Below are 144,179 nucleotides of genomic sequence, written 5' to 3' on the forward strand. Positions count from 1 at the left end.
GCACAGAAGAGGGAGTATTCAATCCATTTGTTCGTTAAGATGTGTTTGTTATGATATCCATGCGATAAGCATTATCAGTTCTCTCAGAAAAGCAGGTGGCTATGAACACGGAAGTAGGACATTTATGACATAACTAATATTTCCACTTCATGACACAGAGGGAATCAAAACTCCATCTCCTCCCTCAGGGGGTACATTTTTGACCCATTTATGACTGTCTCAAAAATGTGAGCGGTAAAATGAAAACAACGGCTGTAAATGTTTTTTTTTTTGACAGCCTGTGTCAAATTGTACATGGAAGCGCATTCCCAATCGGCAACAGATCAGCAGTCTGATATGATCTCATTGTTTACCATGGGCTAGTAGAGTAACACATCTGTTGTCACACATCTGTTGTCATTTTAGACGATTCAACCTACATGTCACAATGATGCCTTTCCATTTCCAAGCATCATTACAACCCTCGACTTTGGATTAGTTTTTTCCTCATCCACGATCCCACATTGAGTTCCTGGAACTATGATGTGATTTATATCAATATTTTCTTTTCTCCTGATTTATCTGCTCTTAAACTGGCTGTTGTATTGGTTGTCAGACAGTGCTCTCAGAGCAAGCCAGGACACCCAGTCACACACTACGCAACTATAGCACAAGCCCTGCAGGATGAGTCCAATAACATGTCTGTTTTGAAGAAGTGGAGTGCATGATTACATGCCATTTTGCTCAGGAGAAAGTCTTTATTCTTTCTGTGCAAAGTTCACTGTGTTACATTATGCTGGCTTCCTACTTACATAAGGTGTGTCATGTCATTCCATTGTGTGGGGGATGGGGTAGACTTACCGTACATGAAAGGCCTTGTGGCAGAAAAGTATTGGCTGCAACGCTCCACATTTTACCAAGCTGGCCTTCATTCTGCCTCATTCTAACCTTCTTCTATCCATTCTGGAGGATTATCTAGTCTTTCTAACCACCAATGTTTTGTCTACTTTGTTTCCATTAACTTTAAGCACCCCTGAAACGATAGGATGCCTTTCTTTTCCTGGAAGTTTTGGTGCAGTATTTGAGGCATTTATTATTTGCATGGAATGAGAGTTTTCACAGCACAGATACGATACAAGTACATTATATAATCTTGTGAGTAGCACGACTCTTGTTTTGTTTGTGCAAGATAAAGGGCACGTGTAGCATTGAGCTACATCCAGTCCTGACTCCTGCCCGTACTTGCTTTGTTTGTTTTAGTGTAGCTACGTATATCCACTTTCTGCTCCGATTGCAGAGACTTAAGCCCAGTTCAGATTGCCCTGGGGCAGCATCCGACTTGTTTCTAATCGTATGATAATGGTACCGTCACACATTTTCATGCTGCATGCAATGGGTGTGCCAGTGTATGCTAGACAGGGCTCACTGCAGTGGATCCTGCTGCAAATGAGTCAGACATAATGGACTGCAGCAGAGTATGCCATCGCTGCACTGACTCAGCACATCTGCTGAAAGTTTACATACAGGCTGCTGAGAGAAGACTGAGGTTGAGCCAGCAAAATGTTGTTTTCATAGAGCATCCTACTGCCATCTATCCAGCCATTTGAATCCTGGTGTCAAATGAATATTTTTCTAGGGCAAACATCGCAGAAAATAGCAGATCTATGCACGTTGTGAGCTTGTAGATTGGCTATATTCAGACAAAATATTTGTTTTGGTGTAGACTAGAGGGAAGTGCTAGCACACCTAGTATAGAGCCCGGGGGGACCCCAGTCAGCTATATAGGGTTTAAGTGGTTGTTCAGAATGGCTAGTAATTCTCTCTATTTCACTCACTTCTCTCTCACAAAGAAAAAGATAGTACCATTACAGCAAAAACATACCATTTGATCTTTTTTTATAGCAGATACTGCATATATAAGTGAAGCTCAAGAAATGTGATACCATTAAAGTATTACAAAAATAATCCTGCACACTATAGTATAGAATCTAGGCTAGCTAATAGGTTCTGACCAGCCTCGAACTGGGAATGCCACTCCCATTGTAAGGATGTAAAGTCTCCCAATTATCCTGTAGTGTGAGCCTGGCTTAAGACAGTTTTTTAACACTGCTGCTGACCAGTATATCTTTGTTTGTGTTTCCCATAGACACGTCCTCTTTCCTGGAGCTGTTACATCTGTGAGGGACTGCATGTCCCGCAAAACCCAGAGCACCGCAAAACTCTTAAGCAACAAAAGGCTGTGCTACAGTGAGCATATATTTATGCTCTCTTTGTTTCTCATGTTTACGGTGGTGGGTTTATATCCAGTTGGATAAAGGGAATGTTGAACTTGTACTGAAAGGTTGTAACATAAATATTAATTGTTATCTACTGTTGTTATGAACATATTCTGCTGCTCAGTGGACAGTTTGTCTTAAGTGAATGTATTTCTTTTGTTGTTATAGTGGTTGTTGCCCATCTTTTTCAATCATAAGCATGGCCACTTGCACAGCGGTTTTAAAAAATGATTTAATTTTACGTTTTGGATAAGACAGAGTAATATGTGCTCTCCCAAATCAGACACTGTTGTTTTCACTTACCTTTTTTCTTTTTGCAACATTTAGTCTGTATCATCTTGCCCAACTCTCCATTTTGGAGAACTAATACCCCAAGTATTGAGTATTATCTACAGACGGTGATTTACCTCAAGGATTAAGCCTGATTTATACTTGGTTGCGCACCAGTATCGGTGCCAAAATTGTCGGATCTACAAGCTCACGATGCGCTGAAAAAGCACCTTTTCCTGTAGTAACTGATACTAGAAGTTGCTCATGTGATGTACATATAAAAGGACATCATGGAAAGTCCTTGTCGCCCATTAATCTTTCCCTTTCTTTATGCCCACCGTGCCTTAGAATCACCAATCAGTAGGTTGTTCAAATATTCCATGTTCAGTAAATGGTCTTGATCTTAATAGAATGTTTTTGTCTCCAACAAGTGGTTAATGTTTTCAGTATGTGGAGGGGTTAAAAATACATTTAGTCTTCAAGAGTGTTTTTCTATTAATGCCAATCTGGCTCATGTTGGAGGAGCATTGCTAGTTAAAAACAAATCCAAAGCAAATCCATGTTAGAATTTGTGCAACTTTCCAGTATTAGTATTATAACAAATCCCTACTACAGCAGTCTCAGGCCTACATGGACTGTAATTTTGTGTGATGTAAAAAAAACTGACTATATTTTTGTTGTTCTTTAATACTGAACATCTTGTCCATATGGAAAGGTTTGGAGCATAGAGAAGGTAAAACACGGAATATACTACCATTTCACATAAACTGTACAGAGATTTTGCCCCATAGCCAAATGTTGCAACATCTGTTGAAAATGAATGAGAATTGTATTGGGCAATCCTATAACATTTTGGCCAACCCGAGTATTTAATGTGATTGATTTTGAAATGGGATCTACAACGTTAAATGGCTTTGTATTATACTACCTCATGTCTTTATGCACATTATTTTGAATAGGCTTTTACTTTACTGAATCAATAGTTCCATGTTTTTTCCTCAGGCAAATTAATTTCTTAGATCTCTTTGGTGGAACAAAAATCATTGCCAATTAAAGGGTAGTTGCATTTTAGTTGATGATAGTATTGTTTGTTTTACTTTTACCAAATGTATTAAATGGACTGTGAAAATACTGTACTTTTAATGGTTTTTGATTAAGTTACAGTTGCTTGGAATGTTTATTGTGTGATCCATTGGATTGTGATCCATCATTATCCTCTTACCTCATACTTTCAGATGGCGCTGAAGTTAACCAAGTATGAAGTAAAATGAAAATGATGAAAAAGAAAATGTTCAATTGCAGGATGTCTTTGTTTACACGTTAGCACATGTTTACCCACTTTAATTGTCTCAACAAAGGGTCACAATTTGCATTGACTACTCTCTTGTATGTTTGTCCCCCAAAAGAACATACCTCATTGCTCTTCTGTGTTCCACTACTAGTGTGTAAATTATTGTGACCAATACAGTGGCCTCTTAGTGACATATAGGCCTTTAGAGGGCCAGAACAGCTACCACAAACCACCAACTGGACATGACTGAAATCCATCCTTATGGTGATCCCACTTCAGAAAGAATCACTGTCACATGAACCATTGATTTGAACTTCAATTTAGTTAATTATAAAAATAATAATTATCTATTCTAATCCTGTTTTTTTATTTAGAATCATGTGTTTTAAACTGATTGGAGTCTTAAGAGAAGACCCTAGAACAGTCTATAATATAGATGATTCTTGATGGTTGATTTTGGAACTGGCTACCCAGATATTCCTGCCTGCTGCATCTGTGCAACACTACTACATGCTGTATGTGTAGCACTAAACTCTGATGAATGGTAGGTTTCACTTGTTTTGCAGACAGCACTACTATGCAACGTTCCCTTACTAGGTAGTAGTTCCACACTGCAATTAACCATATACTGTACACACAGTGGCCAAATTGCTCTAGCGTCATACTCTGGTTGGGTGAGAGCAAAATTAGCATTGTGTGAATATGGTCGGAAAATAGATCTTGAATATACAGTAAATTATTTCCGTTTTTCTTTTAATCACTTATGTTGTTGAAGATTTCTGTTTCAATAAAGCGTGTATGATCATCATTTTGTGGTTTAAATATATATTTTTTTAGCACCACTGAGTCCAAAGAATATTGACAACCAACCATTAAGAGTTGATCACAGTCCTCTTACAAGGGGTTCCATGTACATCTCTTTAGTCAAAGATTGATGGGGCCCAATCTATTGGCTGATCTGTATAACAATAGAATGTCCATGATCTTACAGCTACATTTAACTGAATGACTGACAGTATATTTTAGTTAAGGAGGAATTGTCGAGCTATGCCATTTCCAATCCAGATATCGGGTAATAGAATTACCCCAAAACAAGAATGTCTCAAAGTTGCATTAATGAGAGACAAAACAAACTAACAAACAATTATGGTACAGCATAACTGGTTGATTAATTTAGTTTGCCACTGCCAGCAATGCTGTTGGGAAAAAAAAAGAAGACAGTTGAAAAAATAATTGAATTGATTGATTGATTGATGTACTTTATTTAGTAAGACATTGACAATTGACATGGCTCCCTTTGGGAGGCACTTGTCCATGAAAGTGGGAAGGAAAATTAAACCAGACAATGGTAATCTACTCCTCTGGGATAATAAAGAAAACCTTTACATTTCAACCCATAAACAGTGACATACAGTAAGTGCTTATGTACTACTTGAATGCAGACTCACTCCCAATCTTCTGCCGTAATCTGAAGACTCACCTATTCAGACTCCACCTTAGCTTGTAGCACTTGCCCTAGCCTTGACAACTTTGCCGGCTTATGCAAAGGCTAAAATGTAAATGTTTAGATAACATAATTTATGTAGACAGATTTAATTTATGACAGATGCCAGGGCATTTGTAGACCTGGCATCCTATAGTGTGTATAGTTTCAATGTGCAGATAATTGATTTTTTTATATTCTACTGTTTAGACTGATGATAGGTTCTTAATTGGTTTACCTATGATCCTAAATTACTATTTCTATGCATTTGATGTATTACCTCGTGTTATCCTTTCTTACTGTAAATCACTCTGGATTAAGAGCATCTGCTAAATGCCTAAATTGTAATAGTAAATTGGTAAACTCTTAAAAGTTTTGATAAATGCCTAAATACATAATACTAAACGGGACACATTTATTGAAATACATACATTGGCATGTTATTACATGAAGTGTTTGTAGTCCTCATTCTTATTGTCTCCGCCAGGAGACAATAAGTATGATGTTTTCGTTCTCGTCCTTCAGTGTGTCCACCAAGCTAACATTGGTCAAGCTTCACGTGACACGTGACAATATGTTGAAAGGGTGTGCTTTGATTGGCTAGCGAGACGCATGATGAAATAGAGCCCTATAAATAGGTGTGTCACTTCAAAAGATCATTTATATATTTTGAAGTGAAGTAAGACAGGATTAATCAGGAACAGTACTGGCGGAGACCTGTGCTCCGAGGAGCACATTTTCTAGTTAATACTTTTTTAGGTCTCTTGCACATTCTTCAGTGAAAGATTAGATAAAGGTGCAAGAGTCAGGTAAAAGTTGGAAAAATGGGTAGCACTTTACAATAATGACCCGTTATAAAGCATTTATAAACGTTTATAAGTAGTTTGTAGACTATTAACAAATCATTAACAACCTGTTTGTTGACATTCGTAAATGATTACTAAAACCTTTATAACTACAGTTACAAATCATTTGTAAAGTATTAGTAAGTAGTGAACTATTCATGAATAAGCCATTTATATACATCTGTAAAAGATTATTAAATCATTTGTAACGACCCATTCTAAAGCATTTATAAACGTTTATAAGCAGTTTGTTGACTATTAACAAATCATTAACAACCTGTTTATTGACATTTGTAAATGATTACTAAAACCTTTATAACTACGGTTACAAATCATCTATAAAGGTATTAGTAACTATTCATGAATAAGCCATGTATAATACATCTGTAAATGATTATTAAATCATTTGTAACTGATGTTACATAATATATACAAGCTATTGGTAGCTTGTTCATGTTTAACATATGCTTTGTTAAACATTCCTAAAGTATCTATAAATCCTTAGTACATTATTATGTGCCCTATAGTAAAGTGAAGACAGTTCATCATTTACAACTGTCTGTTAATGTGTTTGTTCATGTTTAACATGCTTTGTAAAACATTCCTAAAATATCTATAAATCCTTTGTACATGTTATTATGTGCCCTACAGTAAAGTGAAGACAGTTCATCATTTATGACTGTCTGTTAATGTGGACTTTCTCCTTACCTGTTGCAAACTACCTGGCTTTCATGAATGCAGACACCAAACAATTACTAGAATTATCATTCATGTTAAGCAAATGATGCGTAAGACATTCGTAAAGAGTATTTAAACCATTTGCAGACGTTATCATGAGCCTGAGCCTAGTTGCTTCTTTTGGGCTTGTTTTCATAGACCTGTCCGCTTGTTTCTTTTGCAAAATCTGGCAACACACTGATTACCTGCATTACACCTGCAGTAGCCTACTAGGGAGGAAGTGAACAGTGATGCAGTTGCAGACTGGACAGAAATATGTCTAATTCATGTTTTATTATGTGTTTTAACTGTCTTGTTGCAGGTGATCGAGGTAACATAAAATGGCTAATCTTACACACATGAAGTAGCATTATGACTAGGGGGTATTTTGATGGTGGCTGTTTGTATCCACAATGTTTGTTTTGATGTGTAGGCTAGTAATGTCCTCCATGCTTAGCAGTTTAGCTTAGCAGCTAAAGCTAACTTGCACTGGGAGGTGGTGACTGCAGAGGCTCCAAGCTGCCAAGCTGCCAAAGGAAAGCATCACAGTAAAGACACCAGTGGGATTTGAACTCATGGCCTCTGGATCATGTATACTGCGTCTCAACCCATTGAGCTAACAGATGGCTGACAAGTACAGCCTTCCTGGTAGTTTTCAGTTGATCTTCTGGAAGCCAGTCTGCAAAGGAAAGAATCATAGGAAAGACATCAATGGGATTTGAACTCATGGCCTCTGGATCATGAATACTGCGTCTCAACCCATTGAGCTAACAGATGGCTGACAAGTACAGCTTTCCTGGTAGTTTTCAGTTGATCTTCTGGAAGCCAGTCTGCAAAGGAAAGAATCATAGGAAAGACATCAATGGGATTTGAACTCATGGCCTCTGGATCATGAATACTGCGTCTCAACCCATTGAGCTAACAGATGGCTGACAAGTACAGCCTTCATGGTGCTTTGACTTGAACAACAAACAAGACAAATAACTTTTAAAAAATGTGTTACAGCATAAATATAAATCTTTTTCATGGGGGGGCCTGACACTACATCTTTTCACATTGGGGTCCACTGCCCAAATACATGTCAATTTGGGGGGTTGACAACAAAACGTTTCAGAACCGCAGATTCCAAGGAAACAGCTGTAGGTGAATGGATAGAGTCACTGACTAGTGGGCCGCAGGTAACAGGTTCCAAGGAAACAGCTGTAGGTGAATGGATAGAGTCACTGACTAGTGAGCCGCAGGTAACAGGTTCAAGCCTCAGCTACAGCAGCAAGTCAGGATGTCAAATCAAATAGGTATTATTAGGAGTGAAATGGTTGTGTTTCTTCACCCCAACTGCACATGACATCAGTTTACATGTACGTTATTTTCAGTGATGAAGACAAACCGCACAGACGTTCACTGTACTTTAGTACATTTTGTAAACTTATGACTCTGAGTAGAGTATAGCCTGACTTAAACAAATAACAACTTAGTATAGTCAGATTATTTTTTACACAACTTACATTTTGTAATCAAACTACCGAAACGAAAGTTGGTCACCACCGAAACGAAAGTTAAATCCGAAATAATCACTAAGTGTGGAGGCCAAAATCGTCCCCCCAAAAACCTGTTAGGAGTACGTTTCAGGCAATTTAGAGTTGATTGGTAGTACTTTGTAGTGACTTTTTTGGTCCCTAACACCACAAATGGTTTACTCTTTACGAATGTCTTACGCATCATTTGCTTAACATGAATGATAATTCTAGTAATTGTTTGGTGTCTGCATTCATGAAAGCCAGGTAGTTTGCAACAGGTAAGGAGAAAGTCCACATTAACAGACAGTCATAAATGATGAACTGTCTTCACTTTACTGTAGGGCACATAATAACATGTACAAAGGATTTATAGATATTTTAGGAATGTTTTACAAAGCATGTTAAACATGAACAAGCTACCAATAGCTTGTATATATTATGTAACATCAGTTACAAATGATTTAATAATCATTTACAGATGTATTATACATGGCTTATTCATGAATAGTTACTAATACCTTTATAGATGATTTGTAACCGTAGTTATAAAGGTTTTAGTAATCATTTACGAATGTCAATAAACAGGTTGTTAATGATTTGTTAATAGTCTACAAACTGCTTATAAACGTTTATAAATGCTTTAGAAAGGGTCGTTACAAATGATTTAATAATCTTTTACAGATGTATATAAATGGATTATTCATGAATAGTTCACTACTTACTAATACTTTACAAATGATTTGTAACTGTAGTTATAAAGGTTTTAGTAATCATTTACGAATGTCAACAAACAGGTTGTTAATGATTTGTTAATAGTCTACAAACTACTTATAAACGTTTATAAATGCTTTATAACGGGTCATTATTGTAAAGTGCTACCGAAAAATGTCCTAGTTGGTTTTGAACTGTGAACCTTCTGGTTACAAGCCCTGTATCTAAACAACTGCACCACAGTGGTTCTTACTCAATCTGTTCACTTGCGTGGTGGTAAAAGCCAAAGTTTGTACTTTTCCCCCTTCAAATGTCCATTGCCCTTGACAATGCATTGGGCGCTTAAAGTTAAATATTTCAAAAACTACAAATCATTTCAAAGTAAAACATCTCAAGGATGCATGCCCACAGTAAGGTGGAATTTTTGAACTGTGAATGGAGTTTGTAGGTGAAAGTATTTTTTTGAGGTCCCAAAATCTCCATCGACCTCCATTAAAATGTTCCCCCAAAAACCTGTTAGGAGCACGTTTCAGGCAATTTAAAGCTGATTGGTAGTGATTTTTTTGTGAATTCTTTTTTCCGTTTCGGTAGTGACGAAAAGTGACGAGTGACGAAAACAGAAAAAAAATTGTTCCCCCAAAAACCTGTTAGGAGCACGTTTCAGGCAATTTAAAGCTGATTGGTAGTGATTTTTTTGTGATTTTTTTTTTCCGTTTCGGTAGTGACGACTAGTGACGAAAACAGAAAAAAAATTGTTCCCCCAAAAACCTGTTAGGAGCACGTTTCAGGCAATTTAAAGCTGATCGGTAGTGATTTTTTTGTGAATTTTTTTCCCCGTTTCGGTAGTGACGAAAAGTGACGAGTGACGAAAACAGAAAAGAAATAGTTCCCCCAAAAACCTGTTAGGAGCACGTTTCAGGCAATTTAAAGCTGATTGGTAGTGATTTTTTTGTGAATTTTTTTTTCCGTTTCGGTAGTGACGAAAAGTGACGAGTGACGAAAACAGAAAAAAAAATGTTCCCCCAAAAACCTGTTAGGAGCACGTTTCAGGCAATTTAAAGCTGATTGGTAGTGATTTTTCTGTGAATTTTTTTTCCCGTTTCGGTAGTGACGAAAAGTGACGAGTGACGAAAACAGAAAAAAAAATGTTCCCCAAAAACCTGTTAGGAGCACGTTTCAGGCAATTTAAAGCTGATTGGTAGTGATTTTTTTGTGATTTTTTTTTTCCGTTTCGGTAGTGACGAAAAGTGACGAGTGACGAAAACAGAAAAAAAATTGTTCCCCCAAAAACCTGTTAGGAACACGTTTCAGGCAATTTAAAGCTGATCGGTAGTGATTTTTTTGTGATTTTCTTTTTCCGTTTCGGTAGTGACGAAAAGTGACGAGTGACGAAAACAGAAAAAAAATTGTTCCCCCAAAAACCTGTTAGGAGCACGTTCCAGGCAATTTAAAGCTGATTGGTAGTGATTTTTTTGTGATTTTTTTTTCCATTTCGGTAGTGACGAAAAGTGACGAGTGACGAAAACAGAAAAAAAAATGTTCCCCCAAAAACCTGTTAGGAGCACGTTTCAGGCAATTTAAAGCTGATTGGTAGTGATTTTTCTGTGAATTTTTTCCCCGTTTCGGTAGTGACGAAAACAGAAAAAAAATTGTTCCCCCAAAAACCTGTTAGGAGCACGTTTCAGGCAATTTAAAGCTGATTGGTAGTGATTTTTTTGTGAATTCTTTTTTCCGTTTCGGTAGTGACGAAAAGTGACGAGTGACGAAAACAGAAAAAAAATTGTCCCCCCAAAAACCTGTTAGGAGCACGTTTCAGGCAATTTAAAGCTGATTGGTAGTGATTTTTTTGTGATTTTCTTTTTTCGGTTTCGGTAGTGACGAAAAGTGACGAGTGACGAAAACAGAAAAAAAAATTGTTCCCCAAAAAACCTATTAGGAGCACGTTTCAGGCAATTTAAAGCTGATTGGTAGTGATTTTTTTGTGAATTTTTTTTCCCGTTTCGGTAGTGACGAAAAGTGACGAGTGACGAAAACAGAAAAAAATTGTTCCCCCAAAAACCTGTTAGGAGCACGTTTCAGGCAATTTAAAGCTGATTGGTAGTGATTTTTTTGTGATTTTTTTTCCCCGTTTCGGTAGTGACGACAAGTGACGAGTGACGAAAACAGAAAAAAAAATTGTTCCCCCCAAAACCTGTTAGGAGCACGTTTCAGGCAATTTAAAGCTGATTGGTTTCAGGCAATTTAAACCTGTTAGGAGCACGTTTCAGGCAATTTAAAGCTGATTGGTAGTGATTTTTTTGTGATTTTTTTTCCCCGTTTCGGTAGTGACGACTAGTGACGAGTGACGAAAACAGAAAAAAAAAATTGTTCCCCCAAAACCTGTTAGGAGCACGTTTCAGGCAATTTAAAGCTGATTGGTAGTGATTTTTCTGTGAATTTCTTTTCCCGTTTCGGTAGTGAAGAAAAGTGACAAAAACAGAAAAAAAAAATGTTCCCCCAAAAACCTGTTAGGAGCACGTTTCAGGCAATTTAAAGCTGATTGGTAGTGATTTTTTTGTGATTTTTTTTTTCCGTTTTGGTAGTGACGAAAAGTGACGAGTGACAAAAACAGAAAAAAAATTGTTCCCCCAAAAACCTGTTAGGAGCACGTTTCAGGCAATTTAAAGCTGATTGGTAGTGATTTTTTTGTGACTTTTTTTTTCCGTTTCGGTAGTGAAGAAAAGTGACGAGTGACGAAAACAGAAAAAAAATTGTTCCCCCAAAAACCTGTTAGGAGCACGTTTCAGGCAATTTAAAGCTGATTGGTGGTGATTTTTTTGTGATTTTTTTTTTTGGTTTCGGTAGTGACGAAAAGTGACGAGTGACGAAAACAGAAAAAAAAATGTTCCCCCAAAAACCTGTTAGGAGCACGTTTCAGGCAATTTAAAGCTGATTGGTAGTGATTTTTTAGTGAATTTTTTTCCCCGTTTCGGTAGTGACGACTAGTGACGAGTGACGAAAACAGAAAAAAAAATTGTTCCCCCCAAAACCTGTTAGGAGCACGTTTCAGGCAATTTAAAGCTGATTGGTAGTGATTTTTCTGTGAATTTCTTTTCCCGTTTCGGTAGTGAAGAAAAGTGACGAGTGACAAAAACAGAAAAAAAATTGTTCCCCCAAAAACCTGTTAGGAGCACGTTTCAGGCAATTTAAAGCTGATTGGTAGTGATTTTTTTGTGAATTTTTTTTCCCGTTTCGGTAGTGACGAAAAGTGACGAGTGACGAAAACAGAAAAAAAAATGTTCCCCCAAAAACCTGTTAGGAGCACGTTTCAGGCAATTTAAAGCTGATTGGTAGTGATTTTTTTGTGAATTTCTTTTCCCGTTTCGGTAGTGACGACTAGTGACGAGTGACGAAAGCAGAAAAAAAAAATGTTCCCCCCAAAACCTGTTAGGAGCACGTTTCAGGCAATTTAAAGCTGATTGGTAGTGATTTTTCTGTGAATTTCTTTTCCCGTTTCGGTAGTGAAGAAAAGTGACGAGTGACAAAAACAGAAAAAAAATGTTCCCCCAAGAACCTGTTAGGAGGACGTTTCAGGCAATTTAAAGCTGATTGGTAGTGATTTTTTTGTGATTTTTTTTTTCCGTTTTGGTAGTGACGAAAAGTGACGAGTGACAAAAACAGAAAAAAAATTGTTCCCCCAAAAACCTGTTAGGAGCACGTTTCAGGCAATTTAAAGCTGATTGGTAGTGATTTTTTTGTGACTTTTTTTTTCCGTTTCGGTAGTGACGAAAAGTGACGAGTGACGAAAACAGAAAAAAAATTGTTCCCCCTAAAACCTGTTAGGAGCACGTTTCAGGCAATTTAAAGCTGATTGGTAGTGATTTTTCTGTGAATTTTTTTTTCCGTTTCGGTAGTGACGAAAAGTGACGAGTGACGAAAACAGAAAAAAAATTGTTCCCCCAAAAACCTGTTAGGAGCACGTTTCAGGCAATTTAAAGCTGATCGGTAGTGATTTTTTTGTGATTTTCTTTTTCCGTTTCGGTAGTGACGAAAAGTGACGAGTGACGAAAACAGAAAAAAAATTGTTCCCCCAAAAACCTGTTAGGAGCACGTTCCAGGCAATTTAAAGCTGATTGGTAGTGATTTTTTTGTGAATTTTTTTTTCCATTTCGGTAGTGACGAAAAGTGACGAGTGACGAAAACAGAAAAAAAATTGTTCCCCCAAAAACCTGTTAGGAGCACGTTTCAGGCAATTTAAAGCTGATTGGTGGTGATTTTTTTGTGATTTTTTTTTTTCGTTTCGGTAGTGACGAAAAGTGACGAGTGACGAAAACAGAAAAAAAATTGTTCCCCCAAAAACCTGTTAGGAGCACGTTTCAGGCTATTTAAAGCTGATTGGTGGTGACTTTTTTGTGAATTCTTTTTTCCGTTTCGGTAGTGACGAAAAGTGACGAGTGACGAAAACAGAAAAAAAAATGTTCCCCCAAAAACCTGTTAGGAGGACGTTTCAGGCAATTTAAAGCTGATTGGTAGTGATTTTTTTGTGAATTTTTTTTTCCGTTTCGGTAGTGACGAAAAGTGACGAGTGACGAAAACAGAAAAAAAATTGTTCCCCCAAAAACCTGTTAGGAGCACGTTTCAGGCTATTTAAAGCTGATTGGTGGTGACTTTTTTGTGAATTCTTTTTTCCGTTTCGGTAGTGACGAAAAGTGACGAGTGACGAAAACAGAAAAAAAAATGTTCCCCCAAAAACCTGTTAGGAGCACGTTTCAGGCAATTTAAAGCTGATTGGTAGTGATTTTTTTGTGAATTTTTATTTCCGTTTCGGTAGTGACGAAAAGTGACGAGTGACGAAAACAGAAAAAAAAATGTTCCCCCAAAAACCTGTTAGGAGCACGTTTCAGGCAATTTAAAGCTGATTGGTAGTGATTTTTTTGTGATTTTTTTTTTCCGTTTCGGTAGTGACGACTAGTGACGAAAACAGAAAAAAAATTGTTCCCCCAAAAACCTGTTAGGAGCACGTTTCAGGCAATTTAAAGCTGATCGGTAGTGATTTTTTTGTGATTTTTTTTTTCCGTTTCGGTAGTGACGAAAAGTGACGAGTGACGAAAACAGAAAAGAAATAGTTCCCCCAAAAACCTGTTAGGAGCACGTTTCAGGCAATTTAAAGCTGATTGGTAGTGATTTTTTTGTGATTTTTTTTTTCCGTTTCGGTAGTGACGAAAAGTGACGAAAAGTGACGAGTGACGAAAACAGAAAAAAAATTGTTCCCCCAAAAACCTGTTAGGAGCACGTTTCAGGCAATTTAAAGCTGATTGGTAGTGATTTTTCTGTGAATTTTTTTTTCCCGTTTCGGTAGTGACGAAAAGTGACGAGTGACGAAAACAGAAAAAAAATTGTTCCCCAAAAACCTGTTAGGAGCACGTTTCAGGCAATTTAAAGCTGATTGGTAGTGATTTTTTTGTGAATTTTTTTTTCGTCACTTTTCGTCACTACCGAAACGGTAGTGACGAAAAGTGACGAGTGACGAAAACAGAAAAAAAAATGTTCCCCCAAAAACCTGTTAGGAGCACGTTTCAGGCAATTTAAAGCTGATCGGTAGTGATTTTTTTGTGATTTTCTTTTTCCGTTTCGGTAGTGACGAAAAGTGACGAGTGACGAAAACAGAAAAAAAATTGTTCCCCCAAAAACCTGTTAGGAGCACGTTCCAGGCAATTTAAAGCTGATTGGTAGTGATTTTTTTTTTCCATTTCGGTAGTGACGAAAAGTGACGAGTGACGAAAACAGAAAAAAAATTGTTCCCCCAAAAACCTGTTAGGAGCACGTTCCAGGCAATTTAAAGCTGATTGGTAGTGATTTTTTTGTGATTTTTTTTTTCCATTTCGGTAGTGACGAAAAGTGACGAGTGACGAAAACAGAAAAAAAATTGTTCCCCCAAAAACCTGTTAGGAGCACGTTTCAGGCTATTTAAAGCTGATTGGTGGTGACTTTTTTGTGAATTCTTTTTTCCGTTTCGGTAGTGACGAAAAGTGACGAGTGACGAAAACAGAAAAAAAAATGTTCCCCCAAAAACCTGTTAGGAGCACGTTTCAGGCAATTTAAAGCTGATTGGTAGTGATTTTTTTGTGATTTTTTTTTCCGTTTCGATAGTGACGAAAAGTGACGAGTGACGAAAACAGAAAAAAAAATGTTCCCCCAAAAACCTGTTAGGAGCACGTTTCAGGCAATTTAAAGCTGATTGGTAGTGATTTTTTTGTGTTTTTTTTTTTCCGTTTCGGTAGTGACGACTAGTGACGAAAACAGAAAAAAAATTGTTCCCCCAAAAACCTGTTAGGAGCAGATTTTTCTGAAAAATTTAAAGCTGATCGGTAGTGATTTTTTTGTGAATTTTTTTTCCCGTTTCGGTAGTGACGACTAGTGACGAGTGACGAAAACAGAAAAAAAAATTGTTCCCCCAAAAACCTGTTAGGAGCACGTTTCAGGCAATTTAAAGCTGATTGGTAGTGATTTTTCTGTGAATTTCTTTTCCCGTTTCGGTAGTGACGAAAAGTGACGAGTGACGAAAACAGAAAAAAAATTGTTCCCCCTAAAACCTGTTAGGAGCACGTTTCAGGCAATTTAAAGCTGATTGGTAGTGATTTTTCTGTGAATTTTTTTTTCCCGTTTCGGTAGTGACGAAAAGTGACGAGTGACGAAAACAGAAAAAAAATTGTTCCCCCAAAAACCTGTTAGGAGCACGTTTCAGGCAATTTAAAGCTGATTGGTAGTGATTTTTTTGTGAATTTTTTTTTCCGTTTCGGTAGTGACGAAAAGTGACGAGTGACGAAAACAGAAAAAAATTTGTTCCCCCAAAAACCTGTTAGGAGCACGTTTCAGGCAATTTAAAGCTGATCGGTAGTGATTTTTTTGTGATTTTCTTTTTCCGTTTCGGTAGTGACGAAAAGTGACGAGTGACGAAAACAGAAAAAAAAATGTTCCCCCAAAAACCTGTTAGGAGCACGTTTCAGGCAATTTAAAGCTGATTGGTAGTGATTTTTTTGTGAATTTTTTTTTCCGTTTCGGTAGTGACGAAAAGTGACGAGTGACGAAAACAGAAAAAAAAATGTTCCCCCAAAAACCTGTTAGGAGCACGTTTCAGGCAATTTAAAGCTGATTGGTAGTGATTTTTTTTCTGTTTTTTTTTTTCCGTTTCGGTAGTGACGACTAGTGACGAAAACAGAAAAAAAATTGTTCCCCCAAAAACCTGTTAGGAGCAGATTTTTCTGAAAAATTTAAAGCTGATCGGTAGTGATTTTTTTGTGAATTTTTTTTCCCGTTTCGGTAGTGACGACTAGTGACGAGTGACGAAAACAGAAAAAAAAATTGTTCCCCCCAAAACCTGTTAGGAGCACGTTTCAGGCAATTTAAAGCTGATTGGTAGTGATTTTTCTGTGAATTTCTTTTCCCGTTTCGGTAGTGAAGAAAAGTGACGAGTGACAAAAACAGAAAAAAAAATGTTCCCCCAAAAACCTGTTAGGAGGACGTTTCAGGCAATTTAAAGCTGATTGAACCAACATACATAATCATCAAAAATCCTGCAAAAATGGTGATGTAATTCATTACAGACAAGTATTCATTCTTTGTGATGTACAAAAATAAAAAATAAAACTCCATAAACAGATGCACTTTTCAAAGAGAATTAAACAAGTTCAAGTTTTATTGTCATATACTAGATTACAATGTAGTTCTCTACATCCTTACCAGTAATGAAATTCTTGGTCTCAGGGCCAACTCAACTTTGCATACAGGTAGTAAGAAAAATAAGAGTGATTTGATTACATAAAAACATGAAATAGTAAGAAAAACTTTTTTTGCAAGCCTCCAACACTGTAGTACATTGTTAAATAAAGAATAAAAAATAAAGGAGTTTAAAGGGAAATTTGCATAAAAGGTATGAAGGTATACAGACACAAGAATGGAGCTGAGGTATTACTGTAGTCTGTAGTCAAATATACAGCATGCGCAAATAGGTGCAAATATACAGTTCTCTCCAGTCTAGTTTTCCTCCAGTCTATTGTGCTTATTATCAAATATACAGCACGTGAAAGCAGTGTGAACTAAAGGTGAAAATGTATGGATATTTTAATAAGAGAACAGTGGTGGGCAGTCTTGTGCAAATATAAATTTTGCAAAATGTACACGTCTTTCAAAAACTATAGTCTATATTTATTTTATAAACTTTTCGTTGAATAAAAAAACCCTTTGTTTTTCATTAATTCAACTGCTCCTTCATTTACGGGTGCTATATGCCCTCTTGTGTACATCATCAGAACTGCATTTGTATTGGTGTCTCAGACACGACCATGGAGTGTTATAATTTATACCTCAAATGTTTAATTCAGTGGAATCTGTATTCTTGTTAATACGCATAAAACCTATCACTGTTTATTGAAATATCTCTCCATACCATATCATAACATTTTTTAATGGCATGCGTGTGAATAAGACTTTACTGGAATGGTGCAGATAGGGTAGATTCGGAAAATGCAGCATGTTAGGATAAAATACAATTGGACACAAATTGTGTGTAACAATTTAAATAGCTTAGCTTTTGTGTGGAATAGGTATTGCTTTCTTGTGTACTGAGTTATCTTGACATGAAGATGTTATTTTTCTTTCTCCTTGTGGTATGTCCTAGCAGTATGAATATAGGTGAAACAAACCCTACCATCAGGGTTTCATTTCCAGTGTTTAACACCGAAGTTTCCTTGGCTTACTGGCTTTTAGTCGGATGTTAGTCGCCCTAACCTGAATGTCCATAGCAGAATCCAGCACACAGTTGTGTTCCCTGTAATGCCTCAGCAACCTCTTCCACAGTGAACTGCACTGCAACAACTCTCTGTTACCTGGAAAAGACCCGTCAAAACAGAAAAAAATCCTTAGTGTTCATTTCACACTCACAACACACAAATTATCACTTGCTGTGTAACACAGACATATGACAAAATCAATTGAATCAAGTTGTAATGACCCAATAAATGGGCACGGGAGGGGAATTTCTTAGGTGTAACTTTTCTTTTAACAGTTTGAGCACATAAACAATGTGCTCAAACTGCTATTTTGACATCACCCACCAGACAATGAGAGAGAGGAAATGCCAATATACTCTCTGACACCTTGTCCAATGACAAAAGTGATAACTTGTGACAAGCAGTGGCGTCGTTAGGGGTGGGCTTCGGTGGCTATAGCCACCAATGTTTTGTCCAAAGCCACCAATAAAAAAATAAAAAAAATAAAAAAATTAAACGTTTTTTTTTAAAATTATATATCTATCACCCTAACCTAACCCTACCCCTAACCCTAAAACCGAAATAAAGTAACAAAAAACGGGGAAAAAAGCACCCTAATCCGCGAAATCCGCGAAAAAAATCGCGCGCCGTTGCCTGCGGGGCTAAGCCCCCGACCTAGTAGAGACCTAGCGACGTGTCTGGTGACAAGTAACGCATTGTCCTACTCTTCTTACCGATGATACAGAGCCCGTGCTGTGCTCGAGTGATGCCCACATTCATTTGGTTAGGATCCATGACAAAGCCAAGCTTCTTGATGAGCCATGCCTTGGGAGGATACGGATCAATGTCATCTTTAGGGCACGAGCGCACAGTGGATATGATCACATAACGCCATTCACTTCCTGTTGTAAAAGAAGAATGGTAATATGCTTAAGCCTGATTGACAGTGTATTATAGTCATATGATGGAGTCCTGCGCTGACGCGTGGTGAGCTTGTAGATCTGCTATTTCTGGCATGTGACCCTGTCATATGACAGAGTATAAATGAGACATTAGTTTAGTGTAGCCTGCCTTTAGTCACAGGGAAATACATTCTTATTGTCTATTCATTGTACTGTTGGTAGCCCAAATTTAGCAATACTTTTAACCACTTGAATGCTAGCGTCCCTATTCTGGGCCAAATATTCGGCTCATAATGCATCACAATGTATTGCTACCTGAGCCTGGCTCACAACTAGGGGGAGGGGGGAGGGGAGGGGGTAGTATAGACACCTGGTGGACTCTAGTCAACAAAGTACATATACAGTGTTTAGGTGGTTAAGTTGTTACATGTTATTCATGACCTCAAAAATCAAATGGGAAAGAATCACAATGAATGTTTTTAGTATAAGAAGTTAACAACCTTACCCTGACTTTTTGCAATAGTGACAACAGTGACACCTCGGACACCCTCCCTGGTCATGATTTCATTGATCTTGGCCACCTGGGCGTTGTAAGGCGTTAGGATGGCAATGTCTTCTGCTTTCACTCCTCCTTTTTTGATCAGTAGTGAAGCAACATGCACCTAAAAGGTTGTATTTCAAAATGAACTTAAACAGCACTTTAGGCAGTAAATAGACAAAACGATAGAGAAAGCCTTTTTATGATGCATTTATCGCTTTTACCCTCACCTGTTATTTATTTGATCTTTTATTTTTGTTTCTGATTGTCTTCAACTTAATTGTCTTTTTTAACTTTGTCTTACATTCATCCCTTCTCTTGGCAGTTTTTATTATATTTTATTTGAATGTTATGCAAATAAAGTGTATTATTATTATTATTATTATTATTAATAATAATAATATTATTAAAATGATTATGACAGACATTAAAGATTTCCCTTAAGCCCACCGTTTGTTCTGCTTCCTTTACGTTGGCCTTGGAGTTCTCATTGCCGTGTTGTGTGGAGACCACCAGGCCGATCTCCTGTCCATTCACATGCCCAAAGATGATAGGTGTGCGATATGAAGACTGATTCAGAAGCACGCTGGTGCTTTGCACAGTTGGGGCAGTCTTAAGTTGGCCATTGTAGAACTCCATGGACGGGAACTCGCATATACTCTCATGCTTAAACAACACACCAGCAACAAATTAGACCACAAAAGAAAAACATTCAACATTCAACGTTGTGCCTTGAGCACATAATTGCTTAAATAACAGGTGTATAACCCATTCAATCCGGGAACGCATCTGTGTCATTTTTTATTTTAGCTAAAACCATTATTTTTATACTTTGGCTATTCAAAAATAGCAGATCTAGAAGCTCGTAGCACGGCACCAAGTGCCGCGCTACAAGCTTAAATACATATATCATATATTTTTTTACAAATCTTTGAATACATATTTTTTTTGGAAACATTTTTAACTCAAATCTTTGCTTCTGGGGGGGGGGGGGGGTCCCTGGAACAACATATTGTGATGGGGATCGGCGGCCAAAAACATAATTTTGACAAGAAAAAGTTTGAGCATCATTGATATAGCAACAATAGTTTTTTAGGAAAAATTGAGACATTTGAGAGTTACAAATGTTCGCTTTAAAAATATATATATTTGCACACATTTTCCCAATTTTTCAAGAATATCAGCTCTACAAGCTCATAGTGTGGCACTCTGTGCCGTGCGATGAGCTTGTATATCTGCTATTTTTGAGTAGCCAAAGAAATCTAAAATGACACAGATGCGTTCCCGGATTGAATGGGTTAAAGTTGAATAAGGGAGTCAGAATGAGTGTCATGACTCACATTGCATACACACCAACTCACCATTCTGTACTGGGTGTCAAGCATCAAGGCCTTTTCCATGTATCGCTCAAACAGAGATGTGTTCATCCCGAGTCTTGATACAAGATCACAGTTGACAATGGGCTGCAGCTGCTTGTGATCACCCAGTAAAACGATCTGGAAGACAGGGTTATCATCATGGTCTCACCAAGGCTTGTTTTGCAACATTGATTGGTGCAATAATGTACATTACTCATAATGCCACCATTTTAACGTGAGCAGTTTACCATCCACTGGTCTGTCCACTATTACATTTCTCAATATTGTTTTTGCAGTGTATTATATTTTGATGCAAAAATCCGGGGTCATCCCTATGTTCCCCGGGTTCTATGTTCCCCCACTAAGGTATGTGGGGCAGTTATGAATTGAGTAGTGTTACCCTACAATATCATATCTAAACAACCAAGATTCCGTACAAAGCATAAGAAAACTATTGACATTGTTTCCATATACCATTACGCATGTTAATTGTAAATTGTAGAAACACCGTACAGCAATTACCTTTAAACAGTTTTAAAAAAACAGCTGCTATTTGTGCACAACCTTGCAAAACCTAAGCTAACCTTTCCTATGTGGATATATAGATAAGCTAACTATTTCTGACTGCAAATGCACAATTCTTATGGTTTTGTAAGTTACATTTCCCTCAGTTGCAATGTAACAGCTCTGTGTAAACATCATTTCTATTCCCTTTATTTTGTTTTGATTGTATTGTTCGACTTTTGCTTTGGCAATGTAAATGTATGTTTTCTCATGCCAATAAAGCCCTTTGAATTGGATTGAATTGTATGGTGCATTCAATACCATTATTTTCCATCTAAATGTTTGTATAAAGATGTATACAATACATTTATTTATTACACGGCTTGGTTGAATGCTTGATTCTGATTGGTCAATCACTGAATTCTGCGGCGTGTTATTCCTGGATAATGACCGATGAACTTCAGAGCACCTGGCTGCGCTGCTTGATTTTGTGCCGTATCCAACATGACAGCCATGTAAACAAACACACAATGTAATTTACAGCTAAACATCACTCTCAAGAATGTTTTTGAAAACATTTGAAGCGAGAAATAGACAATGCAGTAACCAAAAATGTATTCTATGTGATCAACACTTCCTGTTGTTTTCCGAGGCACCTGGTATAAATTAATGAAATACTTTCATTACTGTAAGCAAGGAAATACCTCGTTTTGTTGTTACTTTTGGGTCAATGTATTAATCTATTTATTAAGTAGCCGTGTAATAAGTGGGATAATTGACGGCGAGGCGGTCATTGTTGAGAAATATACCCCGACGGGATCCTGTCAGGGTTTATTTTGTCAATTATCCCTTGCATAGGGACAGGTGTTAAATGACTTACCTGTTCAGGTTTATGGGCGACAAGAGGGATGAAGGCTTCAGGCTCTGTTGCCATGGCACACTCATCAATGATGATCTGCTGGAAGTGTAGTGTTGAAATGAGTGGATTGGATGCAGAAGTGCAAGTGCAGAGGACAATGTCATGCCTTTGCAACTCATCTTTCTTAGCTTCATATAGGAGTTTCTTGTACCTACAAAAAAGAAAAGAAAAAGAAAAAAGATATCTGTTAATGGCAGGAATTATATGAATGTCTTATTAAAAGCACCATCAGTATGACAGAGTGCAGGTCAAAGAAATGTGACTCCATGGCCATCTAAAGATACCTCGCTATCTCTTCATCAGAGAGGTCCTCCTGCCTTTTAATTCTTGCATCAAAGGAACGTATTTCAGAGGAAGACGGATTCTCGGGCTCTCGAATGAGATGATGTAATGTGATGGACCTGAGAAGAAATGTTATACTTTCATAATAGACATGATTGATATTCAACTTAGTTTTTTTTTTTACTGTCAGAGGCCTTTTTTTCTTTTTTTGGATAGTACAGTGGAGAGTGACAGGAAACAGGGAGAGAGAGACAGGGAGTGACACTCAGCAAAGACTGCCGGGCAGGCTGCATTAGATTAGACATTTGATTACCTTACAAATGTGAAAAAAACACTGCTCATCAGTTAAGCAGCCTCCGCACAATCAACACTGTGCAAATATCCTATCTTACAAATAAAATAATCTGGCGGTCTGTTGTGAAAGCTGAATGCTACCTAAGGTCAGCGTTTGGTTTCTCCTCCCTGACATAATGGCGGGACAGCCTCAGGTTGCTTCCTGGATAGGGAAACTCCAGCATCTCCATCTGGTCGCCATAAACACGAAGTGGTCTCAGCACCTCCTTCAGTTTCAGAAGTTGAGCTTTAATAAATGCATGGACATGAGTTAGAGAAGACTTAAGCCACACTGATAGATGTTGAAAACGAAAACTCATCTGGGAATTGGAAAACTAATGAAATAATGTAACTTAACGTCACGCTTACCAGCAACAACATCCACAGATTTATTTGATGGCCCACAGTACAGAATGCACATCCTCTTTGAAGGATCGTTGTGAATACACAGCCTGGGGATGGATTGATTTTGCTGGAAGAACCAATAAACCAAGTGGACTCCAACGACTGTTTTTCCTGTCCCTGAAAAACAAAAATCTACATTTTACACGTTAACCCTCACACTTTCATAGCATATTTAAAAAAAAAATAGATAGAAGGAATATTAATTAAATAAGGATGAGTGGACTGGAGTAACCAAAAAGGCTAACAAAACCAAACAACATCAAATGACATTAGGTTTACCTGGAGGTCCCTGAATTACAGTGAAGGGGTTTGTGAGCGCTTCTCGTATGGCTTTGGTCTGGCTGTTATTCAGCATTGGGAAACTGACTGATGGATGATCTTTTATCTCAAATCTGGTTGGCATCTTATCCTTATCCATCTTGGCCTTATGTCCTTCAAAAGTATAATACAAATAATGTTAATGAATTAAATTCAATATTACTAAACCTGAAGTATTACTTATTCTAATATATTTTAATATTAATATTAAAATGTAATATTATTTCAAAAAACAACAACAACAACAACAAACCTACCTGAGAGGATTCTCTTGCCCAGAGCAATGTTCTTTACCAGTTCGTTTGCTTTACTGAGGTTTACAATGGCATTTTCTTTGCGTCTATAAAGCAACGAAGAAAATGCTTATATTGTTTATAAAAAACACACTTTCTTTTGTTTAAAAAAGTTAAAGTTAAACTGTAACAACCATAGCTAACTTGAACCAGTTATATCCATGTGATTTCCCCTAACCACCAATGGCATAAAACACAGTGGGCCAGGTGGCTTCATATTTTTTACTACCACTTAATAAATGCCAAACTATTGTTTCAAAATGAATTAAGCACTTACGTATCAGGTAACATTTTGGGGATCAATTCCACAGTGAATTTTGAACTCCTTGATATTTTTCCATTAGGAAAAGCCATGGACATATGATTTATCCGGAAGTGAATCTCAACATAGTCTTTTCCCTCCTCTTCTTCACCCGTTTTCTTGGTGGTAATACCATGAGCAACCCAGGTGAGAGATGGGACCTCCATGAGGTCAGTGTTCTCTGCTTCTTTCTGGGCTGATGAATAATCCCGATGGACACTATAGTCTAGATTCCTCAGGCGGATGCACAGGAAGACATGTCTGAGGTCACAATTTATGGCCCATTCTCTTTTCTTCTCAAGTGGTAACTGGAAGGAGCCCATGAGATTGACCTTGTTTTGCCATGTCAGCTGGACATCTTCAATGACAATGCTGTCATTTTCTGCAACAGCACTGGAGGCGGCCTCCATCTCACACAATGGTTTCCATATTTTCTGATACTCCATGTATGTGGGGTATGTTGGCCTTGAAGAATGGAGTGCATATTTTGAGAAACAGACAGTCGGGTTCTTTGAGTGCTCTAGGCAAATCTCAAACCTGTCATGTACAATAAGCATCTGGATCACAGGCACTAACATTCCCCTCACAGTGTCTGTGCCAAGCTGCACCTGTAGTGTGTCGCCTGGTTTTACAGTCAGGGACAATCCAAAATAGTGGTCAGGATCATTTGGATTGGTCTTAAATGGCTCTTTAAACTGACATCGATTTGAACCCGGCTGTTTAACATGGAAACTGTCCAAGAGAGTCTGGCACATGCTTGTGTGGTTTCCTTGTTTGACTGATGACAGCATGTCCTGCCACATGTCCACCGGGACTGTTGTAACAAGTGGATTGGGCCCCTCTTGCTGCAGATCACGGTGGATGTGTTCATTAGTGAAGGAGTAAACTCTTCTCAACCATTCCAAAACCACTGAATTGCTGTGTTCCTCGTGCTGCGGTTGGTCAGCTAACTGCATATCCCTGTAGTTTATTTGGATGGAATCTTGAATGGATTTTCGGTTCAATGGAAGAGACACACGTAAGTTCTTGCCACCTGGGGAGGCATCAATAACAAAAGCCACCTTTCTTGCACTTTGATCATTAAGCTTGGCAGCCAGTTTCAGACTTTGAGCCGTCTTCTCGTACTTTGACTGTTGATCAGATTTTTGTGAAAAACTCAAACAGCCTTGGCTAATGTCATGTCCGCTGTACTCCACTGCTGTGTTTTCAAGTGCAGAGTGGATAACTCTCTGCACAATAACATCGATATACCGCCGGATGGGCGAGGAGGCCCAGGTGTAGCAGTCAAGCTGAAGATCATAGTGACCAACTCTGGATAGCTGAGTTGAGTTGGAGCGTAGATTACAGGCTCTATGGGAGGACCTTCTCAGCTCAATCAACAAAGGCTGTAGTTGAGGGTAAATATCAGATGTTGTCACTAGATCCAGAATCCTGGGAATGTCCTGGCTTGTAACAGCTGACTCAAGACATCTCATGACAGAGGTTAAAACAGAAAATGATGCTGGAGACATCACCTGTTCATCATGATGAGCCATGTCTCTCTCAGCCGATGTCATCTGGTGAGAAGACCCCTGATGATGCTGGGAGTCTTCAACATCTTTTTCTTGCATTGCTGCAGCACTGTCAATATGCTCAGTCAAGCAAGTGAAATGAATTGACAAGGGAATAAAAGCACTGAATCTTTCCTTAAGTCTGCAAAGCCTTTTTGCACTTGGCTTGTCTTGACATCTAAGAGGGGTACAGCTCCCCATGTTGTCAATGTTCAAAAGCCAATCAGCGACAGCATTATTATACATGATCATCAGGTCTTCCACCATCATGTGTGCCCGTCGTCTGCCAATAATGTCATCCTCACTGGCCATCTTATAGCACCAGTCATCTTGTTTCCTGGCTTTCCTGTGAATCTCTGAGAAGTGACAAGCAATGGCAACACAGTCCTCCAAGGTATCAAATCTTTGGTTGTCTGTGTTGGAAATGTGGAGAATGTTTTCAGCTTCATCATATGACAGCTTTCTATCTGAGCGAATCACAGAGAGAGTAAACTCCCTTTCCTTGATGCAGTTGGTTTCTTTATCAATCTTCACCATCAGTGATATGGCATTTCGCTCAGCCTTGGGTAACAGACTGAAAAAATTGGAGGTCAGACTATCCGGAAACATGTATGTAGGCTCCCTGACAGGCCCAGGGGGATAAAATGTGACTCCATTCTGCTGTGCATATTTGTCTATTTGGCTATCCTTGGGTACAAGGCTTGCAACATCAGCAATATGAACTCCTATCTCATATTCACTACCCAAGTCTCTCACACTAATTGCATCATCGAGATCGTTAGAATGTGCGGGGTCAATTGTGAAGGTTGTGATTTCTCGATAGTCTTTCCGGTTTTTCAAGTCTGCACGCATATCACTTTCAAGGAACTCAGGAGGGGGAACACTATGGAGTTGATACTCAATATCCAACACTTCAAGACCAGCATCTAAGGATGTGACTTTAGGGAGGACTTGTACAACGATTCCCAAGGGATATCGAAATCTCTCCCGCCACTTCAATACTTGAACAACGAAGAGACTGTTTCTCTTTGATTCTTCATTTATTTTCACAAATTTCTTAGGCTTATAGTCTGTAAGACTTCGCACAGCAATGTGGTTTGGTTTGTCCTTCCAACATGGTGTGTAAATCTTTGTTATGCACTTGTTGATTGGGGTCATTACTTGGAAATCAAAACTCTCAACAGTGCACACAAACTGCTTGGAAGCTAAATCTGAATGGATCACTCTTGCAACTTTCCCAGTATGAGGACAAGAGTCGGCATCCGTTATCTCCACATCCACCTGATCTCCAGGGAATGAATGACCAATGTTTTCTCTCCCCTTTATATCAATGCGGAGGGAGGTATCATCGATGGGTATGGCATAGCCTGAATCAAACCTGTCCATGAACAAGGTGCAGCGTTTGTAATTACTCAAATGGTGCTGTCTGGAGTTATGCTGGTTTAATCGAAGGTCTTCGCGTTGGCCTAGGTCATGGACTCGTTGTTTATCTTGGATAATATCCAGTAGACCCTCTGATGTTACATCTACACACACATCTTTATCCTCGTCAAGAAGCTCCCTCAATATGGGGTCATCAATATCAGGTAGCTCAGATGTTGATGATTCACTGTCACTGATGTCATCTCTGGAATCTTTAAGGAATTTAGAAATCTCTATTGCCTCTTGTGCCAAAACATCTTCAGTAAGGGTTGCTGGATGTACACTTTGTTTGCTGATGCAGTGCTCTATGTAGTCCTTCCAGATTCTGGAGCACTTTCCAAAGTTGCAGAGAGCAGCAGCATCTCCAACTACAACCACTTTGGACTGAGCCCTGGTCATGGCTGTGTTCAGCACACATGGATCATTGAAGAATTCCAGATAATGTGAGTCAGATAGTAGAAGTCTGTCACGGGTCTGAACAGCTGTCATAACAATTATTCTGAACTGTTTGCCTGTTGAGAAATCAAAATAAAAGCATCAATGACAACAATCTCAAAGCATAATCTTATTCAAAATGCCCTTTATAGCTTTCTCTCCAAATACCTTGTACATTTGCAATATTTTCAACTGTCACACCCCGGAGGTTTTTCTTGCGAAGCTCTTGTCTTATTAGTGAAACCTGTACATAAAGGTAAAAGAATATGGTATCAACTTTTAGACCATAGTTTATTATGTTCTTTTTCCACTACAATGGCTATTACATTGTGTATTAATGCAAATGACAGAATATATATTACCTGGCATCCATCAGACAGAACACATATTGAACTTTGGTCTTGCTCGCCCCATGTGCATGGCCAGGTGCTGAGAACATTCTGTATGATTTCAGCAACCTTTGTGATTTCCTCTCCATTACACCATGACATAGAAGCGGTATCTAAGTGACATTCTCCTCGAACATGGTGGAACTCGAGGACATGACTGTTTGGATGCGCTGGAACATTTCCTACAGCCTTAATGACATCAATTTTACCAACATAGAAATGTGTGGCAACAAAATCCACTATTTCTTTTGTTGAACGGTAGTTCTCATTGAAAATGATTCTGTGTTTCAGAGCGGCATCACTTGTTTGGCTTTGATAGAAGTGAAACAGTCGATTCAGAAGTGTGTGATTGGAACGCTGGTCGTCCTCCACTGAGAAGAGCTTGGGTCCCATCTGCATGTGATCTCCAGCTAGAACAACTCTGGTGTTTGGCCCAGCCAGACCAAGAGGCATCAGGGCTTCACATTCCAGCATCTGGGAGGCCTCATCAATTAGAATGTGGGTGAAGTAGCCACTAGGCAGCTTTAGGTCATGAAAGTGTTGTGCCATTGAAGTAGTTGTTACCACAATTCTGTGGCGATCTATTGTGCCTTTATCTGGTAAAGAGAATATACAGTCTTTTGACAAATGACAGTACTGCAAAGTGATTGGATCAGTTGTGCTGTACTTTGCTTCCTCTGCCTTTATTCGAAGAGGTTTGGCTTCAAGATGACCAGACTGGACATAGTCATGGAAATGCCTTGACACATACAAGTCAGCAGAGCTAAGAAAAAAAGAAGAAGACAATGGACACGTTTTAATCATTGGATTATGGAACACAGATGGACATCATTTCATGAATTCAGTGAAAAATTATCATATATTTACTGATAATTCAAATACTAAATGGCTTATTAATGTGTAGGACTTAATGTAAGTAAATAAGCAAATAAACAGTTTTTGTAATGCAGAATGTTGGCAGCATAAAACTGTGTCATTACAACTAATCTCACAACAGTATACCGTTAAAGCAATAACACATGACAGGCCATGATATTTTGTCATTATTTCACAGCTACACACAGTAAGCTGTGACATGAGATACCTTAATACACAATAATTAACTAATTCTCATTCTTTAACATAATCTTTTCAAGGTTTCCTCTCCTACATATTTACCTAAGTCAGTTTTCCTTAATTTTGTTTGAGGAGTTCATTATTCTTTACCCCAATTTAGTCATTATTCCAATTAATTCCTACCACTTCTTGGCACTGCTGTTGTACTCTACTGGCTCACCTGCCAGTGAAGAGGCCCCACCGGGAGGCCATATAACCTTTTCCTATTCCTCCCCCTCAACACTCCCCACTGACAGGTGCCGCCCCAGCCCATAGGAGTACGCGCAGCGACAAATATCACCCTCCCCACCCGGATTTCCTCCCACGCACATAGGCCATTTGTGTGTATTCTATGGTAGATTCAAAGCCGGGCCTAGACTCTGTGATGGCGGGCAGGCACTTCACAGCTTCGTCACCCAAGCGCTCCTTTTAAGTCAATTAATGTTCTTTGCTCTTTGAGTTTAATTACTAATAATTTTAGATAGCCAGGATCTTCTTACTATGAGGCGACAGTGCTAACCACTCTTAATAAAACTTATTCATTTACCGAAACCTTGGATAACTAAAGTGAATCATATACAGTAAATATCCCTTCTCTATGGTAAAAGCATATTGTACCATGTAACTTGTACAGTTGTAACAACTGCTTCGTTGACAAGTTTGCAAGATATGACAAAAACCTTTAATCACAACAGTCACACCATTCTGAATTACCTGTTTGTGTGCGTGCAGATCAGCACTTTATTTTGTGGCTGTAGAGACAGTTCTTTGGCTGCTGTTGCAAGCATGAAGGTCTTTCCAGTTCCAAATGGTCCGTATATGAGGAAGGGGGCATTGTTCTGGGTTCCCTCATTTGCAGCAATGATAGCCATTGCTGCTTGCTGTTTAGAATTGAGACTGGGGGGACACTGCTTTTTACTCACAAATGAATGGAAGTGCTTGAGATTGGGCAAAACTTGGTATGTGTCTGGGAGTCGGTCTACAGCCTTATGCATCTCACAGAACCTGAGACGATCCAATTGGAACTGAATCTCTACATTGCATGTTTTGCCAGGCTGCAATTTGAGCTCTGAACAGCACGCTCCAGGCAACTTTAAGTGCATTTTGTTTTCACTTGTGGTGTCCCTGAGGATGATGGCTTCATAGACCTTGCTACTCTGAGCTGAAGAGATTGGGCCAATTAGAGCTGACTGGACACCTCGTTTCAAGAACTGTCCCTCAGTGGTGTCTGGGGTGAGAGAATAGGGAACTTCAATGGCACAGAACATCTCCCCTGGAAGAGCAAATTTGGCTCCATAACGAGGATCATCGAGTTGAGTTGACAGGGTAACAGGTCCTTGGATATTCAATCTAATTTTGAAATGAAATAGAGGACAATTTAAGTAGAGTTCAACATTACAGATATTGTACAATAAAGAAAGTTAGGTTGTTCACTTACCGTGAAATAATCTGGTCCTGTGCCAATTCCTCATCATACAGGAAGTGGTGCATTCTCTCCTTGTAGTTCTCGTTACTCAGAGGTGTTTGGTTGATGTTGGTGGGTTTGTAAAGAAAACTAATCTGAGGAGGCTTGTACTCCTTTAACAGCTTTTCCTGATCTTCTGTTCTGTTTATACATGGGATGATGACTCGATTTCCCAGATGCCAGCGTTTAAGACTTTGAGAGGACGTACCACGGTTCACAGGTGGTTCTGCAATGTCAACTGACGATGACTGTCCAACCCTAACTTTGAGCTTTTGCAGGAGCACTGGTCTCATGTCAAAATCCAGCACCAACCACTGTTCGTACAGGCCTGGGTTGAGGGCCTCAAAGGACACAGTGATGTCATAGGTCATGTCTGCCTTTCTGAACTGTTCACCTGAGGCATAGGTGCAGGGCATGGAACTGATTTCTCCAAGAGAGAATGAAGCTCCTGGCTCCTGTTTCAATAAAGCAACTTCCACAAGTTGTCTCTGCAACAAGACATAAGCACACATAAGCAGACCCCTGTTATGACACAATCTTGCACACTACTCTGGTGGATACTTATTGTAGAGCTTGATACTTTCAGTATTGAGGTTAAATTATTTTATTTTAAATGCTTTTAAATGTTAAATATTTTATCTTGATGCAATTCTCACTTCTCACTATTGACACAGATTGATACTACTAAACATACACTGTAGTACGTTCTGTAACGTCCAAAACCTACCTCTGACTGGATTTTGAAATGCCAATTCATCGGCATATCTTCCATTTGACCAAAGGCCATCAATTCCCTATCACAGTGCACAGTAACACCGGCAACTTCCTCTGCCATCTGCATTACAAAAAGAAGAGTAAATCCATATATTCAGCAGAATGTTCCAGTTTGTGCAAGGAAAGGCAAATTACATGTTTGTGTGTGATAACTAAACGGTGGTTCGTACAATAACATTTTCATTGGTGCTATCTCTGTACTCCCTCAGGAGGTTGCTCTGGTAAGAGAGTAGACCTTGCTCTTCAGCGGCAGTGATGTTCTTTCGCAACACTTTGTCTCGTCTACGCCATTCCTGCAGCTCAGCTTCTGAATGAGCATCCGCACATGCATCACCAAGTGTGCATGAACAAGCCCTACAACAAACACGTATGGTATTACATTTGCTATAATTATAAAATGTATGGACATTGCACAATCTGTACACAGCAAATCTACCTTTCACACAATTTGTAGGTTTGATTTGTAGGAGGCGGGTCTCGAAATTTCCATTCAACTTGTTTGCTGTTCGACTCGTTGAGTTTGGTGCTGTGCTGCAATGTGTTGCAGTGGTTCATAAAGCCTCCCCTTGAGTCAAATGTCTGTGAACAGGCTGTGCAGGCATATTGCTGTGTCCGAGACGGGTAGGCTGGTGGACTGGGCTGCTGTTTACGGGGGCGAGTCAGTAGGACTGAGCGATTCAAATCTTTCTCGCTCTCCGCAGTCCACACAGCCATCTCCACCTCATTGTGCACAAACCAACATGCTTGAGCACCGTGCAGGCATTGCTTCCCATTTCTGACATTGTTACAGAAACACCATGAACGGACAGGCTTTTCAGGCTTTGGCCTGATCTCATTGTACACCACTTTGCCCCTGTTGAGAGCACGGTGAACGAGGGCTGCTTTCCAAACATGCTTGTGGTTGGAACAGTGCAATGAGGTGCTGCTCTTCGTGGAGACATATTTGGGGGTGCTGTGGAGACAAACTGCACAGAGTTCCATGAACTGGCCAGGGAACTTCTGATGGATCTTTTCCTTCACAGTGGAGTCAGTCCCATTGTTTCTTTGTCTGGGAGGCAATCCCTGTTTTTGTTTTAACCATGTGATGAGTTCTGCATGAGTAAACCCTCCTTGCTTCAGTAAGTTCCACACTTCTGCCTCCTCTGTGCTTCGGGCATACGTGCAACGGTTTAAATGTTCTGCACATCCATTTCCCTCTGTGTAATATCTACATTTAAAATACTTCTCGGGTTTTGGATACACTGGCAAGTCAGCTATATGCCTCCATTTAACTTGACTTTCTTTCTTCTTGGCTAACAGAACCGATGAATCACACTCATGCTGAAGGTTAACAAGGGAGTAGGTGATATCTGATGTTGGCTTGCTGCAAACTTTACAAACACATTTTAAATCAAAAGTCTGCAGGAATTGACTGAAGTGTCCATCACATTTCCTGGGCGGCGCTGCTGCCATGATGTCATCTGATGGTTTTGTTCACTGTAGAGAATATCAGACATTTTAGATCATGTATTATTTGACTTGCAAAGTGTGAAATAGAAAGGGTGGAGGCTGAAGTAATCTAATCTATGTAAATGATCATCATGGAACAAACACTGGTTTATTGAAGGTGTCAACATTCTCTTGCTGTGCAAATGCCTGATCCAAGACATCTTCAATTTTGGATCAGAGGATGTCCACAAGATGTCATGGATCAGGCATTTGCAAAGACCTTTGAGAGAAAGTTTTTGAAGCTGTGCACATAATTCTATCCAGCAGTTTGCAAATGGCAATCATTATATTTTGGTTTTAGAATTCTGTGGCATTGCCATGAAGATTCCTAATAACCATGGTGGAAATGTGGAAAACATTTTACTTCAATGTGAATCTTATACTGTACCTTAAACCACTAGTACCTCCTGGTGGCTTAAATAAAGAATTAGATATGACCTGTTTTCTATGACTCGTCTTTCTATACCAGTGGGTCCCATTTCCAGTGTAAAAGTTGTTGTTCATTCGTATATACTGTATATATAACTTATATCAGTAATAGTATGTGAATGATATAATATATATATATATATATATATATATATATATATATATATATATATATATATATAAAATTATATTATTCTGATGTGTTTGTGAAATCCTGATTAAGGGTGCAACAGTTAATCCAACAAATAGATTATTTCCTTTAAGTTTTTATTTGAAATAGTGAAGATGCCAGAAGAAGCCAATCTACAAGCTCACAACATGTCGCTGTGAGCTTGTAGATCGGCGATTCTCAAAATGTTTGTGTGGTGACACTGTTCAAAGTATTAAATAGGGGTTAAGTAATTAATTATACTAATCAAATATAAAACTTCAATTTTTTTTGAAGAAAATAATTGACAGTTGTGGCCCAAGTCCTTATCTGCTGGCAATTGGCTTTGTGCGAATGTGTGTGCAATCAAGCCCTCCTAGATCACTGACTAGGTGCACCTGTAAAGTGAGTTATATATAGGGTGACTCATCAAATTCTAAAGTCCACAGACTGAAACGTTGTCATCTCCTTTATTGTTCTATGGGCGAGTCATCCGTTGGTGCATGCAAATAATAAACATTGGCCATAGATACAAATAACAGAGAAGACATGCAACCTAAGAGTCAAAGAATTCGATAGGTCACTCATTTTGGTGAGACACAGCAAAAGTCAATAGCACGTCCGCTTTTATGGCTATATTTAAAGTGATGTTGAACTTTGAAGAACCTTGGGTGTACAGTTACTAGATTAAAGGAAGGGAATTCCGTTAAGGGACCTGATGAAGACCCTTAGTGGTCGAAACGTTGTGTAAACCTATTTAATAAATGTTCTACTGGGAGCTACCAGTGTTTGGACTTCCCTTCCATTTTCTCTAATGTATGTATTGTTCAGCACCTGAAAAGTTTTTTGGAGATGTGCGTGCTTCCTTCTGGACATGGCAGTGTACAGTATGTGTTGGATGCAGCTCGAAGTGAACTTTACTCAGGTATCTAGTTTGTCGCCGTCCCACCTTCCTAGCCCGTGTTATTAAAGACAAACGAGTGACAATGGCCAAAATTCAATCGAAAATCTGCGATCAAAAATCTGTAAAAGTGGCCGTTTTCAAGATGTTTTGGCCATTATCTCTGGAACTGAAGGTCCAATCTGCTCAGTTCAAAGCTTGTTGGATGCGTGACTTTGAGGACATTAAGCACATTACGACACCTTTACGGGATTTTCAGGTCTAAAAGTATGGTAATTTTTCGGGCCGGCCCAGTAGGGCCCAGTTAGGGCCGGGCCTTAATTTTCAGGCCTGTTGAGAACTCTTAGAGAGACAGACAGAGAGAGAGAGAGAGAGCGAGAGAGAGAGAGAGAGAGAGAGAGAGAGAGAGAGAGAGAGAGAGAGAGAGAGAGAGAGAGAGAGAGAGAGAGAGAGGGATAGACAGGGAGTGTGTGTGTGAGAGAGAGAGAGAGAGAGAGAGAGAGAGAGAGAGAGAGAGAGAGAGAGAGAGAGAGAGAGAGGATGTGTGTGTGTGTGTGTGTGTGTGTGTGTGTGTGTGTGTGTGTGTGTGTGTGTGTGTGTGTGTGTGTGTGTGTGTGTGTGTGTGTGTGTGTGTGTGTGTGTGTGTGTGTGTGTGTGTGTGTGTGTGTGTGTGTGTGTGTACACATGTGAAGCAGTGAGAAGGAACATGGGAAGAGGTCTACTGTAGGAGAAGATGAGTTTCAGTTTATACATACCACTGGCTGCTATGTTTAAAGCTGCTCATTACACCTCAAGCAGACTTAAATAATCTAACATTTTAATTAATTGTCTGTTTATAAAGTGCATGCTATTCTTGTGTGACCCTCAACACAGGATTTGATAATTCCAGGCTCAAATTATTAGTATTGCCACCACCACCAATAATCATGATTCATGATATAAGAGCAGCTATCTGCACATACAAACAACGTTCACTGGAGCAGTGGAACCCCTGTTTTGTTGTGGGTACTTGCGTTGTTGTGGAGCATTTCCTATAACAAAGTATAGATAGCCTACAGTAGTGTCATTGCTGTAACTTGCTTTCTGGAATATGATGCTGTTGCTGCATGGTGAACTATGGGTATCATAATGGATGTCTTATAGCCCCCCCATCCAAAATCACCACCAGCCGCTACTGCCTAGGAAACTTGTGGATAGGTTTAACAGGTCTAAATGGGATAATTAGTCTATGGACCCACATTATAAATTATTCTTTCCTAGGGACCCAGACATGAAATGTGTAAATGTCATAAATGTATGATAATTAGATTCATAGTGGTGATGCTGAAACATATTAAAATAGTACATTACATAGGCCTAGTTTTATTTTATTTTGTAATCATTTCAATTTAATTGAGCTAATAGTGAGATTAAATGACTCCTCCTTTGACTGGGAACCCCCTGGAACATACTCAAGGACACTTGAACCACTTCCCTAGACCTATTCAATGTCACTTCATAGCTAAATAAATTGTAGCTATTCCCTCAACCTAAAAACATTAGCCTTGGCATCAAATTATTTTAGCAGCTTACTGCTCAACACTGTCCTTGTGAACTCATGGAATAGGAATATACAATTATATCAATTTTAAAACATAATTTTGCACTTGGCCTGGTTGTTGTGGTGGTTTGGTGGAACGGACTCACTCACTTGGTCATCAAGCGTTGTGCTAGATCATGCGGTAGAGAAGGCCGTTCAACGGTTCTGTCCCCGGTTCGACCCCTGGCTCCTCCAGGCTTAGTGTCGAAGTGTCCTTGAGTAAGACACTGACCCAACAGCTCCCTGGCCACTGTTCAATAGAGTTGCCGACTCCGTCTAATAGTTAGAATGGATAAATACAGAGGAGGAATAATAGGTGTGTGCAAATGTACTTGGCAAACCAGTTACTTTCCTATTTCCCTTTTTAGCCAGGCTAACATTTAGAGAAAAAAAGAAAAATAAACACGCACGCACGCACGCACGCACGCACGCACGCACGCACGCACGCACGCACGCACGCACTCACGCACGCACGCACACACACACACACACACACACACACACACACACACACACACACACACACACACACACACACACACACACACACACACACACACACACGCACGCACGCACGCACGCACACATTCTTAAATCAGCTATGGGGTTTGTAATCAGGTATTTTATAGTCAAGTCAGCTGCCATCTGAATTATTATGATAAGGAGTTCTTGATAGATACACAGGCTACAGGCCAGTCACCAGAGCTGTGAAAGACAGGGCAATAGATCGTTTTAAATGCTAGAAATTCAAATAATGTGAAAAACAGCAGCCTGTTATAATCTGGCATTGTAATTAACAACAAATATGTTATATTCATTTTGGAAATCTGTGTTTGAACAGCTATATCTGCCGCTCCACCAAAATTCTATAATAATTTGGTAGTCTTGTGATTTCAGGACTGGAAGAAGTCCATGCTGGTAATCTCTCCCAAGCTCTTTATAAACAAATGCAAGGGTACTTACAATCAATATACATCTAACAGTAGAAAGGCTTCCATTGCATCGCAAGTATAGATGGTTGCAAATACTAGACATGTATATGTATATAATATACACCAAGTACAGTCAATGCAGTAGCCCAGTGATTCTCAAAATGTGGTTAAAGACCCCAAGGGGGGTCCCCAAATGAATTTGTGCGGGTCCCCAGATGATTTGATTAGTGTGCAACAGTGTTTTCTCACTCAACAGTAAACAAACCCACGTACAGTATAAGTGTATACAGGGTATCTGCACATTTCTAAAGTGACTATTTAAGACCTTTTTAATACCTCTAAAATGAAGGGGAAAAAACTAATAATAAGACCATTACTACGTCGAAAGTAACAAACAAACTATACTATAAAAATGGTCAAACATTGGCTAAATTATCAAATAAAGAAAGAGGCGAAAGTTGTGAAAATAGCCGATCTACTAGCCATGGTTCACATGACGCTCGTCTGGTATGACAGTCATGTTTCAGGGCTACCGATCTACATGCTCACAACGCCTCTTTTCACAATATGTATCTGTGGAACCGAGTCAAACAACATTTAATGCCTCAACTCCTACAATTCCAAGTGCTTGTCAGGGTGGGGGGTCCCCAGTTCAAATATGATTTTTTTGGGGGGGTCGCGGCCTGAGAAGGTTGAGAACCTTTGCAGTAGCCTACTAATACAACTCCACTTGATATCTTGATTATGCAATTCAATTCTGCTACCTGTACAATGACCTTTTCAAAATGTCTCATCTAAGTCATTCTCATATATTTATTTTTAAACAACAGCTAGTATTGTTATCTAGATATGTACTAGTCTAGTATGTTATGTAAACACCAGAAGTTGTCTCTAATATGTTGCACTACCTTTAATGGCTCTCTGATATAGACCAGTGGCATTTGGTTGCTAGGCAACCAAATGTTTATTAGGCTGTTTATTATGTTTAAAACAGCCTAATAATGTTTATTAGGCTATAACTGTCAAGCTACTGATGTTCGCAAACACTGTAACCATGACTGCACCTGAAATAAACTTGTACCCATTTGAATGGAAGGTTGTTGTCAAGTGTGAAACGTTTTTTTTTGCGTTTTCTGTTATTTTGCTGCTTTAATATTTTTTTATTGTGTTTTTATTATATTTTATGAACACAATGCGGACATTAGTTTTCACTGTAGCTACATTGTTTGACCTGGTGTAAGTTTTATTTTATGAATGGGCTATAATGTTATGATTTCTCTGATAAAACTACAACCGTTAACCGGAGAAATGGAGAACTGCGGGGCACATGGAGAACTGGGCACTCGAGAGAGATGGGGGCGTTTCTGCCCGGATAACTGGGCACTTCAGCTTGAGAGGAAGCAATAATAGCCAACTGGTCTGGTTCTGGGTGCCCACTGTGCCACCGTGCCCTGCCCACTGCCCAGACCTGTAGAAACTACAGCATCCGCATCACACAATCTGTGTGATGCGGATGCTGGAGATGACCGTTGTTGCTTCTTTTTCCTCTGTTCCCCAAAGTCTAAAATGAAGCTGAACATCCAAACTATCCATTGGCATGAATATGTAGGCTAATCATATCTGTCTCAAATGATTACATACAGTAGAACTAATTAACTATATACGCAACACAGGGTACAGCACATATCTTAGTATCTTAGAAATAAATGCTAAGTCTTATACGTTGTTTCATCCCTACGTTAATAACAACCCACTTACCTATTCTATCGGAGGATTAGATTGTCTGTATCTTCTGTATAAAGTCGTCTGAACACACACAGATGATGTTGACCGGCGCCACGCATATATCCTGGCTTCACTGATAACTACACTGTATGGAACCTGCTTTGGCTATATATAGGCTGGCCATCATGAGTTTCTATTTAGTCTGAAAGGAAAGTAACACATGAAAATAAGTTGTAATTCCCCCAAAAGGAGGCGTTGACCGTCCGAGTATAAAGTGCAGATGATGATGTCGCAGACAGCTGACCAGGAAGTGATGATGATGTGCTGCCTGCTGGTGGCGTTGTTGTTGTTGTTGTTGTTGTTGATGATGAAATACAGTGGCGGAAGGAGTACTCACATTTTGTCTTAAGTAAAAGTACCAATACCACAAATACTCTGTTACAAATAAAAGTCCGGGTAAAAGTACAAAAGTATTAGCTTTAAAATATATTTAAGTACTGGATGTAAAAGTACTCATTATGCAGAATATGTCCCGTTTCACAAGTTTCCAAATGTATAAAAATGCTTTGAAAATAGCTCAGAACGCCTTGTGATGCAAGGCATTGTGAGCTTGTAGATCGGCATTGTGAGCTTGTAAATAGCCAAAGTTTAAGTAGGGCTGAAATGGTAATGTATATGTTTTGTAATAATAATCCAAATCTACAAAGTAACTAGTAAACTCAAGTTTTTAAATCGTTGTAGTGGAGTAAAAGTAGGCTACAATATCTGACTCTGAGATATAGTGGAGTAAAAGTAAAAGTATAAAACATTTGAAATACTCCAGTAACGTAAAAGTACCTCAAAATTCTACCTTAATTAAATGTCACTTTTACCACTGAGTTTCATTTTGCGAGAAATATTTAGTCGGCCCCACCTCACTTCCTCACTTTATTGCCATGACAGTGCAGGGTAGGTCAGCGACAGCGTTATATTTTGTATAGGCGAGGCCTTAATTACAGCGAAATGAAACTGATCCAGCAATGCACTGCACCTTAGTTAAGTTATCATCCTAATCAGCGTTGCCATGCCCGCTTATTATAAGCGACTTTGGGCTTGTTTTGGGCTTGTTTCTGAAGTGTAGTTTCTTATTTGGGCTTGCTTCATAATGCTGTTTAACCAGTGGTTCTTAAACATCTTAAATCAAGGACCCCAAATTAATATATATTTGTAGGTGCAACCTTCTGAAAATAAATTAATAATATTTTTTTGAAAATAGCAGATCTATTGTAGATTGTAGATCGGCTGTTTTCAAATAGAAATAGCTAATGTGTAAGGTTAGAGTTCATGTGGCTTCTGTTGCGCTTGTTTTCATAGACCTGGTTGCTGATTTTTTCTCTCGCACAATCTGGCAACACTGATCCTGATCTGATGAAACAGTGGAAGAAGCACTGTCACCAAGCAACCACAACCAGTAAACCATTTAAAGGGACAGTGCAGTATTATCATTAACTTTATAATTATTCATTTTATATCCTATTCACATATTTCATGAGCAATATGTGTGATGGTTATACATTTATTACACAATTAATCCTTAATCATAATAATAATTTCTTTATGTTTGAGGCGTGACATTTGACTGAACGAATCAGAATCAACTGTATTGTCACATCACATGATCACAGGGTGTAAAAGAGTGGATGAAATTATTGTAACTTGTAACAGTTACCAGTACAATTACATTTTATATGTACAGTATATGTATGACTAATTTTGAAATTGTGAAATCCAGTGGTATTTTATAATAAAACAAGACATAAAAGGGCTACATTATACTGCACTTTTTAAGTGAATTAATTAATTAATTAATATCAAAAAACGAAAGTAAACACAAAAAAAAAATTAGTTGGCATATGTTTGCTCAGTAAACCATGTTTTTTAATTCTTGTTGGCACATGTAGTATTAACATGATAATGCTGTATTAATAACCTTTCTTTCTGGTTATTAATAATAAACCCATCATACTGTCCAAAGGACGTGAAATAGTGTATTTTTGAGAAAGGGATGTCAAACTAATTTGTCAACATAATGTAATATGACTTACTGCAATTGATCACACACTAGAATATATAATGAAAATCACACAATGCAGTGAAAATAAAGCAATATAACATTCATAAAAGATTATTAGAACAAACACATTTATTTGAAATTCCTGAGATCAAAGGGTTTTCTCTGTTGGGACAGAGGCTCACAAAGTTATACATCTCAGATAGTGGTCTGTTCTCCTGAGAGTGGTGAGGGTTTATCATACAAGTGTGATAAACAACAAAATTGGAGATGGATTTCTATAACCCCAAAAGGACATATTTACAGGTGGGTGTTGGCCTGAGTTATGCTCTGAGTCTGATGCAAGAGGTTGCAGTGGACTAGCCTCAGAGAGAGGTCAGAGTGTTACGTTAAATCAAACACAGGATGTCTGGTTAATTGCTTGGTGTTGAAGAGAGAGAAGGTAAAAATGATATGTGAGAGTCCATCTGTCCTTAAGTGGGATAGATATACGTAAATAATATATCAATATAGATTTTTATGGTGTGCATGCTTGTGAGTGTCTGGGAATGCTACACATAAATATAATACATGCAATCTTTGGCTGAACATAGCTTCTGTACGTACTGTAAAAGCTTTATATAAAAAGTACATCTTTTCTCAATTCTTACAAAAATGTATGAAGATCAAGGTAAATTACAATGCAAAAGACAATTTCACAGTGGCAGTAATATCAAAATCATGGATGATAAATATGTTACTAAAATATTTAAAACAATTGTGCTGGTCATCATGGCAGTGTGCTTGGACCGAGTTCTGCTACAGTGCAGTAGCAGATCACATTATACCTGATTTATACTTGGATGCATTCGGTGCGCAACAGCGGCACGCAACCAAGTAAGTATTAGCATCCAGCTTGTTTTCTCCAACAAATGTGGAACAAAAACCACAATAGAAGACTTCAAGCAATCATTGTTAGACCACAAAGAAATCAATCTATCTGGCTACCCTTCGCACAGAAATGTTTTCAGCTTTTGTGACAGAGTTATTCGCTGTGTAGTGCTTTAGGAGTTGTCTCCAAGCTGGACTGCAGTTCAATAATTCCTGGTTTCCTTTTAGGGAAGAGAAAAGAAAAAAAAAGAACATAAAGAAAAATACTCAAAATGATGGGCCCTTCACACAGAACACAGATAGGCAGCAACATTACAGTTACGGTCAACGCAAGCAGAGAGCTAGAAAATACATTTTGGCAGCCACCTTTTTTTTATAGTATCATCGTGAAGGGCCCATAATACATGCATGTGTGTGAGTGAGGATGTGAAGGATATAGATAACAGTGGGAGTTTTTGTGCTCAAAATAAGAAGTCAGGTGTTTTTGAGATTGACAGGTGTCGCGGAGTCACAGTAGCCCTGTTGACCACCTCAAGGCAAAACACTGCATATGGGCAATACCCAGGCTTCTATCTTTGTATGCAAGATAATTATTAAGATGGATCTTCCAAATGTCCAAATGCAGGACCTTAGCGTAGGAGTCAGGAGGTCGCCCGGCTCACGGACGCAATAATATTTCTTTTTTTTAAATAATTTTTATCCCACGATTTTGTAACCCACATTTTTTCACCCAGTGCCAATTGCCTATGTAATCCTGGGCACTACCTACCCTCTGCCAGCCTAGGGAGAGCCCAAGCTGAAGCTCATGCCTCCTTCAATGCATGAGGAGCAAGCAGGCCGCTTCTTATCACCCGACAGGGGGGAGTTTCCCTGGTTGGACATAGCGCGTGGAAGGAACACGTTATTCCAACCAGTTCCCTTCTCCTCCATCAGGCGCCCCGGCTGACCAGGGGGAGGGAGTATAGTGACCAGGATTACTACATGTTTTTGTGAGGGTATTAACTACCCTAGGAGACACGGGGAGAACATGCAAACTCCACACAGAGTAGGCCCTTTCGCCAACCCCACCTAGGGTATGGGCACCGATGACGTGGAGGAGAGAACACGCCCCCAGCGCCCACAGCGTCCCTGGCGGGAATCGAACCCAGGACCTTCTAGCTGTGAGGCGACAGCGCTACCGACTGCGCCACCGTGCCCCTCGCAATAATATTTCTAACAGCGAATAATAAATTGTTTAAATTGTGGCGATTTAGATGTAACTCGGTTTAATTTCATGTTTAATTTCAGTTTTCATATACTCCATCGTGCAACAGTGTTCATTGCTTGATAAAAAGAACAAATCTACAATATATCAACATGTTGCATTGTGATGTGATGATAGCTTATACATTCTTCTTTTTGGGGTTGAAAACTGTACAACAAAGTATGTAGGGCTTAAGTGGTTAACTCTTATCTATAGGGAGCCTAGTAAGGATGGGCTTATGCAATAGTAAAGTTATGACTGTGACACGGAGAGGTTCACTGTATTACGCAGTAGTAAACTAGAAATGCATTGTAGTAAACTTGTAATACACTGTAGTACACTAGTAATAATATCTTACCAACAATGCACAGTCCTTCTTTGGCCCTGGTGATGCCTACGTTGATCTGGTTGGGGTCACCCACAAAGCCCACCTGTTTGGACAGCCAGGCTCTGTCTGGCTCTCTTTCAATCTCCACAGAGGGCAGAGAGCGCACAGTGGATATGATGACATATCTCCATTCACTGCCTGGAAGACACAATATTATACAGCAGTTTCATAACAGTTCATTATTATACTTTCACTGACAATGTTGTGAAATGGACTGTCTGCCACTTTCTTTACATGCGCAGCAGCAAAAAAAGACGGACACATTTCCGTCGGCTGGCCTTCGTCAGTGCATCAAGCTGAAGTGACATTATAGAGCTGGCTGGCTGATAATAATCATTAAGACGCTAATGCTGTGTCTCATCATCACTGAATCGCAATCAATTGCAAAACACATAACAACAGTTAACAACAGTTAACTTTTTTTACAAAGAGACAAGTACACAAATTCACGTCTTTTGATGCTGCTGTTTTATTAAATAAAGACATTTAATTTTGACTGTGAGTGCGGATGTTTTCTTTGTTGTTTAGACTAGAGTCTCTGACGTGCACATGCTGTGAGGGCAGGGGTCTATAACTTAATCTTTGCTTCAACTCACATCAACCTTGTATGCTTGGTGTAAACGAGGAGTCCAACATACCCATGTATTGGACACATCTGACCACAACGGCAATGTGTGGTCATGTCATCTTACAATGTCCCAATAACCCCGCCCACAATCAGACAGGTTGTGAAATCATCAGTGCTGATTAGAATAAATATTTTCAATCGCTTTGCATCTTGTCTCCGGAGCCAAGTCTCTTGTCTTGGTTATCACAGAGTTATCTCACCGAAGTGGTTAATTAGTTAAATCTCCATTACAGTTCCATAAAACAAACTGAGATGGCATACAGTATATGCAAAACGTAATTCAAACTGTGTAGACTGCCCACTGTGGCTTTGCCCCATATTCTCTGGCCAACTGTGTGACAGAAGATTAGCTTGAGTTAACTCTATGTTGGCTAATAAAATGTTTCGATAGACTAAGTAAGTCTTGCCGAGCCATGTGGCCCACAGGGCAGGAGCCTATCTCCTGTTTCTGCAGCGTGATGTACAAGTAGTACACCCCCTGGACATGACGCTAGCGTCCCATTTTTATAGTCTTTGGTATGACCCGGCCAGAGAATCGAACCCCGACTTCCCAATCTCAGGGCGGCACTCTAACCACAAGACTACTGAGCTGGTCCATATGACTAAGGGAGATTAGGAATTTCAAAGCCATACAGTTTGTTTATGGAAGAAAAAAATAAATGAATGATTCAACTGCTGGATAGAGAAAGGTTAGTAGCTGGTACAAAGTTATACAGTCACCTTGACTCTTTGTAATGGTGGTAACAGTGATTTTGTCCATTTTCTTCAGACAATCTTTGATTTCTGACACTTGGGCATTGTAGGGAGACAGAATCACAATACTTTGTTGTTCTATATGGGATTTCTCAACCAGTTCTTTAGCAAACTTTACCTGTGCAAAAACAAAAAAAAGCAAAAGTTAATAAGACATAAAAGATAATGTGAGTAACAAACTTATCTTTCTCCAAGCAAATTTATAACATTCAGCCATGGGAATATAGTTTAACACTGAATAATACTGAAACAAAAGGTGGTTTAATACCATACCACTATATCTCTCTCTTCCAAGTTGGCTTTGGAGTTCTCATTGCCCTTTGCTGTGCGCACAACCTGACTGATCTCATCTCCTCGAACGTCTCCAAAAATGATTGACTTTGGCTTTTGGTCAACTAAGAAGACACTGTTTGGCCGCTTCACGTCCGTTTGCAGACGTCCCTCATAATATTCCTTGGATGGGAATTTGCATATGTCTTCATGCTATGAAGGTGCATAATTCACAGTCATTGACTAGAATACTTTTACTTAGTTAACAATATTAATATTATGATATTAATCGTCCATCTCACAGAATAAAGCAAAAAGACCTACAATAATAATATACTTTAGATATGATACTGTATATAGGACATGGTCTCACCATTCTGTATTGGGTGTCCAGCATCACTGCCCTAGTCTTGTAGAGGGTAAAGTAACGCTCAAACAGGGATTTAGACATCCCTAACTTCCTGACATGCACATTGTTGACAATGGGTCGCAGCTGTTTGTGGTCACCAAGCAAAACAATCTAAAGGGATAAAGTACAGTAGTTATTATTGAATCAAGCACCACATCTGAATGACATCCAAAAAGACTGCTCATGCACATTAAAGCCCACATACAGCATAAGGGTTTAATGGTGCATTAATGTGACAATCAACTCTCAGTCACCTAAATATACTCTACATTCAGACCTCAAGCAACCTCAAGGAAACTAAAACCTAATTTATACTTTATACAACAGTTATTTGATAATAATAACAGATTTTCAACTAAAATCAGCTATTTTCGGCAAGTAACAATGTCCTTGAATGAAGTGTACAATATACATGTATGAGGCTTTAGCCTAATTTAATCAGTCATCAACAGCCAGTCTCATTCTAGTGTTTTTATGTCCTGCTTATTGCCAACTGGTAATCATTTAGGCTTAAATCAGGCAGTAGTGTGGCAACACTGTTGGTAGGTTCTGAATTCAGAGTATGACATGCAAATTGGAAGTGTTTATTAGAAAAACTGCATTATGTTGTGTAATTAAACACTACTGGCCCTATTTTGGGGAAACTGGTGTGAAGTGCAGTCAATTGCACGGCCACTATACAGTATATCTATGCAGACACAAAGTGGTCACTGTCACTGAGCAGGAGGGGTAAAACATGCCACTTTACCTCCAGAAACGGTGACTTTGCACTTCCACTGCAAGCCTCACACCAATCTACCACCAGCCCCAAAGCATGCCCTATATTTCTATTATTTTTATATCTTAGTACTTGTTCGTATAACAAACAACAAATCTTGCACATGCTCATAGACATACTGAAGAACCATGATGAGGTCAACAGTCATTTGTAAAATCGACCCAGACACTGTTGGAATGAAAGCAATATTGATGAAAAGCAATAAAAATAATAACCAGGTCCAGATAGAAATATCAGAATATTTACACTACAATAGTTCAACACACCTTTTCCGGCTTGTTGCAGACTAATGGAATTAGGGCCTGCGGTTCAGTGGCCATTGCACATTCATCAATGAGTATCTGCCGAGCACTGACTGTGCTTTTCAAGCTGGGGGTGGAAGCTGCTGTACATGTGCACAGTATAATATCATGTCGTTCAAGCTCATACTTCCGAGCTTTACTGAGAAGCTTTGTGTATCTACAAGGGAAAGAATCCATTCTGTTATACGGTGGTCAACAGAAAAATAAGAATTTCCCAAATAAATAAGTGAAACAGTGTATGTGAGCTTACTCTTTCACTTCTCCGTCAGTCAGCTCTGGTCCCTTTTTTATTCTGTGGTCAAATGCTTTTATCTCCTCTGAATGAGGGTTTTCTTTCTCACGTATGCGATGATGCAGTGTGATGCTCCTAAAAAGAATCAATTGAAGGAAAATACAAATTAATGTGAATTATGGATCCAAAATGAATTCAAAATGTTATATGAAAATTAATAGCATAAACTTGAATACTGTGGTTACTATACCTGAGTTCCGGCTTGGAGCACTCTTGGCGAAGTGACCTGGGAGAGAACTTGAGCGTGCAACCTGGATAAGGGTAGTCCAGCATCTCCACTTGTTGGCTGTAGACTCTGAGGGGCTTCAGAGCATCGCCAAACCTCAACAGGTACTCTACACATCAAACATTCAAAGACGTATGTATGTAGTATTCACTGCATTCATTAAGAGTGAATGCAATGCACTTACTGTAAACAATATGATTAATTGAAACTAAACAAATACTGGAGAAATGACAGTGTTAACACAAAGTAACTTACCTGCAACAACATCAACAGACTTGTTGGAAGGACCACAGTAGAGAATCACTTCTTTCTTCTTGCTGTCCTTCGGGTCAACGTCTTTCCTGTTAGTCCTGGAGTTCAGCTCAAAGAACCAGTACACAATGTATACTCCCACCACTGTCTTTCCAGTGCCTAAAAAATATAATTATAATATGTAGACAGTTTTAAATAACTGAAATTAATCCTGAGGCATCAGGGTATGCAGCATAATCTTACATGTTACCTGGTGGTCCTTGTATAAGTGTGAAGTTGTTGTTGAGAGCTTTTTCTACAGCATCACATTGGGTCTTGTTCAACTGTGGCAGTCCTTTTGGTGGTTCTTTTTTCATCAGCTGCCAGCGGTTGATGGCGCATGGTGTCGCTTTCAAACAAAATGTAAGAAACATTAAAACTTGTGAGGTGAATTGTCTGTGTGAGAGGAAAAATAACCTATGGCTTCCTCCTGATCAGGTAACTGGTCTCGGATTAGATTAATCTAGGTTTTGGAGCTAAACTAAATAGTGCATGGCATATTGTTTCCCTGCCGGTCTCGGCTGATTACTGGCCTCTAATGTCAGTTTGGTGGCACTCTAGAGACAATGAACGAGGAACTATGTTGGATGATGGATGCTTTTCCATTAACACCAACTGTGACCACACTCTAATTCTACTTTGTACCATTTTGTCCATTTATGACAATATTGATTCGGAAAGTGTCTAATATTTAATTCTGGACAATGTGATACCTGTTACATATCGTTGCTGTCGGGCAGAAACGTCCTGTCTCCATATTTCAACTTGTTATGTTGTTTCGTAAATTAATGGCCCACTTCGTCATACTACAGTGTCGCAGAAAAGTAGCAAAAATAGCCGATCTACAAGCTCACAACCCGTCGCTTCGCAATGCTATGCGTTGTGAGCTTGTAGATCGGCAAAAATACTTTTCAATTAAAAGTATTAACAAGGCTACAGTTATGACTAAATAATAACTACCCTTTTTTTCCTCCATTTTCTGGAAAGTAACGGTTTCAGACACATATGCCGGACAGCAATGATATGTTTCTGACTTTCTGTGATATTGAACCCTATACAGCAAGTGTGTATCTGCTCTGTTTAAAGGGGAGGTTGTTGTGCCTGGGAAAAAAATATCTATTTGTTTTGATTTGGTATGAATTTCTAAAATGATGTAACTTTTGACTACTGTCCAAACAAATATGCTTACCTTCTTTTGGAATGTGATGTCCAAGAGCTAGCTTCTTGACAAGGTCACACGCAGAGGGAACGTTGATGACAGCTTCTTCTTTTCGTCTAAAAATAGATCAATAATCAAATTTGTATATTAGAATTTGAAGTAGGTTTAGTTTAGTATACTCTGCTATTCAAAATATATTGTCACAGTTGCCACAATGATTAAGTGAACTGGATTAAATGTATAAATCACATAAAATGTTGTACAGATAGCATTAAATAATATTGAGCTGGTAAGATAACCATTTTACAATTCACACTCACATGTCTGGTAGCAGCTTTGGCACCAGTTCAACTGTGAAATCAGTTTCTTTCTGAAAAACACACTTTGGAATGTTGGCCATTGGCAAATGATTGACATAGAAGTCCACTTTCTTTGCTTTGTTATTGGAGCACTCAATGTCTTCCATTTTGCATGCGACACCATGGGCCACCCATGTGAAATCGCCCGGGTCCACCTCTACAGTGTGGTCAAGAGTTGCAGTCAATGGCAAACCTCTTTTCCGTATGCAAAGGAAGCATTTTGCAAGATTGAATTCAATGGCCCATTTATCAATGCATGCGAGGGGTAGGACAAAGCTTCCTTTTAGACTGTCATCCTGCTCTTGACAGAAGTTTACCACCAAGTCCTCAATGACTATGCTGTCACTTTCACCCACTGCAGTGGCAGCAGACTCCATCTCACACATAGGTTTCCAGACCCGTCTATATTCATCAGCGTCCCTATAAGAAGACCTGGATGGACGGCATGCATATCTTGAGAAACATCGGATAGGGTCATGGGCATGATCCACACAAATCTCAAACTTCGGTTTGATGAACACTAGCTGAACAGTGGGTGTGTGTTGTCCTCTTTTTATCTCTGATGTCATTTGGACCTGAAGGGTGTTACCTGACGTCAACTGGAAAATAAGCTCTACATAATGTTCTTCTTCTGAGCTGCATAAGCTGGTCTCAATGTTGAGCTTCTCCCCAACATCTAGTTGCTCTGTATCAGCACTCTGTATGAGTGACCTAGCTACAATCCAATTTTCTTTGGCAATTGCTTCAACAATGGCTTTCCAGGTTGATAGAGGAATCTTAGTGCAAGGACTGCGGTTTTGAAGCCATTTCACTTCATTGTGGATTTGCTTGATGGTGGATTTGCTGGCAGAATAGATTCGTCTTCTCCACTTAAGAGTTGTACCATTTCTTTCATGACATGGTTGCTCCTCCAGTTGTAAATCTCTGTACATAATCGGTAAGCTGTCTGGAAATATGCTCTTGTCAAAAGGAAATGACACCCTGAAACTCTCTTGTTCTGGGTCTGTGCTAACAACAAATGCTACCTTTGAGACATTTTGTTTCTTCATGTTCACTGCAAAGGAGATCATCTCAGCCTTTTGTTCATACTGCTTTGCGGTCTTGATGCTCTCTTCAAAATGTGGACACAAAATGTCAATATCTCTTGTAGAGTAGGGGACTGGAGCACCACATAAATGTGTGTGCAAAAGCCTCTGCAAGATGATGTCAATGAATCGCCTTAACGGTGAGGAGGCTCGTGTGTAAGAATCTAATTCCATCAAATAGTGCCCAACTTGTGCTTTTGGCAATGAGTTTGAAGAACGTATAATGTAAGATTTCCCAAGGCACTTTCGGAACTGAGATACTGCTGGTAGAAGCTTAGGGTGGATGTCATCTGCCGCAATTAGATAAACTAGATTATCTAGGTCACTCTCAGCAGCTGACTGAATTTCATGCCACACTTCTGTTAGGACACGGAAACCTTCTTCCCCTGGGACTTCTTGGTCACAGTTCAGCACTCTGTGCTTCAAATGAAAAGATAATGGTATGACATGTCCATACATCTCCTTCAGCTCTTCAACCTTTTCAGGATTTGGTGGTGCCTGACATCGAAGGGGTGTGCAATTTTCAGTTTCTAGTGCATGGATCAAAACGTGAGATGTCCATCTGTTGAACAACACACTTAGCTCCTCAATCATCATATGGGCTCTCCTCTTCCCAGGTAATTGATGATCATCAGGACGAGCATAAGCCCAGTCTTTAAGTCTAGCTCTTCTTTGGGCTTTTGCAAAACGATAAGCCATTGCCACACAGTCTTCTACTGTATCAAACTTGGGTTCCCTCCCAGATCTTTCCTTGATAATGTCCTCTGCCACGTCATAAGACAGTTGTTGATCTGAGTTGATTAGAGAGAGCTGGAATGTTGGCTCTCCAACGATCTCATCTGTTGCCTTTTTTACTCTTGATATTATCGAAATAACTCTGCGATTGTGACCTGGCAGAAGACTCCTCTTTCTGTTGAAGGATTCTGGAAACATAGAGATGGGCTCTCTCCCTGGGCGGTAATATGTGGCACCACAACGTTTTGCTTCTCTGTCTAATGCATCCCCTGGACTCACAAAGCTAGCCACATCTGTAATATGAACTCCGATTTCATAGTGGTCATCATCAAATTCCTTGACGCTGATGGCATCATCCAACACTTTGGCTTTGCCCGAATCAACAGTGAATGTCATAACCTTGTGTAAGTCTTCTCTTCTTGTGCAAGTGTGATCAGTTTCTGATCTGGGATCTTCAGCATCTGAATATTCGGTGGGAGATTCAACTCTGAATTCAAGATCTAAAATCCTCAGCCCATCATCCAAAGTTTTTCCAATTGGAAGAACATCTATGACTTTCCCCCGTGGGAATAAACAATGTTCTTTCCAGCAAACCACCTCCACCACAAACACATACCTCTGTTTGTCCTCTTCACGAACACTCTTTTCAATGTTCCACTGTGTGTTACTATGGTCCCAAACTGGGATGATATTGCGATCCTTCTTGCTAACCAATATGCATAGTTTGGGAGCATTTCTATCTAGTGGTATCATCATCTTTCTGATGAATTTTTCCTCAGGTTTCGTGTTTTTCCTTGTTTTGCTGTGATCTTCATCCTCAAGTGTGCACACAAATACACGGGATGATTCAGCCATCTTGGTGTCCCCAACAACCTTATTCAGTGTAATGCCGTCACAGAATGTTCTCTGTAACACCACTTCATCTCCATGAAAGGTCTTGCCGAAGTTCCGCCTGCCTTTCAGGCTTACACGTTTGTTGGGGTTGTCAAATGGTATGACATAACCTGTGTCAAACGACTCCATAACCAACCGTCCCCGGACAAACATATTTGGTTGACTTATACATAGCTCACTAAGGTTATCTTTCTCAGCATATTTTATATTGTATGTAGGCTCATCTTTTTTCAGAGGCTCAAATTTGTCTGAACTGCATTCTGTTTCCATTGCGGCAATGTCATCTTCCAGCTGTTGAAGAATTGCATCTGTGTGAATGGCGCTATCATCTGGCTGTTCAAATCGTTGGAACTTGGAAATTTCATTGATATCTCTTTCAAAGAAATCTTTGGTGAGGTGGTTTGGTTCAACACTTTCTTTGTTTATGCAGTGGTCTATGTAGTTCTTCCAGATTCTTGAGCACTTTCCAAAGGTGCAGAGGGCAGCAGCATCTCCAACCACAAACACTTGGGACTGAGCCCTGGTCATGGCTGTGTTTAAAACACGAGGATCATTGAAGAGCTGAACACCAGGTAAGTAAGATGATTTTAAGCTTTCACGTGTTTGAACAGCTGTGATTATAACGGCCCTGAATTGTTTTCCTGTAGACAAAATAAAGACACATTTCAGAATAAGGAAAATTACATTAAATCAGATATTAATACCATCATCAATACATTTGAATTCTATATTTTATATGAATAAGCAAGAATCCATTCAATCGTTATTAATTAGTTATCTTATAAAGATACAATTTAATCAATTCTAGGAACACCTAAGGCTAAACTAAAATCACCTTGCACATTTGCGATGTTCTCAACTTTGACTCCAACAAGGTGTCTTTTCCAGAGCTCTTTCCTGATTTGTTGAACCTATGAAAAATCCACCAAAAACACAGAACAGGCTGATGGTAAGAAAAGTGTTACAACTGTGTTTTCCCTGCTCATTATTATAAATGATAAACGTATAGCCATTATTCCAACGATAACAAGGGTCAACAATAAAAACAAAGTGTCGTACTTTACCTGACATCCCTCTGATAGAACACAGATAGAGCTGTGGTCCTTGTTTCCCCATACAGATGGCCAATGTTTCAGAATATCTTGTACTATTTCAACAACTTTTGCGACCTCTGCAGTATTGTACCATGACATAGAATCTTTGTCCATGTGGCACTCTCCTCTTACATGATAGAACTTCAGGGAGTGGCCATCTGGATGCACTGGAACTTTTCCAACAGCCTTGATAGCGTCATTCTTGCCAACATAGAACTGAGTGGATACAAAGTCCACTATTTCTTTGGTTGAGCGATAATTTGCGTTGAAAATGATTCTGCTTCTCATGGCAGCATCACTCCTTTGTCCTTGATAGAAGTGAAACAGACGATTCAGAAGTGTGTGATTGGAACGCTGGTGGTCCTCCACTGAGAAGAGCTTGGGTCCCATCTGCATGTGATCTCCGGCTAGAACAACTCTGGTGTTTGGCCCAGCCAGACCAAGAGGCATCAGGGCTTCACATTCCAGCATCTGGGAGGCCTCATCAATCAGAATGTGGGTGAAGTAGCCACTAGGCAGCTTTAGGTCATGAAAGTGTTGTGCCATTGAAGTAGTTGTTACCACGATTCTGTGGCGATCCAGGACAGCCTTTGTGGGAGGTAGAAAATATTGTCCATCTTTTGAGAGATGGCAATATTTCAGAGTGACTGCATCGGTAGCATACAAAGAATTGCCATATTTGTTTGCCTTTATTCGAATTGGCTTTAATCCACGGTGTCCTTGCTTGATGAAAGGATGGAAGTGATCTTTAACATAGAGATCTGCAGAACTAAAAGGAACGGTTGCCACTGTTAAAATGTTGCTGTCAAAACAATAATTACAAGCAGTAATTTCAAACTGTATTAACAGACATATAAATGAATAACCATGACAATTAGTACTGGGAATGTAATACTTCAAGCTTTATGTAAGGTGTTATAATGAACTTGTATTAAAAGCTTTACATCCATGAACTATGGATAAAAGGTGGTTAAGGATCAAATTAACTGGTGCAGAGCATGGTTTTCAGAAAACAACATCTGCCTAGGATCGACATTCTGAATATGTATAACTACCTGTTGGTGTGCGTGCAGATCAGCACTCTGACATCAGGTTGCTGAGAGAGCTCTATGGCTGCAGTAGCAAGTGTGAATGTTTTTCCAGTTCCAAATGGTCCATAGATAAGAAGTGGTGCCACACTTTTTCCCAGATCTGAATCGCCTATGATGAAATTGATTGCAGCCTGCTGCTTGGCATTCACCTTGTCAGAGCTAGTGTCATTCACAGGAACTCCACATTCTTTGAAGTCTGGCAGCACTCTCTTTGTATCTGGTAGGAGATCTACAGCTTTGTGCATCTTGCAGAACAACAGACGGTTCAGCTGAAATTGCACCTCCATCTGACGTGTTTCATTGTGTCTGAGGTCCAGCTCTGAGCAGCATCTTTCGGAGAGTAGTAAGTGCATTTTGTTCTCAGTCATAGTATCTCGTACAACGATGGCTTGATAAACCTTGGACTTGTTCCCAGCTGAAGACAATGGTGCTATGAGAGCTGACTGGACACTTCGTCTCAGTACCAATCCCTCTGGGGTGTCTGGTGTGAGCTTACAAGTAACCGAGACAGTGCAGTACAGTTCTCCACGAGGAGCCTTCCTATCTTGAAGAGCGTCTGAAATAATTGCTTCTCCACAAAAATTGAGTCTAAAGTAAAGAAAAAGAATATGCACTTGTTTTAGATAATGCTTATATATTAAAGACATTTTGAAAGGACAAGATTCATTGATAATCATACTACCTTGAGACAACTTCTTCCTCTGCCCTTTCCTCATCATACAGGAAGTGGTGCATTCTCTCCTTGTAGTTTTCGTGACTCAGTGGTGTTTGGTTGATGTTGGAGGGTTTGTAGAGAAAACTAATCTGAGGAGGCTTGTACTCCTTTAACAGCTCTTCCTGATCTTCTGTTCTGTTTATACATGGGATGATGACTTGGTTTCCCCGATGCCAGCGTTCAAGACTTTGAGAGGACGTACCACGGTTCACAGGTGGTTCTTCGATGCCATCCGGCGTTGGCTGTCCGACCCTAACCTTGAGCTTTTGCAGCAGCACTGGTCTCATGTCAAAATCCAGCACCAACCACTGTTCGTACAGGCCTGGGTTAAGGGCCTCAAAGGACACAGTGATGTCATAGGTCATGTCTGCCTTTCTGAACTGTTCACCTGAGGCATAGGTGCAGGGCATGGAACTGATTTCTCCAAGAGAGAATGAAGCTCCTGGCTCCTGTTTCAGCAGCGCCACATGCACAAGTAGCCTCTGTACATAAACAAAAATGTAGTTAGCTAACACAACAAAGATGTTTGTTTTTTTTGTTGTTGTTTTTTACTTATTTTAAACTTATAGAAATGTGGCTAAAATATACCTCTGTGTTGACATGAAAGTTCCAGTGCAAGCTTGCATTTGCCTGCTCACAGTCCACATATAACTCTTCATCACACATAACACTGACGTCATCAACTTGGTCAGACATCTGTTAAATTATTCCAATAATGTATTTCCATTAATGACGTTTAATATTTTGAAAATATCTTTGAAAATACATGCAATGGTTATAATCAATCAATCAATCAATCCATCAATCTATCAATCTATCAATCTATCGTATCTATATAAACAATGTACTATTACTGTATATACTGTATCGGACAAAAACATCTGGGACTCTTACTTACAACATATACTTCATTGCTGCTGTTTCTGTACTCCTCTAAGAGCTTTTCGCCATAGGGCATGAAGCCTTGAGCTTCAATGTTAAGCCTTATCTCTTGTTGTTCTTTGGCTCGCATCAGCCACTCCTCCAGTTCCTCCACAGAATGGGCTTTTAGACAGCTGTTTCCATACTCACAAGTGTCTGGCCTTGAAAGAGAAGTAGAAGCATAATTAAATACTGTATACTGTAACTGTACAGACAGAGTGAAAGGCCAAATATGGCCCCAAAATGTCAATATGTCCCAAATCAGAGGATAGAGGGGAAATAATCACTCGCAGTATGTTTTATGGAAATCATGTGACTATTTGAAGTTAATTCATTGGCATACACACTAAACAAAAATAAACACTAAACTTAAAGGTGCAATTGATCGATTGATTGACGTGTTTAATGAAAAAAGCTGTATACAGTATGCCAAAAACATATTTGCACTCATCATAAATTTTGACAGATGTGTATAAACATGTTTTATGTTATCCTGTCATCCTTTTGACTCAAAAGTAACTTGGGAACGTAAATTCATACACTAATGACTACACACTAAGTGCCATTATTTTTACGAGAATGGAACCCTGCACTGAGAATTTAACGAGAAAGGAACCCCCAATACCCCCACACACACACACACACACACACACACACACACACACACACACACACACACACACACACACACACACACACACACACACACACACACACACACACACACACACACACACACACACACACACACACACACACACACACACTGAAGACATAAGTTGTTTCATTGCATGTTCAGGAATAAAGCATATCAGTGGATGGATGTGCATCAAACATTCAAAGGTGAACAGAGCACTTTTACCTGTCACATATGGAAAACTGCTCCCTGTTGCAGTGGGGAGGGGGGCGACATCCCCACTTGATGGTGGTATCTTCAGATATCATCTGGGCATGCTCCAAGGAGGCACAGTGCTTCAGGAAGCTCTCCTGAGAGGACAGGACCAGGAGGCAGGCTTTGCAGTAGATGGCCACCTGGCTGGGCTCAACCTTTCTGTCTTGGCTCAGCAGAAGGAGCTCTGCACGAACGAGAGACCCACTTTCTTCTGCCTTCCACACAGCCAACTCTACCTCGCTATGGGCACAGTGGCACTGGGACGCCCCATGCCAACAGGGCATGCCGTGCTGGACGTGGCTACAGTATTCATATCTGCAGTTTGGGGGAAGAGGGCGCACCTGGCTGTACACTTCCTTACCCTGATTGTGTGTTATGTGATGGACTAAAACTGGGTTCCAGGCATGCATGGCATCCGATGAGCAAGTGCTGTTTGAGCTCTTAGCTGTCATTTTTGGTGGACTGCCTAGAAAACAATATTGACAGAGCTCAAGAAATTCACCTGAAAACTCTTTAAGTATGTTTTCAGCTATGATCTCTGGCTGCATGACATTTGTTTCAGATTCAGTGACAAGTCTAATTAACTCAGCAGTATCTATGCTTTTGTCTTTTTCGAAGTTCCAAACTGTGGCCTCCTCCATACTTCTAGCAAATGTACAATTCCCCCCATGATTTGTGCAACCAGAGCCTTCCTCAAAATATATGCATACTTGATAAAGGCTTCTTTTACTATTAAGTGATGGCCGCCGGGGTGAAACAGGTCTCCATAGGTTGGAGCCTTTGGCTTTGGCTAAAAGCAGGTCTTTACCGCAACAGTGACTAACTGACTGAAGAGAGTAGGTTATTTCCTTCTCTCGGACAGAACACAAGGAACACACAGCTGTTAAGTCTAAAATTGCTAACAGGTCGCTCAGGGTTTCAGGTTTATCTAGTTTACCAGCGTTTCGCTCAGCTGCAACTTTCTCATTTTGAGCTATAAGCTGGCAGAATGATGTGTGTTTTAATCCCTGAAACTTCTCAAAGTTCCATACTGTGGCTTCCTCATCGCTTCTGGCAAAGGTACATCGGTTCTTGTGTTTTTTACAACCAGAGCCCTCTGAAAAGTACCAGCATACTTCATACAAACGTGGATTTGGAAATGCGGGTCGGCGAGAAATAGGCCTCCATTTGTCACTGGCCTTGGCTTTGCCAATTAGAATATTGTGGGCACACTGGTGGCTGGCAGATTTGAGTAAATATGTAATTTCATTCTCTTTGACTGAGCATTCAGTGCACACAAGCTTAAAGTCATGTGTTGATAAAAGATGTGTTAATTTGGACCCATAAGCCCATGTATTTGCCATTGTGCTATTGGCATACTCGTATCTAATGAATATACCCTAGCTCTGCATAAAACAGGGACTTAGTCATATGGATACAAAAATGAAAATAAGAAGTCTGTCCACGGAAAAGTCCTCCTTAGGTTTCTTTTATCTAAAGGAGACAATAGAAACACACGCACACACACACACACACACACACACACACACACACATACACACACACACACACACACACACACACACACACACACACACACACACACACACACACACACACACACACACACACACACACACACACACACACAATTAGAACACATATATTTTCAAGTGATTCAAGTTTGGTTATCTGAATGGACATTTCCTGAAACAAATGGCAGTACATTAGTATAAAATGCCTGTCATTAAAGGGCCCCATAAAGGAATCGAACCGTAGTCTCTGAGCAGGTACTTTACCCCTGCACCACCTGGACATGGCACAGTAATGTTATTAGCCTCAGCTGTATTTACCTGTCAAAATGCATGCAGCAATGGAAAACTCACAAACAGTAATAATAATAATAATAATAACTAGAAAAAGTGCTCCTCGGAGCACAACTCTCCGCCAGAAGACTTGTGTTGGTTCGAAGGTCGCGAAGGTCGCTATCCCTCTTGTATATGTAAGTGTCCTATCCATCCTGTCTGGGTAAGTGTCCTCTTCCGTCCTGTCTGTGTAAGTGTCCTATCCCTCCTGTCCTATCCGTCCTGTCTATGTAAGTGTCATATCCCTCCTGTCTATATAAGTGTCCTATCTGTCCTATCTGTCCAATAAGACAGATAGGAACAATTGGACCGCGACTACCTGACTACTTCCGGTTCGAAGGTCTGGGAGTGAGCTAGTGGCCGGATTTTCGGTATTGGAATCTGGCTTATCACAGTGACACATGTATTTATAGGTCGCTATCCCTCTTGTATATGTAAGTGTCCTATCCAACCTGTCTGGGTAAGTGTCCTCTTCCGTTCTGTCTGTGTGAGTGTCCTATCCCTCCTGTTCCCGTCTTACCTCACTCTGACAGTGGCGGAGACACTGTCAGAGTGATGCCATGTATATATAGGCCCGGTGGCGTCACTAGCCAATCAGATCACAGTATTTCACGTGTCACGTGAGGCTTGACCAATCGGTGTGTCATGTTTAGAAAGTGAAAACGCAGTGATAACAATACTCTCCTGGCGGAGAGTAATAATAATAATTATCATTATTATTATTATTATTATTATTATTGTTACCCTTATTATTATTATTATTATTATTATTATTATTATTATTATTATTATTATTATTACTATCCTATATTAAATTGGCTAATGGGTGGGCAGTCCGGCTGGCTGGCCGGCCGGGGACCACCCAGTCACTATGACATAACCATAGATAGAGGCCGGCCAGCGGCCCATCGATATTACTCAGCATGACCAGTCATTTTCTGAAGGCCACATCCTTGAATGATGCACTTTGAGAACATTTAGTTTTTTTAATCAATCCTTTACAGGAAATCAAGAGATGACTTCATGACCAGGGCAGGAATTTCAGGCAGGCCATGAAGGCCATGTGTGTCGTTGCACCTCAGTTTGGCCTTGTGCCCCTCAAAAAAAATGCCATGCCCTGAGGCCACAATGCCCCAGCTGACTGTACCACTTTCTCCTCTGTCTCTTTCTTGTCAATATGTAGACACCAGTGTCTCTTTCTTGTCAATATGTAGACACCAGTGTCTCTTTCTTGTCATGTAGACACCAGAGTCCTCATCTTTAAACCAATCCAGTAACTTTGATTGGTGCAGGGCTGAGCATGGATCAGATTGTAAATACCATAATTTATTTATTTTACTGCAGATAGACTACATATAAAAGTATAACATAAAAATCATCCTTAACCCTTAAATTAAATTAATTATTTCAATGGACTAAAATCTTGTTTTATTTTGTGGCCATCCTGCCCTGGAATTTGGCCCTTGTGCCCTCAAAAAATGGACAACACCAAAGGCCAAGTGGCCTTGCCCCTAAAATGACAAAATTCCAGGCCTGTTCATGACTTTTGGATTTATTAATTTTTTTAAGCCTCTCTTAGCAAAGGCTAAAGCTTATGAGAAAACTTAAATTAATTATTCACAAATGTAAACCTAAAAATCTAACATTCTCTTGAGTATTTAACAATACCTGTTAGCATTTGGGCATGACATGTGTAATGCTATGAAAATACACTGGACAATTTTATCTGTTGATGACACTGGCAAAGAGGTCTTTAACTCGCTTCCACTTTTCTTCATTTTCTAGAGCAAAGAATGTTCGATACATGTACGGTAGACACTAAAAAATACTGTAACCACCAGTGACGGTTGGACAATGCCACTGGTTTCTTTCCTTCCTGAATTGTGCTGCATGTTGTAACTGTATGATGGTCAACACTTTTGCCAGCAGCGTGTCCAAAACATAAATAATACAAAATCTGCTGTGCTGATCCTAAATCAGTTGTTGCAAGACACTTTGCAAATAGCAATCATTCCATTTTGGACTTGGCATTCTGTGGCATTGATATGAAGATTTCTAATCATTGTGGTGGAATTGTGGATCAAATCTTACTCCAATGTTGTGAATGCAGATATATCTTCTGCCTTAAACAACACGCCCTAGTGGCTTAAATTAAGAATTACATACAGTATGTCTCTTTTTATACCAGTGGCATTATATTGTTCTGATGTCTTTATATTGCCTGATCTGCTGGCAATTGGCTTTATGTGTGTTTAATAAGCCATAGATCATTTACTAGACACTCGTCATGCATGTCTCACTTTGCACTGAGGAAAGGCCAAAGTCCATGGACTGAAACATTTTCTCTCTTGTTTGTACAAGGTCTCAAATAGAAACAATTAAAACCCAAACTCTAATCTGAAATCCTTTTTTTGTTCTGTGTGTGATAATACAAATCCTTCATGGTATGGCACTGATAGACAGGAGTCAAGAAGTCCTTCTCAGTGGTCATCTTGATTGATTGATTGATTGATTGATTGATTGATTGATTGATTGATTGATTGATTGATTGATTGAATACTTTATTAACAGTTTGCAAAGACAAGCACAGGGAAGTACAGTTCAATACAAGGTCTGTTAAGAGGATTTTAAACCCAAGAAACCAATTTGGCTTGTTTCCATTGGGGTCCTTTGTACATCAGTTTATTGTCAGACAGATGTTATGTTATATGATGTTTTTGCATTATTGTATACTATTGTTTGTCTTTAAATGTTTTGATGAATTGAATACACATGACTTCTTGGGTTTATCCTTTTAGCATCCTTTTGTATGAAACTGTACCTCTGTGCTTTTCTTGCAAACTGTTAATAAAGTATTCAATCAATCAATCAATCAATCAATCAATCAATCAATTAATCAATCAATCAGTCTGGCACATAGGGGTTTATCCGCTTCACTCACACAAAAGTACTTAACTCAGCCAGTTACACAAGAATATTTGTATTCATCATATCTTGCACAGACACACTCTGACCAGCAGTCAAGCAAATTAAATATTTCAGTTTGATTAATTTTAGTTTTTTAGTTTAGCCAAAATGTAACTACATTGTGTAGTAGGTCTACATCCACTTTCACTGTCTGAAACCATTACTGAACTATCCGGTATGATGCGCTAGATGGCGCCAGAGAACCTTGATGGTGCTAAACCAGTGGTTCTCAAACTGTAGCCCATTACCCAAAAGCCAAAAGAGAAATTTGATGTCTCACCGGTCCGGGACCCCAACTACTGAAAATAGCAGATCTACAAGCTCACAAGATGTTGCTCCGCACTGCGAACTTCTGCTTACATTTTTAATTGTTTTAATTTTATTTTGGAAAATGGTTTGAATTTCTTTTTAATGTAATGAAAAACTTTGAAATAAAAAAAAACATTTTTTTAAAAGAAACAAAAAAAGGGGGAATATTTACCTACTCGCGACCCACAAAAATCGGCCCGCGAAACACAAGGGTCCTGAGCCACTGTTTGTGAAACAGTGTGCTAAACAACCAAAACAACAGCCAAGACCTTACAGTAGAGCAGGCTACATGTTGCAATAGGCTATAATCGTGTCACAATTGTCACTGTGGGCAAATGTTAAGAAAAAAGCTGTTTCTGTAGGCCTACCACCAAACAATGCACAAGAATTTCATTATAATTATTTTTGCTCAGCTCTTACTCGACTTAAAGTAAATTATAGCTTATTTGGTGATGAGGTCAATTTGGGAGGAAGTCAAGTTCACTGGGAACATTAGAATAACCTTTTATGTTGAACTATCACAGGCTGCGATGCGCGGGAGGGTACGGAAGCGCGGAAATTAGGCTACATGATGGAAATTACAAATGACAAATTACACGATGATGGAGTATTAATTATTACATTAAATTAAGTTAACTTAATACTCCATCACACGAGGGTGTTGCTTTGATAAAAAAAATAACTGTTTAAGATGTTTTGTTGTTGTTGTTTTTTACAGGAGAAACACCATTGTTTCTGCAGTGCGCACTTAATAGGCTATACTGTTGCATCATTCATTAGGCTATATATCCACACTCACCTCACTATGGAATCGAGATGTTGTAGAGCCTTTCATTATTTCCCATCCCGACACTTGATAAAAACAGCCATGTCTGAGCAGTTATTATCACATCATCGGTCTAGTCTATAATACTAGAACATTTGCAACTCCCATTTCCTTGAGACACACCCATATTAGTAGTAGGCCTAGCTAAGTTTCGTTTCTGTAATGTGCGTCAGTAACTGTCTGTTATCCAGTGGTGGAAAAAGTATATTCACATTTTTTATTTAAGTACATTAAATATCAATATTGCAATGCAGAAATACTCTGTTACGAGTATATGTCTGGTATTTAGAATTTACTTGAGTAAAAGTACAAAAGTATTGGTATCAAAATGTAGTGAAAGTACCAAAAGTAGAAAGTACTCATTATGCAGTGTGCCATTTCACAATTGTATAAATTGTATGAAAATCTTTTGAAAATAGCAGATTTACAAGCAATGTGTGAGCTTGTAGATCGGCTATTTTCAAATGGCCAAAATGTATGTAGGGTTGAAGTGGTTAATGTATGTTTAATGTTTTGTAATAATAATCAAAATCTAACTAAAGTTTTCAAATCATTGTAGTGGAGTAAAAGTACATTATTTGCCTCTGAGTTGTAGTGGAGTAGAGGTAAAAGTACTGAAATTGGAAATACTCCAGCAAAGTAGAAATACCTCAAAATTGTACTTAAGGACAGTACTTGAGTAAATGTACTTAGTTACTTTACACCACTGTCTGTTACCAAGAAAAAAGGAAAAGAAAAAAAACAACAACACCTGCTCACTGCCCATAAGCAATAAGGCCAATCATCATCAATGCTGTTGTCCTAACTGTGTTATAACCAATAATTAGGGAGTTTGCATCATCTGCAATTCTTTGTCTAAAGAAGACTAAATCAAATGATCAAGTTCATCTGTCATTATAACTGGATTGGGCCCCATGCAGGCGCTGGACTGTGGCTGCTCACTACTCAGAGTAGGCTAGTTATTAAGATCAAGGTCAAGTGCAGAATCTGCAGATGACAAATTTCCCCAATGGGATGATAAAAGTAAACATTAACCTTAACCAAATTATGCTGCAATTTTGATTCTGTATAGCTATAATGTAGGAGTGTCGTCTGCTAAAACAGGATATAAAATAATAAACCAAAATACAAAAAAAAGGAAATGACAAATTATTGAGTTTGGCTCAGAATTGGACTTTATTTCAGCTATAATTGCCTCAGAGTGTCTATGAATTTGCTTTTCAGAATGTCAGTGGTGGTGAGTGAGATATATATATATATATATATATATATATATATATATATATATATATATATATATATATATATATAGAGAGAGAGAGAGAGAGAGAGAGATGATAACCTAATTTTGGTGATGATAAACTGGTTTGTGCTCTGGAATTGGAGCATGATGTTAGTGCAAACTGAACAAGAAGAGCGCATTGATCACGCTGAAGGTCTTGAAAAGTCGCATTAACTCGCATCCCAAATTTGGCAGACAAAAATAACTCAGTAAAAGTGTAGAAAATGTCTTCAACAGGAGAGATCAGCAGCCTGAAGTTCTTTGTTCCTGCGTACCTCGGCTGCGTGGACTTCCTGTGATGATAATAAACGAAACTGTCAGACACAGAATGAAACTTTGAAGAGAAATGCTTTTCTCCCCAAAAAATATATCTGCTATTGAACACCAAAAATCTTCTCGTTTGGGTTAGGGTTATAGAAATGGACACATGTCACACATTACAACAGTTGTAAAAGTTGAAAACACTAATAAAGTGTCTTTCTTGTGCTCTCAGAAATGATTCTGCGCCACTGCCAATGTACAATGATTCATTCCAGATGAACCCAATGGCATAATTATTTACTATCCTGATAACCTTGTTTTTTTCCCCAGTCAGTATCAAGGTTTCAGTATGTATCAAGGTTTCAAGGTTTTGTGTGAGGTTGTGTATATATAGTGATAAGGAGGTACAGTACGACCCAGGTATGACCAAGGTCAAGATGGGAAGGTAACTAAGGGATGACACATCGCTCACTCTTGTGGAATTTTGAATGAGCTTATATACAGTAGTAGATTTCCACTAAGGGTGTTGCCCATCAATATTACATTTCTGAGAAAACAGGCTAGTGTATCACCAAAGTTCAAATCGAAAAAAATATGATTCTTTATATACTGATATTGAATTAATTATTTATATTCAATGAAGAGAAATAGTTTAGCAGTGACCATATGCCACTAATCACAGAACCTTCTCACGGAGCCGCTGCTTGACTGCATTAAGGTGGGCTTCCCGGTTCTCCTTGTTGACCTCCATCTTGTGGTTGAGCTTTTCCTCTGCCTTCTTGCTGAAGTTCTTGCTCTCCTCGCGGGCCCTGTGGAGGACCTCCAGCTCATGCTCCCTCTTCTCTGCCAGCTGCTTCAGCACCAGAGCCTCCTGGGACTACAAGTAGATTGAGATGAAAATGGATGGAGAGAGATGCCAACGACAAGTTCACTGCATATGGTGAGATGGGACAGTCATACAACAAACTATAATTTAGCCACATGGGCTAGCTTACTGTACTACATGATCACGTGACTAACCTGGACACTACATGGCTAGCTTACTGCATGACCATGTGACTAACCTGCCAAATACATGCCATTAAGATGAATTCCATGTCTTTACCTTCCTCCTCTCTTCAGCCACCTCAAGCCTCTTCTGGAGCTCTTCCAGGGACACATCCCTCTTCAGTGGGGAGGGAAGAGGTGGGGAATGAGACTTTTCTGGGGAGCGATCAGCCACGTCCTTAAGGATCACCTCGAATGCTTGGCCGGATGCACGCTTGTTGATGCTCTTCACTTCCAGATCTGACAATGGCAGAATGTGTGATGACAGCATTTAAAATTGTGTCTTCAAGTTGTCTTTTAGACCTTAGGTAAGTTATAATACACACAATCAAATAGAGAGACATTAGACGTATTTATGTTTTCTTTAGACTTGACACAGATACATAGACGCCACGGTAGGTAGACACATCAGTAGGACCACTGACCTCCATACTGATAGATGCTGTTCGCGTGTGGCTGTGTGTAAAAGCAGGAACAGATCAGGGACAGCATGGACATCTCCTTGATCTTGTCCGTGTAGGCTGTGGCACAAGGAAAGAAAATAGTAGAGTAACAACGATAACTGCAGCAGAGCTATCATGCCACAAACATCTCCTGATAACCTGAATATCACCCATGACTGAAGTGATTATATTCTGGCTGGTCTAGTTAACAGTTTAAATGTTTCCCTCGTGTGGTTAGTGGTTAGGTCCACAAGGTGACCATTATCTGCTCCCCATATTAAGCCTTTCTTGTCTATGAGGCTTGATGATCTGGTATTGTAGCATTAAGATGAAGCTAGAGAAAACAAACCTATAAATAAAACAATATAACTGTCAGGCTTGTGAGGAAGTAGCTCTCTAACACACTTTCATTTAGAGTAGCTATGCAAAGTGTTTATTGCCCTTATTAAACCACAGACATCATTCAAAGTTACAGAAGTCTGGTTGTTACAGCTATTCAGCAGTGTGGATGCTTAATGCATTATTCATATTTTCTATTTTAAAAAGTCTGGAATATATGGTATCAAGAGTTCTAGCACACCATTAGGTCTTTTGATGTATGACCTCACAAGGGCATGTGCCCTGAGCTGCCTAGTATTTCTGGGAAATATGAAAGATGTCAGATTAACTATGATAAACATCCTTAAATGAACATTCTAATGCCTTTCATCTTTGTCTGAATTCTGCGAATTTAATAAAGAAGTCATCATGCTGAGTTGTCTGTGAGTTTCAAGTTATCTTTACTAGATCTTAGACAAGATTGAGTATGGGGTTTTCTACAACAGGATGCTTGCCAGGCAAGGGCCAAAGTACAAGGAAGTGTGTTGGATTTCGTGCCATTTAACCATTACCATTCATGCAGTTTGACCAGAACGACAACCAGGCAAGTAAGTACAGACTAAATTTAGTGCAGTATGTACTTCCTGAAGAAGACCTTGTTCGAAATGTAATACAATAAACACATGGAGCATAACCACTGTGTGGGCGTTTTTCAGTATGCAAATAATGCCATAACTTCTCTGCTCTACTGTTCTTCTCTTCTCAGGTGATGCAAAGAAAGAAATAAATAAAACATGCAAAGAAGCCATTTCAGATTGTCTGTTAATATTTAAACATTAATAAACATTCAATGCTACGTATAACCCCCAGTTAAAAAAGGGTGGTTAAAAAATGTTTAAAAGTATCAGTGGTGCTCCTGGATCAAACGCAATCAAACATCAAAGTACAATCAGTGCCCAAATTGTCTGTTTTTCTCTACTATCAGTTGAGGTTCAAATGTTAGTAAAATGTTCTTAAACATTAACATCAAGTGTACAATCTAAATAGTGTAGGGTAGTATGTTTTTACACAACTCCAATATGCAGTAGGCAGGAGTATCTTGAGGCCACTCATGATATTCGAGTATTTTGTGCAGTTTGTAAATACATCAAAGATGCTTTTATAATCCATTTCCAAAAGATGAAGCCTTGGCCTGGATGAAAGGTCATCAGGTGGTCCCCAACCTTCTTGGAGTGTTTCAACCCTTAACCACAACACTCTCCAGTTGGCGGGTCAGCAGTGATTGACCAAGTCACTGCCCCTCTCCTCCAGGTTTCCAGCTATGGACCTCTCTTTTATGCCAGAGCCAACAGGAGGCTCTCTCTGCCGCTTATCCCAACCTACGAACGGCTGTTTTCCTGTTATCAGATTCCACACTGATTGCGTTGGGAATCCTCAACATCCCACTTCCACTGTCATCAGCCATGTTGTCCACCCCTTGTCCCGGCAGTCCTGGACAAGTTGTTGGTACTTGGTTTTCTTTCTCTCTGCCTCGCAGCCCTCCTCCCATCAGCAGTCTTTGGTCCTCTTGACTTTATAATCGCTGCAGATATGATCAGGTTCATTCCCATGACGAACAAGATGGGAGAGATGGTGCACCCTACTATTCCCCTCTCCACTGGCTGCCACTTTGTTGCAAACATGGCTGACTGGAATCGTAGCTTGATGTCTCCCAGGTAATTGGTGATCATGCCCTAGATGTGATGTGGCTTTGGGATGTGGTAATGGGCACCGTTGGAGGTGCGACAGGCCCAAGGCCTAGCAGGAGGGACAATTAAATAATGGTCCATAGCTACTTGGATCAAGTTATGGGGAATCGACCCATATGCATTCGCAAAATCAAGCCAGACAAACGTTAGGTTGCCTTTCTTCTCCTTTTCTTCTGGGTAAGTTGGCTGAGGACCCTTGTATGCTCCAGGCACCCAGAGAACCCTTCCCCTCTTGATAGAGGTGTCAATATATCCATTCCGGGTCATAGGAGCTCATTCTTTTGGCAAGCACGGAAAAGACGTTTTTTTCCCTCCACACTGAGCAAGGAAATGGTTCGAAACGCGTGCATGCGTGCGATATTTTACTGTCCCAAGTTAAGAAAGAAAGAAAGAAAACAAATTAGACAGATATATGTTTAAAAAGAGATGTAGTAGCACTACACAAATTTAGTATTTGGGCGGTGTCTGTGGTGGGCACGCAGATATGCCCATATATGGACAGAATTTGTGACGTGTTGTCAACACAATAACCTCAGTAACGATGGGCAGGCTGTTAATAATTATCTGCCAGTGCATGGGCTTGTAGATATGCCCAAATACGGAGAATCCCCATGTCAGTGCAAATTGATTATGCCCAAATATGGAGAATATAACGAGAGTGAAGCAGAAATCAGATGTCACTCAGCTCAGCTACCCATGATGCCAGTATTGTGACACCAGACATGTCCATAATTTGGCATAATTCAGGCACTATGGCACATAATGCGGTCTATGCAAACATAGATTTATGGGCAGAATTCCAAGCTAGTAAACCAAAGTCCTTTGCACACCTGATAAGCTCAGGGACAGGTGCATTGGTAGCAGACGTTTAGATATAGAAATAGAATCATCCGCAAGAAAACCTTTATTATATTAAGGCAATGTTTCAGTCATGGACCTTCCGAAGCATGAGATGCTCATCAGGGCATCAGATTTATTGAGCAAGTGAAGATGGCGTGCAGGTTATTTCTATTGTATCTAAGGATTTCAAGCTAACAATCAGCTAGCTAAAAGCAGAGTAAAAGCGGTGTAGCAGCTGCAACAGCTTAAAAAAAAGGAGGACATGTTTGTAGTCTCAGATGGAGGGGAGAGAATCATGTGTCACACTTGTCTTGTGACTGATCAGTAATCACTTCCTCAATGTATTTTCAGACATGGGTACATATTTGTGTATAAATGTAAGGCTACAAGTACAGTACATTGTAAGGGTAGGTCTGTATCCACTAAGGTAACTAACTGTAGGCTATCTATTATGTCATGTTGTTTACACACTGTAAACAACATGAGATAATGAAGTGCAGTTACTTGATGTTGAAACACCCTCTCATTTGGTATCTGCCTCAAAGTCTCGGTGCCAGGTGTTTCGTGGCAGACGTCTCTCTTTCTTTTCCCTTGGGGGTTCCACTTGAGGGACTGTCTTGTGGTGTTTGAGGCTGGTTTACGGAGAGTATGGCCTATCCATCTCCAACGCCGTTTGAGGATCTCTTCCTCTGCTGTTTTTTGGTTGGTGCGTTGCCACAGTTCTTTGTTGCTGATGGTGTTAAGCCAGCGGATCTGGAGGATTTGTCGCAGACAGGTGTTGATGAATGACTGGATTTTGTTTGTGGTGTTTACAGTGGTCCTCCATGTCTCAGCACCATAGAGTATGGCTGACTTCACATTGGTGTTAAAGATCCTGATCTTTGTTGTGATGGCCAGGTCTTTTGCGCTCCAAATGTTTTTTTTTTGTTGTTTTTTTGGGAGGTAAGCTACCCTGGCCAATGACTCTCACATCAGCATCTGTTCCACCCTGCTTGTTGACAATGCTGCCAAGGTAGGAGAACTCATCAACCTCCTCCAGCACTTCGCCTTCCAGCATGATGGATGAAGTGCTGGCAGAGTTGACTCTCGGGACTTTGCTCTTCCCTCTGTGGATGTTAAGACCAAAGGCGAGCTGAGTTAGCTGCGAGGGTGCTGGTCTTTTCCTGCATCTGCTGCTGGGTGTGAGAGAGACGAGCCAGGTCGTCCGCAAAGTCCAGATCATTAAGCTGCGTCCACATTGTCCACTGTACATGTATGCCAAAAATAGACCCTTACAGGTCTATAACTCTGAGTGTACAAATGGAACCAAATGGACCTGTCCATTTCCACTCTCATAGTTACATTAACACTAATGATTTCACAGTGAAGATAAAATAATAATAAGGGTAATAATAATAATAATAATAATAATAATAATAATAATAATAATAATAATAATAATAATAATCGTATCAAATGGGGATCCATGGCCTAATTCATATCAAACTGGAGGTCCTTGAAATTAAAACGGTAGAGAATCACTGGCCGACTGTTGAGGGTGCGTGTGCTGGGAGGTCATTCATTATTGAGATGCTCATCAGGGTTCAGCTCAGCAGAAACAGGACACATAAATCTCACTGAGCAGTGTACTGAATGTTCTCTCTCACACACTCACAGGAGCAGGGTGGTGTGTTAGATAACGGAGTAAGGCTGGGCCCTATCAGCCGGTGTTCTTCAAGGTGCAGTGATTCTTTTGTGTGTGTTAAAATAAGCGTTGAATAGCTCTATATTCTGTCTGCAATCATTGCTAGAGTGTTTGTCCAGTAACAGGGATCTCCCTGTCTCTCCAGCTCTTAACAGAAAATACACTCTCAGGTCCGGATACCAATTTCATCCAATCAGGAGAGAGACCTCAAAGAGGTGAGAAGGTAATAAATGGGTACCCTTTCCTGATTGGCTGAAATTGGCAACCCCCCTGAACATGTATTTTCTTTTTTGTTTATTTAAGAGCTGGAGAGAACAGCTGTTACTGAACACTCACAAACTCAACAGAACAAACATAATGGATAACTAGCAGAATAGAGCTTTAACTTTTTAACAAAAAATAAAGAGAAAAAAAAACGTTTTGTTTTAACCAAACAATATCACTAATTTACACTACCTGTAAGTCACACGCCCGTCGCCAGTTCCCTGCAGGGAGCTGTCTACTGTCTTACAGATTATTATAGCCTTGGGTGAAACAGACCCGCTTTAGGTTGGTATAGCTATAGCACAAAGCTAAATCACTCTTGCTTTATTGCAATTCTAGTTGACCTTCTGCTCCTCTGGGGGTAAGACATTTGCACAGATGGATTCTTTGCACAGACCGTTTTTTTGCCGTTGCATTACAGATATACTGCAGGTGCGGGCCTACACTTTGAAGAAGGAAGAAAAATTAAAAAATAGGTGGCAGAATTATATTTCTGTGGTTGGTGTGCATTCACAAAGCCCAAATACTCAACAGAATGAGTCAGTGATGAGTGTGCAGGAAAGAGGTCTGTTTACTTTGAATCAATTAACTACAACTGCATCATTTCATCTGTGTCATTCTAAGCAGGGCAAGATAATTGCTAGCTACTGTAGATTTGCTGAAAACCCGAAGAGAAAAAAGTTACAACTTTGAAAGACAGAGCAAATGTGCCAGTCACGGTTCATTTGCAGGCCTCTGTCAAAAATCTGCATACATTCTGAATTCCTTCCTTTTTCTTGTAGCAAGCAACTTTTCTCAGTTGCTTTCTGAGGAGTCTAAACAGTGCCTCCAGCCTACAATGTATCTAAGAGGAACATATAGGGTATAAGGGGAACATCATTAACACAAGGAGCAGGGATTGATTAATATGTTATTCAGCAGTAAAATAATAAACATAAACGGATACATTTTTTGGTATTGATAATAGATTGTCAACCACAGTGTCATTACAATGGTAATTTACTGTATACTGTATGGGCTACTTTATTTTTAACAGGGTGCCATTTTGTAACAGAAAAATGAGCGTTGCGACGCGTTGTGAGGTTGTAGATCTGCTATTTTCTGTAAAGCTATTTCATTTAGAGTAAAAACAGAAAAGCCACTAGTATAGAGCCCTGAGGGGCATATTGGTTAAGTATATGTGTATTTAGGGTGGTGATGATGATGATGCCCTCAAAAGTGGTATACTCCATCCAGAATACTCCTGACAGTCACTATGTTGGATGCTGGATGGAATCACCTGCATGTGGCACCAACAGTGTATTTAGTTTGCCGCACTGCATGCTCAGTGTTGCTCAGTCCTGTTTTTATTACATTGCTTCTACAACATCTACCATGCTTTATGGCAGACGTTTAGACACACCTTAACATGATCTGAAAATAGGCAGGAAGATTTCTATTAAAGGAACAATATTCTGCTCTCTCTGGAAGAAACCATATAGCTTATATAGCTTATATAGCTGTTCATGGGTATGACTAATGTACAGTATGACTTTAGCAGCATTTCAGTCCACATTCAAGTATCTATGTTGTAGTTCCAGTTGCATCTGAGAGAGAAAGAGAAAATCCCAGTCGCCATGACAAGCTATAAAGATAGACACCATCTTTGTAGCTTTATGCTATCTCCATCCTTTGAATGACCTAAAGCACCACTTGAACAGTTCTAAATAAACAACCCTAGCATACGCACACATTTAACTGCCGGGATGAAACAGATTGTCTGTGTCAGATGCTCTGCTCTTACCTGACACTGTAGTGGCCATGGTTCCTATAGGTGGAGGAGGAGAGTACAGACGGATGTTGCCGGATGGAGGAGAGGAGAGAATGTGAGGGAGAAAGAGGAGGGGAGAAAGGGCTGGGCGTTTGTCTGTGCCCCTGAGTGGTGCAGTGCACAAGGCTCAACGCGTCACTCTGAACAATGGGCAGCCAGTGGGACTGTGTGTGTGTGTGTGTGTGTGGGTGTGTGTGTGTGTGTGTGTGTGTGTGTGTGTGTGTGTGTGTGTGTGTGTGTGTGTGTGTGTGTGTGTGTGTGTGTGTGTGTGTGTGTGTGTGTGTGTGTGTGTGTGTGTGTGTGTGTGTGGTAGGTAAAGAAAGGGGTTGCAACCTACCATTAGTAAAGAAGGGTGTGGGGTACAAGAAGACAGGCAGCACAACACAGCGCGCTCGCTTGCGCATACACACACGCACACACACACACACACACACACACACACACACACACACACACACACACACACACACACACACACACACACACACACACACACACACACACACACACACACACACACACAGTTACAACTAGTGTATATTATTTCCCACACACATTCTCCAATTCTTAGGATAAAGGAGCTTAAGCCCTCCCCATCTCTAATTTGAATATATACCATGTTGAAAATGATAATGGTTCCTAATGTTTAATAAAGCACACGACAGAAGGAACAACCACACTTCATCTTATTATTAGCTATAATTCAACTTATTTGTACTTTGAAAGATTTCCCTAAAGTATGACATAATGACATTAACATGAAGTAACATCCATTTTGTCATTGGTTCTGTTACATAATTATTTTTTTCAAACATAGCACTATATCACAATATCTTTTATATTAATGACCTTGCTGTTCCTTCCTACAATCAATGAGTCCCTCCTGTGGTGTCTGGTATTGGAAGGTTGACCGTAAGGAGGGTGAGTAAGGAGGGGCCAGTGGGGGTTATAGGTCATCTAGGCTGACAGCACAGGGCATGACTCACTTCTTGTGACTCAATGCTATAGATTGGGGATAAGATGCGGGCAGTCAGAATGATGGTGGAATGGATTGGATGCGTTTGCATTTTAAGAGGAAATCGTGGAAGGGGATTTTTTTTTTTACCAAATCAGCTTCAGAGAGATGAGCATATACAAAATGCCTAGTGTTTTTCTTTCTTTTATCAGTCGACATCAATCTAAACTAGGCATGTCAAAGGCAGCAGTCTAGCCATTCCAATTTGGTGCTGCAAGTCACGGTTCAATTAAATTAATCACATAATATCACCGTTCCAGAGACACTATTGATTTACCGCAACATTCATGGTGCTGTCACCCATGTATGAGGGCAATGGCAATGATTTCAAATGGCTCATCGATTCCAGCTCAAATCGGGTGGGTTTTAAATAAACCAGTGAGGGAAACTCAAATTAATAGTCACCTTTTTAGCCACCACTATCCAATGTTAGGTGTTTCAGTTGTGTCTGACTGCCAATTGGATGAAGTTGAATTGATACTCTGGCTGGACATCATGAAAAAAAGAAATCCTGAGTCCTGTACAATGTAAATTAACCGAGCATTACTTCAAAACAATTTGCAATCTTCATCACATGGGCATCATGGGTTATTAAAGTAGGCTATATATAAGTCTATTTCTTTGTCATGTATCTGATATGTTACTTAGACATCAAATTATAAATACATTAACAATATTTCTTCTACATGTAATTTGGGGGGAAAGCCTTATAAACATGTGTTCAATGTTTTAATGTCCATCTAGTTGAATATACCAGCATCATACTTACTGTAATTTAGCACATGTATTACATCTGTAGTCTCGTCTGTAACATATGGGTGGGGTAAATTAAAAAAATGGCAATGGGGATAAAAAAAAACATTAACATCAGCATCCCCCTAGCACCACCTCTAATCCATCAGAAAGACTGTCACACAGCCAATGCATTATTTACACCCTGTGCTGCTTACTCTATTCACAACCAATCAGGATAAGGCTGAGATTCTCGTGTTTTTCAGAGATCAGCATGAGGAGACACTAATGTAGTCTTTTATGCGCCTCACCTCCCAGTGAAGGTTTGCCATTGTTGGATCCATGCCAAAGAATGATTCAATGCTGTTTGACCTGTAACAGTAATCAATTTCCCTCATAATGGAGGGTAGGCCACTTCACATATAAATACCATTACAAATATTTTTCTGATTCAAAAACTCTTGTCCATGCAAATTGACATTGACAGATAACATTTTTTTTTAAACTGATGAATTAAAATGAAGGCTTTTAGGATCCGTGAGTGGGAGAGGTTATTTTGCCATAACCCTGTGTCATTGATTCAGGTTTATGAGCATGAGCAACAATTAAGGCCTCCGTGGAAGTAGCAGTAAAACATGACTGGCAGGTCATTACTAGCATTCTTCCCCTTTAGTGAATCACGTTGGCTAGACAGGAAGCCACGGAAGTAATATTATGAACCACATGTGCAAACTAATGTCTGAGTGCAGTGCATGCCATTAATGTATAGTAATAAAGACTCAATGCAATTCTTTGTTCCATCGTTTTCTCTGGACAAAACTTTTTTTCAATAGATGTTTTCCATTTTCTGTAATGTAAATAAATGTAATAATTTCCAACATTTAAATTATTTCTTTTTAAACACCTCCCATCAAGGACACGGTATGAGACCGATTGATACTTCAAATCTTAGATGTTTTTCTCATTAAAATAAATGGTACTTCTAAGTATATTTCAGATCATATGTAAATCAAAAATGGCTATACCCACTGGTTATAAGAACAGGCCACGCTCAAGAAAAGCTGTAGTCTAGTGCAATTCAGAAATGACAAATCGTTTTTTCCTTTTTAGATTTATTACAATAATATTCTATTTTTCAATGAGGACATCATTTCAGACTTGCTATACATCAAGTTAAACTTAAAAGTCAGTATAAAGTGATCCACTACAAGTCACTTCCAATGATAAAATTAGTATTGTGTCCATTAGGCTACTGGAAAGGGGGCCTTCTTTGTGCATTTAGTAACTATAGCGTTCCTGTACGTTCCCGTTAGCCCACAATTTGTAGTGAGGTCCCTTTGCATAAAATGCACAGAAACCATTCAATGCTCATATCAAATCCACCCCAGATCCGCTGTATAGAATAGATTGATGACAGGTCCATAGTTCAATATTGCAACACAAAAAAGTGAAAATGATGAAAATCTGATAAAATGTAGAAAATCACCAAACCTTGAACGAGAAAGGTTTAGTGGCAAAACAAAAGTGAACACATCCTTTGCACGCAAAGCAGGGTAAAACAAAATACTGCTTTGAAAGAAATGTTACTTTTCAACCCGGTTGGTCTGATATAAACTGATATAAATATCATGCCACTCAGTCCAAAGACTCTCATCCGAGAGGGACTTCTCGGAGCCACTGCAGAGATGCCCAAACACAAGGAGACAGGAAAGATGTTCAGGCTCCAAGGGTTTAGCTATATTGAAAGTCTTTAAGGAGGAAAGTCACAGTCACAAAATGAGTGTCAAGAGCTAGGTGTTGGTTGTCAAAGATGTCCTCTTATGTGATGTCCTTCTGTCTTGGAGGCCGGTGGATATTCCTGACCACACACTTCACCATCCACTCGATGCCGTCATTGACCCCTTCCCTGAAAGAGAAGGTAGTTTCTAAATGAAGACCCAAGGCAATATGGACAATGAAGTATCATGACAATTTTGACCAAATACCTCAATATTGATATTAAGATAAGATTTTCAAAAAATAGCCGACCTACAAGCTCACAATGCAATTTAAAAAAAATGTTAAAGTATAAAATAGGGCTTAAGATATCTAGTCTCAAATCATGCCAACGATATAAAACTACATACTGCCCAATTTGCTCAGCCATACATGCACAGTGCACACTCTTAACTCTTGTGAGTTATATCATGGCTAGTCTCTTGGGACACATTGTTGGCTCACACAATTTTCAAATGCTTCTTCCATAGTCTGTGCAACGGAAGCGCTGAAAATGCTAGGAAGCGGGTGTCCACTTTACCCCCACTTCCCTTTCGTCTTTGCAGTGACTTGTCCTACTTGCTGCTAAGCAGAAATGGAAATTCAAACATATATTTTAAATATATTTCAAAATGTATTTTTGTAAACAGACATGGACAACAGAGGACAGCTTCCCTTCACGGCTTTCAGGAGGTGTAGTTACAGACTCTATATAGCGTTTGAAGATTGTGCAATAGTTGTCTGCATGGCTTGAGAGACTATATTATGGCCATGCAGCTTTTGTGGCAGGAAGTGCACTACTTTGGTTTTTGAAAAGAGAAGCGATGACTGAGCTCACAAAACGTAATCCAGTCAGACTAATTAAACTGGATGTTTTCACCTTTATCCTGGAAGAATCATAGAACCTTACCCTGTCAGGGCAGTGCAAGGCTGCACTAGACAATCTTATCCTGGAAGAATCATAGAACCTTACCCTGTCAGCGCAGTGCAAGGCTGCACTAGACAATCTCGCTTGCCGATCTTTGGAGCGCAGTCGCTAAAAGCCGTTTTTATATCTGGCACAGATAAACAGTTCTGGGAAAGGAAGACATGACAACGATTAAAGACTAGAAAAATTAAGTATAAATCATCAACAAGACGAGGGCTATACTGTTTACAAAGCATTTAGCATACTGAATGAATAGTTAATGCCCAAAAAATAAGGATGGTACTGTACCGCTACATCTTGCTTATTGGCCAGCACGAGAAGTGGAACGCCCTCCAAAACCTCGCTGCTAATCATTTTCTCTGGAAGGAATGGCAAGTATTGTCAGATCCAAAAAGTATTTTGTGCACACACACACACACACACACACACACACACACACACGTACATGTATCTGTCTGTCTACACACACATTCATCTATGTATCTGTCTGTCTACACACACACACCTATTTATCTGTCTGTCTACACACACACGATGATACTGACCAAAGGCTTCCTTTGATTCTGAAAGACGCTCTTCATCAGTTGAATCAATCACGTAGATCACTCCATGGGATTCAGCGTAGTACTGAGAACAGGCAATAAGGACATCATAATGTGATAGTAGACTTTGAAGCAGTGACATTTACAGCTGACTGGAAACCGCTTGCAAGGACAATTTGGGAATCAATAACAGAGTGCAGGCATTACAAAAGCTACAAAAAAGGCTGCAGTCTTATGATGAGATGTCTAAATTGACCAATTTAAAAAAATGTCGAAACAGAAAAACAAAAAAAGAAACAGGCCACGCCTGATTTAATTCTGTTCAAAAATTCCAACAATATATACACAGATTCGCCAGTATGCCAGGGTAATATGGACAATATGTGACATAGCAGTAGCAATTAGCAACTTACTTTGTCCCATAATGACTGAAGTTCATCTTGTCCTCCAAGATCCCAAAACATTAGACGAGCCTTGCCCACATCAATTGTGCCAACTGTGAATGGTGGTTTATTGGTGATGGATTAATAGGTTTACATTGACAGAGCATTAGAGCATACCCAGAAGCAAGATAATCTGCATAATAATCATGCTATAATCATTTATAAGTGACCGTAGCGCCTTAGTATAAGTTGTTACCGTCCCCACTCCTTTGGGATATTTTTTGTGTCACTGTTACATTTGCACATGTCCTCTGCATTTACCCATCGTAACATTAGGAGCAGTGGGCACCATTAAGCGCCCGCGGGGCAGTTAGGGGTTTAACCCCTTTAAGACCTGAGGCCGATTCTACGTATGCCTTCTGGATCAGTGGTTCTCAAGACTTTTTCGTGCCAAGGACCCCCACATTGATATATATTTAGCCACAGACCCCCATCTGAAAATGTTTTGTGCCACGGATGCCCAGAAGAGATGATTTGTGTTAAAATCAAGACTTTCAAGATTAAAAAATAAATAGCAGATGTAAAAGGTTGCAGCGGGGCACGAAGAGACGCACAGTGAGTTTTCTGAAAAACATATGTTGTTATATACATAGCTAAAATCTAAATGACACAGATGCTTTCCTGGTTTTAATGGGTTAAGTGTCTTGTGCAGGGACACTTCCAACTTCGACTGGGCAGACCGGGGGGGGGGGGGGGGGGGTGAACCGGGGACCTTTTGATTCCCTGAAGGCCTCTATTCTCCATCTATTCAGCCATGCCCACCCCTAACACTATAGGCTTGGTAACGGGTACAGTGGGCACCTGAGACCTCTGGGCACCTTACTCATTGATTTATATTTATGTAATTAATATTTCATATTCATATTTATTTTATAAAATGGTGGCCAAATAATTTACATAAAATATATTTTAAGGCCCAATATTTCTAAATGACCACAGATTGCAAAAAGCCTGTGGATAGCCAGTGATTTTGGGCATTTAAGAAGTTGAATGGTAAATTTAGGTCTGGTAATGATGTACCACACATGTTCAAATCATGTACACTTTACATAACAACTGCAATCAATCAGAAAACCTTTCCGAACATTTTCCAAAGCATACATTTATTCTTCATCTTTTACATTTAGGAAGAAATAGCCAATTTAACACTGAGCAGGTGCCCAGAGTGCCCACTCGGCCTGTATCCATACTATATACCATACTTTATTTGGATAGCACACATAGCATATATGCAGTTCAATAAAATGCCTTAAGTTACAGAGACATACAAAATAAAACTACAGAAATAAAATGTTCTAGGCTAAAGATGTAAAACGAAATGGGTGAGCTTACTGTTCAGGCCAACAGTAGTGGTGATCTTGGACAAATTCATTCCTTTGTAGTTCTTGCTGAACTTAGTTTTGGTCTGTTCTAGAAAGGTCTGCAGGGAAAACATGTGTTTAAAAAAACAAGTGTGTCATGTACAAGTTACATTACAAGGCATCTTTATTTTACAAATCATAACACTATACTGCAGTGGTGGAACAAGTACTACATTTTTTTTACTTAAGTAAAAGTATCAATATTGCGGTGTAGAAATACTCTGTTACAAGTACAAGTCCTGCGTTTAAAAGTACAAATATAAAATATACGTAAAAGTACCAAAAGTAAAAGTACTCATTATGCCGAATGTCCCGTTTCACAAGGTATCATTATGTATACAATATATTTAAAACCTTTTGAAAATAGCAGATCTACAAATTGTAGATCGGCTATCTTCAAATAGCCCAGGTTTAAATAGGGCTGAAGTGGTTAATGTATGTTTTATAATATAATAATTCAAATCTACAAAGCAACTCGTAACTAAAGTTATAAAATAATTGTAGCGTAATTGTAGTACAATATTTGTCTCTGAGATGTAGTGGACTAGAAGTAAAAGTACCTTAAAATTGTACTTGAGTAGTACGTGTAATTAGTTACTTTCCACCACTGTTTTCTTACCATCTCAACTCATACCTACAAACCCAGGATGGGTGCAGAGTAGTCATTTCCCAAACAGCATTCTGCATACAATATACTGTGCTAGCCTTGGATCAAGACTATCATAGATGTATTCAGTCATAAAATACATAATATGATAGATAGTCTGGATCCAAGGCTAATACTGTGCAAACTAGCCAATAACTTGACAGCTACCCACCGTTTTGCCTGCATTATCCAGTCCAAGGATCAATATGCAATATTCGTCCTTTTGAAACATGTACTTATATAACCCAGAGAGTAAAGTATACATCTTTGTAAACAACTAAAGTGTAAACAAACTCGCTAACTCTGGCTAACGTTAATTAGCTACTTCAGCTAGCTCTGTAGCTCAGCTGATACGCGAAGAAGCGGCCAACAGGAGGAGATACGACTGCTGCTCATGACTGACCCAGGTTAGCCACACCGGAGTATGTTCATTTATGAAGGTTTAAAGTACATAAAATATGCTGAGAATAAAAATATACAGCTACTTTCCAAAGGATGTTTCTCTGTTCTCTTTTTGAGCCGTGGTGGTACTGTGCTGCTGCTACGTGTAGTTTAAACCGGAAGTGAATAATAATGGGGAATTGTGGGAATTGAAGTTCTTTTGATTGATTGAATACTTTATTTAGAAGTTTGTAGAGAAAAAAAGCACATGGAAGTACAGTTCAAAATACAAGGTGAACTAAAAAAATGAAAAACCCAAAGAAGCCTTTCGGATTGATTCAATAGGGGTCCTCACGTACTCGATTCATAAGACAAGTGAAGTCCAGTGGTTTGTACTGTTGTTGTAGGCTTCATCTATAGACCAATTATTTGTTTACTAACATTGAGCCTGGACGCACAGGTGATTGTTTCACGCAATCAATTCCCAACCTGTTTCGGGGTGCACTGGTTTCAGCACACCCCAACCCCCTCTTGTGTGTGTTGGCTAGTGAGACGCGTCCTAACGAGACCTGATATAATGGGTTTCGTTGCGCGCATACTGGCTGCACGCAGCCAGTATGACGTCGTCTGTTAAGGGGTCTATAGACCCCTTAACAGACGACGTCACACTAATAAGAACCAGTATGCGTGCAACCAGTATGCGTGCAATGAAACCCATTCTATCAGGTCTCGCTAGGACGCTCTTCACTAGCCAACACACAAGAGGGGGTTGGGCTGTGCTGAAACCAGCGCACCCCGAAACAACAGGTTGGGAATTGATTGCGTGAAACAATCACCTGTGCGTCCAGTCCATAGAGTTAAAAATAATGTCCAGTCTCAATGTTAGTAAACAAATAATTGGTCTATCTTCATCCTTCCTTATCAGGATTGTGATCAGTGTGTGACTGTGTGTACATCCAGGCAGTACTGTATGCCAGCTCGTCTCCACCAGACCAGTTGTTTTATTTTACATAGAGTCCAGTGGTTATTTCTAACGTTACTTCAGTTATATATAAAACGAACTGACACGATGGACTCCATTGTGACAGAAAAAAACGGTAATAACAACAATAATTTACTATTTCTACAACAATATATAGCCTACAGCCTAGTATTACTTTTTGTTAGTTAGATTTTCAGTAAGAGCTATTTCAGATCATGTGGCATTTCTTCAGTTGCAGTAGCTCATGTGACATGTTGAAGTGAACGATGCTGCTCATTATAAAACTATACCCAGAATAAGAAGGCTATTCAAGGTCATGTTAATACTTTCTTCTCAGAAAAGCTAATTTGAGAGAGCGAGAGGCTGAAACCCCACATGAACAACTGCATCAACCCTGCATTATTGCGGCTAACGCTGCATTACAGGTATGCCAGTGGCATACACAGCATCAAGTTAGGTTTACATAAGTATTTGACTTGGTGACTGCCCTCATACATTAGGCATTGCACAACAGAGAATAGAATAATGCATGTCTGTGATTTGAAGAAGATTGGAGAGAGGTGTGATTGTATAGATATCATCGCTGTGCTGCATATTCACTTGTTCAGGCAGTGGACAGAAAGTTTACCCTCTGACATGGTGGTGTGTTGACAGAACTTATCCAGGAAGGTGCCAGAAAGTGTTTTAAGGTAACACAAAACAGTGATTTGTTGTGAATAAAGGTTCAGAAAAGCCCCCAAAAGTAAAGTATGAAAAGGTTGTTGATTGATTGAATACTTTCTTAGTCAAAAATGTAAACAGCACGAGGTACAGTCAGACATCAAGGCTAAAAAGACTTGTTTCCACTGTGGTCCTTTGTATTCAATTAATCAACATAGCATGAAAGTAACACAATACATGTCATCAACAAATGCAAAACACTATATGTACAAAGGAGAAAAACCTGTTGGTCAACAGTATCATGTATCATGGGTGTCTTTGTATTGTAGCGTATCCTGGTCTACACGATTATCTACACCACAAAAACACCCATGTACCTGTCAAACCACTTCCACAACCACACGCACGCACACACACACACACACACACACACACACACACACACACACACACACACACACACACACACACACACACACACACACACACATATGGATGGACACACACACACACACACACACACACACACACACACACACAAATCAATTAAAAACACACACATTTTCAGAGAGAGAAACGCACACTCCACATGCCCATTGAAGGCATCTTTTGCATGCCCCCACACACACACACACACACACACACACACACACACACACACACACACACACACACACACACACACACACACACACACACACACACACACACACATTTAGACATCTGGAACAGAGCACACATACCTCATGCACACAAACTTAGAAGACAGCGTGCACATGCATACACACTGGGTATAAGTACCAGCCCAAAATATCCGGACATTGCTTTTTGCTAGTGCTTTTTTGGGACTCTTTGTCTGGAGCTCTACCATGAAAAGTCTTATTGGTGTAACTATGTAATCCCCTTCTTTCCTTAATTAATTAACTAAGGAGAAGGAATGCCTGGACCCTCATTCCTTTATCAATAGTGGCAAAGTCCCACAGATGTGCACTTTACTACATCTATCATTAAATGTTTAGCTGAATTGAGTACAAGGACCCAATGGAAACAAACCATATAGGCTTTCTTGGGTTTTCTCATGGCAGACATTGTTTTGAACTGTACTTTACTTTCCTGTGCTTTTTTTTGCAAACTGCTCATAAAGTATTCAATCAAACAATCAATCAATCAGCCAATAGCCAATATTGCTGCAGATTCTGCATTATTTGTTCTGCAGATAAATACATCGATCCTAATAGGATGGGTAAATGCAGAAGACAAATACCACACATACGTACATGCAATTGTACTGTGGCAAAATACCCCAACAACTAAAGGGAGTTTAAGGGACACCATTTTTATAAAATGAAGGAGCTCACCGTGTCAAACATGTCTGAATTGACACGGATGCCTATCAAAGTTGGAGCTCGTTTGATAGAATTCAAGGCTGAGGGGCTGGCTTTTCAAAGGGCAGCGTTACTTGAGGAGAGGAGGAAATCAAGTTCTACCAGCTAAACTATTTTTTTTGTTTTTTTGTTTGGCAAGGTAGCTCCAATAGTTGTGGTTTCCTTGAAGGTGAACAGGCATTCTATGTTGATGACAAAGTCTAAAGTATGTCAACAATGGAGAAAAGACTTGATTTGATTTGTTAGACGTTATGATTAAAAGAAAAACACGTTGCATGCTTCTCACAGTAGCGTCAAGGATAAAAACACAACCTCCTTGGTTTTAGACAAACAAAACATGAGAAAGTCTGATGAGAAATTCTAAGGTACGGATTGGAAAAAAAACTAGAGAGTCAAAACAGCTATGATATGTACCTGTATGATGATTGATTAATGAAGGGCATGACAGGATTTTTATTGAATGCAGTGTCACACTGCAATAGTTTGTCTGTACTCGCAAATAAATGATGTGAGAGATCATCATGGTCACGCTACCACCAAGCAGGCTACCAGGGGTCACATAGTTAAACAAAACATCACGCAAATCGGTACAGTATCTCTATAGTCATGTGATCAAGTCGGATCTGTCCGATTTTTCATATTCCATCCTGATTGGCTAATATTAATATATCTAAAGTTTGCACGAGTGGCTCGTTTTGAAATATGCCTCAAATCATGAACGCAGCGTGTGATTGCCGTGAAACATGCACACACATTCCCACTAGGCCGAGGAAGAAATGCCACCCTTTTCACATTGGCCTGTTATAGCACCACCAGGAGGCTACAATAACCTACCTGACCTAGCGGAGACCTGTGCTCCGAGGAGCTTTTTTTTGTTTGTTTTGTTTTGTTTATTTAGTCACAGTTAACTGTTAACATGTTAAACTGTGCTGTATTTTGTCATTTCAGTAGAAAGAAGACATACTATTACCAGTGATGGAAACCACCATAGTCTTCTGGACACTACGGTGATGTATCTGACATCTAGTGCCAATCTGACCATTTTAGGATGGATGAACGACCGAACCTGACCAGGATGAATCAGAGAAAGGTCAGTGCCTTTCAGGAATAAGTATTCTTTTTTTTTAAATGTTTCTAGTGTTGCTGGTGCTGACGCTCAAACCATGAATATGAATATGTGTCTTACAAAGTGCAAGGTTGGAGTAAGCACCATGGAAACTTTCCTACCGCAGACGCACCCTGTAGGAAAGTGATACTTCTGATCAGAGCAACAGAGCAATCTCTCTTTTGTGTGTATCATATTATTAGCTACTAATCGTTGTTCAGGGTTAGCTGTGACCTTTTGTTTCTTTCTGATCTATACAGCAGACATTGTAAGAGCTGTAGCAGTGCATCTAACAAGTTACATTTTTGGGTGTCCATAACATGAGAGAAACAGTCTATTAGAAATAGTCTCTATTATGACTTCCCATCGTGTGAAGGATTTCAGCTGCTGTGAATTCCCACTTCTCTCGGCCTTGAAAAAGATAAGCTTGGTGGTGCCAGCTGTCTGCTACTGATTATTTTGTCTTCCTTCCTTCCTTTTTTTTTTGTACGCCGTGGCTCTGCAGGTGTCTATCCATCTATAAGAAGGTTATTATTATTATTATTATTATTATTATTATATTCTGCTTTAGTTTAATTATACTTTAATTCCATTATTGCTCTTTATACTGATGTTAACCGTGGCACGTTACAGTTTCCATTTTCATAAAGCACTTTCTAAACTCTATAAAAATATACAGTATTTATATTTGGTATGTCCCAGTGTCACATCAAGCTGCTGCAGCAAGGTTTGCACAAATGTGCCAAGACCTGTCAGCCATGGTGTCTAGCGACACTGCCTTCACAGCGTCATCACTGGCTGCTGTAGAAGCCTTTGAGAAAATCAATGACCATCCATCCAAAGTCTTTCCTGCCCTTGATTTTCTTGGACAGCATATAAACACCAGATCAGTATCCAGAAGATCAAGCAAGATGGGCGGAGCTGCTAGGCACTCTCATTTCACCATCCTTGCACAGCCAACAGCCATGTCACAACACAAGGTGCAGTCATGTGGAATGTGTGTCTTTGATGTATTGTATAAACATCTCACCCAGGATATATCAAGGCCTGAGCATAGTTACTGTCAACCAGTCAGCATAGACACCCTCCTTATGTGGAATGTACTGTAATCTACATGAGTGAAGATGGACGAGCATGTTTGAGTAATGGGTAATGAAATGTACCTTCATTGAGCCAGTGCCCTCTGACTCCATCTGGTGGTCTTGATAAGTTAACACACACACCATTTGGACTGTTTGCTGCAATAAGCAAGGTATCCTACTATAATCCTACTATAATTCTAGTAACCGTCTTGAGTAGGTGAGTAGGTGAAGCTACCCGGTTCTCCTCAGTGGCTGGACCAATTGCTCTGATTTTGCACACAGCCATTGACCATTACCATCTGAACTTAACTGTGAAGCCCGTTTTTCAATTTCATCAAATCTCAGCTTCTTATTAGCGCTTTTGTGTCAAAGAATGTCGCCATGGTTACGGGGCTGCCCAGCTATGGGACGAACTTCCTCCCGGGTTGCCAGATCATGTGCGCATATCCCCCCACGGATGCGTCGACCGGGTATGGTCTAGTAGATGTAATTATGTTAAGAGTTATGATGATACAAGAAGCAATTGTGTGAACATTTTATCTTTATTGGTCCAGTTATTTGTTTTTTCTTTTCTAAAATTTAGAGTAGCCAATTATTGTTTGTCGTTATGCCAATTGATTCCTCCCCACACACATTTCTGTGTTGTCACTGCTGTTGCATCCTGCTGACTCACCTGCCAGTGAGGAGCCCCCACTGGGAGGATGTAAAGCCTTCGTTCTACTCCTCCTTCGTTCTAGTACATGCAACAACCAATATCACCCTCCCCGCCCGGCTTCCCTCCACCACACACAGGCCAATTGTGTTCGCATAGACACGTACCATGGTGGATCGAACCCACAACCACCGTGGTGGTGGGCAGGGACTTTACCACTGCGCCACCCGAGCACCTTGGACCAGTTCATACCTTGTTGGGTGTCCATACCTTTGAAGTTGTATCTAATTTGTAACAGAAATGTTTTGTAAATGACCCCTTTCGGTAAGGTCAATGAATGAATAGGGTCGGTTTGGGTGTTTATTTGCTGTTAATGTGATGTTTTATTATGAAATGAAACGAGCAAAATACAAAATAGAGAATTAAATATTTTATTCAGTACCAGTCAATAGTCTAAGTTCTTTGACACTTTTTAAAGAATGTTCTGGCCAAACTGTTTTCTTACTAATAAGTTTAACTGTTATTGTAAGTTAAGATATATTCAGGTTTTAGTGGAATTTCATCACGTTTATTGTATACAGTATGAATATAGATTTTTGGCAAGATGCGTAGAACAGTGAGGTACTGTATACTGGAATGTCTGGCCATAAAAACTATTCAAATGTATTTATATTTTTTATTTATTTATCTTTGGTCTTTATTGATTGGCAATTCTGTCCACACCATCTTCATTCCTCCATATCGTAGGAACAGGAGTGTTTGAATTCTCTCATACATTATAAAATCACCTGTTGCACCATACTCTCAACACATGGGGTAGTGTGGCTATGGCAAGATTAATCAAAACTATACTCCCTAGTGGCTCAGTTTCTTCTCCCTTGCTGTACACCAGGTCCGTTATAACAGTGCTGCTGCTGTGGCATCTCACTGTTGATGTCTTCCCATGCACACATTGGTAAAAAATCTTTGGATCATTTGATCTCAGGTACAATCCATCACGTTTTCTTGAGCAGAAGCGTACATTGGGAAACACAACAGTGATGTTTTGCTGGCAGGTGCTTCCTGGTCTTGTCGTGGTGATGGGGCCTCTCTCGGTGGTCGGCTGCTCTTGTGTCGGACTTGTGACTTCAGAAGGGAAGGAGGAAGAGGTTGTGGGGTTAGTGGTTTGATGTGGTGATGGTGATGTTGATGTTGATGCATTCGAGTCTACAAAGGAAAGTAAGGGAAAAATACATCAATATGTGTTCCTCAACACTGGAGTCAGCAACGTGTGTGGCCAAATATAAACCATTAGTTTGCCTAATCTGATATAGCCTAATTTGTACTTTGTTGTATGACCACAACACTCCCAAAGAGCGACATGGTCATACGATGAAATATGAAAATGTGCTAATATATGCTGTTGTCTGTACTGTACTGTACTGTACTGTACTGTACTGTACTGTACTGTACGGTATATGACTCTGTGTAGGGCTGTAGGCCTTACCATTAATGAGAAGAGTTTTCAGGTGTGCTATCAGTGGGTATCTGCCCAGCTGACAGAACTGTCCAGAGAAGTCATCCATGTCCAGTGTCCATACAACGGCCCCTCCGAACGCCCTGCTCTTCAGATACTCCACCTGCATAAGGGAGAACAGAAAGAAGCTGGGTTGGATGTAGGAAATGTATCTGAAAATAATTTGAAACAGGAATTTAAATTGTATCTTGTCTGCATCCGCCAGCAGGGTCAGACCTTGGCTTCATAGCTTTCTTGGTTGTCAAAGCCCACCCATTCGTTCCCCTTGACAGCATATGGGACTCTCTGAGCATCAATCCAGTTGACAGAGGACCCTCTGATGAAAGAGCAGATCTAAAGAGGAAACAAGCATTTTAACTACACATACTCTATAGCATCCCTATTCTGGGCATGTCATAATAGGTGAAGATTCACACATTGCAGCGCGATGCTTTGTGAGCTTGTAGATTGGCTATTGTTGGCGAAGAGATTTGGTGTAGAGGGAAAAAAGGAGGGAGCCAAGTATAGACCCCCTGAGGGGACCCCAGGCAACGAAGTGTATGTTTGATTGGTTCAATCTATATGGGTTCAAGTCACACATGTTCAACTAACTTAAGGCCAGCTCTGGCGGGGAACTTCTGGGCCAGAGCCCTGGTATTTGTGGGCGGGATGTAACTTACGCTCAGAATATGAGCGGACACACCTCTTAGCGGTCTGACAGCTGTGCAACTCGTCTAAAAAGTCAGACGAGAGGCAAACAGCAGTACACAACAATGGCGGCCGAAATTTCTTAAGGGGAAATTGCTTCCCGTCGATCCTATTTAGATGCAACACCCACTGCATGTGGATCCTGCCCCCTTTTCTTCATTGGCTGTTGATTTGAATCAGAACTCAGTGGCCGTGGCCCTGTTGTCCAGGATCCAAGCCGAAGACTCCCAGACTAGCCCGCCACAGACAGACCTGCGGCCCACAACAACTTGAACTTTATACAGTAGATAATATTATCATATATTATTATAAGTCATAATACCTACGGTAATATGATTATATTATGATATACTATGAGACAAACGTGTGTGTGTGTGTGTGTGTGTGTGTGTGTGTGTGTGTGTGTGTGTGTGTGTGTGTGTGTGTGTGTGTGTGTGTGTGTGTGTGTGTGTGTGTGTGTGTGTGTGTGTGTGTGTGTCTGTGTGTGTGTGTGTGAGTGTGTGTGTGAGTGTGCGTGCGTGCGTGCGTGCGTGCGTGCGTGCGTGCGTGTAGTCGCATGAGCACACACATGGGTGGGTGAGGGCACTAGTTCCCAGATTGCCGTACCTCGTAGTAGGACCAGACACCCATCTGCTGGGTATACGGGCCAGGTAAACCAGGGCCACTGATTGGGGCACCCAGGCCACTCTCTGCTGTGGACAAGGTAAAGGCTCGTCCATGTGTGGGGAAGCCCATTAACAGCTTCCCTGCAGGGGCTCCTCGGTCCAGCCAGTACTGCATGACATAATCCTGAGAGGACCAAAGAGGATGGACTGTTGCGCTATAGCCAATGTATTGCTTTAATTGACAAACTTTGTTGCCGAGATGTTTGATGGTATATGGCAAAATATAGACCTGGTTCAGATTCAGTCAGTTGTATGATTGAGGGCTCATCATACAGTATGCAGGTCTCCTACCATAGGTATAGTTAAGCATTGTGATATATTGCGTATTTCTTACTATGTTGGTATCATTTTCAGTAGCATCTGTTCCGTGGTACAAGGTGCTGTGGTGGACTGTCACATTGTTTTGACGAACATGAAGATCACATGTTTTAACGCTGATGAAGTCCAGGTACCTACACAGACACACATGTGCACGCACGTGTGCGCGTACACACACACACACACACACACACACACACACACACACACACACACACACACACACACACACACACACACACACACACACAGGTGTCATTAAAGCTACGTGATCAATCAATGGCAAATTCCTTAACTTATAAGAAAGGACTCCTGCACAGTCTTCTTCACTTGCAATTAAAATATAGTTATTGGGAACATGTTATATAAGGTGGTGACAGCATTGCAAGCCTTACTTTGACATCTCAGCGACTTCATATCCCTTCTCAATGGCATCTATCTCTGCTGTGACTGCTGCAGATAAAATGAGCGGTTGGCTCCCTCTGGCCTTTCGTTCAGCTTCATATGCCTCTGAAAGCTCCTAGAAAAGAAACCGTTGTGTTTTTTTGTTTTGGCTGTAAGGAAGTTAACCTGAGGTGAAGACGCGTGATGTGAAATAGGAGGCAATGGCCCTCTAAAGCTTTTAAGCGATTCCATTTCCTTGGTTGCCCCAGGAAACGATCCAGAGTAAATTATGTTCAAGGGCAACATCTGTTATTGTTTGATGATGCGCTGTGTCCCCATTCCACCTGAAATAGGAAGCCTAGCTTTGAACTTCAATCTTTTTGACTATTATCAACTTGAATGATACTGTAGGATGAAAGAAGGGGTAAGTGTTTAACATGTTGAAATGGAGAATAGTGTCATGTGACACTGATTTTCTTTCAGTACAAAGGAGGGTGTGTCTCCACATGTCTCCCTCCAGGTACCAGCCATAATATGCCAATAATTACCAGAGATATTAATTGAACTATCTTTTAGATGAGTGTTAATTGTCTTCGCCAGGCTGTGAGGCGAAAACTATGTTTTCCAAAAAACCTGGGTGCCACAAATAAGTTGAACTGTAGAAGATAGAAATGATATTCCCCCGCACCTTCCTCGCCTCCTGCCGGCTGCAATCGGTTGGCAACCCAGCTTGGCAAAGACCCACGATCAGAGCAGTGCACTTTTCTAATTTAAATCTGGACAAATTTTAAGTTGGAAAAATTGATAAATTATAAGTTAAGACTTTACTTTGTATTATCTTTTTTGTTAACATATAATGGATTTGACCTCTACAAACCCAACGTTTCAGCCAAAGCCTTTATCAAGGTAGCTGGTGTGGATTAGCGGCCGAATAGCCAATCCAAATCCAATATTTTTTTATATCAATAAAACATTTCTCAGTGTGCACCTTAAGCCTACCAAATAGCTTACCGCTTATCTCCAGAGCATCTTCTTCCACTAAGATGAGCCTATAAGGACCTACTGGTAGTCTGATATGTTTAGCCCATTGACTACGCCGAGGCCTCACACGGTATACTTGACGTTACTGACGACCACTTTCCGAAGCATGTTTGTTTGATTGTCTCAAGAAAGCCGGCCATTATATTTGATTAATTTCAGTATGGCGTCTTGCAGCGGCCTCCCGGTGGCACAGGACCACTGTAGTGGTATGGTTTGAATCCTTTACGGTGCATCTGGCTGGGCCAGGGGCTCCACCTCAATTGCCCAATGCCCATGTGTGTGGGGGCCTGGGCGGAATCCAGGTGGGGGTAGGGGGCAATCTCTGGGAACTAGGAAGGATAGCGTGTTCCTCAACAGAGCATTATGCCTTCCTGGTGAGACTCCACACTGTCAGGTGAAAGCGAATCCATGTGTAACGAAGGAGACACATGGTTGTCTACACAATATATCCTCCCACAGTCCCTGTCACTCACACACTTTTGTCTCATAATATATAAGGGTAAATTGGGAATTGGCGTAACAACTACATTTGGAGAACATTTTAAATAAATAAATCAACTTTCAGAGACACTTGCTTGATATATTATAGGTCCTACAGCCTTCTCAATTGGTGGGCCTTATCAGTGGGCAGCGGAGGTGCAGCCCAAATAGTTTAAACTATGATTGACTGCAGATTGCAGAGCATAATCATTCGATTGTTGATAGAAAGATTATTTGAGAGAAAGATTTGAGAGAATGTATAGGTTATGTATAGGCAAAATACAGACACTTGAGTCACTGTACCTTGCAGAGAAGTGTGAACTTTTGCTTGTCCTCTGGGGAATGTCCAGGGTACTCCCAGTCCAGATCTAGACCATCAAAGTCATGAGCTCTCAAAAATTTGATGGTGGACTGGATGAATGTCTGACGGTTTGCTGCTTTGGACATCATTGTGGAGAAGCTGGCATGACATAGATAAAGGATAAAACAAGTCATATTACAGTCAGAAGATCACAGCACAAAACATCTAATTGAATACGGTACAACAAACTTAGTTTTACTGCCACTCTTCTACCCAAGAGACAACAAATTATACATTACTAGATGGCTTTCAGAAAGAGTTAGCAAGAGAGATTCACTCACTGGGATCCTCCATCTCTCTCTTCTCTGACAGACAGTAAAGTCTTTAGCCTTGAGTTTCTACATTGGTTGGTGATGCAGAGGGGGGGGGGGGAGAAAAAGAGAGAGAGAGAGAGAGAGAGAGAGAGAGAGAGAGAGAGAGAGAGAGACAGACAGAGAAATGGATATTAAATAGTATTTGGAATTTTACAGTGTTTTTCACAGGTGTACAACATTTAGAGAGAAGTGTCTTTTTGGTTGTATTCTTAATTTCTTACCTCTCCTTGAGCTTATTAAATGATTTGTAGAGAGTGTTCTCATTCCAGGCAGATTCAGTGATCTCACTAGCATAATTGATGATAGCAAAGGCATAAACCATGTGGGTACACAGAAAAGGATCGACATTCTCTGGTAGGAATTTCCCTATGCCAGTTCTATACTGAGACCAGTTGGTGAAGTAACAAACAAGTTTGGTGGTGGTTGCTGGGATGAGAAACAGAATAGAACTATTAGTTTTGTAATGAAGTGTGTGTAAAAACAACAAAACAGATGAAAATTGTATATTTAACTTAAAGATGACATGTACGGACGAGGGCTTGGCTATTACAGTCCGGATAGGATACATAGATTTTTAACAGTATTACATTTTTGCCATTTGTGTTTGACAAAAGGTATTTGATACTCACCGATCTGAATGAAAAGTTGCAGACCTACTGTAAGAAGACACAATGCAGATATCAATTCAACAGTGCTGTATTCAAAATTACATAAATAATTGATTTAATTTTAAGATGCAACCTCTCTATAAGACAGGGCACTCACGGACACAAGATAGCAACAGAGAAATTAAATGCTTACCAATTATGCAAGCTATTCCTGCATTCATGTTAGCAGCCCTTGCTTATTCCACAGTTTGAGCTCTGGAGAAAGGGTAAGTCCCATCATGGAGCACCTCACACAGACTGCAGACAGAACAACAACAATATGTATTCATACTCTAACGTCACACAAGCCACCTCTCCGATTACTCTCAGTCACGTGGTACAGCATTGCAATGGTCACAGCATTAACATTAAAATAGATGTTCCCTGAGAGACATAATTATACGTACATTATGATGTATTGGACTTGGGCTGGGCCCATGGGTAGAGTTATTATAGCATCTGTCTTTTGTTATCTAACTTATGTAAAAGTAATATGACCTATTAATCACCTTAAAGTCATATTTGTGATGGAGTATATTATGTACTGGTGATATATTTTGTGTGCACTACAGAGTGAAAAACATACAGCAAAAATACTGGTGTATTTCTTTCCTCATTAAAAAAATTAAAAGTTAAATCTCACATTAATAGGTTCATGTGAGATCCATTCCTAACAACCCATCCAGTATGTATAAAACAAATCTCATTGAATACTGATTTTATACGCCACTATCTAATAGAAAAGTAATGCACTTACAATTTTAATGAGGTGCTGGTTACTGGAAGACTTGAGAGTAGGGGAAATTGTTGCACATGTTGGCTCCATATGCATTTCTCTATCCTTTGGATGACGTTTTGGCCCTCAGGCCTTCTTTAAGATCAACAATAATATAGCACACAGGTTATGTAGGCCGCACCTGACACCCAGCAGTAAAATCCATAATGTTATTTTAACTCCTAAGGGTGTACATATGGAACCAAATGCACCCTTACAGATGGCCTACTGCACACTCTTGGCGTTACATTTACCCTGAGGATTTTACTGTGTAGAAACGTGATGGTGATCAGACAATCACGTTCCACCATTAGGGTGAGAAAAACAATCAAGAGGCCTTCAGTGAATCAAAGCTCTTAACGAAATGGAATACGGTAATCAAATCACTTGAAAGAAAGTAACAAGAACCATTATGTTGCATACCACAGACTACAATTTTACTGTAAATTGCTTTGGCCAAGCATAGGCCTATTTAAAATGGTTAAAAACATTTATTTTTGAATATTTCTAATAGATGAAAATAAAGTAAATAAATAGAGTTACATTACAAGAAACACTTCAAGTCATAATCTAATTTATATTCAATCCATGAGGTTACAGGGTTCTCAGAAACATCCCAGTTACCTCCTCTTGGGGGCAGTGATTCCTTCTCAATACCACTAAATTGTGTCTTAGAAAGGAAACAGGATGACTAAAGTCAACAAAATGTGCTGTTACTGGATAATTTATGTTTTTTCTTCTAATAGTGCTTCTATGTTCAGCAATAAAAGCTTTCAGTGATCTACTCGCCTTTCCGACATATGATTTACAAGAAGAAGGGCACGTGCTAAGATAAATGACCAATTTAATGTGACACACAAAAAAAGCTCCTTTCATGTGGATCTCTTTACCTGTGTGAGGATGCTTAAAAAATCCCATATTATACACCACCACCTTGACAAAAAGCAGTGGATATGGGATATTGTTATTTATTATATTGGTGTCAGAGTGTTCCCAGAGTGACCCAATTTCATGCTTTTTCCCCACCTAGAGCGCTGGTGACATTGTAGCCTTACAAGAAACCCAAAGCCTTTACCTGTACATTTTAATATCCAATGGTGTAATGATATGTGGCTGGTGACATAGTGGTTCACAGACGCAGACAAGTGACACAAAGGAGATGTCACACTAAACTCTGTTGGATGTACCTCTAGGGTAGTGTTGAACAACTTTTGGCAAAAACATGGTAGATGTTGGTGGAGGATGCCTGGGAAAACAATTGTTGCTGTGTATAATTTGATAGCCTTCAATCTCAAGACATTCTGTTGGTAAGACTTTGCTGATGTTGTTAAAACAAGTTTCTTGACCATCCAACAGAAATGTCAAAAGACACTTCAAATAGCCTATGATGATGTCATGAAGGGGTCATCTAATATCTGACAGCCAGAAGAATGTCATTTTGAGAGGATTTGTCTGAAATCCAACAGTCCCCTCTAGCCTGAGTAATTCTCACACCCTCTGCTCTGTGGTGATGATGATATACCCCCCCTGGGTACTGTCACCCTCAGCCATGAGCTGAGGTTGTAAGGTCTGTGTTAAGAGAATCAGCTGAGTGCTAAACTTTGACCTGTATTATGACGTCCAGTACAATGAGTCTCACTGAAGCCACTTAAGTTTCGGGTAACAAGTTCATGGGCATAATATGTTCTATTATATGTATATTTTGCGGGGTTAAAGGACTGCAATGACAATCACATTTTGCCGGAAAAATACTTATTTATTTGTTGGTAATTTAATAGCCTCAGACACAAACAACTAAGAATGAGAATACAAAATCTCAAAATTGTCTTTGTCAGATGAGAATGAAGCAAAAAAAAAAAAATCATTACGGTATTGTCAAATATTCTAGTAGGTATATTCAGGGCCAGACGCAGCACTGGCAGCTCTGATCGTAGATGGTGCCAGGGCCACAGCGCCTAGTGTGGGTGACGCCACCTGCACACAGGTAGAAGCTGTTGTTGTCATCTGGGTTAGCGTAGTGGCCATCTGGTTTGCCGTTGCAGAAGCCGGATCCTGGGGCATGCGTGGTGGCGGAGGTAGTTGTTGGCCGATTGGTGGTTGTGCTAGCACCGGGTTTTGGTGTAGTGGTGGGGGGCAGGGGGGGCAGCTCTAAATGGGCAGAAGAGAATGGAACGTGTGGAAAATGAGTTTAACAGAAATGAACTGTGGCTGTGGTGGGTGTGAAGCAATAGCAACAAAGTTAGTAATGTGACCAGAATGATGACCACAAATTTGAACTAGAATCTGGAATGAGGAAAAGCCCCACAAACATTTACCAATATCAAGAAGTTTGCGGAGATGTGACAGTAGAGGGTGGTTGCCTTGTCCACAGAATCGTCCAGCAAAGTCGTCCAGATCTAGTGCCCACACAAAGGCACCACCAAATTTATTCTCCTTCAGGTAGCGGACCTGTGGGGTGGAAGGACAAAGGTGAAAGAACGATTCACTGAACTATGCTCTAACAAATGCACCATGGATGTGTGGAATATATGGTGATAATATGCCTCCTACCTTGATATCATAGCTCTCCTGTGTATCAAAGCCAACCCATTCATTGTTCTTGGCGGCATATGGAACTTTCTGGTCCTCAATCCACTGCACCGTGGTGCCTTTTAAAAAGCCACAGATCTAAACCACAAAAAAAAATATTTGGGCATATACTGTAGAATACCTGACAGTCATGTTACACATTGTAATGTCACCAGAGAAAGGATTGCTTTAAAAAGGGGGTTGTGCCCCTTACAAAGCCACATATCTGAGAAGCGCAATAAAGCAGCTAAATCCATTCACTTGTGCTAGACAAGACATTAGATTCACATCACCTCATAGTAGGACCAGAAGCCAGCTTCCCGTGTGTATGGTCCAGCTGATGCAGCACCGCTAGCCGGGGCTCCAACACCGGTGTTTGATGATGTCAGACGGAAGGTGCGGCCATAAGCGGCGAAACCCATCCTCAGCTTCTCTACTGGGGTTCCCTGGTCTCTCCAGTACTTCATAGCATAATCCTAAAAGACGTATGAAGGTAAACAATATAAGTCGTCATGGATGAGTGCAAAAAAACAACATACTTGGCACCTACAGTATAACACAGTAGAACATGTGCCATTCACCATCACTTCAGCTCATGCCTCTTGCTCTATAGGTTAAATATACCCGCATGTCTCCTTACAGTGTTGAAGAAGATGAGGTCACCCGAGTCCTCAGAGCCAACGAACAGTGGACTATTGTGTCCAGTGAATGTCTCCCAAGTTCCATGGAAGTCATAGGTCATCACATTAATAAAGTCCAGATACCTGGAAACACATAAACACACAAAGGCTTAGCCACCGTAAGAATGATTTGCTGTGGTAATTTAGAATTCCTGCTTTTTTAAATAAGAGCTGTTGATGTTATACTGACTTTGCAATCTCAGCGATCTCATATGCAGCATCAATGGTTCCCTTTCCTGCAGCCACAGCAGCAGTCAGCATGAGCTGGCTGTTTCCTGTCGCTGCTGCCTCAGCCTCATAGGCAGCAACTGCCTCCTATAAATTTAAACCACAGTTGGTAAGTTTATTAGATCTAGCACATTGCATGAATATTGTGATGTTTAGTGAAGCAATGGACTTAAAGAGCAAATGCCTTACCTGGCAGAGCAGAGTGAACCTCTGCTTGTCCTCAGGTGGACTTCCACGAGCTCCAGGATACTCCCAGTCCAGATCCAGACCATCAAAGCCATAAGTCCTCAGGAATTTGATGCTCGACTGGATGAACTTCTGACGGTTGGCAGCATTGGACACCGTTTTGGAAAACCTAGTGAGAAGAAAGTTGTTCAGTAATGTTCACAAAAACCTGAAAAATTGCTTGATAGCCTTACAATATCAGTAAAACTTGTGATTCAACTAAGATATGCAGAGCATATTATAGTCATATAACTTGGGGTGTGAGGAAAAGGAATGCTCACTGGGTTGAACCAAAGTTCCATCCTCCAACAGCCAGTAGAGTCTTCAGATGAGGATTCCTAAAGACAGGATAGAAAGTTATGCAAAACTAGCAAACATTAGTCGACCTGTGCATTCCCAAGGAAAATTGATAAGTAGGTGCTTTGCAAATCTGTCCTAGATAACATACTTGGTCTTCAGGTCATTGAATTGCTTGTAGAGAACATCGTCATTCCATTCATAGGTGATCAGTTCATTGTTGCTGTTGATCATTGCGAAGGCATAGATCAGGGTTGTGCACAGGAAGGGGTCCACATTTTGAGGCATATACTTCCCTTCATTAGGTCTGTATTGGGACCAGTTGGTGAAGTAGCATATCATCTCGTGGTTGGCAGTTGCTGTATTGAGAGAAAGCAGACGTGTCACATATCTTATTTTCTGTGCTCTGTCTAAAGGCAGGATATGTATGTTAAGTTAAACCTGTATTACCAAACGTAGGCCAACAAAAATGCATGTTGAAGCAAATATATTTAGTGACAGGTATGATTATTTGAAGCAATTAGCTACATAGTAAGCCTACTGATGTCATACTGACATCACTTACCTATGTGGCATAACACCAGGCACAAGCCTAAGGAAAGAAACAGACACCTGGGGTTAATAACTGATGGTTACACCCATTCTACACACAATACATTTATTCTGATTTACGGAAGTTTTATGGCAACCATTTTACCTGCCAGAATGGTGAGCCTGGTCATCTTGATATTAAAGCTCTCAAGCCTTCACTCTGAACCTTTGTTCTGATAAAGATTAAAGTGATATTGTAAACATGGTAGAAAATATATGTAATCATTCACTTTCAGAAATCTTTGGCATGCATCTTCATGACAATGTTTGCACCATCTACCCGCCGGCACATTAATGATGTAATCCAACAATTACAATGAAGCCTACGTAATCTTGTCAACCCAGAACAGCTTAATCTATAACTGCGTGTCATGGTGATACTAAACATTAGTAAACACAAGTTACTGCCCATAGAACCTCACTAAAACAAAAGACAACCTTAGGGAGATGTTTTGAATATAAATCTCAGTAAGTATTAGAGACGTTAAGGAGAAATCTGTGTGCGCCACCATCAATTCCTCCTCCGTGCTTACCTTTGGGTACTCCGAGAAACAGCCAGTGAACAACCATCAAGCTTTTTATACTGTGTAAACTAGGACAGCAAAGTGGGCGTTATTGAACCCCCACATTGTAACAAACAGATGTGGAAAGGACACCGAGCGATAAACATGATTGGGTCATAATAATCTGCTGAGATAAGTAAGTTAATTTATGGTCATCAAAGAAATTGCAATGCTCTTACTGGATGTATGACTTGATGGGTCAGTGGCATAAGTGTGGATGGGGGCTGGGGTTGTCGGCTGGGGACAAAAAAGGAATCTAATTTAGGGAGCTTTTCTACCTTCTTCTGTTATTTTCTCATTTATTTTCTTACTGCCACTTTCATGTTTGAAACACAACTTGCAGTTCTTGTCGGTCTTGATGTTCAAATTTCATGACTAAACTAGCTATATTGGATCGTCTCATCACATGATCAAATAGTTACTTGAGATTGGACAACAACATATATTACCCAAAAATCATCATTGCATATCTGTATATGACAAAAATGATCTGAATCACGCTCAGGGGCCCATTTTCCACCCAGCACATTGTTGGAGGGCCCGCCTACTAGGCAGAGCTAGACAAGATCTCTAGTAGTCTGGCTATGTGAGACTAGCTCTCTATGACGTGACACAAAGCCCTTCTGGCCAAACAGGCCTACCCCCCCCCCCCCCCCCCCGTCCAATGGTTTGTCACTAATTAAATTAAGATATAATGCTTTTTTTAAAAGAGCATTATAAAGAGTTTAAGCAAAGTGGAATGGGGTTATAATAAGGCTTTAGAATGTGTTACGTGACCTAAAGGCCATTGAAGGCCTTGTTGTTTCATCTTTCCATTCAAAGATGAGCAACTCATTCTCATGGTTGATGATGGAGAAGGCATAGATCAGATGGGGACACATGAAGAGGTCCACATTTCTCTGCAAGTACTTCACATTCCAGCTCTATACTGAGTCCAGTTGGTGAAGTAACCTGCCATCTTGGTGGATTCTGTGTTTGGGGCGACAGGTAGCGTATCCACCAATCAGCATCAAACTAAATGTCATTACCATCAAAAGAAAAAGTTACTGAAAGACATCCTCTCATTGATGTCATGTTCCCTAGTTAAATATTACTTGTCTTTAACTTAACAAGGTTAGGTCCAATAGCGGCATGGCTTCACATGCCGTCTACGTCAGTGATTTGCAGACTTTGTCCAGCGAACCTACTGATGCCTATTAGATAAGAATAAACACTTGGCTCTTATCAACTAAGAGTCAAATTACATTGTTTGTCCAGAGCATTAATGACACAAAGATTACTGAATCAGCAAGCTTATTTCTTATATTACAAGTGGTAATAATACACAGGAAATTATGATTCTTCTTCTCCAGTGGGGTTAACATCATGGTTGCAATCTGTAAAGATGAAATTCAAAGAAAGAAGTGGCAAACGCAAATTTAGCATAGACACACATAAAATAGTAGTTGTGTAAGGCAGCCATTCAACACCATAAAAGTGGTGGATGTGAATGGTAAACGCATTGGAGGGAGCGCACACCAGCGTGTATTGAGGTGCTAACCACGGCAGATTATAATGTTGAGAAGGAGGAGGCCGCACAACTCTTAGCCACGATGCAAACATTTATTTAAAGAAAAACAGGAAACCACCGTTTTGACAAGATAGTTTTCCTCAAGGTTTAACAAAACTGAGTACACACATCAATCTAACCATCAACATGGGTGGGGTGGATAATTACCCATTACTGCCAACTAAGTGACCAGACAACATTCTATTTTGGTATGCAAACATTTATAGTACAATTATTTCTTCTTCATATTAAATATCCCCCTAGGTCGTCCTCAGACGAGTCCTCCATCGTCGCTTCCAGTCATCCCAGTTCTCCATACATCTGGACAGCTCGTTGGTGCTTTGCGCTCCCGCATCTGTCTAACTAACATATGTTAATGTGTGACGTCCTCGTGACCGATGCCCGTGTGTTGGTTCCCACAGCACCAATTTTGTGGCTGGCAGCTCTTGGTGTCTTTGGCAGTGTCCTGCTAGTCTCATTCTCCTGGCTGCTATTGTCTCGCTCACCCTTGGTATTCCCTCATACAGATTCTTGTTGCTAACATGTGCACTCTTGCTGATGTTAAGTACCGCACGCAAAATTCTGGTGTAGCACCCGCCTAGAGACTTATGCAGGGTTGGTTTCAGGGTCCAGCATTCACTGCCATAGAGGAGAACAGACTCTACCGTTGCATAGAAGAAGCTGAGTTTGATTTGTCGGGGGAGGTTGGAGTTCCATACACTGGTCATGCTGTTCAGGGCCCTCCATTCAATTGTCTTTCTCACTTTAAGATCTTGCTCGGTTGAGTTGACCCATGAAATATACAACAACAATATACAAAAATACATATTTATGAGATACATATGGCAACAAATAGGAAAAACAGCAAAGCTGAACACCAATCTGGATCAAGATCTCTCCAGAGTCATGTAGGATTGGACAATCACAATAACTAATTTGTGAAGAGCTCCTGGATGAGAGGCTACACAGACAACACATGTGTGCCATCTGTCTATTTGACATGATATTTGGGTCAATTAAATATAGAAGAATATGTGAATTGCACCATGTCCTCATCACAACCTCTCATGTGGGGCCTGACATTGTTGTGCTATGTTAAATTGTTAATATTGTTTAATTGATGGTGTGTTAATCCATCGGGTGTACTGGAGCCAAAAGGCATAAGTGAGTTTGGAAATGTTGATATGACTAAGTGAAAAGATGTTTACAGATAAAGGTTAAGTGATATATTTGGTTAACAAAACGTTTTGTTCAAAAGTTAAATCTCTATGCTGATAGTAATCATTGCTATTGAGTGTATTTTCAGTAACAAGGGTCTCTCTGTCTCTCCAGCTCTTACATCTTCAGTTTGGGATACTAATTTTGTCCAATCAGAAGAGAGATCCCCACAAAAAACATATATCAACTTTTTTTAATAGTGTTCCAGTTCCAATTATGTCTGCTCCGGCCAGATTTGATCAAATTGGTATCCTGACCTAAAGATTTATTTTCTGTTTGCTAAAGAGCTGGAGAGAAGGGGAGATACCTGTTACTGAACCAACACTCCATTGCAATGCTATGGGAATATATAACTATTTAACACTTATCTTAACAAATATATCACTTACTCCACTTTTAAGGATGAAATGTTTTCATCGTATCACCCCTCATTAAAACAATCTCATCTCTACTGCTGCTTTAGTTCCCAGTTCCACCAATAGCACTCGGTGGGACCCATTGGTACAAATTATGGTAGATTCATGGAACATGCTTTTCTACTGTACCTTAAAAAAAACTCTAATAAAAACCCAACATGAAGTCACATCTTTTGTAGATACCTGAAGTTATGCCTAATGTTCATTTTTGTTATCTCTTATAAACTAGTTACTGCATTAATGCGAATGCAATAATGTTGTAATACTCAGCAATATGCAAAGACATACTTTAATTTGTTTGGGTACAATCTGTAAAATATACAGTAACATTTCACAAGAAACTGAATATTAACTGTACAAAACTAATAAAGGAAACATTCTTTACACAATAAATATAATATTTTTTTAATCAGCCTTAAGATGGGAACACAATATCTATAAATATAATGATATACTACTTTGAGTGTTCACCAGCAAACACACACTATATTGTTCAGGGCCAGGTGCAGCACTTGCAGCTCTCAGCAAAGATGGTGCCAGAGGCGCAGGGCCTCAGGTAGGAGACACCACCTGCACACTGGTAGTAGCTGCTCCTGTTCTCTGGTACAACGTAGTAGCCATCTGGTTTGCCGTTGCAGAAACCGGATCCTGGGGCATGCGTGGTGGTGGTGGTAGTTGTGGGCCGTTTGGTGGTTGTGCTAGCACCGGGTTTTGGGGTAGTAGTGGGGGGCAGCGGGGGCAGCTCTAAATGGGCAGAAGAGAATGGAAGGGACAAGTCAAGACAAGTCATCTTTATTTACATAGCACAAACGACAGCAGTTGACCCAAAGTGCTTTCCAATCAAGGATGACAAGCTTCCCAATTGGCGCATCACGCCCTCGGGTCCTCGCCGATACGCAAATTGAAGTTGTCGGTTGGGCATGCCCATATATGGGCAATGGATCGGAATATGGACTCTGAAATGAGGAAAAGCTTCATAAAAATGTACCAATATCAAGGAGTTTCCGGAGATGTGACAGCAGAGGGTGGTTGCCTTGTCCGCAAAACCGTCCAGCAAAGTCGTCCAGATCCAGTGCCCACACAAAGGCACCACCAAATTTATTTTCCTTCAAATAGCGGACCTGTAGGGTGAAAAGACAAAGGTGAAAGAATGATTCACTGAACTATATGCACTAAAAAATGCACCATGGATATGTGGAATATAGAGTGCTGAAATGCCACCTACCTTAATGTCATAGCTCTCCTGCGAATCAAAGCCAACCCATTCATTGTTCTTGGCGGCATATGGAACTTTCTGGTCTTCAATCCACTGCACGGTGGTGCCCTTTAAAAAGCCACAGATCTAAACCCCAAAAGAATTAAGTTAGAAATACAGAATGCCTGACAGTTATGTTACACATTGCAATGTCACCAGAGAAAGGAGCTCAGTGTTGATATTTGTTTCATTCACTTGTGCTGGACCAGATGATAGATATTTGTATTCACATCACCTCATAGTAGGACCAGAAGCCAGCTTCCCGTGTGTATGGTCCAGCTGATGCAGGACCGCTAGCCGGGGCTCCAACACCGGTGTTTGATGATGTCAGACGGAAGGTGCGGCCGTAAGTGGCGAAACCCATCCTCAGCTTCTCTACTGGGGTTCCCTGGTCTCTCCAGTACTTCATAGCATAATCCTAAAAGACGTATGAAGGTAAACAATAGAAGTCGTCATGGATGAGTGCAAAAAACAACATACTTGGCACCTACAGTATAACACAGTAGAACATGTGCCATTCACCATCACTTCAGCTCATGCCTCTTGCTCTATAGGTTAAATATACCCGCATGTCTCCTTACAGTGTTGAAGAAGATGAGGTCACCCGAGTCCTCAGAGCCACGGAACAGTGGACTATTGTGTCCAGTGAATGTCTCCCAAGTTCCATGGAAGTCATAGGTCATCACATTAATAAAGTCCAGATACCTGGAAACACATAAACACACAAAGGCTTAGCCACCGTAAGAATGATTTGCTGTGGTAATTTAGAATTCCTGCTTTTTTGAATAAGAGCTGTTAATGCTAGACTGACTTTGCAATCTCAGCGATCTCATATGCAGCATCAATGGTTCCCTTTCCTGCAGCCACAGCAGCAGTCAGCATGAGCTGGCTGTTTCCTGTCGCTGCTGCCTCAGCCTCATAGGCAGCAACTGCCTCCTATAAATTTAAACCACAGTTGGTAAGTTTATTAGATCTAGCACAAATTAATATTGTGATGTTTAGTTAAGCAATGGACTTAAAGAGCAAATGCCTTACCTGGCAGAGCAGAGTGAACCTCTGCTTGTCCTCAGGTGGACTTCCACGAGCTCCAGGATACTCCCAGTCCAGATCCAGACCATCAAAGCCATAAGTCCTCAGGAATTTGATGCTCGACTGGATGAACTTCTGACGGTTGGCAGCATTGGAGACCGTTTTGGAAAACCTAGTGAGAAGAAAGGTTGTTCAGTAATGTTCACAAAAACCTGAAAAATTACTTGATAGCCTTACAATATCAGTAAAACTTGTGATTCAACTAAGATATGCAGAGCATATTTATAGTCATATAACATGGGGTGTGAGGAAAAGGAATACTCACTGGGCTGAACCAAAGGTCCATCCTCCAACAGCCAGTAGAGTCTTCAGATGAGGATTCCTAAAGACAGGAGAGAAAGTTATGCAAAACTAGCAAACATTAGTCGACCTGTGCATTTCAAGGACAATTTAGAAGTAGGTGCTTTGCAAATCTGTCCTAGATAACTTACTTGGTCTTCAGGTCATTGAATTGCTTGTAGAGAACATCATCATTCCATTCATAGGTGATCAGTTCATTGTTGCTGTTGATCATTGCGAAGGCATAGATCAGGGTTGTGCACAGGAAGGGGTCCACACTTTGGGGCATATACTTCCCTTCATTAGGTCTGTATTGGGACCAGTTGGTGAAGTAGCATATCATCTCGTGGTTGGCAGTTGCTGTATTGAGAGAAAGCAGACGTGTTACAGATCTTATTTTTTGTGCTCTGTCTAAAGGCAGGATATGTATGTTAAGTTAAACCTGTATTACCAAACCTAGGCCAACAAAAATGCATGTTGAAGCAAATATATATTTAGTGACAGGTATGATTATTTGAAGCAATTAGCTACATAGTAAGCCTACTGATGTCATACTGACATCACTTACCCATGTGGCATAACACCAGGCACAAGCCTAAGGAAAGAAACAAACACCTGGGGTTAATAACTGATGGTTACACACCCATTCTACACACAACACATTTATTCTGATTTACGGAAGTTTTATGGCAACCATTTTACCTGCCAGAATGGTGAGCCTGGTCATCTTGATATTAAAGCTCTCAAGCCTTCACTCTGAACCTTGGTTCTGATAAAGATTAAAGTGATATTGTAAACATGGTAGAAAATATATGTGATCATTCACTTTCAGAAATCTTGCACTTGCATGCATTTTCATGACAATGTTTGCACCATCTACCCGCCGGCACATTAATGATGTAATCCAACAATTACAATGAAGCCTACGTAATCTTGTCAACCCAGAATAGCTTAATCCATAACTGCAAGTTATGGTGATACTAAACATTAGTAAACACAAAATACTGCCCATAGAACCTCACTAAAACAAAAGACAACCGGGAGATGTTTTGAATATAAATCTCAGTAAGTATTAGAGACATTAAGGAGAAATCTCCACCTCCGTGCTTACCTTTGGGTACTCCAAGAAACAGCCAGTGAACAACCATCAAGCTTTTTATACTCTGTAAACTAGGACAGCATTGTGGGCGTTATTGAACCCCCACATTGTAACAAACAGATGTGGAAAGGACACCGAGTGATAAACATGATTGGGTCATAATAATCTGTTGAGATAAGTACAGTAAGTTATTTTATGGTCATCATAGAAATTGCAATGCTCTTACTGGATGTACAGTATGACTTGATGGGTCAGTGGCATAAGTGTGGGTGGGGGGTGCGGTTTGTTGGCTGGCGACTGTTCATAAAAAAAAGAATCTAATTTACGGAGCTTTTCTACCTTCTTCTGTTCTTTTCTGTTGTATTTTCTTACTGCCACTTTCATGTTTGAAATGCAGGAACTTGCAGTTCTTGTCGGTCTTGAATTTCATGCCTAAACTAGCTATATTGGATTGTCTCATCACATGATCAAATAGTTACTTGACATTGAACAACAACATACGTTACATATTACTCAAACACCATCATTGCATATTTGTATATGACAAAAATGATCTGAATCACAATCAAGGGCCCATTTTCCACCCAGCACATTGTTGGGGGGCCCACTCTCTATTCCACCTACCAGGCAACACTAGACGGAGATATCCAGTCTGGCTATGCGAGACTAGCTCTCTATGTGACGTGACACTCAATGTTTGTCATTGAGGTTTGTCACTAATTAAATTAAGATATGAGTTCCAATAATGCTTTTTTAAAAGAGTTTAAGCAAAGCGGAATGGGGTCAGACACTTGTGTCATAACTTTAGAATGTGTTACGTGACCTTAAGGCCATTGAAGGCCTTGTTGTTTCATCTTTCCATTCAAAGATGAGCAACTCATTCTCATGGTTGATGATGGAGAAGGCATAGATCAGACGGGGGCACATGAGGAGGTCCACATTTCTCTACAAATACTTCACATTCCAGGTCTATACTGAGTCCAGTTGGTGAAGTAACCTGCCATCTTGGTGGATTCTGTGTTTGGGACGACAGGTAGCTTATCCACCAATCAGCATCAAACAAAATTTCATTACCATCAAAAGAAAAGGTTACTGAAAGACATCTTCTCATTGATGTCATGTTCCCTAGTTAAATATTAATTGTCTTTAACTTAACAAGGTTAGGTCCAATAGCGGCATGGCTTCACATGCTGTCTATGTCAGTGATTTGCAGACTTTGTCCAGCGAACCTACTGATGCCTATTAGATAAGAATAAACACTCTTATCAATTAAGTGTCAAATTATATGTTTGTCCAGAGCATTTTGGGCGGGAACCGCCCCAGCTCTTACATCTTCAGTTTGGGATACCAATTTAGTCCAATCAGAAGAGAGATCCCCACATAATACAAATATCAACTTCAATTTAATATTGTTCCAATTCCAATTTTGTCTGCTCCGGCCGGATTTGATCAAATTGCTATCCTGACCTAAACATTTATTTTCTGTTTGCTAAAGAGCTGTAGAGAAGGGGAGACCCCTGTTACTGAACCAACACTCCATAGCAATGATTGCTATGGGAATATAGAACTATTTAACACTTATCTTAACAAATATATCACTTACTCGACCGTTAAGGATGAAATGTTTTCATCGTATCACCCCTCATTAAAACGATCTCATCTCTACTGCTGCTTTAGTTCCGACCAATAGCACTCGGTGTGACCCATTGGTACAAATTATGGTAGATCCATGGAACACGCTTTTGCACTGTCCCTCAAAAACTATTTCTCTGTAATAAAAACCCAACATGAAGCCACATCTTTTGGAGGTACCTGTAGTTATGCCTAATGTTCATTTTTGTTATCTCATATAAACAATTTACTGCATGAATGCAAAACTCTGTGATGTGCGTTTAAGGAAACAAAATGCATATTATAATAAAATGATTTCGTAAAAAAGAAATCTGCGGAATGAAATAATGTTGTACAATATGCAAAGACGTACTTTAATTTGTTTGGTTACAACCTGTAAAATACTGTATACAGTAGCATTTCACAAGAAAAATGAAACTTTTAACTGTACAAAACTAATCAAGGAAACATTCTTTACACAGTAAATATAATATTTTTTTTTAATCAGCCTTAAGATGGGAACATAATATAATATACTACTTTACTACACTAGGTATTGTTCAGGGCCAGGTGCAGCACTTGCAGCTCTCAGCAAAGATGGTGCCAGAGGCGCAGGGCCTCAGGTAGGAGACACCACCTGCACACTGGTAGTAGCTGCTCCTGTTCTCTGGTACAACGTAGTAGCCATCTGGTTTGCCGTTGCAGAAACCGGATCCTGGGGCATGCGTGGTGGTGGTGGTGGTAGTTGTGGGCCGTTTGGTGGTTGTGCTAGCACCGGGTTTTGGGGTAGTAGTGGGGGGCAGGGGGGGCAGCTCTAAATGGGCAGAAGAGAATGGAAGGGACAAGTCAAGACAAGTCATCTTTATTTACATAGCACAAACGACAGCAGTTGACCCAAAGTGCTTTCCAATCAAGGATGACAAGCTTCCCAATTAGCGCATCATGCCCTCGGGTCCTCGCCGATATACGCGAATTGAAGTTGTCGGCTGGGCATGCCCATATATGGGCAATGGATCGGAATATGGAATCTGAAATGAGGAAAAGCTTCATAAAAATGTACCAATATCAAGGAGTTTGTGAAGATGTGACAGCAGAGGGTGGTTGCCTTGTCCGCAAAACCGTCCAGCAAAGTCGTCCAGATCCAGTGCCCACACAAAGGCACCACCAAATTTATTTTCCTTCAAATAGCGGACCTGTGGGGTGAAAAGACAAAGGTGAAAGAATGATTCACTGAACTATATGCTCTAACAAATGCACCATGGATATGTGGAATATAGAATGCTGAAATGCCACCTACCTTAATGTCATAGCTCTCCTGCGAATCAAAGCCAACCCATTCATTGTTCTTGACGGCATATGGAACTTTCTGGTCTTCAATCCACTGCACGGTGGCGTCCTTTAAAAAGCCACAGATCTGAACCCCAAAAGATTTAAGTTAGAAATACAGAATGCCTGACAGTCATGTTACACATTGCAATGTCACCAGAGAAAAGAGCTCAGTGTTTGCTTAAAAAAAGGGCGGTGCCCCTTACTATGCTAATGATAAATATTTGTTTCATTCACTTGTGCTGGACCAGATGATAGATATTTTGGTAGCACTTTACAATAATGACCCGTTAAAAAGCATTTATAAACGTTTATAAGTAGTTTGTAAACTATTAACAAATCATTAACAACCTGTTTGTTGATATTCGTAAATGATTACTAAAACCTTTATAACTACAGTTACAAATAATTTGTAAAGTATTAGTAAGTAGTGAACTATTCATGAATAAGCCATTTATATACATCTGTAAAAGATTATTAAATAATTTGTAACGACCCATTCTAAAGCATTTATAAACGTTTATAAGCAGTTTGTAGACTATTAACAAATCATTAACAACCTGTTTATTGACATTCGTAAACGATTACTAAAACCTTTATAACTACGGTTACAAATCATCTATAAAGGTATTAGTAACTATTCATGAATAAGCCATGTATAATACATCTGTAAATGATTATTAAATCATTCGTAACTGATGTTACATAATATATACAAGCTATTGGTAGCTTGTTCATGTTTAACATATGCTTTGTTAAACATTCCTAAAGTATCTATAAATCCTTAGTACATGTTATTATGTGCCCTATAGTAAAGTGAAGACAGTTCATCATTTACAACTGTCTGTTAATGTGTTTGTTCATGTTTAACATGCTTTGTAAAACATTCCTAAAATATCTATAAATCCTTTGTACATGTTATTATGTGCCCTACAGTAAAGTGAAGACAGTTCATCATTTATGACTGTCTGTTAATGTGGACTTTCTCCTTACCTGTTGCAAACTACCTGGCTTTCATGAATGCAGACACCAAACAATTACTAGAATTATCATTCATGTTAAGCAAATGATGCGTAAGACATTCGTAAAGAGTATGTAAACCATTTGTGGTGTTAGGGACCAAAAAAGTCACTACAAAGTACTACCAATCAACTCTAAATTGCCTGAAACGTACTCCTAACAGGTTTTTGGGGGGACGATTTTGGCCTCCACACTTAGTGATTATTTCGGATTTAACTTTCGTTTCGGTGAAATAATCTGACGATACTAAGTTGTTATTTGTTTGTTTAAGTCAGGCTATACTCTACTCAGAGTCATAAGTTTACAAAATGTACTAAAGTACAGTGAACATCTGTGCGGTTTGTCTTCATCACTGAAAATAACATACATGTAAACTGATGTCATGTGCAGTTGGGGTGAAGAAACACAACCATTTCACTCCTAATAATACCTATTTGATTTGACATCCTGACTTGCTGCTGTAGCTGAGGCTTGAACCTGTTACCTGCGGCTCACTAGTCAGTGACTCTATCCATTCACCTACAGCTGTTTCCTTGGAATCTGCGGTTCTGAAACGTTTTGTTGTCAACCCCTCAAATTGACATGTATTTGGGCAGTGGACCCCAATGTGAAAAGATGTAGTGTCAGGGCCCCCCATGAAAAAGATTTATATTTATGCTGTAACACATTTTTTTAAAGTTATTTGTCTTGTTTGTTGTTCAAGTCAAAGCACCAGGAAGGCTGTACTTGTCAGCCATCTGTTAGCTCAATGGGTTGAGACGCAGTGTTCATGATCCAGAGGCCATGAGTTCAAATCCCATTGATGTCTTTCCTATGATTATTTCCTTTGCAGACTGGCTTCCAGAAGATCAAGTGAAAACTACCAGGAAGGCTATATTTGTCATCCATCTGTTAGCTCAATGGGTTGAGACGCAGTATTCATGATCCAGAGGCCATGAGTTCAAATCCCATTGATGTCTTTCCTATGATTCTTTCCTTTGCAGACTGGCTTCCAGAAGATCAAGTGAAAACTACCAGGAAGGCTGTACTTGTCAGCCATCTGTTAGCTCAATGGGTTGAGACGCAGTATTCATGATCCAGAGGCCATGAGTTCAAATCCCATTGATGTCTTTCCTATGATTCTTTCCTTTGCAGACTGGCTTCCAGAAGATCAACTGAAAACTACCAGGAAGGCTGTACTTGTCAGCCATCTGTTAGCTCAATGGGTTGAGACACAGTATACATGATCCAGAGGCCATGAGTTCAAATCCCACTGGTGTCTTTACTGTGATGCTTCCCTTTGCAGACTAACTTCTAGAAAAACAAGTTAAAACCACCAGAAAACCTGTAACTCTCAGCCAACAGCATAGCTCACCTGGTAGAGCGTCTGTCCAATAACATGACTTGACTTGACTTGAGTGGGTTCGATTCCCACTTGAGTCAAGTGTCCCCGGTATCTTGGGGCAACGGATAAATTGACTGATATCCTTAGTGATGCTTCCCTTTGCAGACTAACTTCTAGAAAACAAGTTAAAACCACCAGGAAACCTGTAACTCTCAGCCAACAGCATAGCTCGACTGGTAGAGCGTCTGTCCAATAACATGACTTGACTTGAGTGGGTTCGATTCCCACTCGAGTCAAGTGTCCCAGGTAACTTGGGGCAACGGATAAATTGACTGATATCCGTATATCCGTCAGTAACTGAGACCGAGAACTGAGGCCAGATTCGGTTTCAGTTACTAAGGTGGTGACTGGATTTGAACCAGGACACTCCTACAAGTTATTTTACGGATATCAGTCAATTTATCCGCTGCTCCAATTTACCGGGGACTTGACGTTAGTGGGAATCGAACCCAGGACCGCTCGGCCAGATTCGGTTTCAGTTACTAAGGTGGTGACTGGATTTGAACCAGCACACTCCTACAAGTTATTCTACGGATATCAGTCAATTTATCCGTTGCCCCAAGTTACCGGGGACACTTGCCTCGAGTGGGAATCGAACCCACTCAAGTCAAGTCATGTTATTGGACAGACGCTCTACCAGTTGAGCTAAGCTGTTGGCTGAGAGTTACAGGTTTCCTGGTGGTTTTAACTTGTTTTTCTAGAAGTTATTCTGCAGAGGGAAGCATCACGAAGAATATCAGTCAATTTATCCGTTGCCCCAAGTTACCGGGGACACATGACTCGGAGTGGGAATCGAACCCACTCAAGTTAGGTCAAGTCATGTTATTGGACAGACGCTCTACCAGTTGAGCTATGCTGTTGGCTGAGAGTTACAGGTTTCCTGGTGGCTTTAACTTGTTTTTCTAGAAGTTAGTCTGCAAAGGGAAGCATCACTAAGGATATCAGTCAATTTATCCGTTGCCTCAAGTTACCGGGGACACTTGACTCGAGTGGGAATCGAACCCACTCAAGTCAAGTTATTGGACAGACGCTCTACCAGTTGAGCTAAGCTGTTGGCTGAGAGTTACAGGTTTCCTGGTGGTTTTAACTTGTTTTTCTAGAAGTTAGTCTGCAAAGGAAAGCATCACAGTAAAGACACCAGTGGGATTTGAACTCATGGCCTCTGGATCATGTATACTGCGTCTCAACCCATTGAGCTAACAGATGGCTGACAAGTACAGCCTTCCTGGTAGTTTTCAGTTGATCTTCTGGAAGCCAGTCTGCAAAGGAAAGAATCATAGGAAAGACATCAATGGGATTTGAACTCATGGCCTCTGGATCATGAATACTGCGTCTCAACCCATTGAGCTAACAGATGGCTGACAAGTACAGCCTTCCTGGTGCTTTGACTTTAACAACAAACAAGACAAATAACTTTAAAAAAATGTGTTACAGCATAAATATAAATCTTTTTCATGGGGGGCCCTGACACTACATCTTTTCACATTGGGGTCCACTGCCCAAATACATGTCAATTTGGGGGGTTGACAACAAAACGTTTCAGAACCACAGATTCCAAGGAAACAGCTGTAGGTGAATGGATAGAGTCACTGACTAGTGAGCCGCAGGTAACAGGTTCAAGCCTCAGCTACAGCAGCAAGTCAGGATGTCAAATCAAATAGGTATTATTAGGAGTGAAATGGTTGTGTTTCTTCACCCCAACTGCACATGACATCAGTTTACATGTACGTTATTTTCAGTGATGAAGACAAACCGCACAGACGTTCACTGTACTTTAGTACATTTTGTAAACTTATGACTCTGAGTAGAGTATAGCCTGACTTAAACAAACAAATAACAACTTAGTATCGTCAGATTATTTTTTACACAACTTACATTTTGTAATCAAACTACCGAAACGAAAGTTGGCCACCACCGAAACGAAAGTTAAATCCGAAATAATCACTAAGTGTGGAGGCCAAAATCGTCCCCCCAAAAACCTGTTAGGAGTACGTTTCAGGCAATTTAGAGTTGATTGGTAGTACTTTGTAGTGACTTTTTTGGTCCCTAACACCACAAATGGTTTACATACTCTTTACGAATGTCTTACGCATCATTTGCTTAACATGAATGATAATTCTAGTAATTGTTTGGTGTCTGCATTCATGAAAGCCAGGTAGTTTGCAACAGGTAAGGAGAAAGTCCACATTAACAGACAGTCATAAATGATGAACTGTCTTCACTTTACTGTAGGGCACATAATAACATGTACAAAGGATTTATAGATATTTTAGGAATGTTTTACAAAGCATGTTAAACATGAACAAACACATTAACAGACAGTTGTAAATGATGAACTGTCTTCACTTTACTATAGGGCACATAATAACATGTACTAAGGATTTATAGATACTTTAGGAATGTTTAACAAAGCATATGTTAAACATGAACAAGCTACCAATAGCTTGTATATATTATGTAACATCAGTTACGAATGATTTAATAATCATTTACAGATGTATTATACATGGCTTATTCATGAATAGTTACTAATACCTTTATAGATGATTTGTAACCGTAGTTATAAAGGTTTTAGTAATCGTTTACGAATGTCAATAAACAGGTTGTTAATGATTTGTTAATAGTCTTCAAACTGCTTATAAACGTTTATAAATGCTTTAGAATGGGTCGTTACAAATGATTTAATAATCTTTTACAGATGTATATAAATGGCTTATTCATGAATAGTTCACTACTTACTAATACTTTACAAATTATTTGTAACTGTAGTTATAAAGGTTTTAGTAATCATTTACGAATATCAACAAACAGGTTGTTAATAATTTGTTAATAGTCTACAAACTACTTATAAACGTTTATAAATGCTTTATAACGGGTCATTATTGTAAAGTGCTACCGATATTTTTACCTCACCTCATAGTAGGACCAGAAGCCAGCTTCCCGTGTGTATGGTCCAGCTGATGCAGCGCCGTTAGCCGGGGCTCCAACACCGGTTTTTGATGATGTCAAGCGGAAGGTGCGGCCGTAAGTGGCGAAACCCATCCTCAGCTTCTCTACTGGGGTTCCGTTGTCTCTCCAGTACTTCATAGCATAATCCTAAAAGAAGAATGAACACCACCATACTTGGTACCTAGAGTATGTAACACAGGAGAACTTGTGCCAATCACCTGCTTCAGCTCATGCCTCTTGCTCGATATGCTAAATATGCCTGCATGTTTCCTTACAGTGTTGAGGTAGATGCGTTCATCCTTGTCCTCAGAGCCAACGAACAGTGGACTATTGTGTCCAGTGAATTTCTCCCACGTTCCATGGAAGTCATAAGTCATCACATTAATAAAGTCCAGATACCTGGAGACACATAAACACACAAACATGAATCACCACAGCGTCTTAAGGATTATTCGCTGTGGTAATTTCCACTTCCTGTTCCTGTTCCAGCAGCCGTTGATGCTAGACTCACTTTGCAACCTCAGCGATCTCATATGCAGCATCAATGGTTTGCTTTCCTGCAGCCACAGCAGCAGTCAGCATGAGCTGGCTGTTTCCAGTCGCTGCAGCCTCAGCCTCATAGGCAGCAACCAGCTCCTGTAAATTGAAACCACAGTAGGTACTGTAAGTTTATTAGACCTACTGTAGCAGTGAATGAACATTGTGATGTTTAGTTAAAAGACCTCACTAATGCTCATTATAATATGGTACCATTTTTGTCTATTCTGTCTGTGTCTCATAGGAGGGCTGTGGACAGTTCAGAATCCCGCCTATCAGTGACATCATCGATGGGGAATCCAAGCAAAATGCAGGCTTTCTATCCCTGGAAAGTTAGCATGCTATAATGGAAGCCATTGTTCTCGCGTTAATAAAAGTCACTGGTAGGTGGGTTTCTGAACTGTCCACAGCACTCCTCTGAGACACAGACCATGAGCATTAGTTGAGGACCAACTATATGAAGATAGGTTGAAAATGGATGAAGTGGTCCTTTAAGCAATAGACTTAAAGAGAAAATGCCCCAACCTTGCAGAGCAGAGTGAACCTCTGCTTGTCCTCAGGTGGACTTCCACGGGAACCAGGATACTCCCAGTCCAGATCCAGACCATCAAAGCCATGAGTCCTCAGGAATCTGATGGTTGACTGGATGAACCTCTGACGGTTGGCAGCACTGGACACCATGATGGACAACCTAGTGAGAAGACAAGTTGTTGCATTTATCCAGTCGTCTGCAATGTGATGTTCACAAAAACCTGAAAGATAACTTGATAGCCTTACAATAAAAAGTTAAACTTGTGATTCAACTAAGATATACAAAGTATGTTTATAGTCATATAGTCATATATGATATGATGTGAGGAAAATAAGTTCTCACTGGGCTGAACCAAAGTTCCATCCTCCAACAGCTAGTAGAGTTGTCAAATGAGGATTCCTAAAGAAGACAGAAGAGAAAGATGAGGAAGATTCTTATGTTGTCAAATGATCAAACATTTATAGACCTGTGCATTCTCGTGTTGAAGTAGCCTATTCCTATTGTATTCCTCTAGATGTGGTCAGATAAGATTATGTGGGAGGTTTCGAATCATCAACAACATTTCAAGGCAAACTGAGAAGTATGTGCTTGGCTGCTTGCAGATCTGTCCTAGATTACATACTTGGTTTTCAGGCCATTGAATGCCTGGTAGTGAACTTCATCATTCCATTCATAGGTGACCAGTTCATTGTTGGTGTTGATTATTGAGAAGGCATAGATCAGGGTGGTGCACAGGAAGGGGTCCACACTTTGGGGCATATACTTCCCTTCATTAGGTCTGTATTGGGACCAGTTGGTGAAGTAGCATATCATCTGGTGGTTGGCAGTTGCTGTATTGTTGAGAGAAAGCAGACGTTTCACAGATCTTATTTGTTGCGTTTAAAAGCAGAAAACGGATGCTAATTTAAACCAGCTATTACCAAATATAGACAAAACAAAAATGCAGTGGTGGACAAAGTATTCAACCCCAGTACTAGAATATAGATGGTAGATACTCAAAAGTAAGTGAAAGTTGCTCAGTAAAATTTGTACTTGAGTTAAACTAGTAGAGTACTTGCTTTCAAAAAGTATAGTACAAATAAATGTGTTGCTGTATTCAAATTTAGACATTTTCCAATAATATTTAAAGATTATCCAGGAATTTTCAAAAATATCAATAACATATTATGAGCTAAGCTTGTAGATAGTTTCACAATTTCTTTTAATAGTGGTTCATTCATAACATACTTTTTCCCTGCATAGAAAAGTAATGAAGTGAAAGGTAAAATTCTTGCCTTTGAAATGTAGTGGAGTGAAGGTCATAAGTATAAAAAAATACAATTACTCAAGTACAGTACTCAAACTCAGTGGACTTTGTCACTGTCCACCACTGCAAACGTGTATGTTCAAGTAAATCCACAAAAACTTTACATGACAGGTTGGATAATTAGAAGCTGTTGGTTACCTACTGTTTAACCTAAACTAAAACTAATACTGATGACAGTAGCCTACTGACATCACTTACCCATGTGGCATAACACCAGGCACAAGCCTAAGGAAAGAAACAGACACCTGGAGTTAATAACTGATGGTTACACCCATTCTACACGCAATACATTTATTCTGATTTACAGAAGGTTTATGGCAAGCATTTTACCTGCCAGAATGGTGAGCCTGGTCATCTTGATATCGAAGCTCTCAAGCCTTCACTCTGAACCTTTGTTTTGATAAAGATTAAAGTGATATTGTAAACATGGTAGAATATATACAGTATGTAATCATTCACTTTCAGAGATCTTTGGCATGTATTTTCATGGCAATATTTGCAGAATCTACCCGTCGTCACATTAATGATGTAATCCAACAATTACAATGAAGCCTAATCTTTTCAAGATTTGGAGATTAAGGAAGAAATCTGTGTGCGCCACCACTAATTCCTCTTCTGTGCTTACCTTTGGGTACTCCAATAATCAAAAGAAGAGCCAGTGAACAACCATAACATCAAGCTTTTTATACTGTGTAAACTAGGACAGCATAGTGGGCGTTATCGAACCCCCACATTGTAACAAACAGATGTGGAGAGGACACAAGGTGATAAACACGATTGGGTCATAATAATCTGTTGAGATAAGTATGTTAATGTATGGTCAACTTACATTACAGCTCTTACACAATATATGACTTAATGGGTCAGTGGCATAAGGTGACGCATGGGCCCTAGTCACATCATTATGTAACATTATCAAATGCATCCATCATGATAATAAATAAAAACTTATAGGACTAACTTCATATCTAGCTTGCTTTCCTAACATTGGGGATAGCAGGTTCTTCTCCAATTATTTTCTCTCTTGTCTTTTCTCACTGGTGCTTTTATGGTCGAAAGGCATGAGGTGCTCGCTTGGCTTGCAGGTGTGCTCAGCTTGTCATTCTTGACGTTTGTGCCTACAATAGCTACTGTATACAGTATATATTACATGTATGTACTCATCACATGGTCAAATAGGGACTGACGTTCGACAACAATATACATAATCATCATCATATGCATCACCTTTGCATACTGTATCTACTTGTATATGACAAAATTATTCTGAATCTACCACTCAACCACAAGGGCCTATTTTCCACCCAACATGTTGTTGGAGGGCCCTCACTGCCTGCTGCACTGTCTATATTCATGCCCCCTGTTATGCCCCTGTACAGTGCATGTATACAGTAATTTTGATACGGTAGACAAATACTGAAATATCCAGCTCTGTACTGTAAGTAATTTAATGTAATCCTAATTCAATTATTTATTCCTTTTATATCGTTGCTGTCAGGTGGAAACCTTGTATGTCCAAAACTGTTCCTTTTTTACAATTATTTTAAAAACGTTTTAAAATAGTGAAAATAGACGCATCACGACACGTTGTATTAATTTCAATATAGCAAGTTGAAATAATAGTTGAAATAATAATGGAGATACAAGGATTCTGCCCGACAGCAACAATATTGAAGATACAGTACAATGTTACTACATATTTATTTTACAACAAAACCAAAAGTTTAATTGACAATCTCACCCTCCATTTGTTTTATCATACTTAGCTGAAAAAGACACTTGAAAGTAATCTTCCAATATTCACAGTACTCTTCAGATTGCTTTATCTTTTTTCCATGCTGGTTAAATACAGATGAACTTTGTCCACTATTAGTACTATTATTAAGCATCTTATTGCCTCCACAGCAGAAATGCTTCTCAGCCCTCAACTTCAATCTTGATGAAGATAGCTAAAACGCACTGATTAGAAGACTGAGAGACTTTGAAGTTCAAAAGGGAGGTTGGGAATTTGGTAGTTTAACTTAAATAAATTCTGCATAATGATACCAACTGAAGACAAATAATAACATCCTTATTGAGACAAGTGAAAAAAGTGGAAAAATGTCCAAATAAGAAACCTCAATCAATAAATTGGGACTTATAAGGAGATGCTCAGACATCAAAGTCTAGGTGGAAGGATGGTTAAAGAAAAAATATATGAATTTTACAGAATGGGTTCCCATATCGTTAAGACATTGTGTTCTGACTGGCAGGTGAGCCAGCAGCAGTGAAAACACACAGAAATATGCTTGGGGATGAATCAAATGGCATAATGATGTTATGCCAATTTAAATATTTTCTCCCCGCTACAGTGGGGAGAAAAATGGGTGAAAAGAAAAATACTTATTTATCCCAGAGGGGCAATTTAAAACTACACCTGCTCTCATCAGCAAAGCATAACATTAATTATAAAACATAACAGCTGCAGGCCTATGCTGTAAGTCAAGTACCAGTCAATTAAATGCCACCTATGTGTTGTAAAGTTTAATGGCCGCAGTTGTGCTTGTACATTTTGGCATAATGATTCTATCACCAAACGTGGTCCTTCTGTTGACCAGTTCATCATGGAGAGGGTGGGAGACATTGTCCATGATGGCATTGAGCTTGGACAGACTTCTCCTCTCTGACACTACTGCCAGGGAGTTCAGCTCCACCTCCACAACATCACTTGCCTTCCTCAGTTTGTTGAGTCTGTTGGTGTCCACCACCCACCACCCGCTGCCCCAGCACGACACGGCAAATAAGAACCACTGACCACTATAGACTCATAAAATATTTTCTAAATCTTTTAGCAGACATTGAAAAAGTCATTTTTTTTATCCACATAAAAGTTACAGTTACAGTTACACAAAACATAACACACTGTCATTTTTTTTTTCATACTGTTTGACCAAAAAGGCATAGGCTGAACCTCATAGCTTATTTATGCCTATCCTTTATACATGTTGGTTTAAGTTGTTCATATTACAAAGTTCATTAAATGAACGCTCAAAATGATCCGCAATTACATTCAAAACTACTTAATCTGTTCGTATTAATCGAACACAATACACTGTGTACAATACAATAAAGTGGTACCTCAAGTACTTGTACTCCTCCACAATGTCCACATTGACCCCATGGATGGAAATGGGGGACATCAGTGTCTTCTTCTTCCTCCAATCCACGACCAGCTCCTTAGTCTTTGTCACATTGAGCTGCAGGTGGTATTGCTCACACCACCAGCACCCACCAGCACCCACCTGCGTGCGTGCGTGTGTGTCATGCCAGGCAAATTAGACTACAGTATGTTGAAATGTCTACCTATTATTATGCTTTCTTTAGGTCATTCCAAAAAAATGGGAGACAACTTGGGCATGTTTTCATATCAGTGACTTGCAGACTTTGTCCAGCGAACCTACTGATGCCTATTAGATAAGAACAAATACATCACTCTAATCAATAAAGTGTAAAATGATATTGTTGGGCCAAAGTATTAATGCCATAAAGGTTACTGAATCAACAAGCTTACGTCTTTAATTTGCTTATCATAAACTGGACTTGGAATATCAGCAGATCCCATGGATCTCTCAACTTTGTACTCATACTGTACGATGTGCTTGGCTACAGGTGGCAGTTATACACAGGAAATGATGATTCTTCAGCTCCAGTGAGGTTAATATAAGGAATGAGTTTTGTCTTCTTTGTCTGTCATGGTTGGTATTTATAAATGTGAAATGCAAATTGTTCTCTTATATCTACCTGCTACTTTGTAGTTTCCACCAACAATACTCGGTGTGACCACTATATGGACGACATAAGGAGAATAATTATTGTGCATTTACTACCTCTCAAAACGTGCTTCTCTTCAAACCCATTGTGACATTAATCATACAATCACACATTTTGTTGTGCCTAATGTTCATCTAGTTTATCTAATATAAAACAAATCTGTATCTATGCAAAACTAGGTAATGCGGTTTAAAGAGAACAAAATGCATAGGATTGAATACAATTACTTTGGGGGGAAATCTCAAATAATTAAATAATACTCAACAGTATGCAAAAGAAGTACTTTAATTTGTTTGGCTATAATCTGTACACAACATTTCACAAGAAAACTGAATTCTAACTTTACAAAACTAATCAAGACACGACAAGATTTCAGGTGATAATTATTTACACAGCAAATATAACATATTTTATCATGCCTTAAGATGGGAATATAATACCCAGTGTTTGCGAGTGAATGTTAGCCATAGTGTTCTATAGTACTGTGGGAGTTCACAAATAAACACAAGGTAACTTTGTTCACCCATTAATTGTTCAGGGCCAGTTACAGCACTTGCAGCTGTCATCAAAGATGGTGCCAGAATCACAGTGCCTAATGTAGGCGACGCCAGCTGCACACATGTAGAAGCTGGACTTGTCATCTGGGTTGGGGTAGAGGCCGTCTGGTTTGCCATTGCAGAAACCGGATCCTGGGGCATGTGTGGTGGTGGTAGTTGTAGGGTTGGTTGTGCTAGCACCAGGTTCTGGGGTAGTGGTGGGGGGCAATGGGGGCAGCTCTGAACAGTGAAAAAAAAGTAAAGTATTGTTATTTATGTAATATTGAGTGAATAACGGTGTAAATTAAAAGATCATTTTATATATTCTACTCATGAAATTCTTTTCCATTACCAATATCAAGGAGTTTATGGAGATGTGACAACAGAGGGTGGTTGCCCTCTCCACAGAATCGTCCAGCAAAGTCGTCCAGATCTAGTGCCCACACAAAGGCACCACCAAATTTATTCTCCTTCAGGTAGCGGACCTGTGGGGTGGAAGGACAAAGGTGAAAGAACGATTCACTGAACTATGCTCTAACAAATGCACCATGGATGTGTGGAATGTATGGCAATAATATGCCTCCTACCTTGATATCATAGCTCTCCCTGGTATCAAAGCCAACCCATTCATTGTTCTTGGTGGCATATGGAACTTTTTGGTCTTCAATCCACTGCACTGTGGTGTCTTTTAAAAAGCCACAGATCTAAACCACAAACAAAAGACAAAAGTTAAGGATATATGCCTGACAGACATGTACACATTATAATGTCACAAGAAAAAGGAACTAAAAACGAAAAGAGTAATTCTATGTAATAAGATAGGTGTCTTTCCATGTTATTGTCTGTCAAATTAGCTGCCCTCAGAATTATTTAATTATTGTTATCATTTCCGAGACCCACCTCATAATAGGCCCAGAAGCCAGCTTCCCGTGTGTATGGTCCAGCTGATGCTGGGCCGCTAGCCTGGGCTCCAATACCGGTGTCTGATGATGTCAGACGGAAGGTGCGGCCATAAGCGGCAAACCCCATCCTCAGCTTCTCCACTGGGGTGCCGTTGTCTCTCCAGTATTTCATGGCAAAGTCCTAAAATGGGAAAGGAGGTTGGATTTAAAACAACCGGTAAAGTGTACAGTGATGTGGTTGTATTATGGATGTTTCTTACAATACGTTTCCTTACAGTGTTGAAGTAGATGAGGTCACCCGTGTCATGGGAACCACGGTACAGTGGGCTGTTGTGTCCGGTGAACGATTCCCAAGTCCCATGGAAGTCATAAGTCATCACATTGATGAAGTCAAGCTCCCTGGGTACAAATGAGGAAATTACGGAAATGATCACTATGAAAAGCTTTTATATGATACAAGCAGTCCCCTTCTTCTCTAATGAGGTACCTCAGACTCACTTGGCAATCTCAGCGATTTCATATGCACCATCAATGGTTCCCTTTCCTGCAGATACAGCAGCGGTCACCATTAGCTGAGTATTGCCAGTAGATTTGGCCTCAGCTGCATAGGCAACGACAAGTTCCTGCAAATGCCACAATGCATCACAGTTACAAACTAAACGATGCAACTGAACCTCAGTTGTGAACCAGAAGTGAAATTGAACATAAAGACAGAGCTGAAGACCCACCCTGCAGAGAAGAGTGAACCTCTGCTTGTCCTCAGGTGGACTTCCACGAGCGCCAGGATACTCCCAGTCCAGATCCAGACCATCAAAGCCATGAGTCCTCAGGAATTTGATGGTGGACTGGATGAACTTCTGACGGTTGGCAGCATTGGACACCATGATGGAGAACCTGGGTAGAAGGTTGAGGTATCGCAAATATGTTCTTATGTTCCATCCTGTTCATAGCTTATATCTATAGCTACAAAATAGAATATAAAAAGAATATGATAGAATAAATCATTCCAATAAAAAGAAGAACCATCATGATAACATTTCAGCTGGTCGTGCATACAAGAATATAAGAATACTCACTGTCTGGAGCCAAAGTTCCAGCCACCAACAGCCAACAGAGTCCTCAGATGGGGATTTCTAAATCAGACAAGGAGAGAAGACTGATGTTATGTCTACATTATGGAGTCTGTTTGTCGCATGTACAACCTGATGAAGGAAAACGGCCTCTTTTGCCTTCAGTCTAGTTTGCTTTCCGATGCACAACACATTAGCAACAAAAGCTCCCTGGCTTTTTCTGAAAATAGCAAAATCTACTGTTTGTACTTTGAATACCTGAGGTTACTTACTTTATCTTCAGTTCATTGAAGGACTTGTAGAGAACCTCGTCATTCCATTCATAGGTGACAACTTCATTGGCATGGTTGATCATGGCAAATGCATAGATCAGGGTGGTACACACGAAAGGGTCCACATCTTTTGGCATGTATTTTCCTTGATCAGGTCTGTACTGGGACCAGTTGGTGAAGTAGCATATCATCTGGTGGTTGGCAATTGCTGTAGTTGACAATTTACAGTTTTTCACAATTGTTAACACACAAAAAGCGAAAATTCGGCACAATTTTCACAACCTTAACTTCATGTATTAATCGCTCCACCCAATTTGGCACTACTTCACACTCCCTTATCTGCATTAGACTCTGAGTTACCTTCTTTACACTCTGATGTCAATTACATTATCACCTTGTTGTCCAAACACTACACACAATGTTCAGTTGTTGCACACACTTCTCACATAAAATCTCAAAGCATCAATCTACAACACACCTTGTTGTCCAAACACTACACAATGTTCAGTTGTTGCACACACTTCTCACGTAAAATCTCAAAGCATCAATCTCACAAATAGTCAAATCTCTAAACATTCAGGTCTGGTGAGCAATTTGCACCACCGGGCTGCTCCAGTGCGTGAGTGGTTCCAGGACCACCCATATGTTTCCGTTCTGTACCTTTGACCTTATTCTCCTTTCCTGAATCCCATTGAGGAGTTCTTTTGAGCTTGGAGGTGGAAGGTATATGAACGGAACCCACAGAGCCGGGTCCCACTTCTCCAGGTCATGGAGGAGGCTTGTGGCAACGTCACTGTTAGGGTGTGAATCTTCTGCTATCTCACGATTCGATTCGATTCCGATTGTTGGGGTCACGATCCCAATTCTTTTCCGTTTTTTTCAAAACAAACGATTCTCGATTAGTAAATTATGTTTTTTTCCAATTCAAAATCGAAAAATATCATTATACAAAAATCGTGAAAATCGATCGCGGCCCTAGTCACTGTTGAGGTCTGTCAGGGCTTCATGCGCCACTCGAGGCGTTTCTTCCAACGCTGCTTGGACAGGGAGAACATTGCCTATGATGTGGATGGCCCTCTGGCCAGACATGAACCGGAGGCTTGATGCCTAAATCATGTAGAGAAATAAAACATTTTTGGCTGCATATTTGTGTTTTGTTTTATGTTTGACTATGAAAAAAGTAGGCCTACACTGAGTCATGTTACAAAAGGAGAAATGGTTCATTCTCCATAGTCATTGTCATTTATGGTGTGTTCCATTTATATGATTGTGTTTTAAATGTTTCCCTGCAGTGTGTTGTAAATGCTTGGTAGAGTGCAGCACATGCTTAGTTGTGTGTACTCAATGAATGGTATGTGTGTGTCATTTGAAAATATGGCTGTGTGTACCAAATGAAAACACGAGTTCCATTTTGTGAACAGTTAAAAGATTTGATGGCAAAGTGTCATTTTGCAAAGGGAGAGTAGGGTTTCGCATGTTGTGTGTGTCATTTGAAAATATGGCTGTGTGTACCAAATGAAAACACGAGTTCCATTTTGTGAACAGTTAAAAGATTTGATGGCAAAGTGTCATTTTGCAAAGGGAGAGTAGGGTTTAGCATGTTGTGTGTGAGATTTGCAGTTTTGGTGTGCAGTTTTGAGAAAGCCGTTATTGTTTTGAGAAACGTGTGTTAACAATTGTGAAAAACTGTAAAGGGAAGAGAGCAGATTTAGGAAAAGTCATGTTGAGTGCTATACATGGTGAAACTGTATGCATATTGTTCTGCACATATTTACTTGCTGCTAGTGTCCATATCAAGTCTCCAGACAAATTAGCCTTTAGTTGATGCGATAGAATTTTTACTTACCCAGATGACATAACACCAGGCATAGGCCTATGGAAAGAGACAAATTACACACAATCTGTCATTTAGGAACATTGAGGAATATGTCTACTACAGTATCTCCAAAGCCATGTATCATAGAGAGTTGTTGTGAATGCAACACCTGCAAAAAATCAGAAATGTAGCAATTTGTGTTACCTGCGATAATGGTGAGTCTGGTCATTTTGATATTAAATCTCAAAACGTCATAATGTTACTGTAGAATAAAACATGAGAATCAGAAAAAAGATTATGGTCAAGTTTGAGGAACATTTACAGGTCATTTTTGTACGCTCATACTTTCAGACACTTAAGGTTTTGCTCTTACTTAATTGGCTCAGTACAGTATACTACACTCTGAAAACAGACAGCAAGACATAAAACCATCTGATATACTGTATACTGTATCAGTAATATACAGTAGTAAGTATTTCTCCCAGATATAACATTACTTAAGTCTCAGTTTAATTAGCATATAACTTCTAAGTTGTCCTGAAAACCTAGTGAAAATGTTACATAAAGTTTGTCGATCCTGATGATTTTTCCCCAAGCTTACCTCAGAACCTTCATCAGATGAAATACCAGTGAATAGCAGTTATATTTAGCTTCTTATACTATTGATTCAGGACAAGTGAGGGAGGGATTGTAAAGTAATTAATTGATAACTTGTGTGAGTGGGGGGTTATAAAAATGGGTACATGATCTGATAAGATAATGTTAAGTCTGACCTAAATTAGTAAATAATTTACTTGGTGTAAAAGACCATGCAGCACTCTCAGAGCATTAGTGACTGGTAAATAAGTTGTTCTCTCTAATATATTGATCAACATGAATAGATAACTATGAAACCTTATGGATTATACTTTTTGACCATTACATTTACTTTAGTTTTTTAGTAATGTTTTTGGCCTATTAAACACACTTGGCCTTTGAATACAAATATAAATCAAATATATTTCCAAGTTGATTTAAAATTGCTAAGTTATAGTGACATGTATTGGCCAATATTAATAATATAAAGCAAAATTGCTACAGGGTCCTGTCAAATTAATAATATCTATGCTACAACGGCATTATACATGCTACTGCCTTAAATTTGCTCCAAGATTGGTAACTGACAATGCGACAAGATTGACATTGAAATATTGGACCCTGACCATTGATCATGAAGTATTGTTTACATGGCATGTACTGTACATGAATACCCTCTCTTATGAATCTCACATCAAATCTGTTACCAAATCCACTAGTGGACTAGTGTAATAAGCCCTTTTTCCATTACGGCTTATAGACCAGTCCAGTCCAGCATATACCAGACCAGAACCGCACCGCTTCAAATTATCTAGTGTTTCCATTACACAAAAGTACCCCTGCTCAAATCCACAGGTATGAGTAGCAGACTCCGGTCATTCACACTCATTTGTAATGTAAATTTTTGCCTAACAATGGAATGTAGGTGAGTGGCCAACTGTCCTGTATACAAATGCAAATCACCTGTGCATGTGGCCCAGCTTGGCCTAGCTCAGACCTACCCAGGACTGGGTACTTTTTAGGCACCAGTTTAGTACCACTTACACACCACTCTACCCACTTCGTTGTAGTGGAAACCGCTGCTGTGGTGGTCGGTGTGGTGTGGTGTGGTGTGGTACCATGCCAATGGAAATCCGCCTATAGTGTCCTGTTCTGTTTGCTCCCCAACAAAGCCCTGGACAGACAGCAGTATATGTGCAGAACTCAGCTGCCAGAGTGCTCGCCCATACCAAGCCATCACTCCCACCTTTGCACCTCCCCTGGCTTCCAATTAAGTTTCCCATCACCACAGACCTTCTCTCCATGGTTATACCCATGACAGAATCTGTGGTCTTCTGACTTGGGGCTCCTCTCATCCCTCGTACCAATAAGCGGACCTTCGGCGATAGAGCTTTCAGTGTGGCAGCCCCTACCATGTGGAACTTTTTCTGGAACTTTCTGGAACTTCCTCCCCAGAGCAGACGCTCTAAATTAAGAGTGTCTGTTAAATACCTAAATTGTATGGAGATTCATTGGACTCTTTTAAGTCTGTAGGCTTTTGGCAGCTAGTGTGTTTATTGTCTCCGCCAGGCCGAAAGGCATGGCGAGAGAGTATGTTTTGCACCCTGTCCGTCCGTCCGTCCGTCCGTCCGTCCGTCCGTCCGTGTGTGTGTGTGTGTGTGTGTCTGTCTGTGAACAGCTAATCTCCGGCACCGTTGGCCCGGACGCTGCGAAACTGTGCACACACACTCCCTGGATGCCAAAGCTGAACCTCTGGCCCGTATTTTTCAGATTAGCCAATAATAGCACCACCAGGAGGCCGATTTGTGCAAAACACATTTTTGGATATAATTCCTACAGATTTTGTCTAAACCTCACGCAAATCGGTACACAGTATCTCTATAGTCTTGTGATCAACACGGATCTGTCTGATTTTCCATATTCCATCCTGATTGGCTAAGATTGGCTTTCAAAGTTTGCAGGAATTGGTTTGTTTTGAACTAAATGCCTCAAATCATCAACGCAGCCTGTGATTTCTGTGAAATTTTGCATGCACATTCCCACTAGGCCGAGGAAGAAATGCCACTTGAACTTTTTCAAATCAGCCTCACGGTGGCGCTATAACACGCCGTTTTGTGTTTTTACCTATAACTGCACCGATCTGCGTGAAACTTTGCACGCACACTCCCTAGAGGCCAAGGAAAAACCATTGCCTTTTAGAGCGCCACCAGGAGGCCGATTTCTGCAAAACAATTTTTTGATATCACTCCTACAGATTCTGTCCAAAAATCGCGCAAATCGGTACACAATATCTTTATAGTCATATAGCCGATTTTTCATATTCCATCCTAATTGGCTAACATTGGCTTCCAAAGTTAGCAGGAGAGGTCAGTTTTGAACAAAATGCCTCTAAACGTGAACACAGCGTGCATTATCCGTGACATTTTGCACGCACATTCCCACAAGGCCGAGGAAGAAATGCCACCCTTTTCACATTAGCCTGTTATAGCACCACCAGCAGGTCTAATTTAGCAAAACACATTTGGAACAAAATGCCTCAAATCATGAATGCAGTGTCCAATTGAAATGCCTAAGAAGAAATGGCACCCTTTTCACATTGGCCTATTATAGCGCCACCAGGAGGCCACAATAACCTACCTGACCTGGCGGAGACCTGTGCTCCGAGGAGCACTTTTTCTAGTTTTGTTCATGTAAAGCGTCCTTGGGTTTCATGAAAAGTGCTATAATTTTTTTAATTATCATTATTATTATTATTACTATACATTGCTGCCTGCCCAATAGTCGTCTGCATTTTTATCTGGTGAGGAGTAGGAGGGGGTGTCCGAGAATTGGGAGGTTAGCGGTTCGATCCCGGTTGCTCCTGGCATCATGCATTTGTCGTTGAGCAAGGCACTGAAACCTACTACTCCTAATAGTTAGTATGGGTTAAATGCAGAAGGCATATTCCAGCTACATTATGTATTTGGCCAATTCCTTTTGCTGGTTCATTTACAAAAGTGCACAATATTCGAAAAATAAATTATTTCTTTGCTCAATATAACAACTCTGGAAAGTACTGATGAAAGCCAGATGTATGGAGGATCAAGAGGACTGGATATGCAGCTGAGGACGAATTAGAGAGCGATGTAGGACTTACAAAGTAGTAAATCACTTGTATGAGCAAAAGTTTGTGTGAAAAATACTTGCATCGGTTAAATAAATAAACTTCCACCAATATGATAAATATTTTTATTCTTATGCAATTAAATACAAATTTCACAAAAATGTCAACTACAAGTCTATTCTCTAAACTATATCACGTTTACTACATATTGTCTACATAACAGAAATTAAGTAATTTTCCAAGAGACTTTTAGCACCAAGCAAACGACTCATCTGATGTGCCTAATGCTCAGGGCCACACACAGCACTTGCAGCTGTCTTCAAAGACAGTGCCCACTCCACATGGCCTCAGGTAGGTTCTGCCACCTGCGCACACATAGTAGCTGCCCCTGTCCTCTGGGTTAGCATAGATTCCATCAGCTAACCCTTTGCAAAAGTCCTTCCCTGGAACAGGTGGCGTTGTGACGGGTTTGGTTGTGACTGGTTTGGTTGTGACGGGTTTGGAGGTTGAGGCAGTGGTTGGCTTAGGGGTGGTAACCACAGGTTTGGAGGTTGTGGTTGGGGTTGGAGGCAGATCTGAGAGATTGAGAGGAGCAGAAAGTGCATGTTTTACTGAGATATTATGGGAGTATTAAATCCCTCAAATATGTATACTCCTCGTCCTGTGCAACATTTAAGTAAAGTGTTAACACTTAACCATATTCCTCTCATTGTGCAATATTTAAGTGTTATGGGCTTAACTCTAAATTATTATTATTAATATATTGCTTTTCGTTATAGTCATTCTATTATTTTTTTCTTGTTTTAACATTTTCGTTATATGTATGTAGCACAATCTGCAGGACAAGTCCCAACAACATTTCGCTGCTTGTACCTGTATAAGTCAGTGACAAATAAAACTTCTTGAATCTTGAATCTTGAAAACGTAATCAAATTCCTTGTCACCTCTCATTGTGCAACATTTATGAACACAGAAAGAAAGATGAGAAACAACTCTGCTTACCAGAATTAATAAGGCTGCGCAGATGGCCCAGCAAAGGGTGGTTTCCCTCACCACAGAAGTCTCCCTTAAAGTCATCCAGATCCAGGGCCCACACAAAGGCACCACCAAAGTTGTTGTCTTTCATGTATTGAACCTGTAGATTGCAGGATAACAACATTACTGACTGACCAATGAGCAGCAGATTTTCTTCTATCGTAGTGTCCTCTCCATACCATAGACACAAATGGTACACTGGTGGACTTGATATCACACTACTACACTTATATATAGTGTGAAGACATACCACTTAGATTTATATCATAGGACAGGAGTTGGACCCTATCTCCTGTTTCTGTAGCGTGAGGCGGCTTGATGTACAAGTACATCTACCTGCCATGATGTACAAGTACACTCCCTGGACATGACGCTAGTTTGTCGCAGAATCGCAGACTTAGACTTACACCACTTTAATGTCCTCTGAGAGGCAATTAGTGCTACAACACAGTAGCCTAAAGTACATATACTGTAGATCATTTAAATGCAATCAAATCAACAAAACTGTAATCAAAACTCATCTGTGGCAGCCAACATAAATGATCACAGGTAAGCCAAACATGTAAGGTACAGTACATGTCAACTGTCTACCAACAATTGTAAACAAAATCTAATTAATAAATAGACCTATAATAGTGCATATCGTTACTGTTGGGTAGAAACCTCATATCTCCATATTTCAACTACATTGGAAGCATTGGAACACAGGTTATTTTTTCCATTTCCTGAAAAGTAACAGTTTTGGACATACAAGGTTTCCACCCGACAGTGACGACATCCTCCATGTGTCTATGTGTTTTATATCCCTATAGTAGTCCATGTATATCATCCCCTATCCCACATTTCCCCATGGCTACTGTACTGTATCTTGTTTAATTGAGTTATTGCCATGGGAATAAATTCGTTTTCTACCAACCTTGATTGCAAAGCTCTCCTTGGAATCAAAGCCAACCCACTCGTTGTTCTTGACGGCATAGGGAACCTTCTGGTCGTCAATCCACTGCAGGGCGGCGCCCTCCATGAAGGTGCAGATCTGAAAGAAACAAAATAAAGATATTTCATTTTTAAATACCTTTGTGGTTATATGTGAACCACAAAAAAAGGAAAGTTAGGGATATAGTATAACCGACATATACTGTATGTAATCCCTAACCACATCAAAGGAACTAAAAAGAACAGTGTTGGATTCTAATCTTATCTTACTGTATGCAAAATAGATCTGTGACCTTTTCATTCTCTTGTCAGACCTACTAAATAGATCTGCTACTAATAATTAGAATTATGTTTTTCATAATTGTGTTTATTTAGACATTAACCTCATAGTAGGCCCAGAAGCCAGCTTCCCGTGTGTATGGTCCAGCTGATGCGGCACCTCCAGCTGGGGCTCCAACACCGGTGTTTGATGTCGTCAGACGGAAGGTGCGGCCGTAAGTGGCGAAACCCAACATCAGCTTCTCCGCTGGGGTTCCCTTGTCCCTCCAGTACTTCATGGCATAATCCTGAGATTGACGTGGAAGGCTTAGCAATATAGAGGACAGTATACGTATATATGCCCGAACTGTTGTCTGAACAGTGAATGTTCACTATTGACCTTAAATTAAAGTACCAAGGTTACAGGATACAGATCATTAAAATTATAACGATATCATCTATTATGCTGATGTTTTGCCATCCTTACAGTGTTGAAGTAGATGAGTTCACCCTTGTCCTGAGAGCCACGGTACAGTGGGCTGTTGTGTCCAGTAACTTGCTCCCAAGTTCCATGGAAGTCATAGGTCATCACGTTAATAAAGTCCAGATACCTGGAGAAACACAATAAACAGGTATAAAAGGTATATGCTGACAAACCCTATCATTTTCTTGCAAAAAGTTACATTTTTGTTCAAATTACACAACAACCTACTTTGCAATCTCAGCGATCTCATATCCAGCATCAACGGTTCCCTTTCCTGCAGACACAGCAGCTGTCAGCATGAGCTGGCTGTTTCCAGTCTTTGCAGCCTCAGCCGCGTAGGCAGCAACCAGCTCCTGTAAATTTGAACCACAGTTTGTCAGATCTAAAAGAGTGAATTGGTGCTGTCATCCTTTGTGAAGAATTTGACAATAAGAGTCAGGGCGCCCATGCCTTGCAGAGCAGAGTGAACCTCTGCTTGTCCTGAGGTGGACTTCCACGGGAACCAGGATACTCCCAGTCCAGATCCAGACCATCAAAGCCATGAGTCCTCAGGAATCTGATGGTTGACTGGATGAACTTCTGACGGTTGGCAGCATTGGACACCATGATGGAGAACCTATAAACAAAATGTGAATATAATTTTCTTTCTTCAGCTAAAAAATGATTGGGGATGCATAAGCATAATATTAATGTGTCTTTGATGCCTTATTAAGCCGGTACTTTAACCACTTAAACCTGATTTATACTTTGTCATAAGACGGTGTCTTGTGGCAAAAATAGCTAATCTACAAGCTCAAGGCATACAAAGGAGTATAAATTAAGCATACTAGTCCATACCCGGTCGACCTATCCGTGGGGGTATATGTGCACATGATCTGGCAACCCGGGAGGCAGTTCCTCCCATAGCTGGGCAGCCCCGTAACCATGGCGACAGTGTTTTGCACAAAAATGCTCATAAACAGCTGAGATTTGGTGATATCGAAAAACGGGCTTCGCAGTTCCATGGGCATGGTAATGGTCAATGGCTGTGTGCAAATTCAGATCAATTGCTCCAGCCACTGAGGAGAACCGGGCAGAACCAATTTTGGCCTCACCATGCACTACACCACTACAGAGGTTTGTAAAATGATAGGAGGATAGGCTGATACTGTAGGTTACTTTTGAGGATTTTTGCCTAGATTGACAACATAGAGTCACCATGCAGGATTAATGTGGTTAATATGAATACTTCATTGTCCTATTTCTGCCTTAAATTTAAGTACAAGTACAGGTGTTGGTGTTGGTAACATAATTCTGTAACAAGAATGAAAAGGATTCTCACTGGGTTGAACCAAAGTTCCATCCACCCACGGCCAGCAGAGTCTTCAGCTCAGGATTCCTGTGAAGTAACAGACAGGCTACTGTAGGTATTCATTACATCAGCAACAGCAGTATAACATACATTTTTAGTTTTTATGTGACAATTGTTTATACAATGTGTGAATACGCTAACTCGACACTTTTGTATTTCATATTTTAAAAAAAATAACTTACAGAAATATAAGTTTGTCAGGTAAAACAGATTCAAACACAGGAACAGTGAAATCTGGATTTTACTGTGTATCTATATACTGTACTGTACTTTGTATTAAATGGCACCTGCTTACTTTTTCTTCAAGCCATTGAAGGTCTTGTAGAGAACCTCATCATTCCATTCATAGGTGATCAGTTCATTGTTAGGGTTGATGATGGAGAATGCATAAATCAAATGGGTGCACAGGAAGGGGTCCACATTCTGGGGCATGTATTTCCCATCCCCAGGTCTGTACTGCGACCAGTTAGTGAAGTAGCACACCATTTTGGAGGCAGTGGCTGGAATTGGAAGAAAAACGGTTGTGGGGGTTATTTATCTATTCATTTATTTATCTATTATGCTGTTTACTTACTTGTTTATTAGACATGTAGTTTCATAACAGTCATTAACAGTAAATGTTAAACCTAAAATTTTAAGGTAAACGTGAGAATGAAGAGTTATGCAACTTGCCGCAGAAGCAGATGTTATTTTACACCTTATACCTAAAATAACATCTTAGACTTACCCAGCTGGCACATCGCCAAGCACAAGCCTAAGGAGGGGGGGGGGTGAGAAAAAACAGAAAACAGTAGCTATGAATGTTAGATCCGGACAGACAGTACTGTAGCATATGGTAATTTACAGTATTTATAATTCCTTGAGGCTATGATTTTGGTGAAATGTACCTGCTAGGACAGTAAACTTGGTCATCTTGAAGTCTCTAAGACACCAGAGGAGGAGATATAAGATTTGTCAATATATACAGTAAGATTTACAATCAAATCCAAGAACCTATGATCAGCATCAGTTTAAACAAGAAACAATCAAACATAATAAACTGTACAATGAAGCTATACCAGGAAACATAGAACCTAGCATCTGTCTAAATAACATGCTATCTAAATTCCATTTTAACCTTTGCATAACTCTGATTGGTCGTCAAGACTAGGTCAAGTGCTACGGGCTAAGGTGGGGTCTGAAGAGGAGAGATTACGGCAGCAAATTGGGAGTGAATCTGCAGTTCTAACTGCAATGGGGATTTTGATCCATTGAAGATGCTTGAATGTATTATGACACAATATTCCAGTTCAATCCATAATAGCCAGGCTGTACGGACATTAATCATCGTAATTATTCTAATCATTATGCATAACCTTGTTAAGAATTTTCATTGCCGGGCAAAATAGCTATCATAGGAATGTCAATAACAAGAAATAAAAATATTTCAAAAACAGCCAAGATGCCACATAAAATCTACTGATCCCAAATGACAACTTCCAGTATTATTAAGTACAGTATAAACTCTCTCTGCCAATAACTAAAAGCTCAGGAAAATAAATGCACCTTATTCTGGGCAGATCAAAGAAGAAAATAACCATCCATACCTGCAAGTTGACCTTACAACCTCTGAATGATGATGATCGCTGGAAATGCCAGAAACATCTAGCTCTTTTTATAGGCAATGTCTCGAGATTTTACAACAACTAGAAACGGAAGTTGCTACATGCCATCAAAGGAAAATGGGTGGTGGGGATTGGTCATGACTCATGACAGTAACAGAAAGGGATAAGATAGTGTGAAATGACCTAAAACTATATGACTAATGATAAGGTACAGTATATGGCATAGCATAATGTTGCACAAAGCATAATAGTATATGTATAGCACACACTCACAAGCAATACAGTATGTGACCCAGTGGAGGTCAAGTGGATTGACAAGACAAAATGTTGAAATTACAATATTGGTGGCTTTGTGTGACACGCACGCACGCACGCACGCACGCACGCACGCACGCACGCACGCACTGAAAATACACTAGTATAGAAAGTCCTGAGGAACTACGGTCAACCATAGGGTTTATGTGTCTCTCTTTATTTCATGACCCAGCAACGCAGACGTCTCAGCTGGAGCCTGCATCAGTGTGATAATATTCACATGATAACATTCACGCTGAGGAAGGCTCCGGCCAAAACGTCCACATTGCTGCTTCTGGGTCATGAAATAAAGAGAGCCTAAAAGGACTTTAGTGAGCGCTGGGGATTTTGTTTTACTGGATTCTGTTCAGAGCTGTGCAACCGATGAAAGAAACCATAGCCTGTCTGAAGTTTCTTTTCACCAGTGCTTGCATTTTCGTTTTCAAGTTGCTACTGGCAACACACACAAAAAGTATGGTGCTGATGCTGCAGCGTTTTGGAGATGAGCTCTGCACCCCCCCGCCACACACACGCACACGCACGCACGCACGCACGCACACGCACACACGCGCACGTGCGCACACAAACACACACACACACACACACACACACACACACACACACACACACACACACACACACACACAGACGGGCGAAAACATCTCCGTCCCGGCCTTCGGCCTGACGAAGATAACCACTGTCCAAACCGCTGCTTTGCGGCTATATTTATGTTGAGTTATCTTTTAATCTCTGAATGAATTTCTGTCATTTGTGTTACCTGCACCAAGATACATTCCTTGTACATTTGTACATGGTTTATAAAGCTTCTGAAGTCTGTTGAGAGTTCTATATCAGTTTTACAGAACATGCATATGCTGTAAGATGCCATGACGACACCTTGATTGTTAAACAACACACTCCATATTTGGGCGTAGCTGCATTCAGTCCTCCCATTAGTCAATTAATAATATATATAGGATGGTTTTGGCGAATGCATTACATAGGGAGAGGGCAGCAACAGAAAAGGCCTCATCGCCCCACGTTGGGTGCTTGGTCGGGCATCACCAGACCTGAGGGAATGGGAGGGGACATGATGAGGTCAGAGAGGTTGGGAGGAGGCAGGTTGTTGAGTGCATTTATTATTATGCATTTACAGACATGGAACATAATCTACTGAAGAAAAAAAACACTGACATGTACAGGTTAAGGTTTTGTGATAAGACCTGTCCTTGTACTCAAATGCCACCAAACATAAGTAACCATTAATCAACATGCTGATTTAGCAAATATTGCAACAACATGTATAATAATGTGTGTGCAACATGTATAATAATGTGTGCGTGCGTGCATGCCTGCCTGCGTGCCTGCGTGCGTGCGTGCGTGCGTGCGTGTGTGGCAGCTGCCTGCCATATATGGCGGAGACACTGTTACTTATACCCATACTACTGAGAGTACTGGGTGACATGCGTATTGTATCATGAAGACATATGCCATGATTTTGTAAATGTAACCTTACTGCACCTATAATATTTGTGTTCTTGTATTCTCTCCTTTGTGTGGACATAAATAAATGGTTAAAGTGTGTGTGTGTGTGTGTGTGTGTGTGTGTGTGTGTGTGTGTGTGTGTGTGTGTGTGTGTGTGTGTGTGTGTGTGTGTGTGTGTGTGTGTGTGTGTGTGTGTGTGTGTGTGTGTGTGTGTGTGCTGATTCTTTGTGATTGCCACAAGAAGGTGGGAGTTGGGAATAGGTTCGGTTGTAAGGCTAAACAATTCTTCTAAATCCTGGGTATGAGATGTCCGGTGAACTGTCTTTCGTTAAGTCACGTCCGGAAGGGAACGGTGTGTCGTTCACAGTTCCCCTTTTTAGGACGGCTCAAGCGAAGCGAGCCGTCCTCTATAGACAGAGATGAAAGGCGTCTGAGGTATGTAGGAGTTAACCTCTCGAGCTATATAAAGAGAGGAGGTGGCTTAGGCGAAAAAGGGGCGTAACGGGGCGTGATTTGGTCAGGGACTCTCTGTTTGTGGGAAAAAGGGGGCGGTCTTGCTAAAAAAGGGTCTGGAACGCGTCGTCATTGCTTCGTTGCCACCGATTGGTTGCTGCAACTTGGCTTCATGCAGGGCGACGCCCCCTCTTTGCTCCAAACACCGATTGGTTGCTGGCTTCATGCAGGGAGACGCCCCCTCTCAGGTCTGAACATGCCCCCTCTCACATCTGAACATGTTTGCACCGCCGCCATTGTTCCAACACCAGTGTCCACGCAGCCTAAAGCCCCGCCCTCCCCTCTACACACTTCATGCCGTATCACTCTGCAGAGAGGCATCAGAATTTTGTATTAAATTATAGAATGCACCAAAACATTAATAAGTGTCGACTTGAATCTATTTAAGCCACAATAAAGCCCCGCTTTTATTTTTGATATTTCTTGGGGTTTATTTCGCATAGTTTTAGATGATTTTCCGTGCACATTTCTTCATTTAAGCATCGCGAGCTGCGAACGGCCTTTTTGCATGTAGTTGAAGCGCAAGGGGGGGAGAGAGTCGCAGATAGACAGCTGGAGAGTTGAATAACCTCCTCTTCAAATAACCAGATTGATTTACCAAAGTAGCCTATGTAGGCGACCTACATGTTTATGTTTTATCTTAGACACGGGTAGCCTACAATAGTTGGTAGATGATTGGTTTCTTTTAGGAGCGCTTTGTGATGCACCGTGCAGTTAAATCCGCGGTGTCAATAAATTCCACTGCCCGCTCTTTGATGAGTCCTCCATCCTCCATGAATCGAATACAAACTGCAACTAGTTCCCGTTTGGAAAGCGGGAAATCTTTATACGCGAGTAGGCCTATTGCAAAATATTGTCCAATGTCCACTGAGTTCAGCCTTTATTTTACCAAGCAGGACTGATGCTGCAGCCTGAAGCAGCTTGTCCTGAAAGTGGTTTAGGCGGTCGATCGCGGTGGCTACCGTTCGTTTAGGCGTCCTCGCGTCGATGAGTTTGCTCTGGACAAACTTTTTTTTTTACGCTGGTGCCATTGCTGCCTCTCTGCTGTCTCAACAATCAAAAATGAAGAGAACGAGGCCAGGACATGTGTGTGCTGTTTATATTGTGCGCTTATGTCATGACGTAGAAAACCGGTTCTGTGAATGAGGGACACAGACAGACACATTTCACACTCGAGTGTGAAATGAGATTCTGAGAATACACATTGGCTCAATTGCTCAAAAGACCCAACATCCTCCAGACACGCAGGACGTAGAGAGAATGGATGTGTATTACGTTATTTGTCAGCCTTAAGTATAGGGGCGATATTCATAGTAAATACACAAAAAGCTGTCTGGCGGAAGGAAGGCACAGTGGCCCTCATTTATCAACGCGGTGCAGCCCGAATAATGAACGTACGGCGATATTACCGCACCTTTCGGCATTTATCAATATATCCTGACGTGGCCTTCATCCTACTTTACGCTGAGATCTCACGTCTGGTCGAGACCAGTCGTTGACGTTGCCTGCGCCCGTTTATTCCATTTTAGACCTGCGGCGCAGACGGTCTGACAGGCATCTGGACACATATATCCACTCCAAAATGTATATCTACACTAATAAATAATCCCTGTGAAAATATAACATTTTATAAAGTAATTTAAACAAACTGCTTTAACAGTCACTCGGTTAAGCTTGCAGATCTGCATGGCTGCGTTGGCTATTTGAAAATAGCAGATCTACAAGCTCACAACAGGTCCCATTGCGACGCGTTGTGAGCTTGTGGATCTGCTATTTTCAGCGCAGCAGAGATTCTGCGAGATAAATTTCGGGAGCCCCGACATTCTTTTCATGGACACTGAGGTCTACAAACTTACAGTAGCTTGTCCTATGTTATGGAGTTATGTCATAGAGAGTTATGTAGGCTACACAACCTGGCTGGGTTAAGGATATAAACCCGACGCTCCAATATTAACGTGGCGGCACGGAATCACTGCATTCCGCCCGAGTCTCAAAATGCACAATTTGTGAGCGCCATCATGTTCACACATTACAACAACAATAAGGCTCAAACCCATTCAGGGACATTAATCACTTATACAAAATGTTTTGCATCAATGAAGTCAATAACATGCTATTCAATCTGTCGCATCATACACATGGACATAGTAAATGCATCTGTATGTTTACACATTGAAATGTGAAAACATAGTGGAGCACAATAGCATAAGTGTAATGTCACCTTAAACATGTAGGCTAGCTTTGTTGTTTTATAGCAATAGTATATAAATGAATTTCCTGTCATCAAACCTATGTATTCCTTTTTACGTTACTGTATGTGTTGTTTAGCATAGGACAACCACAACATTCAGGTCATCTGTTTGTAACATCGCATCCGGGGTACTACAGCCAACGTCATTGTCAAGACAACATAGAGAGTGTGTGAATGGCCCCTGCTGGACGGGCTGCTTTCCCAGTTAGCAGTACTTCATAACGTCACTATATCACACAGGTTTATAGACCTTTAGTTATGAATTGCATTGCAAACTGACGTGATTCAAATATAAATGAAATGGCATGGTGGAAAGAAGTCATCGAATGTTTTACTTAAGTAAAAGTATCAATACTGCAATGTACAAGTACTGCATGATGAGAAAGGATTCGGAGATAATAATGTGCTTCAGTAAAACTATTAGTATTTAAATGGGCTTACAGTACCCAAAGTACAAAAATGTTTGCAAATAGCAGATGTGGAGCTGACAACGCAACTTAAACTACGATAAACTAAGCGTTATTCTCTGCCAGCCCTTGAAATACCCGTACACACAATTAGCTTTGGTGCCATGAGGTCAGCTTGTACATGGGCAGTTTAAAACATATTTTTTATAGGCTAGGCTACATGTTACCACTTGAAAATGGGACATTGTGCATAATGACTACTTTTACATTTGATACTTTACGTACATTATGAAGCCAATACTTTTGTACTTGTGAAACTCTAGTAGGCTACATGTGGAATTCCGGACCATTTGTAACAGAATATTTTAATATTGTTAGCCTTCAGTGCTATCATGCACAGTTCTAAACTAATTCGTCTCATCGTCCGACAACAGCACAGTCAAATGCAAAAATCACACATTGCAAAAAGCACACATTTCTTTTTTGATGATGTTGCTTTGGTAATTGTTGTCGGCCAACCGAGCGCGTCCTCCTCTCGGAATGGGTCGCTCCGCTCTGCTCCGCTCTTTGATGAACAGCTGGCTCTCCCGCACGTCCTCCACGTTGCTTGTCCGACTCGGAACCGAAGTCCCTCTCGTCTCGTGGGGGTTGGTTTGGCAGAGATGATTACGTTTCGCCTCTCCCACGACGCTCGTCGACAAGAGACCCACGACGTCGAGCTAGCCTAGCACTCCTCACGTGAACAACACCAATCTCCGTACTTTCCTCGTCGCACGGGCTGACTGTTAAATAACTGTACCGATATCTGAGCTCAACCTAACTCAAGCTATTCCCTTCGGTCCAGGGACGAATACACGTAGTAGATTTGGCGTAAAACACTCAAACTACAACACAACAACTACACATAAAAACACGCAAAACCGATACTGACTTTTGGTAATTTATTAACACACACACACACACACACACACACACACACACACACACACACACACACACACACACACACACACACACACACACACACACACACACACACACACACACACACGGTTACTAAACTACTAATACTTGGTACAGTATCTGATAGCCTCAGCCAGCCCAAGAGAAACTACACACATTAGCTCTCCTTAAAGTGGGTGCTAAAGATAAGCATTGTAAGTCGCTGTTGCAGTAGGTTATTTAACTGTAAACAGAAAACACACAAATGGAAAATACTATTAAAACTACGCAAACAACATGTATAATAAAATAACACACAAAATGACCATTTTCCATGCACAATTGTTTACCAGCTCGCATTCAACGTGCAGTCGTTCTCATATGCTGGGATGAAATGCTCTTTCAGATGTAAACAACTTTACTGCGCATGTGCAAGACCACTCGTGGAATTCCTTTGCAATAACACACAAGTTTCACATAAACACGGATGTTTGCGCATCACAAAATTAAGTCATTCTTCCCATGACATCTTAACCCTGAATCTACACATTTCCACAGGAATCAAAACCACAAAGAACATTTGCAAATTGGAGTAAATACGGTTAAATGTGTGGTAAAAGTGGAATCGAAAATAACAGTGCGCTTGTATGAGGTTACCAAACACACTGTTTTTAGCCAAACACAGTACTGTCCGCTATTAATTACTTACTGATCGACGCAAGTCCACGTTATTATGCTTTTTCATGGCCTTGTAAAGACGACCACTTCCGCATTTTCTTCTTCGGTGGTATAAACTATGACACGGTTGCCAGATTTTCGAGAGAGTAATAAGCAACCAGGTCAATGAAAACAAGCCCAAAGATGTAAGTGACTATTAGGCTATATGAGCACTATAAACCTATATGCATCGGCTTTTTGAAAATAGACGATTTGGAAATAGCCGATCTACAAGCTCACAACAAAATAATAAAAACAAATAAAAAGCAACTAGTAATATTTGCAAGCAACTTCACAGAGAACGAGGTCGCTTATAATTACTATACATGGCAACACTAGTTACAAACAAAACATGTGTCATGAAATAGCAGATCTACAAGCTCACAACGCGTCGCCGCCTTGTGAGCTTGTAGATCTGCTATTTTGTATTTTGATTGAATACTGTATTTACAAAAGTATTTGTAGCTATGATTCCCTGCTTTCATATGACATGAAATAACAAAAATGAAAAAAGCCTAGATGACTTATCTGTTGTCGTGGTGGGTTAGATAGATAGATAGATAGATAGATAGATCGATCGATAGATAGATACACACATGCATTTTTTTTTTAAAATCTCAATAGCACAATACCTCCCTACAGCAAACCACATCCCATCTTCACTTTTAAAGACCCACCCACACAACAGCATTACTTCAATTCACGTCTACACAAAGTAGCTTCAATGATGTACATGTTAATGCTTAATACCTTTTCATGCCACCTCATGCATTGTTTTTCTCCTCTGAATGTACATAGCCATGGCAGGATATGGCCTTCGACATAAGGTCTTACAGTGGCCTTCATGTAACATCACTGGTAATTAGAGTCCGACCGATAGGGATTTTTGTGACCGATACCGATAACCGATTTTAGAGAGGTTTGGATTATATCGGTCACCGATAACCGATATGCAACCGATATTGTGAATTTTATTAGCTGGAATGAAAATAGGCCTTTTCTGATTTTTTTTTTTTACATTTACTCAAGTACTGTACTTAGGAAAATTTTAAGTAAAATTTTGAGGTATTTTTTTTACTATTATTATTATTATTAGTAGTAGTAGTAGTAGGCTAGTAGTAGTAGTAGTAGTAGTAGTAGTAGTAGTAGTAGTAGTAATAGTAGTAAAGTATTGGAAAGTATTTCCAATTTTCAACACTTTTACTTCTACTCCATCTCAGAGGCAAATATTATACTTTTACTCCACTACAATTATTTGAAAACTTTAGTTACTAGTTACTTTGTAGATTAAGCTCTAGAATATTATAAACAAAACACACATTAACCACTTCAGCCCTACACATATCTGCCATTTGAAAATAACAGATTTACAAGCTTGTAGATCTGCTATTTTCCAAAGATTTTTATACATTTGAAATCTTGTTGAACAGGACATCGTGACAGTCGACCGTCGTGTATCCATGGCTATTACTCCCTCTAACATTTCCCATGTTTTTAGCAGTGGTGGAAAAAGTACTCAAATTCTTTACTTAAGTAAAAGTACCAATACTGCAATAAATACTCTTGTTACAAGTAAAAGTCCAGAATTCAAAATTTACTTGAGTAAAAGTACAAAAGTATTGGCATCAAAATGTACTTAAAGTACCAAAAGTAAAAGTACTAAATATTTGAAAATAGCAGATCGAGCTTGTAGATCGGCTAGGTATAAAATAGGGTTAAAGTGGTTAATGTATGTTTCATTATATCATAATTTATATCTGAAAAGTAACTAGTAACTAAAGTTTTCAAATAAATGTAGTGGAGTAAAAGTACAATAGTTGCCTCTGAGATGTAGTGGAGTAGTAGTAAAAGTATTGGAAATTGGAAATACTCAAGTAAAGTACCGATACCTCAAAATTGTACTTAAGTACAGTACTTGAGTAAATGTACTTAGTTACTTTCCACCACTGTTTTTTAGTGTATTGAAATAATGTCATGCATATTTGTCCAGTGCATAGCCTACTGCAGGCCTTGTTGACTAGATTTAGGAGAGATTTTTAAGCTCTTGCTCCTGAAATGATCGATTATTTTTAAGGGGAAACGCCATCATTTAACATGCAAGTCAATGGGTGAGAAGGAGATTGCCAGGCACAAATGGTAGTGTAGGTAATTAATGTATTTGTGCAAGATGACCCTGCTACTGTACATAAAATGTGTATATTACTCGTTCATCATGGTTCATGTTCAAATAGCTCAATCCAAAATATAATGCTGTAGGCCTAAGTGTTAAGGTTGTTACACACCGGGGCGATTTTTTCGTGCGAATAATGCGTTTTTTTTAAAAAACCTTATAAAGTCAATGGCTCCGTACATGGAGCGAAAAAGCGAAAAAGCGAAGCGAAAAAAGCGTCTTTTAATTATTCGGAACGAGTCCGAATTTTGCGCATATTCGCTATTTTCGCCGGTGTGTAAGGACCTTAAGGCTGTATTTACGCACCTGCTTAATTGTAATTAATGCTTCAACATAATTATGACCGGTATTTTTTATCAGATGTCTGATAAATTTGATTCATTCCGGACATTGGGACCAGCAGGTTACAATCCTATATCGCAACCCCTGGTATACCACATTGCTTAGCAGAGTTCAGTGATGCAAATGCATGTCAAGTTGATCAACAGATTGTATTATTCCCCAATGCAATAACAGTACTGAAATGAAGGCTATAAGGGCAATAATGGGAGCCCTTTTTTTTTAAAGTAACTTCAAAGTTACTTTTCACAGTAACGCATTACTTTTTGGTGTAAGTAACTAGTAAAGTAACTGAGTTACTTTTAAATTAAGTAACTAGTAATGGCATTGGTAACTGGTCACTGGTTTTCAGTAACTAGCACAACACTAGCACAACACTACAACGGTGTCTAACCGAGAGTTATACTTCTCCAGTACAACGGTGTCTAACCGAGAGTTATACTTCTCCAGTACAACGGTGTCTAACCGAGAGTTATACTTCTCCAGTACAACGGTGTCTAACCAAGCCCCCAGAACCCAGTGCTTGCATTGAAGCGAAATGGACATGCTGGCTATTCGTAGGTACTGCAGCTTAAACGGAATGGGGCCACTGCAAATGTACGAGCGAAAACGGTTTCGACCAATGGGCTTGGCTCACGAGCTTGCGCACACGCTTGCGCACAGGGACGCGCACCTCTGTGACGTAAAACGCGTCACTTCTGTGACGCAGAACGGATCACAGTGGCCCCAAATAGGCTACGCCCATCACACTTTACAACCCGGAAGAAGGGGTGAATTCGCTTCACGCGCTGGGTGAGCAACTCAATGCAAGTGGACGGGAGGCGATATCTGGTGCCCTCTCTATTATTTTTAACTCTATGTGTCTAACCGAGAGTCCATGCAGATCACAGTTGACAAATATTATATATTATCAGAGCTATTATTAATGTTATCGGTTTTATCGGGATGACGTCATAATTCCTGATATCGAACCGATAATTATCGGGCCGATACTTATCGTGCACTAATAATTTTATCGCAACTTATTTTTATATTTTTCTCTGTTGTTGGTGACAACTCTAGTGCGTCCCATGGACGCCACGACGGTGTCATGAATGCGTCCTTTCACAATATTGTGCGTCAGCGACGCAGGACGCAGGCCTATGAGCATCTCTGCTCAGTGCGGCTGCAGAGTTCATGTGCAACATCTTGCATGCATGGCTGTGGCTTTACAGTTTTCCTTCGCCGTGTCTGTAGGTCACCCCCAGGGACCCCCAAGGGTCTCCAGGGACCCCTAGGGGGGGGGGGGGGGGGGGAACGCGGACCTCCTTTTTTTTTTTTTTTTTTTCATCCCATGCTTTTGGACCCCCAAAACTATTTTCTTTTTGGGGGGGGGGGGGGGGGGGGGGCTGCGCCGTCCATCATGACATCTATGTCATTCTTTCTTGTTATTGCCTTTGTCTCTATCTCCACTGGACCTGGTCGTCTGTGAGATTCTATGAGATTCTACAAGAGCTATGTAACAAGAGCTAAAAATGTAAAAAGTGTCTACTTCTTAGCTCAACTAATTATCTGACCTTTTATCTAGCTGCTGCTCAACTCTATTGCTCGACGCACACTGCTCTGTGTCTTGCAGCTGATTTTATGTGTGGAATATGATGTCATACGATTGTAAGACGACGTCACGCTGGCGTCGTGTCCATAATTGGGCGCAATGCCGCGCCGCCATCGTCGTCTTGGTAACAATACTGATACCATGATACTGACACCATGATACTGACACCATGATACTGACACCATGATACTGACACCAAGATATTGAGCAGGATACTGACACCAGGACACTGATACCAAGATATTGAGCAGGATACTGATACCAGGATACTGACACCAGGATACTGACATCGGGATACTGACACCAGGATACGGACACCAGGATACGGACACCAGGATACTGACACCAGTATGGGTCCATTTGGTTCCATTTGTAAATTAACACTCAAATGATTTACAGTGCACACATAAAGATCTGCATACAAGCTCAATGACAACTTCAAACTTCAAAATAATTTCTGCGTCCTGCAGGCCAATAGCAGTGACCACAGTAAATACTTAACTACTTGAATCCTATATACATAGTTGACTGGAGTCCCCCAGGGTCCTATACTAGGAACACTAGTATAGATAGCTCTACTGCCCCCCCCCCCCCCCCCCCCCATGGGGATGCTATTATTGGTTGGTTAATATGATATAATAGAACATGATGAATCATGCTTGATGTGACATTTTATTCTCCCCTCCTGTAGTACTAGCACTACAGCATATCCATATCCACATAACTATA

At 40.1% G+C, this 144,179-nt stretch overlaps 10 protein-coding genes across 11 annotated transcripts in view; 1 reads left to right on the forward strand and 9 right to left on the reverse strand.

Moving 5' to 3' along the window:
- LOC311049634 (serine/threonine-protein kinase 35-like) overlaps window positions 1-4,624 on the forward strand; it is an 8,117-nt gene extending 3,493 nt beyond the window's left edge. The window contains exon 3 of the mRNA XM_084063367.1: window positions 2,126-4,624. The gene's annotated coding sequence lies outside the window, so the exon portion shown is untranslated. The remainder of the gene's footprint in view (window positions 1-2,125) is intronic.
- A 12,189-nt stretch (window positions 4,625-16,813) lies between these two features.
- helz2a (helicase with zinc finger 2a) lies at window positions 16,814-38,552 on the reverse strand. 2 transcript variants are annotated; one of them, XM_084062769.1, is made up of 21 exons: window positions 38,355-38,552; window positions 35,776-35,940; window positions 31,556-32,595; window positions 31,290-31,473; window positions 31,073-31,180; window positions 30,319-30,833; window positions 29,595-30,230; window positions 27,759-28,548; window positions 27,565-27,640; window positions 23,966-27,473; window positions 23,653-23,735; window positions 23,357-23,509; window positions 23,042-23,194; window positions 22,775-22,919; window positions 22,342-22,458; window positions 22,019-22,208; window positions 20,638-20,772; window positions 19,727-19,942; window positions 19,244-19,400; window positions 18,571-18,738; window positions 16,814-17,953 (listed from the first exon to the last, which is right to left on the reverse strand). In XM_084062769.1, exons 3-21 carry the CDS (start codon window positions 32,569-32,571, stop codon window positions 17,799-17,801), a joined length of 8,505 nt encoding a protein of 2,834 aa, XP_083918895.1. In that variant the 5' UTR covers window positions 32,572-32,595; window positions 35,776-35,940; window positions 38,355-38,552; the 3' UTR covers window positions 16,814-17,798. The 2 variants fall into 2 exon arrangements, with proteins under 2 accessions (XP_083918895.1, XP_083918896.1); XM_084062770.1 differs by having other exon boundaries at window positions 23,357-23,486; window positions 23,639-23,735.
- Window positions 38,553-40,480: 1,928 nt separating this feature from the next.
- Window positions 40,481-61,803, reverse strand: LOC311049253 (3'-5' exoribonuclease HELZ2-like). The gene is made up of 20 exons (XM_084062768.1): window positions 61,686-61,803; window positions 55,737-57,239; window positions 54,852-55,035; window positions 54,542-54,649; window positions 53,921-54,435; window positions 53,203-53,826; window positions 52,118-52,916; window positions 51,889-51,964; window positions 48,301-51,694; window positions 48,011-48,096; window positions 47,033-47,170; window positions 46,786-46,941; window positions 46,495-46,639; window positions 46,263-46,379; window positions 45,977-46,169; window positions 44,897-45,043; window positions 44,527-44,736; window positions 44,221-44,371; window positions 42,843-43,010; window positions 40,481-41,462 (listed from the first exon to the last, which is right to left on the reverse strand). The coding sequence occupies exons 2-20, from the start codon at window positions 57,107-57,109 to the stop codon at window positions 41,347-41,349; spliced, it is 8,700 nt and encodes a 2,899-aa protein (XP_083918894.1). The 5' UTR covers window positions 57,110-57,239; window positions 61,686-61,803; the 3' UTR covers window positions 40,481-41,346.
- Window positions 61,804-63,074: 1,271 nt separating this feature from the next.
- On the reverse strand, window positions 63,075-71,436 carry LOC311048743 (stathmin-3-like). Its single transcript, XM_084062018.1, has 5 exons — window positions 71,383-71,436; window positions 64,728-64,823; window positions 64,361-64,542; window positions 63,941-64,132; window positions 63,075-63,287 (listed from the first exon to the last, which is right to left on the reverse strand). Exons 1-5 carry the CDS (start codon window positions 71,399-71,401, stop codon window positions 63,225-63,227), a joined length of 552 nt encoding a protein of 183 aa, XP_083918144.1. The 5' UTR covers window positions 71,402-71,436; the 3' UTR covers window positions 63,075-63,224.
- A 3,303-nt stretch (window positions 71,437-74,739) lies between these two features.
- On the reverse strand, window positions 74,740-79,378 carry arfrp1 (ADP-ribosylation factor related protein 1). Its single transcript, XM_084062192.1, has 7 exons — window positions 79,004-79,378; window positions 78,157-78,244; window positions 76,795-76,877; window positions 76,385-76,466; window positions 76,128-76,198; window positions 75,885-75,985; window positions 74,740-75,062 (listed from the first exon to the last, which is right to left on the reverse strand). Exons 1-7 carry the CDS (start codon window positions 79,094-79,096, stop codon window positions 74,975-74,977), a joined length of 606 nt encoding a protein of 201 aa, XP_083918318.1. The 5' UTR covers window positions 79,097-79,378; the 3' UTR covers window positions 74,740-74,974.
- Window positions 79,379-94,163: 14,785 nt separating this feature from the next.
- Window positions 94,164-96,606, reverse strand: LOC311049610 (acidic mammalian chitinase-like; the record flags this gene model as incomplete). The annotated part of the gene is made up of 9 exons (XM_084063292.1): window positions 94,164-94,414; window positions 94,582-94,714; window positions 94,817-94,933; window positions 95,128-95,310; window positions 95,475-95,598; window positions 95,705-95,829; window positions 95,932-96,097; window positions 96,249-96,305; window positions 96,416-96,606. The coding sequence occupies 9 exons, from the start codon at window positions 96,604-96,606 to the stop codon at window positions 94,164-94,166; spliced, it is 1,347 nt and encodes a 448-aa protein (XP_083919418.1).
- A 4,488-nt stretch (window positions 96,607-101,094) lies between these two features.
- LOC311049609 (acidic mammalian chitinase-like) lies at window positions 101,095-103,567 on the reverse strand (the record flags this gene model as incomplete). Its single annotated transcript, XM_084063291.1, has 9 exons — window positions 101,095-101,345; window positions 101,590-101,722; window positions 101,827-101,943; window positions 102,092-102,274; window positions 102,438-102,561; window positions 102,668-102,792; window positions 102,892-103,057; window positions 103,211-103,267; window positions 103,377-103,567. 9 exons carry the CDS (start codon window positions 103,565-103,567, stop codon window positions 101,095-101,097), a joined length of 1,347 nt encoding a protein of 448 aa, XP_083919417.1.
- A 2,927-nt stretch (window positions 103,568-106,494) lies between these two features.
- Window positions 106,495-119,266, reverse strand: LOC311048544 (acidic mammalian chitinase-like; the record flags this gene model as incomplete). The annotated part of the gene is made up of 13 exons (XM_084061802.1): window positions 106,495-106,748; window positions 106,995-107,127; window positions 107,232-107,348; window positions 112,578-112,760; window positions 112,889-113,012; window positions 113,125-113,249; window positions 113,676-113,841; window positions 114,025-114,081; window positions 114,305-114,512; window positions 117,561-117,745; window positions 118,106-118,224; window positions 118,539-118,630; window positions 119,239-119,266. The coding sequence occupies 13 exons, from the start codon at window positions 119,264-119,266 to the stop codon at window positions 106,495-106,497; spliced, it is 1,791 nt and encodes a 596-aa protein (XP_083917928.1).
- Window positions 119,267-119,332: 66 nt separating this feature from the next.
- Window positions 119,333-121,769, reverse strand: LOC311049611 (acidic mammalian chitinase-like; the record flags this gene model as incomplete). Its single annotated transcript, XM_084063293.1, has 9 exons — window positions 119,333-119,574; window positions 119,687-119,819; window positions 119,922-120,038; window positions 120,235-120,417; window positions 120,512-120,635; window positions 120,735-120,859; window positions 120,965-121,130; window positions 121,313-121,369; window positions 121,579-121,769. The coding sequence occupies 9 exons, from the start codon at window positions 121,767-121,769 to the stop codon at window positions 119,333-119,335; spliced, it is 1,338 nt and encodes a 445-aa protein (XP_083919419.1).
- Window positions 121,770-127,361: 5,592 nt separating this feature from the next.
- On the reverse strand, window positions 127,362-132,046 carry LOC311049608 (chitotriosidase-1-like; the record flags this gene model as incomplete). The annotated part of the gene is made up of 11 exons (XM_084063290.1): window positions 127,362-127,648; window positions 128,076-128,208; window positions 129,025-129,141; window positions 129,425-129,607; window positions 129,787-129,910; window positions 130,012-130,136; window positions 130,234-130,399; window positions 131,105-131,161; window positions 131,430-131,634; window positions 131,862-131,888; window positions 132,022-132,046. The coding sequence occupies 11 exons, from the start codon at window positions 132,044-132,046 to the stop codon at window positions 127,362-127,364; spliced, it is 1,449 nt and encodes a 482-aa protein (XP_083919416.1).
- Between the last annotated feature and the right edge of the window lie 12,133 nt (window positions 132,047-144,179).

This window comes from Gymnoscopelus microlampas (assembly GCF_963454915.1).
Source record: "Gymnoscopelus microlampas genome assembly, chromosome: 7".
Classification (NCBI taxonomy): Eukaryota; Metazoa; Chordata; class Actinopteri; order Myctophiformes; family Myctophidae; genus Gymnoscopelus; species Gymnoscopelus microlampas.

Coding starts and splice junctions, on each gene's coding strand:
- helz2a (XM_084062769.1), bottom strand. CDS start 32,571: ATGGCAGCAGCGCCGCCCAGGAAATGTGATGGACACTTCAGTCAATTC. Junction 28,549..29,594: donor ATCTGCACGCACACAAACAG/GTAATTCAGAAT, acceptor TTTTTTTCTTAG/CTCTGCTGACTTGTATGTGT. Junction 18,739..19,243: donor CACTATTGCAAAAAGTCAGG/GTAAGGTTGTTA, acceptor CTTTTACAACAG/GAAGTGAATGGCGTTATGTG.
- LOC311049253 (XM_084062768.1), bottom strand. CDS start 57,109: ATGGCAAATACATGGGCTTATGGGTCCAAATTAACACATCTTTTATCA. Junction 52,917..53,202: donor ATCTGCACGCACACCAACAG/GTAGTTATACAT, acceptor CGTTCCTTTTAG/TTCTGCAGATCTCTATGTTA. Junction 43,011..44,220: donor CACCATTACAAAGAGTCAAG/GTGACTGTATAA, acceptor TGTGTCTTCCAG/GCAGTGAATGGAGATATGTC.
- LOC311048743 (XM_084062018.1), bottom strand. Junction 64,543..64,727: donor CAGCATCTATCAGTATGGAG/GTCAGTGGTCCT, acceptor TGCCATTGTCAG/ATCTGGAAGTGAAGAGCATC. Junction 63,288..63,940: donor AGCAGCGGCTCCGTGAGAAG/GTTCTGTGATTA, acceptor TTATCATCACAG/GAAGTCCACGCAGCCGAGGT.
- arfrp1 (XM_084062192.1), bottom strand. CDS start 79,096: ATGTATACTTTACTCTCTGGGTTATATAAGTACATGTTTCAAAAGGAC. Junction 76,878..78,156: donor CACTACTGTTGGCCTGAACA/GTAAGCTCACCC, acceptor CACCATTCACAG/TTGGCACAATTGATGTGGGC. Junction 76,467..76,794: donor TTCAGTCATTATGGGACAAA/GTAAGTTGCTAA, acceptor GCCTGTTCTCAG/TACTACGCTGAATCCCATGG.